General features: G+C 32.6%; 1 protein-coding gene and 2 long non-coding RNA genes across 3 annotated transcripts; 2 read left to right on the top strand and 1 right to left on the bottom strand.

Moving 5' to 3' along the window:
- Positions 1-20,930: 20,930 nt before the first annotated feature.
- On the bottom strand, positions 20,931-21,282 carry LOC126878516 (uncharacterized). Its single transcript, XR_007695688.1, has 2 exons — positions 21,061-21,282; positions 20,931-21,001 (listed from the first exon to the last, which is right to left on the bottom strand). It is a non-coding gene; the product is annotated as an uncharacterized LOC126878516 (long non-coding RNA).
- A 1,833-nt stretch (positions 21,283-23,115) lies between these two features.
- On the top strand, positions 23,116-24,572 carry LOC126893362 (uncharacterized). Its single transcript, XR_007701149.1, has 2 exons — positions 23,116-24,297; positions 24,357-24,572. It is a non-coding gene; the product is annotated as an uncharacterized LOC126893362 (long non-coding RNA).
- Positions 24,573-62,632: 38,060 nt separating this feature from the next.
- Positions 62,633-136,113, top strand: LOC114332023 (nucleolar transcription factor 1-A). Its single transcript, XM_050641482.1, has 10 exons — positions 62,633-63,359; positions 86,796-87,083; positions 89,233-89,357; positions 95,653-95,904; positions 95,960-96,081; positions 103,950-104,280; positions 106,934-107,206; positions 107,258-107,520; positions 115,075-115,357; positions 132,177-136,113. Exons 1-10 carry the CDS (start codon positions 62,921-62,923, stop codon positions 132,255-132,257), a joined length of 2,457 nt encoding a protein of 818 aa, XP_050497439.1. The 5' UTR covers positions 62,633-62,920; the 3' UTR covers positions 132,258-136,113.
- The last annotated feature ends 8,066 nt before the right edge of the window (positions 136,114-144,179 follow it).

Genomic DNA, 144,179 nt, shown 5'->3' with positions numbered 1-144,179 from the left:
CAGCAAATGAGCAAGAAATGTTTGATCTTCTGCGAAGAGTTGAGTACGAAAGCAATAAAGTTGGTCTGAAAATCAATAAAGCTAAGACAAAAATAATGGTGGTCGACAGATTTGACACTATTCAACTGACTAACATATTACAGGAATACCAGATAGTAAACACCTTTGTCTATCTCGGGTCTAGTATAACTAACGATGGTAACTGTGAAGCAGAAGTTCGGAGACGTATTGGTATGGCAAAAAATGCGATGAGTCGCCTAACTAAACTTTGGAAAGACAGATCTCTCAAAATATCAAGATGAGACTGGTGAATGCCCTTGTATTCTAAATATTTCTATACGGAGCAGAGACTTGGACTCTTCGCGCATGAGAGCGCCAAAAAATTGATGCCTTTGAGATGTGGTGCTGGAGAAGAATGCTGCGCATACCTTGGACAGCTCATAGGACAAACGTTTCCATTCTAAGCCAACTCAATATTAAAAAAAGGCTGTCCACAATATGTCTGCAACGAATTCTGCAATTCTTTGGTCACGTGGTTCGCAGAGGTGACGACAGTTTGGAGAGATTAATTGTTTCTGGAAACGTTCCGGGGAGAAGATCAAGAGGACGATCACCAACTAGATGGTCTGACCAAATAAAGCATTCAGCTGGAAACTCATTCTGCGAAGCTCTTAGAGCAGCTGAAGATAGAGACCAATGGAGAAACATTGTTAGGAATATTGGAAGAAATCACTATCCTCTGTAATGGGGAAACGACAGGAGAGAGAGAGAGAGAGAGAGAGAGAGAGAGAGAGAGAGAGAGAGATAAAAATCTATTTTTCTCGTTTTGTATATTTCACATACACCAATTTTATCAGAAAAGTACAAGTTTCAAACCGCGAGAGAGCTCTACCGTCGAAACTCACAGCCAATATCGTATTGAACAGTGCCGTTATCAAGTCATGGCTTTATTGTCTGCCTGCAATTAATTTAAGGCTTTCGACATTGATATTGTCTGGACCGGTGGCTTTTCCGTCTTTCTGAGCTTTTATTGCATGAATAACCTCTTCTTTCGGCGATTTGGTATTTATTTAAATAAATTTGTATATTTTATCATAAAGTATCAATGGAAAAAATAATGTTTTAACAGAAGGAACTTAAAAATGTCATTATATGGCATGATACAATTACAGAAGATATGACATGGAGTAGGTAGGCAGGACCAACGTAGCTACGTCACTCTGTGAGTAGATCAGCATTATATTCAGTTTTGTCGTATAGTAAACACTATTTATTTTTGTGTTTAAGATGAATTTTACTTATAATTTGTTACACTTTTATCAAAAATATTATATTCATAGTTAGATTTGAATAGTCCTTAGGAGGTGTGATCATAAATATAATTAATGAATAAGAGAACTTAAGTAATAAAAAAATATATAACTGATGGGCTTCATGACTATCGCAGCTTTAACTTTTTTATCATTTAACACATTACAATTTTATTGTTACCTTTATTTCATCGTCAGTACATGTATTATACAGGGTGTATAATACATGTATTATATATATATAGGGTGGAAGGCACTTATGGAATAAAATTATTTCTGTGCTTGTTTTAAAAATTTTTAAAAAACACTGAAACCCGTTCATTTTTATATATAAATGTAGGCTTTTTAAACCTAAATTGAAATTTAAACAGGGTGATTCACGCAAGCCTGGTACCTATAGTTCATAAGCTTTATTTTTAATGGAACACCCTATATATTTTTATATTATTAAAAGCTACTTAACGGCCTGATTTCAACGACCCATATCATGTATGGTGTATTATGAATAATACAGGGTGAAATTTTGAAATTACAGTGTATGGAAACCACTTATGGAATAAAATTGTTTATGTCCTTATTTTAGAAAATTATAAAAAACGCTAGGATACGTCAACTTTTAAATTTAGATATGCCCTCTTTAAACATTAATTAAAATATACGGGGTGATCCACACAAGTCTATCATAATCCATCGTTTTAATTGTAATGAAACACCCTGTATATGTTTATGTTTTTCGAATTTACTAAATAACTTCATCACAAAAAAGTGTATTGTATAGGGCCTATTATAAATAATACAAGATGAAATTTTAAAATTTTAAAATTATATAGGTTAAATTTTCGTCAAGATATTAAATAGGTACCTACATAAAATTTTGAAATTATCTAATAATTTATCATACTTTAAATAATAGTAAAGTATGTATATAATAATGGCATTTTAGCTAAATAAAGACATATATTTTCTAAACTAAGTAAAAATAATATTTATTTTTTTTAGTTTTGTATCTATAATGTCTTGACGAAATTTATGAATATTTAAAAATTTCACCTTGTATTATTCATAATGGACCCAAATATTACATTTTTTTGAGATGAAGTTATAAAGTAGCTTCTAAGCACATAAAAATATACAGGGTGATCTATTAAAACTAAAGATCATGGACTTTGCTGTACTTGCGTAAATCACCCTGTAAATTTAAATCTATGTTTGTAAAGCGCCCATTTAAATTTAAAAGTTGACCTGCTCCGGCATTTTTATAATTTTTAAAATAAGGACAAACAACTTTATTCCATAAGTGGATTCCATAGTTAATAATTTCAAAATTTCATCCTGTACTGTTAATAATTCACCCTACATGATATAGTTAGTTGAAATCAAGTTGTTAAGGAGCTTTTAAAAATATAAAAATATACAGGGTGTTCTATTAAAAATAAAGCTTATGGACTCTGACTTTTATGAATCACCCTGTAAATTTAAATTTGTGTTTAAAAAGTGCAGATATTTATTTAAAAATCGACGAGTATCAGCGTTTTTTATAATTTTTCGAAACAAGGACAGAAATCATTTTATTCTACAAGTGCCTTCCACACTGTATAATTAGACGTATGTTGCCTAATAATAAAAAAATCATGTTTCTGATTGATTTTTATTATTAGAATATGTTCTCAATAATTATATTTAATCATACTAAAGAAAACAGCACTTCTAGAAAGTTTCACAACTGATATTAAAAGCTAAAATCTCCAAATCATAATGGCAATGCATTCTAAATTTAAAGGATCTACTCACAACGTGACGTCATGCGCGACCTGAACGAAATTAGGAACGCTCCATATCATATCTTGTGTTATTGTATCATGATTATATGGTATAATAAGATAGGGTTTTTGATGTTTTAGATTCAATTTTAGTGTAGAAAACGTTAAAACGCCATTTTTTACATTTTCCTCAATTCCCAAAATACACATCCTTCGATTTGCCTGAGAATTTGCCCACAGATAGCCAAAATACGGGACTTTAATGTTAAAAGGATTTTTATATTTTTACAATAATAAAAGTTACATGTAATACTTAGGGCCGGTTGTTCGAACGCTAATCAACAATGATCATTATCAAATATGTAAGTACTGTCACAAACTGTCAATGTCAACTTTGACTGGGTTGCTGAAATCATAATTATTGATTACAATTATGAAATTACTTAATCAATTATGTGAATAATTGTTATGTTAATTGATTAACTAATGTCATAATTATAATCAATTATGTTTTCAGCAACCCAATAAAAGTTGACATTGACATTTGGTGACAATAATTAAATATTTGATAGTGATCATTGTTGATTAGCGTTCGAACAACCGGCCCTTAGTGTAATAGTATCAGGGAACACCCAGGGCCGTGACTACCATTGGAGCAACCGGGGCAGTGCCCCCGCAGGAGCCCCCGTTTGGTTGGCCGTGCATAGATTTTATAGAAGAAAATAAAAATATGTATTTTAAAAGACGATCCCAATGAAATGACACAATTTTAAAAAGACACCTTAGAGGGGCACCCTAGACCTCAACATAAAGTTAAAAAAAATCCTTTATAAAAGGTATATTTGTTAAAATACCTAAAAATCGCTACATCAAAGAACTAGTTTTCGATCGGATGACCGATCATCATCAGTGCTTACGTGATTCTAACATGCTAACCATGGGTAAAAACCTTTTAAAATTTATCCGTCAGGGAAACATAGATAAAATATATGAACTTAAACATGGATGTACAAAATATCCCATGTATTATGCTCCAGCTCCAGGTACCATTTGAACCCAAAATTGACTTGTTCACAATGTTGACTAGATGATGGCAAGTGAAGACTTGTTTGCCGCGATGAACGTAAGAAAGAAGGAGTTTTAATCGGGAAACTGTAGTAATTTTAATGTCAAATAGATAATTTAATTTTATTGTATTGAAATGTAATCATGATTTCTATTTTTTTAAATAAAAGAAGCTACATCTTCGATTTTTGCGTCTAGTTATTCCTCATTTTGTACTTTAATAATTTAAGAACACTTCTAATTCTAAACATACTGAATAAAGCTTCAGAATGTAATAAGTGGTATAATATGAAGAGTATGTTAAACTACGTTTCAATTTGTGTCTCGAGAGATTTCAAACTAATAAAATAGAAATGGTAAAATAAAATTACAATTAATAATAGAAATCTTTTGATAATAACAACATATTTGCAAAAAGACAAATTACCTTTTACATTGTTCTGCTACACTGTAGGTTTGTAATCGCTTTATAGACAATATAACGCGTTTGTAATTGCGTTAAAACTGCCTATAGGCCAGGGGTGGGCAAATACTTTTAAGCGTGGGCCAAAAGAAATTTTCAAAATGTCTGCCGGGCCGGAGGACTATACCCAGTATGTACGCTAATGTTTTTGGTGGAGGTTTTTCTCTGCCCAAGAAATTTTTTTGACAAAAATACTGTAAGTATCATTTTAAAGCATTTAGAGAAAGGCATTTGACTGTTAATAATAATAAATTGTCTTTCTGATGTGTACATGCGAACAATTTGTTCCCAGTAAAATTACGAAATTTTAAATATATTAAGCCATAACAAGGGTCCAGATAAAAAATGAACTTCAGAAATTCGATCAAGAATAGAGTAATTAAGAGCAGCCTTTTTGAAGATGAGGAAATTTCTGAGTAACCAAAGATTCAATCTGCTAATCTAATATCGGATGGTAAAATGTTATGTCAAGTCAATCATCATAGACGAAATTCAAAAGAGACAACTGATCTGGTATGGTCATGTACGACGTCGATGGACGACGACAGGCTGCCAAAACAAATTTTAAAATGGACGCCAAGGGAAAGAAGGAAGAAAGGAACGCCGAAACAATCCTGGCTAGGCGGCATTCAGAAGACAATGTCGGAAAGGAACCTTCACCCTAACGAATGCAACGACGGATGAAGCTGGAAACTGGCAACCGGAAGATGGAGAAAGCTATAGAAAACCGGGATAATAATAAAAATCTTATGTCCACTCTCTTCTTCTTTATTGGATTGTTAATGCTGACTTAATGAAAAAGATGCAAGCTTTTTAGGTGTGGCTTTTTAGGGGAATTATGAAAATACCATGGACCGATCATATTACGAACGAAATGGTGTGGCACATAATGGAAAAGGCACCGAGAACTTTTGACTATCATTAAAAGGAGCTTTAAAAATCACACTAAATTTTCTCTCTTTTTTTCACTTCTGTGATAAACATTATAGAAGTTTTCAGGGACTTTTGTCCCTCGGTAATAATGTAATTTTTCATTCTGCGTTTAAATTTTAAAAAAATACTTATTAGTTTTCTCAGGATTCGAAAAAAATGAATGCATTATGCTCTTAAAAAAATTGCTTGCTGTTATAGGCAATATAATGCGATTACAAACCTACATTATTGATGATATTTGCAAAATTATTCAGCTTAAAATTTTAAAATAAGCTGATTTCAAAATTTTTGTGTTAGTCAACTAAAAATAACAATAATATGTAGATAGGTAAAAGAAACTTCAGTCATGGAATGCATTAACATGCGTTTTCTAAGGGGTTAAATATCAAACATTTTTCCGAAGTCCCCTTTTCTTCTGGTGGGAGGGGTTAACCCCTAGAACCCCGTTATGGGGCTCCCAGATCACGTTTGCCCCAGGTCCCCCAACATCAACATCGTACTTACGGCCCAGGGAACACCCTGTATATTTTTATACTTTTAAAAGCTGCTAAACAACCTGGTTTCAACCTATATCAAGTACGGTATATTTTGAATAATACAGGATGCAATTTTGAAATTATATAGTGTGGAAACCACTAACGGAATAAAATTGTTTTTGTTCTTATTTTAGAAAACTATAATAAACGCTGGGACACATATCATCAACTTTTAAATTAAAATGTGCCCTTTTTAATCATAAATTTAAATGTACAGGTTGATTCACGTAAGTCTAGCATAGTACATCATCTTTATTATTAATGAAACACCCTGTATATTTTTGTTTCTGGAAGCCAGGGGCGGCCCGTCGGGGTAGGCAAGGTAGGCGCCGCCTATCCTCTTCAAATGTAGTACAATAATATAAATTATTAATATAAATTACTTATTTCAAAATTGTAATTTATAAATTTTGACACAATACCTACAATAAAAAAGCAAAAATTATCCAAATTATTTTTAAAAATATCCAAAAAATTTTCTCAGAAGTTATAATTATTGTACGCTCCTTGTAGTATCAGTAGTAGTGCATAAGATTCTATATTCTTCCTTGGTCAGGCACTCGGAAACGTAGCCTGAAATAGAACGACGCCAACACCGAATTGACGTGCGATCTCTCTCTGTTTACACGAACTAAAGGCCTGTAGGTCTGCTGGTAGCGGCCGTATTCCACGAATTTTGAAAGTGCGGATAGGCACATACTCTTATAGCCGAACCTACAAAATTTTATCAGTTGCTTCGCTTGTGTGTTGTGAAACTGTTTTAAATAATTGTTTTTTGATTTTGGCTGTTATTAGTAGGTTAAGTATTCAATAAAAATAGGTAGGACAATTTAAATTTGTTTATGAAATCTGAATAATAAACAGGTAAATTTGAGATCGGTCTATTGAAGGGCATTTTAATTTTATATTAATTTACTAACGACAAATAAATCTGTGAATAGTTATTTGTCAGTCGTCCATTATATTTTTATTGTGTTTCAATACAATTTGGATAATTGAAAGTTAAACTGACGAATTGTGTTATTAGATTATATAGATAATTAAAAATTTAAAGCGAGGTTAATTGTTAACTTATCACTTTATTCGAAGAGTAAATTATTATTTGAATGAGTTAATTTCAGTGTTTAATAAAATTATCGAAGACGAAAATTCGGGAGCCGAATCTATAAATGGTGCTCGAGGATATTTGCAAAATTTAAAAAAATTTGAGTTTGCTTTTCTTCTTTGCCTTTATAACAAAATATTTAATATAACTGACATATTGTACAAAATTTTACAACTGAAATGTTTAAATATAAATTTCTGTCAAAAAGAAATAGATATAGCCTTGGGAAGAATAAGACAACTTCGTAATGATCAGGATTTTAATAATTTATTTTCTGTGGCTGAAACAAGGGTATCAGAGTTTAACTTAAACCCGCCTAAAAGAATAAAACAGTCGTCCGATGTTGACCGGACAACAAAATATAAAGCTTTATATTTTGAAATTATAGATAATAATATTATGAAACTTGAAGTTCGTTTTAGAGATTTAAAAGAATTACATTTTTTTAGCCTTGTAAATTCTTCACATTTTCAAAATTTTTCAAAAAGTTTTCCACATAATTTAATAAATAGTTTAATAACACAATATTTTGGAATATTTAATAAACAACAATTAATTAATGAGCTATGTGTCATTTACGAAGATAAAGAATTTTATACATTAAATGTTTTTAAAATTTTGCAATATTTTAACGAGAATGACTTAATTGAAATATTTCCTGAAGCATATAAATTATGTTTTAATTGCTACTATACCCGCAACTTCCGTTTCCGTTGAACGCAATTTTTCTTGTTTAAAAAGAATTAAAACCTATCTAAGAAATGCTATGTCACAAAATCGACTGACAGCTTTGTCTTTACTGTCAATTGAAAAAGATTTCCTTTCGATTTTGTCTAAAAACGAACAATTTTACGACATAATCATAAATAAGTTTTCTTCTACCAAAGACAGGCGCATTAATTTAATTTATCGTAGGTAATAAAATCCGTAACTATTTTTTAATAAGGCATTTTGGTTTGAAATAATAAAATATAAAAATACAAAAAATATATATAAAAACAAAAAATGGTACTTCGATACCCCCAAAAAAATGTTTTTTTTTCAGCTTTTCACCTTTCAGATCGGCCAGCATCCTAAACTTTTCGAACGTAATAATATAGGTATTGAGATCTGGCTGATGGTTTATCTCACAATCCGCCGAAGGGCTGTGGGATACTGCGGTCAGGATACACACCAGCGAATTCGAATTTTAGTGACAGATGATAGAGGGGCTTCTTAAATGCCCTATTCTTCTGAGTAGCGCGAATTGAATAGTTTCCTTCACCAAATGCAATCATGGGATAAGGAAACTAGACGTTCGGGTGACGCGAGATCGAGTGACGACCTGGCAGAAGAACCAGGGGGTGGTAAGGAAGGGTTCTTCCCGAATCTACTCGTGGCACTATATATATATATATATATATATATATATATATATATATATATATATATATATATATATATATATATATATATATATATATATAGAACTGGATTCGAAATCCGATGTATTTATCGACCGTGCAAGTATATTCTATAACACTATAAAACAGTGTTGAAATTATCGGGAATTGCGGTCTGTGGCTAGATTGAAACTACATTTAATTCTGTTGAATTCGATATTTCGATGAGTATTTATTAATTTTTCATCTTCATCAGGAACAAACTACAAAATTAACTAACAGTTAGGTACAAACATAATATTACAATGATATAACTTACGAACTGTTGTAGGTATGTTATATAAAGCAATTTAACTTAAAGCTATGCATGTCGTTTCACGAGAACGTCGAGGGCGGCACGGAGTCAGGTATCTTTTCTCACATGTGTTAAGGGTCAAAAGTTCCAATATCGAGCCATCTGTTTAATATTCTGCTATTTTTTGAATTTTAAAACATTGCAGTAAATTTCGCTTAATCTACTTGTGTCTGATTTGTAATTAATTGAACGTTTATTACTGTTTATGTGGTACATCTCGAGAAACAATCTTTTCCTATAATTGCTTTCTGAATCTAAGATCTTGATATCTGACAAATTAAATTGGTGTCCTCAGGGCCCCCGCAAGGCTGATTGGCGCCCACGTGCGGGACATATTTTAGCGCCCTTTAAATCTACTATACATATAAAACTATAAATATTTTTGAAAAATTTCAACCCAGAATGAAAGACTATATTATTACTGAGGCCAAATTTCCCTGAAAACTTCTATAATGTTTATTTTAATAAGTTACGTGGGTGAAAATAAAAGAGAAAATTTAGTGTGATTTTTAATAATTGCAAATATTTAATTCAAAAGAAACTTTTTATTTTTAACGGACTGTCGGCCCTCGGCAATAACGTTATCTTTCATTCTGCGTTTAAATTTTTTAAAATACTTATTAGTTTTCTCAAGATTCGCAAAAAATTAATACATTTAAAACACATTGAAAATTTTGACAGGCGACAGTTTGCGCCTTTCCACTTAGATTTTTGGCAACATTAATGAAGCACCCTGCATATTAAATTAAAAATATACATTTAAGTAAATAAACAATAATATTTTGTCATTTCAAAATTTTCAAACAGATTTTATTCAGGGTGTCTACATAACTAGGAACCATATTTATGGGAAACTGTTTTATTATTAATTTTACCAGAAAAAGTTATTCTTCATAAAAAGTTCTGCATTGTCTATAACTCGCAGAATGCAACCATCAAATATCAAATTTTATTAATCTTATACGAGGTATGTCAAAAAATATGAATTTCGGTCAAGAGCAAAGTACGTTTAGTTTTTACAACATTGAAAAGTTATTATGAAAAGTTGTTCAGCATTAAAAACTATGTTTCTATATGCAATTACATCCTTCTAATTGAAATATATTGTAATCTAGAAAGGTACTTTACTTTTCATCGAAACTCATATTTTTTTACATACAGGGTGAGACATGAGGAACTGTACATACTCCTACTTCGTATAAAGGCTCCTATGGGGAATAACAAATGACCATTAAAAGGTGTCTGCTCCCCTTGTTTAATAATATACAGGGCGAGTTTCGCATTTTGACAGAAATTTATATTCGTCATAATTTTTGAACGGTCAGATCGATGTGTCTCTTATTTTTGTAAATCGTTACACTATTACCACCTAATCAACTGATTTATTCAAACCAGAAAAAAATCAGGTCCGGCTTTAAAAAATTAGTTCGTTTGGGTCTTAGAAAAAATTTCACCCTGTATACGCTTTTTGAAAACTCTAATATGAATTTTACAAATTAGACAAATAGGCAATTAAAATGGCTTATTTATTTTTTTCCCCACACGATTACTTAATTTTTATAAAAAAATCAAATTTGACTATGAATTAAAAGTTTGGTAAAGTGAACCATAGATTTAAAAAAATTAACTTTTATTACAAAAATTAATTTTTTTTAAACAAATATTTAATTTATGTTACCACCCAATCAACTGATTTATTTAAACTAGAAAAAAATCAGGCCCGGATTTAAAAAATTATTTCGTTTTGGTCTTACAATAAATTTCACCCTGTATACGCTTTTTAAAAACTCTAATATGAATTTTACAAATAAGACAAATAGGCAATTAAAATGGCATATTTATTTTTTTCCCCACATGATTACTTAATTTTTTATAAAATATAAAATTTGACTATGAATTATTAAAAGTTTGGTAAAGTGAACCATAGATTTAAAAAAATTTGCTTTTATTACAAAAATTAATTTTTTTTGAACAAATATATAATTTATGTTACCACCCAATCAACTGATTTATTCAAACTAGAAAAAATCAGGCCCGGATTTTAAAAAATAGTTCGTTTTGGTCTTAGAAAAAATTTCACCCTGTATACGCTTTTTGAAAACTCTAATATGAATTTTACAAATTAGACAAATAGTCAATTAAAATGGCATATTTATTTTTCCCCCACACGATTACTTAATTTTTTATTAAAAAATCAAATTTGTCAAAATCGGAATTTTAACCTAAAGATGAAAAAAAAAAGATGAAATCACGGTTTAACTCGCTACAAGGTTCCATTTTAAATTTTTTGTGAACTCTTACCATTGTGAAGACTTATGACAATTATTGTTGTAGACTTTCAGTCTTCTTCTCGTAAAAGTTATGAATTTTTAAAAATAAAAGGTGCAGCTTCGTGAATTGCAAAGTTAAATCGCAAAAATTAAGTGAAAAAATTTAAAATTTATCTATTTGATCACGTCTATGTTAAACTATAGAGTCCAAAGGGGAGTTTTAAATCTAGACGTGTTATAGAAAAAAAAATGGTGAAACTTTTAATTTTAAGAAAAACGTTGTTTAATTTTTTTTATCTTTATTGTAAAATTGCGATTTTGACAAATTTGATTTTTTAATAAAAAATTAAGTAAAAAAGTGTGGGGAAAAAATAGATATGCCATTTTAATTGCCTATTTGTCTAATTTGTAAAATTCATATTAGAGTTTTCAAAAAGCGTATACATGAAATCTTTAAGACCCAAACGAACTAATTTTTTAAAGCCGGACCTGATTTTTTTCTAGTTTGACTAAATCAGTTGATTGGGTGGTAACATAAATCAAATATTTGTTTAAAAAAATTAATTTTTGTAATAAAAGTTAATTTTTTTTTAAATCTATGGTTCACTTTACCAAATTTTTAATTCATAGTCAAATTTGATTTTTTTATAAAAAATTAAGTAATCGTGTGGGGGAAAAATAAATATGTCATGTTAATTGCCTATTTGTCTAATTTGTAAAATTAATATTAGAGTTTACAAAACGCGTATACAGGGTGAAAGTTTTTCTAAGACCCAAACGAACTAATTTTTTAAAGCCGGACCTGATTTTTTTCTAGTTTGAATAAATCGGTTGATTAGGTGGTAATAGTGTAACGATTGACCAAAATAAGAGACACATCGATCTGACCGTTCAAAAATTATGACGAATATAAATTTCTGTCAAAATTCGAAACTCGCCCTGTATATTATTAAACAATGGGAGCAGACACTTTTTAATGTGTATTTGTTATTCCCCATAGGGGCCTCTATACGAGGTAGGAGTATGTACAGTTCCTCATGACTCACCCTGTATATCTCATATAAAATTGAAAAAATTTAATAGGATTTGATGGTTGCATCTTAGATTTTGGACCATGCAAAGCTTTTAAAGAACTTTTTATCGTACATTATTTGTACTTTTCAACTACGCCCTCTTCATTTATTAAAATAATGTGATAGGTCTTTTATTATTAATAATTAGCCCTTTTCAGTTATTACAAATAATGTGATAACCCTTTTATTATTATTTATTAATTAATCAATAACAATAAAAGAGTTTTTTTGAAAGAAAAAAATTTCAATTAAAAGGATGTAACTGCATATTAAAACATATAGTTTTAATTAATTCCAAACAACTTTACATAATAATAATTTTCGATATTGTGAAATATAAGGTACTCTTGATCGAAATTCATATTTTTGATACTCATAAGATTGACACATTTTAGTTTTTAGACTATGCGAAGCATTTTAAGAAGAATAAATGTTTTCCGTAAAATTAATAATAAAAAAGTTTCCCATATGGTTCCAAGTTACGTAGACACAATGTCTTAATTATTTTCTTTTTTTTTTCAAAATAAATTGTAAATTATTGTGGATTTTATTAGAGGAAACCCGATTATAATCGACTATTTAAAATGAATCATTATTATTAAGCTATGCAATGATTATGATACTTACCATTTTCAAAATTAATTTAATTTCCACACCACTTAAAATAACAACAAATAAAAAAGATTTTAAAATATTTTTTACACGAAAACAAAAGTTTAAAATCAGGGCAGAACAAACCCAACATATATTGCAATAATAGTCGTAGTGGTAGGTAATTATTAACACCAATATAAAATAAAATTTTAAACCTTTCACTGCAGGAAACCACCCGTTCACCAGAAACAGTAAATAATGTTTGGGCCTAATAAACGCATAGACAGAAGGGAAAAGATACTCAAGTCAAATACATAATCATAATTCATAGAGTATTTGTTTACTTAAGGGTAATTATCGTAAATTCGAGTAAAATATTCACTTTATATGAGTAAAACTGCTTGATCCAGCAAGTTGTGTTTTTGTTGTAGTAAAACTGCCAAGTTGCGTTTTATGGGTGTTAATTTATATTTATACTCGTCAAGGGGTGTGATTTGATGTTTATTTGACTGTTATGAGTGTCGCTTTAATTTACAACATAAATCGATTGGATGGTATGCCAAGCGTAATTCAATCTACTTCAAAGAAAAAAATTAGGAAGGAACAACAAAATATTTTTGACACAATATTTAAGTTCAACATTTCAGGACGGGAATAATTATTTTTTCAGTAATAACACAATATTTGATTTTTGAGACTTCTCTAGCTGTTCATGAAATAATTAAAATTGTATATAAAAAATGATTATCTCATTTAAAATAAATATTTCTTATTTACCAAATCTTCGGTTTGGCGCCCCTTTGCGGTTACGCTCGCGTGCGCCGCACGCGTTGCACGCCCGGTTACGGGGGCCCTAGGTGTCCTGTTGTTATGGAATGGTGTGCTGCTACACAAGTATTTTTGTGTGTTTTACAATCGCTTTTGTGCTGCGTTATTCTTTGTTTCAACCATTGCGATGTTTGTCCTATATACTGCCCATCACATTCGAGACAAGAAAGTTGATAGATGATATGCCTCTGATTTAGAAGCGGTGTCTGGTCTTTAAGCTTCGAGAATAAGCTATAGTTGGATATGCTATTGTATTTCGCTATTTTGATTTTAGGAATTCCGTTCAGCAGCTTGATTATATTGTTGGTTAAGCCATTTATGAAGGGCAACTTTTTGTAAATCACGGGATCTGATGGTCTGTTGTCACGTTGCCCGTCGTATAAGTCTGAGTTATATATCAGTTGCTTAAGAATTTTACTTGGATAGCCGTTGTTCAAGAATATGTTGTTTTTAAATTCTTTTGTGTGAACAGGTCATTGCTGATGTGTAAAATTCTGTTTTTCATTGCCACAACAGTGTTGTGTTTTTGGCTTTTCGAGTGCTGAGAAAAATAATTTATATATCTTCCAGAGTCAGTTGGTTTCTGATACCAATCCAAAATTATCTTGTTCTCTGTGGTTCTTATCACATTAGTGTCTAAAAAGGGCACACTTTGTTCTTTCTCCTCCTCAACGGTAAATTGTAGGTGTTTGTGAAATCCATTGAAGAGGTCCAGTGTAGCTTGAATAGAGTCCTCGGGGATCGCACTTATCACATCATCCACATATTTGTATATGAACGGTAACTTGAACGGTAGTCGTGGAATTACTATATTAAATAGATGATCTAAAACTATGGTGGCTAGAATGGGGCTGATAAGAGAGCCCATGGGAGTGCCAAAGATTTGTGAGTAAAAAGTTCCACCGAAAGAAAAGTAAACATTAGAAAAAATAAAATCGATTAGTTTGAAGAAATTAATATTGTAACAAAAACGAGCGTTCGGGTATTTATTTATGACTTTATTATTTATTTATACAAGTTTACTTTACAAACTTTAGCTTAAGACTAAATTCTATTTACAAATATGCCGTATTTATATATGCGATAAAGTTATAATGGAACATTCCAGAAATATCCGCGCCCATCTCGATATCTCCCATCTCTATACCAGTCGATCCGTCTGTCTGCCAGCACGCCCACGTGATTTACCTTCCAGAATTCTCGGGATTCTCGCCGCGAAGATTAGATTACGTCATTCTCTTGTTGTTTACTATTACGGGCGCCGATCAAGAGTTTTCTTTCGTTACACTACTCCCCTCTTAAAATCTGAGCGTCCCGATCAGCAACTCTACATGAAGGCCCAGGATGGCGGAATCTACACGACTCTCCAGCTCTGCATACACCCTTCAAGAAGAAATAACAGTCTACTGTCTTTGAAGGGTACGACATCTTCGGGTTCATGCAACACACAGTGATTTGTACGCCAGTTTCTCTGAAGACCACTTCAAGCATGCTTCTCACAATCTTCCTATCCAGATTTTCTACTGCATGGCCTATTTTTGGTAAAGCCAAATCTTTGATGTCATAATTACACACGATTTTCTTCAAATTAGTTAGAGCACGCCATATGTTCTCGTAGCTTGGCGTGTCCGTATAAGACTTCCTGGTCACCATATACAGCAAGGATCGAGGACCATCTTCCAATCGCAGTACTCTTCCAATTTTAGGTTGTTGATTTCTTAACTCGTCCAGGCGGCCGAACTTTCTATTGAATACGGACGAGATTCCTTTAGTCATCTCGAGGTCTTGGGCAACACAGTGGGCTAGAGAGACGTTTTCTGGAACACCAAACAGATCTTGCTGAACTTCTGTGGTCACGCCGAATCTAGCACTCTTTCTCGCTGCGTAATTTGACATAAATTGATTAAAACTTGGCTGTGCGGCGTCTTTCATCTCCTGTTGGAGGACTCGGGCTTCTTCTGTTTCATTTGAGCCAGCATATGGTGCAAGACGATTTATGTGAATAACTTTTGGTTTACCGTTTGGCAACTTCTTAATTCTGTATATTACGTCATTTATTTTCTTCTTAACTTCATACGGTCCTTCCCATTGTCTTTGCAGTTTAGGACACAAGCCGCGACGACGTTGTGGATTATAAAGCCAGACAAGATCACCTACTTCGAAGCTTTCATTCTTGCATCGAGAATCATATTAATCTTTCATTCTGTCACTGGCTATCTGGATGTGTTGTCGGGCAAATTCATGAATGTTGTTCATTCGTAACTTCAGGCGGTCGACGTATTCTTCGCCTGCAACATGTTCCTCGGAAGGTCTGCAGCCAACTCTAGGTCGCAGGGCAAACGAACTTCACGACCCAACATCAGGCAGGTTGGTGTTTGACCTGTAGTTTCATTTACGGCCGAGCGGTAGACCATGAGGAATAAATGAATGTGTTGGTCCCAATCTCGCTGATTTTCAGATACAACTTTGGACAAGTGTTTACCCATCGTTCGGTTCATCCTCTCGACCATCCCATCTGATTGAGGATGCAGGGGTGTTGTTCTGGTCTTATTGACACCAATCAATTTACAAACGTTTTGGAAAAGAGCCGACTCAAAGTTTCGCCCTTGGTCGGAGTGGATCTCCAAGGGAACACCAAATCGGCTGAAGAATTCTTTAACAAGTACTTCTGCAACGGTAGCAGCTTCTTGATTTGGTAATGCATAGGCCTCGGTCCATTTCGTAAAATAATCCATGGCTACCAGGATGTATTTATTTCCAGCATCAGTTTCTGGAAATGGACCTGCAATGTCGATTGCTACTCTTTCCATAGGACTGCCAACATTATACTGTCTCATGGGTGCTCTCTTTTTACCAACTGGACCATTACCGGATGCACACAGTTCACATTTCTGGCACCATCTTCTTACATCATCTTTACAGTTCACCCAATAGAACCGTTCTCGAACCTTTTGCAGAGTCTTCGTAATACCAAAGTGTCCACCTGATGTACCGTCATGCAACTGATGCAATACTTCTGACACTTTACTTTTAGGTACAATCAACTGAAGCTTAGATTCTGTAACATCATCGTTCTCAAAGGTTCTGTACAAAAGATCATCTTTTAGTATCAGGCAATTCCATTGGCTCCAGTAGGCCTTGACTTCCGGACTACATGCACTAATGTTTTGCCAACTAGGTCTCTCACCTCGACGCATCCAATCCAATACTCTTTTTATACATGGATCATCTTCTTGGGCGTGTTGTAACTGTTGGGGCTGCCATTGTTCATTAACTACGGTGGTTCGTCTCACGGGGCAAAATCGTTCCTCTAATTTGGCACAGTGATTACAATTTGCACTGCATGGTCGTCTCGAAAGGGCATCAGCATTTGAATGAACTCTTCCGGCCCTATGTTCTATCTCGTAGTCATATTCTTGTAATCGTTCTAACCATCTTGCCATCTGGCCCTCTGGATTACGGAATTGTATGAGCCATTTTAGAGCAGCGTGATCTGTTCGAAGAAGGAACTTTCTGCCATACAAGTATTTATGGAAATGTTCGCAAGCCTTCACTACACCCAGCAGTTCTCTTCTGGTAACGCAATAGTTTCTTTCTGGTTTCGACAGGACTTTGCTGAAATAAGCGATGACTTTTTCCTGTCCATCCTGGATTTGGGAGAGAACAGCTCCTATGGCACTGTTGCTAGCATCGGTATCCAAAACAAATTTTCCTGCCTGTACCGGGTAGCTTAATATCGGTGCACTGATCAGAGCTATTTGTAGTTGTTCGAAAGCTTTTTGGCACTCTTCACTCCATATATATTCTTTGCCCTCCTCCGTCAACTTTGTTAGGGGCTTGGAGATATTGGCAAATCCTTTGACAAATCGTCGGTAATATGTACATAGGCCAAGGAAACTTCTAATTTCATGTTTATCTTTTGGTACTGGCCAATCTTTAATTGCTTCAATCTTTTCAGGATCAGCTGTTACACCGTTACTCGATACAATATGTCCCAAGTACTTAACTTCTCGTCGAAACATGTGACATTTCTTTGGACTTAACTTCAAGTTCGCTGCCCTCAATCGTTGAAAGACTTCTATTAAATTCTTGGCGTGTTCATCAAATGACTTTCCAACCACAATTACATCATCCAAGTAAACCAGGCATGTTTTCCATGTTAGACCTCTTAAAACTGCCTCCATTAATCTTTCAAATGTGGCAGGGGCATTACATAAACCAAACGGCATAGCCGTAAACTGCCAAAGCCCTGATCCTATCGAAAATGCGGTTTTCTCCCGATCGACTGGCTCCATGTCTACTTGCTAATATCCACTTTTTAAATCGAGTGTGGAAAACCATCGAGAACCAGAGAGAGTATCCAATGTATCGTCTATTCGGGGCAAAGGATAACTATCTTTTTTTGTTACCGCATTGAGCTGGCGGTAGTCGATACAAAAACGCGTCGAACCATCTTTCTTCTTTACCAGAACTACTGGTGATGTCCATGGACTGTTCGATGGTTCAATTACCCCTTGTTTGTCCATATCATTGATAATCTCTTCGGCTTCATCTCTTTTCGCAAATGGAAGCCGTCTAGGCCGTTGTCTGATTGCTGAGCGTCTCCGGTATTTATTTTATGCGTTACTATGCTTGTTTTGCTCTTATCCTTCTTATCAATAGCAAAAACATCTTGGTACTCTATCAGCATAGACCTCACTTTTTCCGTTCGTTCATGGTCAAGATCTTGGCATCTTTCAATAATTATCTCGACAAGGTCTTTTGGATACTTTGACTTTGATGATTTCTCATTGGTATTCATAGAGCAAATGGAAGCCACGGGAACACACTGTTTGATCAAAGCTCCTCTACTTAACTTAATAGCAGTTTCCCTTACATTCATAACTCTTACAGGAATGACATCTCGAACTTTTACCAAAGTTTTCGCCGTTAGGAACTCGACATTATCCACATCTTCGACCATCCTTAAACTTCCCTCTCGGCAGTGTCCATCAAGCATGGTCATCAGAACTTTCTCACTATTACCGGGTATGGTTACGTCACATGTAGTTAGTAAGCGGATGGCATCTTCTTTGTCGTCGTGAAAGGGCAACTCTTTACCATTGATCCTGAGAACTCCATTTTGAACATCCAATATTGCCCCCACTTTTTTTAGTACGTCCATCCCCAATATAAACTCGTCGGAGATCTCGGCAATTAATACTTGATGTTCAACTGTGGTCTGGCCAATGGATATTGACATATTAGCCTCGCCATATGTGTTAATTAGCTCACCAGTCGCTGTTCTAAGCTTTACTGTTGCAGGTGATAACTTATGGTGGCCTCGTACTACGTCTGGGCGTGCGATAGTTCTCGTTGCACCTGTATCCACCAAAAACGATCTACATCTATTATTGATACGACCTTCGATGTATAAGTTGTGGATTGCACTGGAGGACGTAAGGTTGACAGTTACTATGGGGGCTTTAGTTCTCGAGGTCGGCAGTTGCCCCTTGGTGTCGACCCGCTCTAGTTTTCCGACGGCTGTACGATCTTCTTGCAATTACGACGAATGTGGCCTACGTCGCCGCAATTCCAACATCTAGGGTCGCGTCTCTTTGGCATCTCGGTACGAACTACTCTCCGTATCATTTCCTCCAGAGGTTCATCGTGGTGTTCGTCACTTTCTTCAATGGTTCTTACTCTATGGCTTCGTGAAGTTTGACTAGCCGTTTCGTGCTCCAATGCAATAGCAAGTGCTTCATCTAAAACTTTCGGTCTTGCTAGTCGTAAGGCTTTCTGTAGTTCACTCTCTTTCAACCCATTGATGAAGGTATCTACGGCAATTTCTTCTAAAATACTGTCTGGCGCCTCCGGATAAGCCAACCGCACCACACGAGCAACATCTGCTTCAAATTCTTGCAGATTCTCACTTGATCGTTGACTTCTACTTCGCAGTTGTGCTTTGTATACTTGTTGTAGATGAGCATCTCCATAGCGTTTTTCTAGACGAGTGAACAAGGTCTGGTAACATTTTTCTTGACCCTTAGGAATTGACCTTAATATATCTGCAGCATCACCTCGTAAAGCAGCAGTCAAGGAAACAGCCTTTTCTTGTTCGGTCCAATGATTGGCGGTCGCAATAGCTTCAAATTGTTTAAGGTATATGGACCAAGAGGACTTTCCATCAAATGGTGGTAATTTGAATCTCATATTATGCGACATTTCTTCTCTCGGTAGTTCATCTTTCACTACAGGATCTAAAGCTACTGCATGAACTGACGGTTGCACTTTTGTATCGGTTATCATGCTCTCTAATTCTTTGATCTTCTCTTCTACGGCCAAAACTACTGCATTAACTGAAGGTAGGACTTTCGTATTGGTCACCATAGTCTCTAGTTGTTTGATCTTCTCTTCTAACATTTCTTTACTGTCGTCTACGCTTTTCTGTATCCTATCGAATGTTCTAGAAACTTCTTCAAATTTTTCGTCGTTCTGTCTACAAACGTCTTTAATTACTTGAGAAACACTTTCGAATTTTCTAGAAGTTTCATCGATCTTTTGAGAAACACTTTCGAATTTCTCGTTGTTCTGTCTACTAACTTCCTCAAGTTTCTCGTTGTTCTGTCTACTAACTTCCTCAAGTTTCTCGTTGTTCTGTCTACTAACTTCTTCAAGTTTTTCGTTGTTCTTTCTAGAAGTTTCATCGATCTTTTGAGAAATGGTTTCGAATTTCTCATTATTTATCTTAGAAGTATCATTGATCGTTTCAGAAACAGTTTTTAATTTCGATAAGATTGCTTGTTCTGCTGACTGGAAGTGGAACGTCTCTGGATCATCTCCGTTCTTCGTTAAGACTTCCTCGAGTCGTGCTTGTAGGACTATCTTGAGCCCACTGCTGTCCAGATCCCGTTCCTCTAGCTGTTCACGGAGCTGTTTTACCGTAAGTTCTTGTAGCAACATCTTTGGTCGGCACACACGTACTTTCCGAAATGTCTTTTAAAAGTCTTTCCGAATACAGAACAATCAACGCACTTTTATTCCCGACGAATAAAGTCCAAAAGTCTTTTAAAGTCTTTCCGAATACCGAACAATTAACTCACTCCGGTTATTCCCGACGAATAAAGTTCAAAAGTCTTTTAAAGTCTCTCTGTAATTCACTTATTTATATCGCACTAAGTTTACCGAACACCGACACCAACTGTAACAAAAACGAGCGTTCGGGTATTTATTTACGACTTTATTATTTATTTAAGGGAAAATGAAAATGTAGTATGTCAAAGTGTGTAAATAATTTTATTTCCTTAGCTGAGCGCTTTCGACATAAACGTCATCATCGGAGCTAATGCTAAAATAAAAAAAGAGATCTTGTAAGAACAAGAAGTACAAAACTCTTTTTTTACTTACGTCAAATACTAAAAAAGTACCGCTACATAGAGGTGTAAAAAAGTGCATCTTAGGAATGTACATTTGATTTTTAAATTTTGAATGCTAGCTTAGTCCTCCGTACAACAGCAAACAGCAAAAAAACAGAAAGAAACGGCCACATACACGTTGCACAAAAAAAACATATAAACTTTTTTCATGGTCCGGGTGTCGATATCACCCGTCCATCCTTGGCCTAGTAACAACAGCTGACTGACAAGGTCGGATATTCAAATCTGCTTTTATCTGTTCTGCGTTGACGTTGACAGCTGACGTTGAAACATGAATATTTTAAACATATTGAAAGGAAAATTGAAAATTTTTACAATGAAATTGATAAGGAAATGTACCTTAGATGTTTGTACTAATCAACTATTAAATTAATTGATGACATGCTTGATTTTGAGACTAATTGGCCCAACTTACATACACTGTGTTAAGTTCAAAAATTAAATTAAAAAACAAAAAAAATTATTAAACAGAAAGTAATGAGAAAGATCAATTTTGATTGTGAATTCTCAAATTCAATATTCAGAAGATGTTAGCTTGTTGAAGTTAAAGATTGAGATAATATTATATTGTTGTTATTTATCATCTTTTTGTCATTTATGTAAGTCATTGCAATGACCTTGACTTGGTGTATGGATATTTTATTAAGTTGAAAACCTAATGTTTATGTAGAAATATTAAATGATTTTATTAAATGCTATGATGTTAAAATGGGTATATTCAGTGTCTATTGTTGTAAGACGTTGATGACAAAATAGAAGGATATAGTGTTCGGTGGAATTCAATTTTTAACAAAATAGTTTCGAACACTTTTGTTGTTAGGTGTTTTATTTCTAAGGCTCTCATTACTTGTTGGTAGAATCTGTATTAATAATGTATATATAAATCTGACCAATAGTCAAATGTTTTCCTTTTTTTTATATAAAGTTATAAAATTAAATTTTGAATAAAAATACAATAGTTTTTATATACATAAAAGATTGCAAGAGGTCACTACTCAACTGTCTCCCACAGATACTTGAAGAGAGGTTTATAATTACAATTTAAATTGATCTGAGTATTAACACAAAAATCAGGATTAGACTTCATCTCTCTAGAAATCTCCAGGTCCTCCAACAAATTCATTAATCTATAGTTTTTAGATGGGATGTTATGCAAAATTTGGCTGTCTTTAGTAGGAGAGAAGGAATGATTGGTAGATTTAACATGATAGCCAAAGTTTGATTTTTCTGGAGTTCTGACATGCTCCTTGATTCTCTGAGAAAGGGTTCTCATTGTCCTTCCTACATAGGTGGTACTACACTCACCACATGATAGCTTGTATATGCCACTCTTATTTAATTTATCTAATTTGTCTTTGGTTTTACTAAACAGTGATTTGATTGAATTTTTAGTTTTAAATGAAATTTTGAGGTTCTCAACTTTATTTGATATTACACTTGACAGTTTATCTGAAATTGGTCCCAAATAGGAAATAGATCTGTAAATGCAGTTTTTGGAAGTGTGTTCTTCTGTGTTAAAGGCTTGATTTAATTTTATTTTGAGCAATTTCTTTCTTATAATGTTGTCTATTATCAAAGGAGAGTAATAATAGACAACAATAGAGTGATAATAGACAACATTATAAGAAAGAAATTGCTCAAAATAAAATTAAATCAAGCCTTTAACACAGAAGAACACACTTCCAAAAACTGCATTTACAGATCTATTTCCTATTTGGGACCAATTTCAGATAAACTGTCAAGTGTAATATCAAATAAAGTTGAGAACCTCAAAATTTCATTTAAAACTAAAAATTCAATCAAATCACTGTTTAGTAAAACCAAAGACAAATTAGATAAATTAAATAAGAGTGGCATATACAAGCTATCATGTGGTGAGTGTAGTACCACCTATGTAGGAAGGACAATGAGAACCCTTTCTCAGAGAATCAAGGAGCATGTCAGAACTCCAGAAAAATCAAACTTTGGCTATCATGTTAAATCTACCAATCATTCCTTCTCTCCTACTAAAGACAACCAAATTTTGCATAACATCCCATCTAAAAACTATAGATTAATGAATTTGTTGGAGGACCTGGAGATTTCTAGAGAGATGAAGTCTAATCCTGATTTTTGTGTTAATACTCAGATCAATTTAAATTGTAATTATAAACCTCTCTTCAAGTATCTGTGGGAGACAGTTGAGTAGTGACCTCTTGCAATCTTTTATGTATATAAAAACTATTGTATTTTTATTCAAAATTTAATTTTATAACTTTATATAAAAAAAAGGAAAACATTTGACTATTGGTCAGATTTATATATACATTATTAATACAGATTCTACCAACAAGTAATGAGAGCCTTAGAAATAAAACACCTAACAACAAAAGTGTTCGAAACTATTTTGTTAAAAATTGAATTCCACCGAACACTATATCCTTCTATTTTGTCATCAACGTCTTACAACAATAGACACTGAATATACCCATTTTAACATCATAGCATTTAATAAAATCATTTAATATTTCTACATAAACATTAGGTTTTCAACTTAATAAAATATCCATACACCAAGTCAAGGTCATTGCAATGACTTACATAAATGACAAAAAGATGATAAATAACAACAATATAATATTATCTCAATCTTTAACTTCAACAAGCTAACATCTTCTGAATATTGAATTTGAGAATTCACAATCAAAATTGATCTTTCTCATTACTTTCTGTTTAATAATTTTTTTTGTTTTTTAATTTAATTTTTGAACTTAACACAGTGTATGTAAGTTGGGCCAATTAGTCTCAAAATCAAGCATGTCATCAATTAATTTAATAGTTGATTAGTACAAACATCTAAGGTACATTTCCTTATCAATTTCATTGTAAAAATTTTCAATTTTCCTTTCAATATGTTTAAAATATTCATGTTTCAACGTCAGCTGTCAACGTCAACGCAGAACAGATAAAAGCAGATTTGAATATCCGACCTTGTCAGTCAGCTGTTGTTACTAGGCCAAGGATGGACGGGTGATATCGACACCCGGACCATGAAAAAGTTTATATGTTTTTTTTGTGCAACGTGTATGTGGCCGTTTCTTTCTGTTTTTTTTGCTGTTTGCTGTTGTACGGAGGACTAAGCTAGCATTCAAAATTTAAAAATCAAATGTACATTCCTAAGATGCACTTTTTTACACCTCTATGTAGCGGTACTTTTTTAGTATTTGACGTAAGTAAAAAAAGAGTTTTGTACTTCTTGTTCTTACAAGATCTCTTTTTTTATTTTAGCATTAGCTCCGATGATGACGTTTATGTCGAAAGCGCTCAGCTAAGGAAATAAAATTATTTACACACTTTGACATACTACATTTTCATTTTCCCTTATTCATTCAAGTGTGTACAAACTTATCAGTCTTTCAACTATTATTATTTATTTATACAAGTTTACTTTACAAACTTTAGCTTAAGACTAAACTCTATTTACAAATATGCCGTATTTATATATGCGATAAAGTTATAATGGAACATTCCAGAAATATCCGCGCCCATCTCGATATCTCCCATCTCTATACCAGTCGATCCGTTTGTCTGCCAGCACGCCCACGTGATTTACCTTCCAGAATTCTCGGGATTCTCGCCGCGAAGATTAGATTACGTCATTCTCTTGTTGTTTACTATTACGGGCGCCGATCAAGAGTTTTCTTTCGTTACAATATATATATATATATACAGGGTGGGGCATTAGTATGACAAAGTCCAATTACTCGTTTGTCGTAAGAGATACGAAAAAAAGTTATTTAGGTAAAAGTTGAGGCACTAATAGGACCATAATTTAAAAATATTTTTAAATATACAGGGGCGTGCGTATTGGCAGGGTGACACAAACTTATGTTTTTTTAAATAGAACACCCTGTAAATTTTTCAATTTTTGGATTCTCTTCAGTGTTTCCTTCCTTAAAATAGATGGTTTTGTAATATTATACCAGGTAGTTTAAAAGATAATTACGTTTTTTTGTTAATTTCGTAGTAATATTTACACCCTGTAGAATTGTAGTGATTTGACATAAAATTTTTATTTTATGTTCAAACGATTTTTAATATAGTCTACTATTGTTAAACATTAACAGTATAGCGAAATGTTAAATTTTAGTATACAGGGTTGGTCGAAACTCGGAATGAGTATTTTCTGCGTTTTCTTAAATGGAACACCCTATATTTTAGTATTGTAATGAAATGATATTTTATGGTACTTTTATATTTCTTAAGCTTTCCCTATACCTAAGTGCTTTAATTTGTAAGTTATTCGTGATTCTTTAAGCCAAACATTAATTGCAACAAAAATAACGTGAAATTTTATTAGGTGGCCGTGAAAATATCCAATCAAAAATAATTTTTGGAAAAAAAGATACATAATAATCTAGCCTGATCCTTAATTTATTAATATTGGATGAGATATCTAAATACATTCGTAGTTAAGGTTGTTGGTGCTTAAAATATTAATCAAGCATACAAAATTCTCCCTAGTTGGCTATGACACAAAATTTGCTTAAACATTTGACATTATACTATTTATATAGTTCCAGTTCATTTGTTAACATTACTAATATTAATTTTTCTAGTAAGGAACTGATTAAAATGGCTTTGTGCTAGGAGAGTATAAAAAATGAGCTACTTGCAATAAAAATGTATCACGAGTAATTCCCTGATAGACGAAAACCAAAAAGAGAAACTTTTGAAAGTATACTAAAACGGTTTCAATAGACTTGATACTTAAATTGTAAGAACGGTTGTACTAATATGCAGATCCTTAGTGACACTAAGAATTACATTTAATTCTTGTTTTCTTCACTTACAATAGTTTTTGTTCAATCAGATTTATCATAATCTAAGTGTCCAGTCCGTTGAAACCGTTCTAGTATATGTTAAAACGTTTCTCTTCTTAGTTGTCATCTATCAGTGAATTTCTGATGAAAAATTCTTATTCCTAGTAGCACATTTTTGTTATACTCCACTAGCACAAAAATCTTATTAATCGGTTCCTCATTAGAAAAATTCATATTAGTAATGGTAACAAAGCAACTGGAACTATAAAAATAGTATAATATCAAATTTTTAAGGAAATTTAGTGTCAGCCGACTAGGTAGAATATTGTACGTTTTTATTAATATTTTGCGCACCAACAATCTTAACTACGAATTTATTTGGATATATCATCCAATATTAATAAATTAAGGATCAGGCTAGATTATTATGTATTTTTTTTTTTGAAAAATTATTTTTTATTGGACATTTTCACGGCCACCTAATAAAATTTCACGTTATTTTTGTTGCAATTAATGTTTGGCTTAAAGAATCACGAATAACTTACAAATTAAACCACTTAGCTATAGGGAATGCTTAAGAAATATAAAAGTACCAAAAAAAAATCATTTCATTACAAAACTAAAATACAGGGTGTTCCATTTAAGAAAACGCAGAAAATACTCATTCCGAGTTTCGACCAAAAATTATTTTTTATTTTTCAAAAAAAAAATAAATAATAATCTAGCCTGATCCTTAATTTATTAATATTGGATGAGATATCCAAATAAATTCGTAGTTAAGATTGTTGGTGCGCAAAATATTAATAAAAACGTACAATATTCTACCTAGTCGGCTGACACTAAATTTCCTTAAAAATTTGATATTATACTATTTTTATAGTTCCAGTTGCTTTGTTACCATTACTAATATGAATTTTTCTAATGAGGAACCGATTAATAAGATTTTTGTGCTAGTGGAGTATAACAAAAATGTGCTACTAGGAATAAGAATTTTTCATCAGAAATTCACTGATAGATGACAACTAAGAAGAGAAACGTTTTAACATATACTAGAACGGTTTCAACGGACTGGACACTTAGATTATGATAAATCTGATTGAACAAAAACTATTGTAAGTGAAGAAAACAAGAAATAAATGTAATCCTTAGTGTCACTAAGGATCTGCATATTAGTACAACCGTTCTTACAATTTAAGTATCAAGTCTATTGAAACGGTTTTAGTATACTTTCAAAAGTTTCTCTTTTTGGTTTTCGTCTATCAGGGAATTACTCGTGATACATTTTTATTGCAAGTAGCTCATTTTTTATACTCTCCTAGCACAAATCCATTTTAATCAGTTCCTTACTAGAAAAATTAATATTAGTAATGTTAACAAATGAACTGGAACTATATAAATAGTATAATGTCAAATGTTTAATCAAATTTTGTGTCATAGCCAACTAGGGAAAATTTTGTATGCTTGATTAATATTCTAAGCACCAACAACCTTAACTACGAATGTATTTAGATATCTCATTCAATATTAATAAATTAAGGATCAGACTAGATTATTATGTATCTTTTTTTCCAAAAATTATTTTTGATTGGATATTTTCACGGCCACCTAATAAAATTTCACGTAATTTTTGTTGCAAATAATGTTCGACTTAAAGAATCACGAATAACTTACAAATTAAAGCACTTAGGTATAGGGAAAGCTTAAGAAATAAGAAAGTACCATAAAATATCATTTCACTACAATACTAAAATACAGGGTGTTTCATTTAAGAAAACGCAGAAAATACTCATTCCGAGTTTCGACCAACCCTGTATACTAAAATTTAACATTTCGCTATACTGTCAATGTTTAACAATAGTAGACTATATTCAAAATCGTTTGAACATAAAATAAAATTTTTATGTCAAATCACTACAATTTTACAGGGTGTAAATGTTGCTACGAAATTAACAAAAAAACGTATTTATCTTTTAAACTACCTCGTATAATATTACAAAACCATATATTTAAAGAAAGGAAACATTTAGGATAATCCAAAAATGTAAAAATATATAGGGTGTTCCATTTAAAAAAACATAAGTTTGTGTCACCCTGTCAATACGCACGCCCCTGTACATTTGAAAATATTTTTAAATTATGGTCCTATCAGTGCCCCAACTTTTACCTAAATAACTTTTTTCGTATCTCTTACGACAAACGAATAATTGGACTTTGTCACACTAATGCCCCACCCTGTATATATATATATATATATATATATATATATATATATATATATATATATATATATATATATGTTACACTTGAAGTTTCCGCGGGAGCTATATGTGCTTTCTGTTGTTTTCCGGGTTTGACTCCGCGTTGAATAATTTTGGTTTTGAGAAAAACCATTATTTTGACGACGTTTCGGCAAGATCTCACTTGCCATTGTCAAGTCAGGTAGTTCCGCTTCTCGCTGTTGCTTGAAGTAGACTGAATTTTTATTCACGATACCGTAACTTATATAGTTGACCTCATGTATTTGCTTGACTTGCGCGTCTCTTGGATCTTGTGATTGGTCCAGTTTATGTTGGGGGGTCTGGAAGGGTGACACGCGTAGATGTCGCTGCTTGATTTATTTTGGTCTTTTTCTTCAGTACCGTTTTCCACGTTGTAGGAAGCCGTTGCGCATCATCTCTTTGGTTTATACCGTTGGAATTTCTTTCGATTTCTATCGATTCTCTGATTTCACGTTTTCTTTTTATTTCTATGTTAGCTAACATCGTTGTTTGGTTCAGATTTATTGTATGTCCTGTATTTGCGACATGTTGTGCAAGGGATGACGTGGTTTCTCCCCTTTCGATGGTATTTCGGTGTTCTTCTCGTCTTACATGGATTCTTCGGTTGGTCTGTCCAATGTACGACTTTCCACGATCCCCACACGGAATCTCGTATATACCTTGACTTTCTAACGATATTTTGGTTTTTGGTGTTGGTAAAATAGTTGAGATCTTTCTGTCCGTATTAAATATCGTTTCTATGTTGTGTTTTCTCAGCACTCTCCCTATTTTCTCTGTAGTACCCTTCACATATGGCAGAATGGTTTTGCCGATCGGTTCATCGTCTTCTGTAGGGTCCTTATCTCTTCTTCGAGCATTTTGAGCTTTTTCGATGGTGTATGTTGAGAAGCCGTTTTCTCTTAACGCTGTTTTCACATTATGCATTTCTTCATTTTGATGTTCTTGGTCTGTCAGTCTTTCAGATCTTGTAATCAAGGTCTTTATGACTGAATGTAGTTGTGCAGGATGGTGGTGTGAAGCAGCATTTAGATATCTATCGGTATGTGTCGGTTTCCGATACACTGTATGGCCTATGTGTCCGTCTTGTTTCTTTATTATTAACACATCTAAGAATGGTATTTGATCGTTTTCTTCCAGTTCCATAGTAAACTGAATTTTATGGTGGATATTGTTGATGTGCTCTAAAAATGCCTTTAGTTTTTCTTCTCCGTGGGTCCAGCTGATAAAAGTGTCATCCACGTATCTAAGCCAAAGTTTAGGTTTGTATTCAGCTGTTTCTATTGTCCGCTGTTCTATTTCCTTCATAAACAAGTTCGCTATTACTGGTGACAGTGGGGAACCCATCGGTGCTCCCTCAACTTGTTTATATCTTTGCTCCTTATAGATGAAATATGTGTTATTTAAACAGTGTTTGGTTAGGTTTAGAGTATCCGGTGATATTGGATACTTTTTGCTTATGATGTCCAGTGATTCATCTATAGGAACATTCGTGAAAAGTGAGACTACATCGAAGCTGACTAGTAAATACTAGTGACTACTTTTCACAAAAACAACTATAAAATGAAAAACATTTTAAGAAGGGTAAGCCTGGCGCTTATTAGAGAAGCGATTCATGATACCAGACGAGACATCGGCAAAATGAATTCAGAATCATTACAGCTGCATCTTAAACTAAGTAACATAATCCATCCAACATTATGGAATTTCTTTGAACAACTGACAAACTTTCGAGCAGAAACAGATGCTAATCTCACTAAGACCAAACAAGTTAAAAAGTTTGAAAATTTGTTACTACAACAGCGGCCAAAAAAGAAAGAAAAATCACAAATAGAAACAAACAAATTAGTATATAACTTTTCAAACCTGACACTGGATGAAGCCACGAATAGTGTTCTTGCAAAAGGTTTCAATTTTGCTGTTGCACCTACACACATTCCCGTAGAAAATATCATTACTGAGGTAGAGACTACAATTACTAGTCTCCCAACAGAAATAGCCGAGATCATACGCCAAGACGTATCAAAAATATTAAGAACAGCTAAACCACCAAAAAGAAATTTAACACGGGAAGAGAAGGAAGCCTTACATAATTTGAAGAACAACAAAGAAATCACCGCGCTTCCAGCTGACAATAAGCTAAGATCAAAAGCTAAGATCAAAGCCTCAAATATCAAGAAAGAACAACAGGTCCATCTCATACCTAGAGAAAAGTCATCAAGATGCCCAAAATTTTACAGCCTACCCAAGGTACACAAGGCAGGATTACCACTGCGACCAATTGTGAGCTCCATCGCATCTCCCTTACAACCGCTGGCAAAATTTCTGGCTCAACAGCTGCAACCATACGCGGAGGAAGCGGATTCTTACATCAAGAACGCGAGCCACTTCATCGAGCGTATAAAAGGTGTGACTCTTGAGCCGGGACATTTACTAGTCAGCTTCGATGTAGTCTCACTTTTCACGAATGTTCCTATAAATGAATCACTGGACATCATAAGCAAAAAAAGTATCCAATATCACCGGATACTCTAAACCTAACCAAACACTGTTTAAATAACACATATTTCATCTATAAGGAGCAAAGATATAAACAAGTTGAGGGAGCACCGATGGGTTCCCCACTGTCACCAGTAATAGCGAACTTGTTTATGAAGGAAATAGAACAGCGGGCAATAGAAACAGCTGAATACAAACCTAAACTTTGGCTTAGATACGTGGATGACACTTTTATCAGCTGGACCCACGGAGAAGAAAAACTAAAGGCATTTTTAGAACACATCAACAATATCCACCATAAAATTCAGTTTACTATGGAACTGGAAGAAAACGATCAATTACCATTCTTAGATGTGTTAATAATAAAGAAACAAGACGGACACATAGGCCATACAATGTATCGGAAACCGACACATACCGATAGATATCTAAATGCTGCTTCACACCACCATCCTGCACAACTACATTCAGTCATAAAGACCTTGATTGCAAGATCTGAAAGACTGACAGACCAAGAACATCAAAATAAAGAAATGCATAATGTGAAAACAGCGTTAAGAGAAAACGGCTTCTCAACATACACCATCGAAAAAGCTCAAAATGCTCGAAGAAGAATGAAGGACCCAACAGAAGACGAAAAACCGATCGGCAAAACCATTCTGCCATATGTGAAGGGTATAACAGAGAAATGCTGCTTCACACCACCATCCTGCACAATTGCATTCAGTCATCAAAACCTTGATTAAAAGATCCGAAAGACCAAGAACATCAAAATGAAGAAATGCATAACGTGAAAACAGCGTTAAGAAAAAACGGCTTCTCAACATACAACATCGAAAAAGCTCAACATGCTCGAAGCAGAGATAAGGACCCTACAGAAGACAATAAGTCGATCGGCAAAACCATTCTGCCATATGTGAAGGGTACGACAGAGAAAATAGGGAGAGTGCTGAGAAAACACAACATAGAAACAATATTTAATACGGACAGAAAGATCTCAACTATTTTACCAACACCAAAGACCAAAATATCGTTAGAAAGCCAAGGTGTATACGAGATTCCGTGTGGGGATTGTGGAAAGTCGTACATTGGACAGACCAACCGAAGAATCCAGGTAAGACGAGAAGAACACCGAAATGCTATCGAAAGGGGAGAAACCACGTCATCCCTGGCTCAACATGTCGCAAATACAGGACACACAATAAACCTGAACCAAACAACGATGTTAGCTAACATCGAAATAAAAAGAAAACGGGAAATCAGAGAATCGATAGAAATTGAAAGAAATCCCAACGGCTTAAACCAAAGAGATGATGCGCAACGGCTTCCTACAACTTGGAAAACGGTATTGAAGAAAAAGACCAAAATAAATCAGGCCGCAACATCCACGCGTAACATCCCGCCGAGGACTGCAACCTACACCGGACCAATAACAAGAGCCAGAGTTCGCGCAGGGCAAGCAGCATCAGGATCAACTACATAAGCGACGGTATCGTGAGTAAAAATTCAGTTTACTTCAAGCAGCAGCGAGAAGCGGAACTACCTGACTTGACAATAGCAAGTGAGATCTTGCCAAAACGTCGTCAAAATAATGGTTTTTATCAAAACCAAAATTATTCAACGCGGAGTCAAACCCGGAAAACAACAGAAAGCATATATATATATATATATATATATATATATATATATATATATATATATATATATATATATATATATATATATATATATATATATATATATATATATATATATATATATATATATATATAAGTATTTGATTTATTATCGACCGTATATTATTTAAACAAAATTTTGGTATTTTTTCGGGTTCTGTCGGTCAGGAATTAAAACAATTCTATTTTTTTGTCACTTAATATTTCGTCAAAAATAGAATTGTTTTAATTCCTGACCGACAGAACCCGAAAAAATACCAAAATTTTGTTTATATATATATATATTGTTATATTTCTATTTGATATGAAAATTAAATTTTGATAATTATAAACAGAATTCAATTTAATATAAAATATTTTAAATTTTCTCAACCACGGGCATATAAATTTAGAACAACCTGTATACAACAAATTGTTATATTTAATTTTAAGAAGTGATTAGAAAAAGCTTACGGAACTCGGGACAATGCGCCGAGAATAAACAAAGTGAATGGCGCGTACCATTATCGTTGTTCGCGGAAGGTTCGATCATTAGCCTATGCTAAATAAGACTTAGTTGAAAGAGATAATAGGTCATTATCGTTGTTCGCGGAAGGTTCGATCATTAGCCTATGCTAAATAAGACTCAGTTGAAGTAGATAATAGGTCATTAAATTTTGTGAATAGTAGAAAGTAATTTTAGAATGGGAATTAACTATTTTTTTTTGAAATCCATTAAGCATATTTAGAAAGATTAAAAATTGGTTTTGAGGAATACTGCGAATGAGAGTTGGTGGTGGAAGGTTGATTTGTGAATCTGGAAGGGATATTTAGAAAGTAGGTGAATGACTGAAAAGAGAGATCAGAATGTTTTGAGCGGTCGAGAAGTGAAGTCCAGTAGTAGACGGTAGTGTACGGAGAGTGAGAAAGCCGGTGTAGTTCCGTGAATGTGGAGTATCTATCGTGGAACGAGAGGTAGGCCAGGTTGAGAGTAAAAGAACCTCCTTGAGCCAAGAGTGTCCCGGTAGCTGATTGCAGTTTCGAAAAAGGTAGAATACAGCATCACGACAGAAGCAGGAACGAGAGCTATACGAGCTAGTTTTCAAAGGAGAACATTACTGAAAGCCAGGACGAGGTTTTGATCGCAGCCAAGGATAGCAGGAAACGGGTCTTGTGTGAAGACATTCTCAGTTCACCAGAAAAAGGTCAGTCTCATTTGTTTGGACATGAATGTATGGGTTTTTCGTATTAAATACCACATTATAAATTGAAGAACATAATAAATAATATCAGAAAAGCTTCATCAAACTTAAATAGAATTGTTGCTAATAAATCCTAATAGTTAAATGTTAATAAAAACTTTCAATTGGAAACCAAAAGGAAATAAGATTCCCATTTGTAAATGTTATGTTTAAGAATAATAAGATCTAGCAAATATTAAGCAGTGATTGCCATTTAAATAAAATAAACAATATTTTGATTATAATTGTAACCCATATGTGTGTATTATTTTACTCTTTTCTTTCCTATCCCGATTAGGAACCATTGAGAAATACTTAGAAGCCACGAGAGTAAGTAATTAATTTTATAATTCGCCCTGAGATTGAAAACATATTGATATGTGATCTGGTAAATTAATTAGATTATTATTAATGCATTGATTAAATTAAATGACATAAAAGAATATTATCTCATATCAATAATCAAGATCACATCAACTGTCGTCCAACGTGGAAAGCATTGAAAAGTATTTCTAGTGGCAAATTTGAAGGATAGAAAGAGTAAAGCCGGTATTTGAAAATTTATATGCCTGTGGTAAAAAGTGAGATACTTACATTTGATAACATAAAATTTTAGATCTCTTTAGGTACAAAATTTACATAACTGATTTAATATTTTATTTTTACGATATTTACAGTTGATATATTTATTGACAATTTATAATATTTGGGTGAGAAAAAGTCGTCTTGGTAACATACTAGTAAAATTTCATATTTGGCGGGGATAGTACTTCTTGAAAACAAATGTCTGTGACAAGAAGCCAAAGCAAAGACAACAAAAAAAAACATTCAGACCAAGAAGATATTTTAGACACGACAATCATGGCATCAGAACAGCAAGAATTATCAGGAATAGATAAACTATTACAACTGATGCAACTCCAGTCACAAAAACTGGATGAAGCAAAAAGGACAATGGATAAAAATCAGGAGGAAACAAAACAAGCAATGGATAAAAATCAGGAAGAAACATCAAAGAAAATGGATGAAACACAACAAAAAATGGATGAAACACAACAAAAAATAGATGAAACACAACAAAAATTGGATCAAAAAATGGATGAAACACAACAAAAAATGGATGAAGCAAAAAGGACAATGGATAAAAATCAGGAGGAAACAAAACTAGCAATGGATGAAGCATAAAAAAAAAGGAATAAAATGGAATTGGAAAGAAGAACAGGAGGAAGCTTTCGAAACATTAAAACGAGAATTCGCAAAAGGAACGAAAATATACCACCCCATTTACAATTTACCTTTTATACTCCGAACTGATGCGTCTATACAAAAATTTGCAGGAGTTCTGTCTCAAATACAAAACGACCAAGAAGTGCCGATATGTTTTATATCTCGAGTGACTAAAACACATGAGAGAAAATATAGTGTTACAGAATTGGAGTTTGCCAGTGTACTATATTGCGTAAACAAATTGAGGTTTTACTTATTGGGAGCAAAATTCACAATCGAAACAGACCATGCAGCTTTAGTACATATCATGAAGAATAGATTAGTAAATAATAGAATACATAGAGGCATTCTATTATTACAGGAGTATGATTTTGAGTTCCGATATATAAAAGGAAAAGACAACATAATAGCCGACGCTCTAACACGGGATGAGGACACCGGAAAAAAGGAAACAATTACTCTACAGGTGGGACTAAATAGATTAATACAAGAAGAAGGGATATATTCGTTAAATGAGATAAGAACAAACCAAGAAGACCTAGAGGAAAGAGAGAAAAGAAGAGCGGAAGTAGAAAATAACATATATTTTAAGAGAATAGACGGAAAGGAACTATATTTAGTGACACAGACATTGGCTGAAAAGATAATAAAGAAATTACATGAGGACAATGGGCATATCGGTAGCAGAAAAGTTTGGCTCGTTTTTAGGGAAAATTACATCAGCCGACAGGATTACCGCATTGCAAAGGAAATTACCCAGAAGTGCGATGTATGTCAAAAATATAAGAGTCGGAATTTCAAAAACGAAAATGTTGCCAAAAATATTGAAGCCCGAAACAAACTAGACATTGTAGCAATAGATATGTTAAGCGAGCTAATTATGACCACTAAAAGGAACAAACATATTCTGGTAATGGTGGATGTGTTTTCAAAATACGTAAAATTATATAGTTGCCGCACCACAAAGGGGGAAGAAATATTAAGAAAAATCGACAATTTTATAGCCATAGTAGGAACACCAAAAAAGATTCTACTGGACAATGCAACGTATTTCCGAAATGATCGTTTCAAGGGACAACTTCGAGAACGAGGAATAGAGACAAATTTTGTCAGCATCAGGCATCCACAGAGTAATCCGTCGGAACGATTCATACAGGAAGTGACGAAATTTCTTCGCATTGCAACAGATGGTCAACATCGCCACTGGGACAGGAAAATGGCGGAAATAGAAAGGTATCTAAATACAATTCCGAGCACAGTAACAAAAGAGACCCCAGAATACATCATGAAGGGTGTACTGCCGATAAGGCCATGGGAAGACCAAGAGCCAAAAGAATATCAACAGGTGATTGAAACCGTACAGAGAAGATTACGGCGAAGCAACGAAAAATATATCCAAAGACAGGAACAAAATAGAAAAAGAAGACCAGTGACTTTCCAAAAGGGTGAAAAAGTACTCGTGAGGGCATTACGAGTATCAAATCTTCCTGGGGGCATTTGCGCAAAGTTGATGCCTGTTTTCGAAGGCCCGTACATCGTGAATAATGAAAATGGGATAAATAGTTATGAGTTGAGGAACAGGAACTCGGAAAAGATCCGAGGAATTTATAATATTCACGATGTATACAAATATCACGAATAAAAGACAGATACATGAAGTAGATAGTAAGTTAGGATATAAGACGTAGATTAAAGTAAGGAAATATACAGGGAGTTGGTTTTGCCTCGAGAAAATTTATTTAAAAATGCAGATAAATTTTATCGAATACAAGGCGGGGATTTGTTATATTTCTATTTGATATGAAAATTAAATTTTGATAATTATAAACAGAATTCAATTTAATATAAAATATTTTCAATTTTCTCAACCACGGGCATATAAATTTAGAACAACCTGTATACAACAAATTGTTATATTTAATTTTAAGAAGTGATTAGAAAAAGCTTACGGAACTCGGGACAATGCGCCGAGAATAAACAAAGTGAATGGCGCGTACCATTATCGTTGTTCGCGGAAGGTTCGATCATTAGCCTATGCTAAATAAGACTTAGTTGAAAGAAATAATAGGTCATTATCGTTGTTCGCGGAAGGTTCGATCATTAGCCTATGCTAAATAAGACTCAGTTGAAGTAGATAATAGGTCATTAAATTTTGTGAATAGTAGAAAGTAATTTTAGAATGGGAATTAACTATTTTTTTTGAAATCCATTAAGCATATTTAGAAAGATTAAAAATTGGTTTTTGAGGAATACTGCGAATGAGAGTTGGTGGTGGAAGGTTGATTTGTGAATCTGGAAGGGATATTTAGAAAGTAGGTGAATGACTGAAAATAGAGATCAGAATGTTTTGAGCGGTCGAGAAGTGAAGTCCAGTAGTAGACGGTAGTGTACGGAGATTGAGAAAGCCGGTGTAGTTCCGTGAATGTGGAGTATCTATCGTGGAACGAGAGGTAGGCCAGGTTGAGAGTAAAAGAACCTCCTTGAGCCAAGAGTGTCCCGGTAGCTGATTGCAGTTTCGAAAAAGGTAGAATACAGCATCACGACAGAAGCAGGAACGAGAGCTATACGAGCTAGTTTTCAAAGGAGAACATTACTGAAAGCCAGGACGAGGTTTTGATCGCAGCCAAGGATAGCAGGAAACGGGTCTTGTGTGAAGACATTCTCAGTTCACCAGAAAAAGGTCAGTCACATTTGTTTGGACATGAATGTATGGGTTTTTCGTATTAAATACCACATTATAAATTGAAGAACATAATAAATAATATCAGAAAAGCTTCATCAAACTTAAATAGAATTGTTGCTAATAAATCCTAATAGTTAAATGTTAATAAAAACTTTCAATTGGAAACCAAAAGGAAATAAGATTCCCATTTGTAAATGTTATGTTTAAGAATAATAAGATCTAGCAAATATTAAGCAGTGATTGCCATTTAAATAAAATAAACAATATTTTGATTATAATTGTAACCCATATGTGTGTATTATTTTACTCTTTTCTTTCCTATCCCGATTAGGAACCATTGAGAAATACTTAGAAGCCACGAGAGTAAGTAATTAATTTTATAATTCGCCCTGAGATTGAAAACATATTGATATGTGATCTGGTAAATTAATTAGATTATTATTAATGCATTGATTAAATTAAATGACATATAAGAATATTATCTCATATCAATAATCAAGATCACATCAATATATATATATATATATATATATATATATATATATATATATATATATATATATATATATATATATATATATATATATATATATATATATATATATATATATAAACAACACTTTTGAGTTTCGGTGGGTTGGAGTCAATAAAAAGGGGCTGTTAGAATACTATTTTTTATTACTCGAGCTTTCGAATGTGTTTACATTCATTTTCAAGAGCTAAAAAGTAACTGATAAAGTGGAAACAAAGATCATGTAAAAATATAACTCACCAGATAAATCTAGATTGGTTATTAAAACTTGCTAACATTAATACATATAAATAAGAGGAAAACTATTCATATCCATAAAATGAATTCTTCCCAGACTGCATAATATAAATTAATGGCCAAAAGATTTAAATTTTTGAAATGAATTTTGAATTTGAATGATCGGTAAATTGGAAAAAAATTTTATTACAAAAAGTCAATGTCAGTGAAAAAATCAGCATACATCGACAAGTAGCTAAAAGTAATTTATTTAAATATATTATAACGTGATGATTTGTTAAAAAAAAAGAAAGAAGAAATAAATACGTAGAGAAAAAAATATTTTAGTAGTTTACAGAAGTACAAAAGAAATGTAATAAGGATGTGAAAAAAGTGAAATATTTATGGTGCTCTGAATATTATTTAAAATTATAAGGAAATGATGTAATTATAAATTTTGCTTAAATTTTGAATTTCTGATCTTTTATTTAAACTATAATTACTTCTACTAATATATACCATTTCCAAAAAAGTCCTTTTGAATTTATTACCTTCATTGCACAAAATTTTTATGTTGTCAAAATCCATGATATGATCTTTGTCAATCACATGCTCTGCCAAAGCACAAGACGGTTTTTTGATTCGGCAATCACTTTTGTGGGAAATTACGCGACTAGATAAATTCCTGCCAGTCTCACCAATATATACAGCCTCACACTGAGTGCAACTAATGCCGTATACTACATTAGTTTTCTCTAATTTTTCTATAGGATACTTTGTCTTAGAATACAGAGATGTAATGGTTTTGATGTTTTTTGTTGTTATTTTTATATTGTCAATAACCTTCAAAATTTTTATTAACTTAGGTGTTAATGATGGTATGTAGGGGAGTGAATGATAATAGATTTGAATAACAGATGCAGCGTTTTGAGATCTCACAACAGATGGTGTCAGATTATTAAAATTGTTAGAAAAAAGTATTCTGTGTAGCATGTGTGGAGGATAAGAGTTCTCAATCAAAATATTTTTTTAATACTAAAAGATCAGCTTGTAGGTAATCTGGATGGGATAGCCTCGTGACACGTTTTTTTAAACCTGTTATAAGGTTCATTTTTATTCTGTTGGGATGATGTGAGTAATAACTTATAAACCTATTACTGCACATGGGTTTTCTGAACCATCTAGTTTTTAAAACATTATTTGTTGTTCTAATAATTCTCATGTCTAGAAATGGTAGAGAATTGTCCACCTCTTCCTCAACTGTGAATTGTATGTGCTGATTATGGCTGTTAAAAATGTTGATGGTTTCATAAATTTTATCTCTTGGAAGTGCTAAAACCAAATCATCCACATACCTCTTTATGAAAGGAATAAAAAAATTGCAGTTGTTAACACAATCATTAATGACATCATCCATGACATAGCTACTCAGAATGGGTGAAAGACTAGAACCCATAGGGCTACCAAAAATTTGTTTATAGTAAACACCATTAAAAATGAAAATATTTGACTCAAAGACAAAGTTGATGAGTGTTTTGAAATGTAATAAGTCAATAGTGGTGTGTTGTGAAATCTCATTCCAATGCTTTTCTATACTACTTATGATTAAGTTTAAAGGTAAATTGGTGAAAAGAGACTTTACATCAAAACTAACTAATATGTAGTCAGGTGGTAATTGAAAATTATTGATAAAGGAGCTGAAGTCAAATGAATCTTTAATATGCATGTTGTTATTAACATTATAAGAATTAGTTAAGATGTCAGTGAGGAACTGTGCTACTGGTCCATTGGGAGTGTCTATAGATGATATAATCGGTCTCATAGATAAAGTCGGTTTGTGTATTTTAGGCAGAGCATAGAAACGTGGAGCAATAGAATTGTATATTTTAAGTTCCTTTGCTTTTTTGTTATCTATAAATTTCTTTTTGTGCAATTCAGATATTAAACTATTAGCTTTCTGTTGCAGTGTACAAACAGGACTTCTTCTAAGTTTAGTATAATACTTAGTATCATTTAAAAGTTCTCCAGTTTTTTGGAGGTAATCCTCTTTCCACATCGCAACAGTTACGTTACCTTTATCGCTTTTGACAATATAAATCTCAGGATGGTTCTTAAGAAATTGTTTGGTTTGTATATAATATTTATTTAAAAAATGATCTGTTACTTCTTTATGTAAGAAGTTGGTAATAACATTTGTGCATTTAGATCTTACAATATCCTTTTGACAATTATTGAGTGGTCTGATCATTGACTCAATATCAGCAAGTAAATGTGGAACTCTAATATCTGATTTAGAAGGACATAATGAAAACTTAGGTCCCAGTGCTAAAAGTTTTTTTACTTCAAAAGGAAACTCAATAGAAGTTAAATTCTTAAACCATTTTTCCTGAAATTGTATCTTGTCAAAAGCTTCAATTTTCAAGTTGTTAAATTTATTAATTTGTGTTCTTTTAATCTGATGAAAATGTGTGTTATATCTGATTCTCTGTCTACGATTAAATTCATTGAAGGTATGAAAATTTAAAATATTATAAGCTTTAGAACGTAATTCATTTAGTTGTTTTTCAAAATAGTAAATATCAGTAAAAGTGATTTTAATTTCCATATTAATAATATTCTTTGAAAATCTGTTACATAATCTTTGGGCATCATGGTGAATATTCCCAGTACGATGATGTAGGACAGAATTGACATTAACAAGGCTATCTGTAACATGTCTAGGGAAACATCCATTGGATTTACATTTAAGCAAAAAATTCCTCTGATTGTGTAAAGCAGCAAGTTTGATGGTAATTCTGGTCCACTCTTTCAGAACTCTGACTGTGGATTGCCCATAATTGTTTCGGATGTCATCGAAAAAACCCATATTCTTCTACTAAATGTAAAGAAAAAAGAAGTACTTTGTTGACTTGTTTATAAAAAACACTTTTGAGTTTCGGTGGGTTGGAGTCAATAAAAAGGGGCTGTTAGAATACTATTTTTTATTACTCGAGCTTTCGAATGTGTTTACATTCATTTTCAAGAGCTAAAAAGTAACTGATAAAGTGGAAACAAAGATCATGTAAAAATATAACTCACCAGATAAATCTAGATTGGTTATTAAAACTTGCTAACATTAATACATATAAATAAGAGGAAAACTATTATATCCATAAAATGAATTCTTCCCAGACTGCATAATATAAATTAATGGCCAAAAGATTTAAATTTTTGAAATGAATTTTGAATTTGAATGATCGGTAAATTGGAAAAAAAATTTATTACAAAAAGTCAATGTCAGTGAAAAAATCAGCATACATCGACAAGTAGCTAAAAGTAATTTATTTAAATATATTATAACGTGATGATTTGTTAAAAAAAAAGAAAGAAGAAATAAATACGTAGAGAAAAAAATATTTTAGTAGTTTACAGAAGTACAAAAGAAATGTAATAAGGATGTGAAAAAAGTGAAATATTTATGGTGCTCTGAATATTATTTAAAATTATAAGGAAATGATGTAATTATAAATTTTGCTTAAATTTTGAATTTCTGATCTTTTATTTAAACTATAATTACTTCTACTAATAGATACCATTTCCAAAAAAGTCCTTTTGAATTTATTACCTTCATTGCACAAAATTTTTATGTTGTCAAAATCCATGATATGATCTTTGTCAATCACATGCTCTGCCAAAGCACAAGACGGTTTTTTGATTCGGCAATCACTTTTGTGGGAAATTACGCGACTAGATAAATTCCTGCCAGTCTCACCAATATATACAGCCTCACACTGAGTGCAACTAATGCCGTATGCTACATTAGTTTTCTCTAATTTTTCTATAGGATACTTTGTCTTAGAATACAGAGATGTAATAGTTTTGATGTTTTTTGTTGTTATTTTTATATTGTCAATAACCTTCAAAATTTTTATTAACTTAGGTGTTAATGATGGTATGTAGGGGAGTGAATGATAATAGATTTGAATAACAGATGCTGCGTTTTGAGATCTCACAACAGATGGTGTCAGATTATTAAAATTGTTAGAAAAAAGTATTCTGTGTAGCATGTGTGGAGGATAAGAGTTCTCAATCAAAATATTTTTTAATACTAAAAGATCAGCTTGTAGGTAATCTGGATGGGATAGCCTCGTGACACGTTTTTTTAAACCTGTTATAAGGTTCATTTTTATTCTGTTGGGATGATGTGAGTAATAACTTATAAACCTATTACTGCACATGGGTTTTCTGAACCATCTAGTTTTTAAAACATTATTTGTTGTTCTAATAATTCTCATGTCTAGAAATGGTAGAGAATTGTCCACCTCTTCCTCAACTGTGAATTGTATGTGCTGATTATGGCTGTTAAAAATGTTGATGGTTTCATAAATTTTATCTCTTGGAAGTGCTAAAACCAAATCATCCACATACCTCTTTATGAAAGGAATAAAAAAATTGCAGTTGTTAACACAATCATTAATGACATCATCCATGACATAGCTACTCAGAATGGGTGAAAGACTAGAAACCATAGGGCTACCAAAAATTTGTTTATAGAAAACACCATTAAAAATGAAAATATTTGACTCAAAGACAAAGTTGATGAGTGTTTTGAAATGTAATAAGTCAATAGTGGTGTGTTGTGAAATCTCATTCATTTTATGGATATGAATAGTTTTCCTCTTATTTATATGTATTAATGTTAGCAAGTTTTAATAACCAATCTAGATTTATCTGGTGAGTTATATTTTTACATGATCTTTGTTTCCACTTTATCAGTTACTTTTTAGCTCTTGAAAATGAATGTAAACACATTCGAAAGCTCGAGTAATAAAAAATAGTATTCTAACAGCTCCTTTTTATTGACTCCAACCCACCGAAACTCAAAAGTGTTTTTTATAAACAAGTCAACAAAGTACTTCTTTTTTCTTTACATTTAGTAGAAGAATATGGGTTTTTTCGATGACATCCGAAACGATTATGGGCAATCCACAGTCAGAGTTCTGAAAGAGTGGACCAGAATTACCATCAAACTTGCTGCTTTACACAATCAGAGGAATTTTTTGCTTAAATGTAAATCCAATGGATGTTTCCCTAGACATGTTACAGATAGCCTTGTTAATGTCAATTCTGTCCTACATCATCGTACTAGGAATATTCACCATGATGCCCAAAGATTATGTAACAGATTTTCAAAGAATATTATTAATATGGAAATTAAAATCACTTTTACTGATATTTACTATTTTGAAAAACAACTAAATGAATTACCGTAAACATGGCCTACTTTGCCCAGTGGGTTCAACTTTGCCCACTGTAAGGGTTATAATATTTGTAAAAAAAATACTTGGCAACATAGCAAAGTACCACAGACGTTTACGCGCGCACTAAGAAACATGCAAAAATCAAGACAGTGTGATCTAACCTGTGTGACTGAAGTTTAACGCTTGTAGTAAGGTAAGAAATTTGAACACGTGTTTGTAGTTTTTTTAGGGTAAAAGCTAAGCACTACTGGGTATACACCAGTAGGAATATTAACTAAATATTTGTTTATACGTCTTATTTAGTATTGTTTTAACTGAATTTGAGATGAAACGTTTAGCAGGGATTACATGTTTCTTCTTTATAAAATAAAATCCAAGTGGGCAATGTTGTCCTGTCATTTGTCTTTAATTTTTTATTTTTTATTTTTTTATATAAAATGTTTTAGAGGCATTTAAAAGGAAACGGAAGTGTGCTTTTGAGTTTAACGTCACAAAGTATTAATTTTTACGTAAAACAGCATGTCGGTATTTACCTAATTGTTTTTTTTTTTTTCGTTCAAGGACCAATCCAAATGCCAAGAAGAATCAGAAAAAAATTGGGAGCAAGGCAGTATGTAAACTACTCTGAAACCATGCTTGAACGAGCTGTGGAAGCAGTGAGAGGAGGTTTAAGTTCCCATCAGGCAGAACGTTTTAAGGTGCCACGCCGAACCATTCTGAATAAAATTAAACGAACGCATGTTTCCTCCATTGGCCATCCCCTTACACTCACTAAAATAGAAGAACGTCATTTAGTGGATGTTGTTATAGCAAGTGCAGAATATGGTGCTCCTTTAACAAACCTAGAGATTAGAATGCTTGTCAAACAATATTTAGATGCCAGAGGAACTCGAGTTGTTTATTTCTCTAACAACAATCTTCCTAGTTGTGACTGGGTCAAGGCTTTTTTGTCACGACATAAGCGCATTTTAACTCAAAGGCACTGCCAAAACGTTAAACGATCCAGGGCAGCCAACACTGAAGAAATCATAGAGGGATATTTTAATAATTTAAAAATAACACTTGAAAACATCGAACCTCAAAATATCCTAAATTATGACGAGACAAATCTGTGAGATGACTAACAGTGACGATGATATTGGTGGGGAGGCAGATGAATTACATGAAGAAGCTCAGGATGAAATGGTTGAAAATATCGAGTCTGATGGAAATATCGAAGTAGATGTAAATAATCTAAAAATTGGTACTTTTGTGGTGGTCCAATTTCTTACAAAAAAAACTGTTAAACATTTCATCGGAATTATAGTAGAAATAAACGACGACAACACATACTGCACCGTAAAATTTTTAAGAAAAAATATAAATGGTTTTTTTTATCCTAACATATTAGACATATCGGACGTCAATTTTGAAGACATTATAAAAATATTAAAGGAACCTTCCAAAAGTAGAAGAGGATATTTTTCTTTTAAAGAAAATTTGTTTTCAGTTATAGTTTGTCGTGTTTTTTTTTAATAAAAGTGTAATATTTTTTTTTCTATTTTTATAATAAAAATGTAATAATTTTTTTTTCTAATTTTTTAATAAAAGTTTCTCCGAAATTGAAGAAAACTCTCAAAAATAGAGCTTTTTGTTCTAGTTTTTATTAAAAAATAAAATTAAAAACGTATATCGTGGGGATAGTAGACAAATTAAAACGTATGCCATGGGCAAAGTAGTCCTATTACGTTTTAATTTTGCCCTACAGTGAATTTAAAATAGGTGGGCAATGTTGAACTTTTCCGGGGCAAATTTGCCCACCTTGTATTTATTTTTTTTTCTCGGCTGTGTTACAGATTTTTATAAAAAATGATAAGAACATTCTCGGTTAATATTTCGAGAGTCCTCAAAATAATTTTTGTAATTATTTATATGTGCTAAGAAAAGAAATATTTAAATAAAACTGAAATTTGCTGGGCAAAGTAGGCCATGTGTACGGTACGTTCTAAAGCTTATAATATTTTAAATTTTCATACCTTCAATGAATTTAATCGTAGACAGAGAATCAGATATAACACACATTTTCATCAGATTAAAAGAACACAAATTAATAAATTTAACAACTTGAAAATTGAAGCTTTTGACAAGATACAATTTCAAGAAAAATGGTTTAAGAATTTAACTTCTATTGAGTTTCCTTTTGAAGTAAAAAATCTTTTAGCACTGGGACCTAAGTTTTCATTATGTCCTTCTAAATCAGATATTAGAGTTCCACATTTACTTGCTGATATTGAATCAATGATCAGATCACTCAATAATTGTCAAAAGGATATTGTAAGATCTAAATGCACAAATGTTATTACCAACTTCTTACATAAAGAAGTAACAGATCATTTTTTAAATAAATATTATATACAAACCAAACAATTTCTTAAGAACCATCCTGAGATTTATATTGTCAAAAGCGATAAAGGTAACGTAACTGTTGCGATGTGGAAAGAGGATTACCTCCAAAAAACTGGAGAACTTTTAAATGATACTAAGTATTACACTAAACTTAGAAGAAGTCCTGTTTGTACACTGCAACAGAAAGCTAATAGTTTAATATCTGAATTGCACAAAAAGAAATTTATAGATAACAAAAAAGCAAAGGAACTTAAAATATACAATTCTATTGCTCCACGTTTCTATGCTCTGTCTAAAATACAAAAACCGACTTTATCTATGAGACCGATTATATCATCTATAGACACTCCCAATGGACCAGTAGCACAGTTCCTCACTGACATCTTAACTAATTCTTATAATGTTAATAACAACATGCATATTAAAGATTCATTTGACTTCAGCTCCTTTATCAATAATTTTCAATTACCACCTGACTACATATTAGTTAGTTTTGATGTAAAGTCTCTTTTCACCAATTTACCTTTAAACTTAATCATAAGTAGTATAGAAAAGCATTGGAATGAGATTTCACAACACACCACTATTGACTTATTACATTTCAAAACACTCATCAACTTTGTCTTTGAGTCAAATATTTTCATTTTTAATGGTGTTTTCTATAAACAAATTTTTGGTAGCCCTATGGGTTCTAGTCTTTCACCCATTCTGAGTAGCTATGTCATGGATGATGTCATTAATGATTGTGTTAACAACTGCAATTTTTTTATTCCTTTCATAAAGAGGTATGTGGATGATTTGGTTTTAGCACTTCCAAGAGATAAAATTTATGAAACCATCAACATTTTTAACAGCCATAATCAGCACATACAATTCACAGTTGAGGAAGAGGTGGACAATTCTCTACCATTTCTAGACATGAGAATTATTAGAACAACAAATAATGTTTTAAAAACTAGATGGTTCAGAAAACCCATGTGCAGTAATAGGTTTATAAGTTATTACTCACATCATCCCAACAGAATAAAAATGAACCTTATAACAGGTTTAAAAAAACGTGTCACGAGGCTATCCCATCCGGATTACCTACAAGCTGATCTTTTAGTATTAAAAAATATTTTGATTGAGAACTCTTATCCTCCACACATGCTACACAGAATACTTTTTTCTAACAATTTTAATAATCTGACACCATCTGTTGTGAGATCTCAAAACGCTGCATCTGTTATTCAAATCTATTATCATTCACTCCCCTACATACCATCATTAACACCTAAGTTAATAAAAATTTTGAAGGTTATTGACAATATAAAAATAACAACAAAAAACATCAAAACCATTACATCTCTGTATTCTAAGACAAAGTATCCTATAGAAAAATTAGAGAAAACTAATGTAGTATACGGCATTAGTTGCACTCAGTGTGAGGCTGTATATATTGGTGAGACTGGCAGGAATTTATCTAGTCGCGTAATTTCCCACAAAAGTGATTGCCGAATCAAAAAACCGTCTTGTGCTTTGGCAGAGCATGTGATTGACAAAGATCATATCATGGATTTTGACAACATAAAAATTTTGTGCAATGAAGGTAATAAATTCAAAAGGACTTTTTTGGAAATGGTATCTATTAATAGAAGTAATTATAGTTTAAATAAAAGATCAGAAATTCAAAATTTAAGCAAAATTTATAATTACATCATTTCCTTATAATTTTAAATAATATTCAGAGCACCATAAATATTTCACTTTTTTCACATCCTTATTACATTTCTTTTGTACTTCTGTAAACTACTAAAATATTTTTTTCTCTACGTATTTATTTCTTCTTTCTTTTTTTTTTAACAAATCATCACGTTATAATATATTTAAATAAATTACTTTTAGCTACTTGTCGATGTAGGCTGATTTTTTCACTGACATTGACTTTTTGTAATAAAATTTTTTTCCAATTTACCGATCATTCAAATTCAAAATTCATTTCAAAAAAATTTAAATCTTTTGGCCATTAATTTATATTATGCAGTCTGGGAAGAATTCATTTTATGGATATGAATAGTTTTCCTCTTATTTATATGTATTAATGTTAGCAAGTTTTAATAACCAATCTAGATTTATCTGGTGAGTTATATTTTTACATGATCTTTGTTTCCACTTTATCAGTTACTTTTTAGCTCTTGAAAATGAATGTAAACACATTCGAAAGCTCGAGTAATAAAAAATAGTATTCTAACAGCCCCTTTTTATTGACTCCAACCCACCGAAACTCAAAAGTGTTTTTTATAAACAAGTCAACAAAGTACTTCTTTTTTCTTTACATTTAGTAGAAGAATATGGGTTTTTTCGATGACATCCGAAACGATTATGGGCAATCCACAGTCAGAGTTCTGAAAGAGTGGACCAGAATTACCATCAAACTTGCTGCTTTACACAATCAGAGGAATTTTTTGCTTAAATGTAAATCCAATGGATGTTTCCCTAGACATGTTACAGATAGCCTTGTTAATGTCAATTCTGTCCTACATCATCGTACTGGGAATATTCACCATGATGCCCAAAGATTATGTAACAGATTTTCAAAGAATATTATTAATATGGAAATTAAAATCACTTTTACTGATATTTACTATTTTGAAAAACAACTAAATGAATTACGTTCTAAAGCTTATAATATTTTAAATTTTCATACCTTCAATGAATTTAATCGTAGACAGAGAATCAGATATAACACACATTTTCATCAGATTAAAAGAACACAAATTAATAAATTTAACAACTTGAAAATTGAAGCTTTTGACAAGATACAATTTCAGGAAAAATGGTTTAAGAATTTAACTTCTATTGAGTTTCCTTTTGAAGTAAAAAAACTTTTAGCACTGGGACCTAAGTTTTCATTATGTCCTTCTAAATCAGATATTAGAGTTCCACATTTACTTGCTGATATTGAGTCAATGATCAGACCACTCAATAATTGTCAAAAGGATATTGTAAGATCTAAATGCACAAATGTTATTACTAAACTATAGTATAAAACTATATAGAAGAAGTCCTGTTTGTACACTGCAACAGAAAGCTAATAGTTTAATATCTGAATTGCACAAAAAGAAATTTATAGATAACAAAAAAGCAAAGGAACTTAAAATATACAATTCTATTGCTCCACGTTTCTATGCTCTGCCTAAAATACACAAACCGACTTTATCTATGAGACCGATTATATCATCTATAGACACTCCCAATGGACCAGTAGCACAGTTCCTCACTGACATCTTAACTAATTCTTATAATGTTAATAACAACATGCATATTAAAGATTCATTTGACTTCAGCTCCTTTATCAATAATTTTCAATTACCACCTGACTACATATTGGTTAGTTTTGATGTAAAGTCTCTTTTCACCAATTTACCTTTAAACTTAATCATAAGTAGTATAGAAAAGCATTGGAATGAGATTTCACAACACACCACTATTGACTTATTACATTTCAAAACACTCATCAACTTTGTCTTTGAGTCAAATATTTTCATTTTTAATGGTGTTTACTATAAACAAATTTTTGGTAGCCCTATGGGTTCTAGTCTTTCACCCATTCTGAGTAGCTATGTCATGGATGATGTCATTAATGATTGTGTTAACAACTGCAATTTTTTTATTCCTTTCATAAAGAGGTATGTGGATGATTTGGTTTTAGCACTTCCAAGAGATAAAATTTATGAAACCATCAACATTTTTAACAGCCATAATCAGCACATACAATTCACAGTTGAGGAAGAGGTGGACAATTCTCTACCATTTCTAGACATGAGAATTATTAGAACAACAAATAATGTTTTAAAAACTAGATGGTTCAGAAAACCCATGTGCAGTAATAGGTTTATAAGTTATTACTCACATCATCCCAACAGAATAAAAATGAACCTTATAACAGGTTTAAAAAAACGTGTCACGAGGCTATCCCATCCAGATTACCTACAAGCTGATCTTTTAGTATTAAAAAATATTTTGATTGAGAACTCTTATCCTCCACACATGCTACACAGAATACTTTTTTCTAACAATTTTAATAATCTGACACCATCTGTTGTGAGATCTCAAAACGCTGCATCTGTTATTCAAATCTATTATCATTCACTCCCCTACATACCATCATTAACACCTAAGTTAATAAAAATTTTGAAGGTTATTGACAATATAAAAATAACAACAAAAAACATCAAAACCATTACATCTCTGTATTCTAAGACAAAGTATCCTATAGAAAAATTAGAGAAAACTAATGTAGTATACGGCATTAGTTGCACTCAGTGTGAGGCTGTATATATTGGTGAGACTGGCAGGAATTTATCTAGTCGCGTAATTTCCCACAAAAGTGATTGCCGAATCAAAAAACCGTCTTGTGCTTTGGCAGAGCATGTGATTGACAAAGATCATATCATGGATTTTGACAACATAAAAATTTTGTGCAATGAAGGTAATAAATTCAAAAGGACTTTTTTGGAAATGGTATCTATTAATAGAAGTAATTATAGTTTAAATAAAAGATCAGAAATTCAAAATTTAAGCAAAATTTATAATTACATCATTTCCTTATAATTTTAAATAATATTCAGAGCACCATAAATATTTCACTTTTTTCACATCCTTATTACATTTCTTTTGTACTTCTGTAAACTACTAAAATATTTTTTTCTCTACGTATTTATTTCTTCTTTCTTTTTTTTTTAACAAATCATCACGTTATAATATATTTAAATAAATTACTTTTAGCTACTTGTCGATGTAGGCTGATTTTTTCACTGACATTGACTTTTTGTAATAAAATTTTTTTCCAATTTACCGATCATTCAAATTCAAAATTCATTTCAAAAAAATTTAAATCTTTTGGCCATTAATTTATATTATGCAGTCTGGGAAGATTTCATTTTATGGATATGAATAGTTTTCCTCTTATTTATATGTATTAATGTTAGCAAGTTTTAATAACCAATCTAGATTTATCTGGTGAGTTATATTTTTACATGATCTTTGTTTCCACTTTATCAGTTACTTTTTAGCTCTTGAAAATGAATGTAAACACATTCGAAAGCTCGAGTAATAAAAAATAGTATTCTAACAGCCCCTTTTTATTGACTCCAACCCACCGAAACTCAAAAGTGTTTTTTATAAACAAGTCAACAAAGTACTTCTTTTTTCTTTACATTTAGTAGAAGAATATGGGTTTTTTCGATGACATCCGAAACGATTATGGGCAATCCACAGTCAGAGTTCTGAAAGAGTGGACCAAAATTACCATCAAACTTGCTGCTTTACACAATCAGAGGAATTTTTTGCTTAAATGTAAATCCAATGGATGTTTCCCTAGACATGTTACAGATAGCCTTGTTAATGTCAATTCTGTCCTACATCATCGTACTGGGAATATTCACCATGATGCCCAAAGATTATGTAACAGATTTTCAAAGAATATTATTAATATGGAAATTAAAATCACTTTTACTGATATTTACTATTTTGAAAAACAACTAAATGAATTACGTTCTAAAGCTTATAATATTTTAAATTTTCATACCTTCAATGAATTTAATCGTAGACAGAGAATCAGATATAACACACATTTTCATCAGATTAAAAGAACACAAATTAATAAATTTAACAACTTGAAAATTGAAGCTTTTGACAAGATACAATTTCAAGAAAAATGGTTTAAGAATTTAACTTCTATTGAGTTTCCTTTTGAAGTAAAAAATCTTTTAGCACTGGGACCTAAGTTTTCATTATGTCCTTCTAAATCAGATATTAGAGTTCCACATTTACTTGCTGATATTGAGTCAATGATCAGACCACTCAATAATTGTCAAAAGGATATTGTAAGATCTAAATGCACAAATGTTATTACTAAACTATAGTATAAAACTATATAGAAGAAGTCCTGTTTGTACACTGCAACAGAAAGCTAATAGTTTAATATCTGAATTGCACAAAAAGAAATTTATAGATAACAAAAAAGCAAAGGAACTTAAAATATACAATTCTATTGCTCCACGTTTCTATGCTCTGCCTAAAATACACAAACCGACTTTATCTATGAGACCGATTATATCATCTATAGACACTCCCAATGGACCAGTAGCACAGTTCCTCACTGACATCTTAACTAATTCTTATAATGTTAATAACAACATGCATATTAAAGATTCATTTGACTTCAGCTCCTTTATCAATAATTTTCAATTACCACCTGACTACATATTGGTTAGTTTTGATGTAAAGTCTCTTTTCACCAATTTACCTTTAAACTTAATCATAAGTAGTATAGAAAAGCATTGGAATGAGATTTCACAACACACCACTATTGACTTATTACATTTCAAAACACTCATCAACTTTGTCTTTGAGTCAAATATTTTCATTTTTAATGGTGTTTACTATAAACAAATTTTTGGTAGCCCTATGGGTTCTAGTCTTTCACCCATTCTGAGTAGCTATGTCATGGATGATGTCATTAATGATTGTGTTAACAACTGCAATTTTTTTATTCCTTTCATAAAGAGGTATGTGGATGATTTGGTTTTAGCACTTCCAAGAGATAAAATTTATGAAACCATCAACATTTTTAACAGCCATAATCAGCACATACAATTCACAGTTGAGGAAGAGGTGGACAATTCTCTACCATTTCTAGACATGAGAATTATTAGAACAACAAATAATGTTTTAAAAACTAGATGGTTCAGAAAACCCATGTGCAGTAATAGGTTTATAAGTTATTACTCACATCATCCCAACAGAATAAAAATGAACCTTATAACAGGTTTAAAAAAACGTGTCACGAGGCTATCCCATCCAGATTACCTACAAGCTGATCTTTTAGTATTAAAAAATATTTTGATTGAGAACTCTTATCCTCCACACATGCTACACAGAATACTTTTTTCTAACAATTTTAATAATCTGACACCATCTGTTGTGAGATCTCAAAACGCTGCATCTGTTATTCAAATCTATTATCATTCACTCCCCTACATACCATCATTAACACCTAAGTTAATAAAAATTTTGAAGGTTATTGACAATATAAAAATAACAACAAAAAACATCAAAACCATTACATCTCTGTATTCTAAGACAAAGTATCCTATAGAAAAATTAGAGAAAACTAATGTAGTATACGGCATTAGTTGCACTCAGTGTGAGGCTGTATATATTGGTGAGACTGGCAGGAATTTATCTAGTCGCGTAATTTCCCACAAAAGTGATTGCCGAATCAAAAAACCGTCTTGTGCTTTGGCAGAGCATGTGATTGACAAAGATCATATCATGGATTTTGACAACATAAAAATTTTGTGCAATGAAGGTAATAAATTCAAAAGGACTTTTTTGGAAATGGTATCTATTAATAGAAGTAATTATAGTTTAAATAAAAGATCAGAAATTCAAAATTTAAGCAAAATTTATAATTACATCATTTCCTTATAATTTTAAATAATATTCAGAGCACCATAAATATTTCACTTTTTTCACATCCTTATTACATTTCTTTTGTACTTCTGTAAACTACTAAAATATTTTTTTCTCTACGTATTTATTTCTTCTTTCTTTTTTTTTTAACAAATCATCACGTTATAATATATTTAAATAAATTACTTTTAGCTACTTGTCGATGTAGGCTGATTTTTTCACTGACATTGACTTTTTGTAATAAAATTTTTTTCCAATTTACCGATCATTCAAATTCAAAATTCATTTCAAAAAAATTTAAATCTTTTGGCCATTAATTTATATTATGCAGTCTGGGAAGATTTCATTTTATGGATATGAATAGTTTTCCTCTTATTTATATGTATTAATGTTAGCAAGTTTTAATAACCAATCTAGATTTATCTGGTGAGTTATATTTTTACATGATCTTTGTTTCCACTTTATCAGTTACTTTTTAGCTCTTGAAAATGAATGTAAACACATTCGAAAGCTCGAGTAATAAAAAATAGTATTCTAACAGCCCCTTTTTATTGACTCCAACCCACCGAAACTCAAAAGTGTTTTTTATAAACAAGTCAACAAAGTACTTCTTTTTTCTTTACATTTAGTAGAAGAATATGGGTTTTTTCGATGACATCCGAAACGATTATGGGCAATCCACAGTCAGAGTTCTGAAAGAGTGGACCAAAATTACCATCAAACTTGCTGCTTTACACAATCAGAGGAATTTTTTGCTTAAATGTAAATCCAATGGATGTTTCCCTAGACATGTTACAGATAGCCTTGTTAATGTCAATTCTGTCCTACATCATCGTACTGGGAATATTCACCATGATGCCCAAAGATTATGTAACAGATTTTCAAAGAATATTATTAATATGGAAATTAAAATCACTTTTACTGATATTTACTATTTTGAAAAACAACTAAATGAATTACGTTCTAAAGCTTATAATATTTTAAATTTTCATACCTTCAATGAATTTAATCGTAGACAGAGAATCAGATATAACACACATTTTCATCAGATTAAAAGAACACAAATTAATAAATTTAACAACTTGAAAATTGAAGCTTTTGACAAGATACAATTTCAAGAAAAATGGTTTAAGAATTTAACTTCTATTGAGTTTCCTTTTGAAGTAAAAAATCTTTTAGCACTGGGACCTAAGTTTTCATTATGTCCTTCTAAATCAGATATTAGAGTTCCACATTTACTTGCTGATATTGAGTCAATGATCAGACCACTCAATAATTGTCAAAAGGATATTGTAAGATCTAAATGCACAAATGTTATTACCAACTTCTTACATAAAGAAGTAACAGATCATTTTTTAAATAAATATTATATACAAACCAAACAATTTCTTAAGAACCATCCTGAGATTTATATTGTCAAAAGCGATAAAGGTAACGTAACTGTTGCGATGTGGAAAGAGGATTACCTCCAAAAAACTGGAGAACTTTTAAATGATACTAAGTATTACACTAAACTTAGAAGAAGTCCTGTTTGTACACTGCAACAGAAAGCTAATAGTTTAATATCTGAATTGCACAAAAAGAAATTTATAGATAACAAAAAAGCAAAGGAACTTAAAATATACAATTCTATTGCTCCACGTTTCTATGCTCTGCCTAAAATACACAAACCGACTTTATCTATGAGACCGATTATATCATCTATAGACACTCCCAATGGACCAGTAGCACAGTTCCTCACTGACATCTTAACTAATTCTTATAATGTTAATAACAACATGCATATTAAAGATTCATTTGACTTCAGCTCCTTTATCAATAATTTTCAATTACCACCTGACTACATATTAGTTAGTTTTGATGTAAAGTCTCTTTTCACCAATTTACCTTTAAACTTAATCATAAGTAGTATAGAAAAGCATTGGAATGAGATTTCACAACACACCACTATTGACTTATTACATTTCAAAACACTCATCAACTTTGTCTTTGAGTAAAATATTTTCATTTTTAATAGTGTTTACTATAAACAAATTTTTGGTAGCCCTATGGGTTCTAGTCTTTCACCCATTCTGAGTAGCTATGTCATGGATGATGTCATTAATGATTGTGTTAACAACTGCAATTTTTTTATTCCTTTCATAAAGAGGTATGTGGATGATTTGGTTTTAGCACTTCCAAGAGATAAAATTTATGAAACCATCAACATTTTTAACAGCCATAATCAGCACATACAATTCACAGTTGAGGAAGAGGTGGACAATTCTCTACCATTTCTAGACATGAGAATTATTAGAACAACAAATAATGTTTTAAAAACTAGATGGTTCAGAAAACCCATGTGCAGTAATAGGTTTATAAGTTATTACTCACATCATCCCAACAGAATAAAAATGAACCTTATAACAGGTTTAAAAAAACGTGTCACGAGGCTATCCCATCCAGATTACCTACAAGCTGATCTTTTAGTATTAAAAAATATTTTGATTGAGAACTCTTATCCTCCACACATGCTACACAGAATACTTTTTTCTAACAATTTTAATAATCTGACACCATCTGTTGTGAGATCTCAAAACGCTGCATCTGTTATTCAAATCTATTATCATTCACTCCCCTACATACCATCATTAACACCTAAGTTAATAAAAATTTTGAAGGTTATTGACAATATAAAAATAACAACAAAAAACATCAAAACCATTACATCTCTGTATTCTAAGACAAAGTATCCTATAGAAAAATTAGAGAAAACTAATGTAGTATACGGCATTAGTTGCACTCAGTGTGAGGCTGTATATATTGGTGAGACTGGCAGGAATTTATCTAGTCGCGTAATTTCCCACAAAAGTGATTGCCGAATCAAAAAACCGTCTTGTGCTTTGGCAGAGCATGTGATTGACAAAGATCATATCATGGATTTTGACAACATAAAAATTTTGTGCAATGAAGGTAATAAATTCAAAAGGACTTTTTTGGAAATGGTATCTATTAGTAGAAGTAATTATAGTTTAAATAAAAGATCAGAAATTCAAAATTTAAGCAAAATTTATAATTACATCATTTCCTTATAATTTTAAATAATATTCAGAGCACCATAAATATTTCACTTTTTTCACATCCTTATTACATTTCTTTTGTACTTCTGTAAACTACTAAAATATTTTTTTCTCTACGTATTTATTTCTTCTTTCTTTTTTTTTTAATAAATCATCACGTTATAATATATTTAAATAAATTACTTTTAGCTACTTGTCGATGTAGGCTGATTTTTTCACTGACATTGACTTTTTGTAATAAATTTTTTTTCCAATTTACCGATCATTCAAATTCAAAATTCATTTCAAAAATTTAAATCTTTTGGCCATTAATTTATATTATGCAGTCTGGGAAGAATTCATTTTATGGATATGAATAGTTTTCCTCTTATTTATATGTATTAATGTTAGCAAGTTTTAATAACCAATCTAGATTTATCTGGTGAGTTATATTTTTACATGATCTTTGTTTCCACTTTATCAGTTACTTTTTAGCTCTTGAAAATGAATGTAAACACATTCGAAAGCTCGAATAATAAAAAATAGTATTCTAACAGCCCCTTTTTATTGACTCCAACCCACCGAAACTCAAAAGTGTTTTTTATAAACAAGTCAACAAAGTACTTCTTTTTTCTTTATATATATATATATATATATATATATATATATATATATATATATATATATATATATAACAAGGTTGAAATATTGGGGTAGCAGCAATCTCAAAGAAAACTCTTTATAATAATTCCAAGCTTTCGATAATGTTTATTATCATCTTCAGGGAAAATTATGTGAGGATGTAGAGCCTAGTTGTTAAATACTGACATAACAACGAAATTTTGTCTTGGTAAAAGTAGTAGATAATATAAATTCAAAGTAAAAACTATATAAAAACTTATAAAAATCTGAGTATAAAATGATAAAAGCTAAAACATTCTTTTAAAAAATTGAAAAAATTTAATAATAATATTTAGACATTTTGTAAAATGCCAATTAGACATACACAATTTTTTAAAAGAATATTTTAGCTTTTATCATTTTATACTCAGATTTTTATAAGTTTTTATATAGTTTTTACTTTGAATTTATATTATCTACTACTTTTACCAAGACAAAATTTCGTTGTTATGTCAGTATTTAACAACTAGGCTCTACATCCTCACATAATTTTCCCTGAAGATGATAATAAACATTATCGAAAGCTTGGAATTATTATAAAGAGTTTTCTTTGAGATTGCTGCTACCCCAATATTTCAACCTTGTTTCCTAACTGTTCAGCAAAGATTATATACCTGTTATATATATATATATATATATATATATATATATATATATATATATATGAAAAATAGATAATTGCATTTCAGTTAGATTCGAACCCCACCGGTGCCCCGACTAGTTTCGACTCATGTCAAGTCGTCATCAGGAGACACTAGGTAGGTGTTCGAAGCTAACTGATTTGCCGCTATTCCTTGGTGAATTTATAAAATAAACCCACCAGAGTATACTTAGTACGACCTCTATATGTGAAAAGAGAAAATAATTATTCTCTTGGTAGCCCGGCGAATAGCAAAATCAAGCTTTATAACAATAAAGCTATGAAAGGCGATGTAACGGAATCCTTTTTCCGACAATACATCATGCAAACACCGTTTGGGCTAACCAATTCGTCTCTTACTGGATGGTAAAATGAAAAATAGATAATTGCATTTCAGTTAGATTCGAACCCCACCGGTGCCCCGACTAGTTTCGACTCATGTCAAGTCGTCATCAGGAGACACCAGGTAGGTGTTCGAAGCTAACTGATTTGCCGCTATTCCTTGGTGAATTTATAAACTATAAACTATATTTTGCTATTCGCCGGGCTACCAAGAGAATAATTATTTTCTCTTTTCACATATAGAGGTCGTACTAAGTATACTCTGGTGGGTTTAGTTTATAAATTCACCAAGGAATAGCGGCAAATCAGTTAGCTTCGAACACCTACCTAGTGTCTCCTGATGACGACTTGACATGAGTCGAAACTAGTCGGGGCACCGGTGGGGTTCGAATCTAACTGAAATGCAATTATCTATTTTTCATTTTACCATCCAGTAAGAGACGAATTGGTTAGCCCAAACGGTGTTTGCATGATGTATTGTCGGAAAAAGGATTCCGTTACATCGCCTTTCATAGCTTTATTGTTATAAAGCTTGATTTTGCTATTCGCCGGGCTACCAAGAAGAGAATAATTATTTTCTCTTTTCACACATATATATATATATATATATATATATATATATATATATATATATATATATATATATATATATATATATATATATATATATACAGGGTGTTTGGTAAAGAATGGGCCATAGCTTAACCTCAGATTCCTGAGGTTAAAATAGGCCGATTTAAGCTAACTTACCTTAGCACAAAGTTTATAATAACCGAGATACAGGGTGTCAAAGTTTAACTTTTTTTTTATTTATTATTGAATATTTCCTGACAGGTATGAGATAACAACATGAAATTTGGTATGTGGGGGTTTTTGGGTCGAAAAAACTAAATTGCCTACCAAAAATTATGTATTGCCCAGAGGGCGCTACATACGCCTTTCAGCACTCATTTATTACGTTCAATTTTTTTTATCCCTCACTCTGTATAATTTTGACATTAAAATTTTTATTCTCCTATTAGTTTTACTTAAAAAAGGTATACTTCTTTTATCTCCCTAAAATCAACCGTTTTCGAGATAAACGCGTTTTAAATCTGCGATACACCATCATTTTTAGCATATCATTGTAGTTACACCCGAAAAATAACTTAAAACCATAAAATTATCCAAAAATGTATCGCAAATTTCTTCAAATGGAATTTGCGATGCAATGACATAAATTTGAGAACTGGCACAATTATCATTATGGTTTTAAGTTATTTTTCGGGTGGAACTACAATGATATTATGCTAAAAATGATGGTGTATCGCAGATTTTAAATGCGTTTATCTCGAAAACGGTTGAGTTTAGGGAGATGAAAGAAGTATACCTTTTTTAAGTAAAACTAATAGTAGAATAAACATTTTGAATGTCAAAATTATACAGAGTGAGGAATAAAAAAATTGAACGTAATAAATTAGTGCTGAAAGGCGTATGTGGCGCCCTCTGGGCAATACATAATTTTTGGTAGGGAATTTAGTTTTCTCGACCCAAAAAACCCCCACATACCAAATTTCATGTTGTTATCTCATACCTGTCAGGAAATATTCAATAATAAATAAAAAAAAAGTTAAACTTTGACACCCTGTATCTCGGTTATTATAAACTTTGTACTAGGGTAAGTTAGCTTAAATCGGCCTATTTTAACCTCAGGAACCTGAGGTTAAGCTATGGCCCATTCTTTACCAAACACCCTGTATATAAGTATATGTGTCGCCTACCCTTACCCGAATACTGTACTGAGGTCACGAGCCGCCACTGCTGGAAGCTACTTAAAAACGTCATCTTAAAATAGTAAGTACTTTTATTAAGTAAGTATGCATTTCACCCTGTACATATTATGAATAATACAAGGTGAAATGTTGAAATTATGTATAATTTTCGTCAAGACATTAAATTAAATAGATTAAATACCTACATAATATTTTTAAATAATTTATCACACTTTCGCAAGAGATCGCGAGATCATTCGGTGAGATTCGGCCCCGGTCCCTTATCTAAAGCCGGCCACTCACGATACTGCGGTGTCGTTGGACAAAATCGTCGACTGCAGTACTGCAGCAGACAGGCCAGTCTCTCTGTGGTAAAATTGTAACGATTTTGTTGGGTGCACGGTCACACACCATGTCACACACGATCAAAATTTTTGTCAATTAGTCCAGGGCCGTAACTACGAAGTTAGGGACCCCGGGGGAAAGGTGATCTGGGGGCCCCCTGCCGGGGGGTCTGGTAGTTTACCCCCCAGCGGAAGGCGGGTCCGGAAAAATGTTTGATATTTAACCCCTTGAAAACGCATTTTAATGGATTCTATGACTGAAGTTTCTTGAACCTACATATTGCTATTTTAAACCAACACAAAAAAATTTTGAAATCACCTTATTTTTTATTCGCTTTAAAAAATTTAAAAGAAAAACAACAAAATGAACAGATAGTAAAACAAAATGAGATAATATAATGGAACAATAAAAAATTTCTTGAAACTTCAAAACCGAATGGAAAAATATGAAGATATGAAGGTTTATTTAGAGAAAATGCAGGAAGAGGTAAATCAGATTGCTGAGGAGATACAGAAAATTGAAAAGGTGGAAGAAAAATTCAAGAATGCGGTAAAATTCGATATGGAAAAAGTGGAAGAAAAATTGACGGAGATAGGAAAATGCCAAAAAGGAGGAGGCCGTCGGGAAGTAATTGTATACAGCTCTAATGAGAGCAGAATCCTATTTGACGAGGATATTAGAAAACGACATCCGGTACCTTCAGCAGTGACACTCTCTAAAGGCGCATTTAAATCAAAGCGAACACGAACGAACGAACGAAGGAACGAATTCGTAGGTGTTCGCTTGGTCATTCGTTCGCTACAAAGTAGGGCCATTTACATTGAAGCGAACGTTCGCATTCGTTGATGATCGGGAGTGCATATTGCTCGCAGATGTTTTTAAGATGGGCCAGTGCCAGTCACACATTGTGTTTAAGTTTATTTTCGTGTTTCTTGCTGGGTAAATTTTAGTACAATAATAGCTTACAAAAATAGCAGGTAGCAGGTTTTATACGCTGTTTGAGGGAGCTTAGAAAATAACATAATAAAGAATCAGCTTTCTTAAAATTCTTCCTCGAAAAAGTTTCTTGCTCTTGATATTATTATGACTATATTATGTTCACATAATAAATTTTAAAATTGGTGTATCAAAATAAATTTGCTTTTAATTAATTTTAGCAATTAATTTGATTTGGTTACCTCATTAGTGTTTCTGGGTTGAAATTTATCCAATAAAAACATTAGGCTTTTAAAAGCAAACCACTTCGAACCCTCTTTTTGTCTTTCTCGTCTAAATGATGCCAGAAGATAATTCATTTTTTTAGTTCAGAGACATCACAACCCATTCCTATAGAAATGTTAAAACAAGCATCAGTTTTTCTGTTTATTATTTTATATAGCTTTGATTTTGGGTTTCATAGGCATATTCCATATTGCAAAATTATGTTTTCACAACTACACAATAAACAACCCTCTCAAACTAATGTTTGTAAATAAATTAAATCAGTACTTCTAAACGAATTCGTTCGCTACCGTCTATCCACTGTCCACATTGAACAACGATTTCCTTTGATGATTCGCTCACTCACCGACATCGGTTGGAACATGTGCGAATGCGAACGAATTCGTTCGGTCGTGCTCGATTCGCTGTACAAATACAATAAAATTAACGAACGAATTCGTTCGTTCGTTCGTGTTCGCTTTGATTTAAATGCGCCTTAAGGTGAATACCGTTACTGCTATTAGATTTAGGTATTATGCTGTGGTACTGGTAGGGCTGATTCCAATGTGCTCATTCCATCTTACCCTCACCTTTCTTTTCAACATGTGGTACCATGTGGTTCCGTTCACGTACCAAGATGTGGACTGGGGTAAATTGGTTAAGACAAAGTAGCTGGGACCGGGGGCCGCTATTCCGGTTGCATTTTAGTTTTTATTTCATCAAAATAACTAATTTTCTCAGTAACAATTTATATCTTTACGAAAGGTCTCTGGGGCCCCAGCTTAGGCCGGACCCCTCTTCCAATGGCATTTTAGGTTTTATTACGCCGAAATAACTAATTTTCTGAGTATTAATTTAAATTTTTATGTTAAGGTTTCGGGAGCCCCAGCTCAGCTCAAGCCTCAGGGGCCCCTTCTAAGGGTTCTGTTCCAATTGCATTTTAGTCGAAAATACTAATTTCTCCAGTGAAAAATTAAAACTTTATGTTAAGTTCTAGGGTGTCCCTGTAAGGTCTTTTTAAAATTGTGTCATTTGAAAATATTTCGTTGGGATTGGCTTTTAAAATAAATATTTTTATTTTCCTCGTTAAACTCTATGCACGGTCAAAAAAGGGGCACCTGCGCAGCCCCCCTTGGCCGGGGGCCCCGGGGCACTGCCCCGGTTGCCCCAATGGTAGTTACGGCTCTGAATTAGTCGAACTCGACAAAATTGAACGACGCTGCAGTATCGTGAGTGGCCGGCTTTAATCATATTGTTTTATCATGTTGGTACATACCACAGAAATAATAGGATTGATAAGTTGATACACAAACAATATTATGAAGTTAGGTGCATTTTATGACAGCAGACGACCCATTTTGTTTGGGTTTTGAGTGTACTGTATAAGTGTTTTGTATTAATAATGCAAAATAAATATGTGTTAAAAAGTACAAATAAACATCGTATAATTTTGTTCACATCATAACAATTACAAATATTTAAAATTGTGTTGTTTTCTGGTTTCTCGTAGAATGGACAAAAATTTGAATTGTTTGTAGTTGTCTTTCAGAAAGAGTCGGCTAAAATGTTACAGTTCTACAAAATCGTTTGAAGAACTTATGTTTTAAAGAACAGTTAAAAATGAATTCCAAGAAGATAAAAGATATGCTAAGCAACATTGGATCAGTAGAATACCCTACCAATGTTCCAGTAAAAAAATCTAGAAAGAAAGGTGCTGATGTGCTAAATCAGAATGCTGCTGATTCAGGAAAGAAATCCAAAAAGCGTAAATTAGGTACTGAACAAACCAATTCCGTGCCCACTAAAAAGCAAAAGCATCAAATTAGCAATAATGAAGTATACAACTCTAAAGATAGTGAAAAATCAGTAATTCATGAGAATATTGAAAACAATGTGCCATCAACAAAAACTTCTAAACGCAAAAGTCTTATCCTTTCTGAAGAAACTCAAACAGATGGGAAGTATATTGAAACTGATATATCCACTAATTCTGTACAACCCACAAAAGCAGGCAAGAAGAAGAAAAAAAAGGAAATTGTAAAAGCTGAAACTGATACAGGTAAGTGTGTTGCATGCTTGGTAACAATCTTATGAAGTCAATCTCAAGAAACCAATTTCACAAACTCGTACAGTAATTACATTTTGTGTTCATATGTTCAACTTTTCACTTATCAAAAAATATCACGATATTTATATAAATATCAAAATATCAGATATACCCAGGCGCGGATACAGAGGAGGGTCAACGGGGCTTTAGACCCCCCTATTGTACTTAGTCTCTAAATATTATTTTTTTACAGTTTTACAATTGTCCCGACGTAAGCAAAGGAACATCACTGCTATAAATTATCATTTTGGGTAACTGTTTTACGCAGAATGTTTTAATTTATCAACAATATGTTTTCTACATTTTAAACAATGAACAGTATGTCCGAATGCATTCACACAACGGTCGAGCCTATGTGGCAAAATTGGAACATTCAATACAGTTTATTCACTGTTGTAATTCGGTTTGGGTGTAGCAAAACTAGCGGTATTTAAAGACAATCAGATCCAAAACAACAATTTCTGATATGGATGTCAATTCCAAGAAACCATTCAATATCTTACCGGGGGATGCCAGGCGTTTGTTGCAACTGAATAAGGAACGGCATGACTCAGTAGAAAATATCCTTCATTAAGAGATCAGGTATATCAAATCAGTTATATCAGGTATATCAGATAAGGTATCAAAGTGGGACTTCTCCGAACCAACCATCTCCCATATTATAAATACCTCCATGAGAGTATGCTTGAGAATTACAATTACTGGGACAGCAGACTAAACAGTGGCATATAATAGAACAGATCTCATTCGTTAATAAATTCATGATACAAAACACTAATTAATGTGGCGATACCTAACAACAATAATCTGAGTGTCAAATATAATGAAAAGACAGTCAAGTACGGAGATTTGGAAGTACCCAAACAATACCTACCTACTGCAGTCATTCCGAAGAACCTTCTAGAATACATAAAACAGTTGGGTCTGAATGAACATCTGTATAGACATAGACCATGCTGAAAGCTGTACCACTTTCAACGACCAGATATACACGAACATTTTATTTTTGGGAGATACTCCTGCATACTGTCACCTAGAACTGCGTAGCACGGAAAAAGATAGGATAGAGATAGTAGCACCAGAGCTCAATCCATTGAGTGCAGTAGACAGAACAACATTACCGTGGTATCTAGGAGGAAGAGGACTTATGTGCATAGGCAAGCAGCTGGAAAAGCTGGTTGCTAATTTAAGTATTTATTGTCAGACGCAAGCTGAGACATCTACTTTAAATCGCGTAATTTGGGCATTAGATGAAACAGTGCTGCTTAATGCAGGCAATGAGCATAAACCACTTTTCTAAACAAGAAAATGCAAACCTGGATGAGTTGAACTACTGGTTGATATCAGGAAGGATATTTGCTGAAGCAGAGGAAAGATTATTCACCAGGAATTTACCAATAAACTGGGACTTCTCCAAACCGACCATCTCCCTTGTTATCAATACATCCCTGACAAAATGTTTTGAAAACAACAACTACAAGCTATACTGGGACTGCAACTCAGAGCCTTAGGGGGAGTGCGAGCCGTATCGCTAAATCTGGATAATAATAATAATAATAAAATTTTTGGGAAGTCCAGCCCCCCTTATTAAGAATTTCTAGATCTGCGCCTGGATATACCGTAGAACCTCGATTATCCATGCTCCATGGGACCAAACATGGCACAGATAATTGAAAAGCATGGATAATCCAAACATTTATTTTTTATGTATTATACATATGTACACACATACATATCGATACATCAGTATCAGACTGCACCAACTCAAAATTTTTTAATATTGAGATAAGTATGAGGAAATGGTTAAAATATGTTTATTTATCAGTTTCAAATTACACCATCTCAAAATTCCAACACCATCGTAAAAATTTTGACTTGTCAACATGCTGAATCGAATATTTTGTTTACAACGTCGTAGTTTCATACTGCATCACTTTGAGTTAGTGCATAATGAAACTTGACCGGTAGAGTTTTTGCAGCTACTAACTCAAAATAGTCTGTGAAAGCTGCTTGCACTCACCGTTGCTAAATTAAATGTTCAGAAAAATTTAGTGATACAAAAAGAGAAGAACTGTTAAATAACTACTGGGGTCTTGGTGATGTAAATAGGCAGCGAGATTTTATAGTTAACAATGTAATGCCAGTTAAGCCAAAATATCAATGTAAGAAAGAAGGGAGTCTTAGAAGCGAAAATAGAGCTTATTACTTTGAGATGAGAAATGAAAAAATTAGAGTATGTAAAATTTTCTTTATGAACACTTTGAACATTTCAAAAAGGATAATAATGAACAAGCATGCAGAGCAATTAAAAAAAACAGAGCTAGGGTTTGCACAGAATGACAATCACGGAGGAAAAAAATGCTGGGCGACCAAGGGTGCTAGATGATGAAAAAGAATTCGTGTGGTCCCACATCAAATCTTTTCCAGTAATTGACTCTCATTATTGCGGAGCAAGGAAAACAAATCTCTAAACTTAGCCACCGTGTACAGAGTGTACCAAGAAAAATGTAGAGGAGAACTGAAAATTCCCGTAAAACTCCATTATTACACCAAGATTTTCAACAGGGAATTTAATATTACCTTTTTTCAGCCAAAAAAGACCAGTGTTGTAAAAAGTATTACACATATCAGGGAAAAAATCGGATTCGGTTAGAGAAGGAGTTGGATATCAGGGATTCAAAGAAAGATGACAGTATTGTTTGTTGCTTTCATCTCCAAGTTATATTATCACTACCAAATGGAGATCGGAGTGATTTTCTTTTTACATGAGATGCCTGTCATGCTACAACTTCACTATATTTGATATTTCTCACAAACATGGCTATAGTTTTTTGTGACACGAACGTATCGCAAGCAGAGGTTTTAATGAAATAAGTATGTGTCTCTGAAAGTATCTAAAGAACCATGGACCTCAATATGAGCACATATTTTACTCCGATAATTGCCTGGGCCAAAACAAAAACAAGTTCATTGCTTGCTTGTTTTTTTATTGCTGTCAAAACTTAGCAATAAAAAGCAAAACTCACAAATGCTTAGTAGTTGGACACACTCAAAATGAGGGTGATGTGATGCACGCCCTCACAGAAAAAGAAAAAAAAGATACCTAAAAGGAAACCCACTCTATATTTTATCGCAAATGCTACGCAAATAGCCTGGCTAAGAAAACTTCTGATAAAAATATCGGAAAAGAAATGAAAGGCCGAATTTACAAAACAGTCATCAGACCAATAATGACATGCGCGGCAGAAACACGACCTGACACAGAGAGGACAAAAAGATTGCTTGAAACAGCGGAGATGAAAACCCTTCGAAAAATTGATGGTAAAACTCTATGGGACAGAGCGAGAAGTACAGATATACGACGGAGATGCAAGGTGGATAACATTAATAACTGGGTAAGAAACAGAAGAATAGAATGGAATGACCACATAAGCCGAATGACAACAAATATAGTAGTCAGGACAGCGAGAGACGGATCCCCAATAGGAAGACGATCAGTGGGAAAACCACGAAAACGATGGAACGACAACTTACTAGAGGCACATTGTAAAAACAAACAGAGTCATGTCTATACAAAAAGAAGAATAAGAAGAGAAGAAAACTGGACGGCCTGGTACGCTACAGAAGAAATTGCCGAAGTGTATGAAATTTTTAATATAAATGAATGAAGCCCGAGACAAAATAAAATGGAGCGAAATACAAATTCTAAGAGTTGAGAAAGACCAGCCATTTATTATATTTTTTCATAACAAGGAAACAATAATGATTTTATAAGAAAAAAAAATACTTAGATAATTTTAATTGAGTTCCATAAAAATACCCTATACAAAATGCACTAACTGTTAAAAAAATCATGTGTTGACAGTTCCATAGCGCACCAACGCAAAAAAAATCTGAATTCTTAAAAAAAATTATTCAAAAATGATCATCTAGAGAAGAACCATAAAATTATTTATTTATTTATTTACGGCATCCATTTACAAGTTTTACACACAACAAGACTTTTACAAGTTACACCTCAACAATAATAAATTATTAAAATAAACACATTAGAATAATACAAACAAACATATTGTAAGAACAATACAGAACTACAACAAACTTATTGTAAGATACCCCTTAGTTGTTTTTTGAAAAAACCAATTTTGGAGTCAAAAATATCCATTTGTCTTGGCAGGCTATTAGCACTCCGAACCAATCGTGTAGTCGGTTCATTTATACCAAAATTAGTGTGGTGAAATGGCACTGAAAAGATTTCTGATTGTCTGTTGCTTCTACTAGGAACTTTAAGACTAAAAAGTGATATCAATTGAGGACAATCTATGTGTAGGAAGCATAAATCTAACAATGTCCTCCTTGACTCATGTGTTGGTAAATTTAGACTATCTCTTACCCACTGATAGTCATATTCCTCTCTCCTGTATCCACTCTTATAAGCTGCTACCCTCAAAAATTTATTTTGGACTCTTTCAATATGTTCAATGTAACAGTTGTATAATGGGGACCATACAACTGATCCAAACTCTAGAATGGGCCTAACGAAACCACAATAAAGTTTTCTAAATGTGAACAAAGACAGATCTGCAGATGTGCGTTGGATAAATCCCAGTACTTTCATCGCCCTGTTTGTTACTTGATTGATGTGGCATGAGAATGACAGTTTGGTGTCTAACCAGATTCCCAAATCTGATACTTCATTTTTAGAGGCTAATGGCAAGTTATTAAAATAATAAACTAATGTAATTGGATTTCTTTTCCTCGAGAACGTCATTTTATGACATTTGTTTATATTAAGTGACATTCTGTTTAAATTGCACCAATCATAAAAAGATTTAAGATCTTCCTGTAGTATAACAGCATCATCCCAGGATTGAATTTTTCTAAACAGTTTTACATCGTCAGCAAACATAAGAACACTACAATTTTTAATTTTTTCTACTAAATCAACCAGAAACAAGCAAAACAAAACAGGGCCACAATGAGAGCCTTGCGGCACGCCCGATGGAACTGTTATTTCAATCGAAGTAACACCTCCTAAGTTAACTGCCTGCGTACGACCGCTAATAAATTCTGAAATCCACTGAAGAAGGGATCCACAATACCCAAAGATCTTAGTTTTTGTAATAGGACCCCATGGTTAACCCGATCAAATGCTTTAGAAAAGTCAGTATAGATTGAGTCAACCTGGAATCCCTCTTCAAAGCTGTTATGTATATGATTGACATACAAAACTAGATTCAGATTCGTTTATTCATGTCAATAACACAAGTGTTTAACACATGTCAAATAAAATTACACAAAGATTTGGACGCAATACAAATTAAAAAGATGCACAATACGACTAAGAGTATTAATAACATTAAATACTAACATTAAAATCACATTAAATTTGATTACATTAACAATGGACATTGCTTAAAGTCATAAAATCCTAAAATTTAAATGCAAGAAATTCCTCATTACTATAAAAAACATTTTCTAACAAAATATCTTTAATTGTACTCTTAAATTGATTTAATGGAAGACACTTTAAACTATCTGGAAGTTTGTTGAAAAATTTAATAGCCCAGTATCCTGGCCCAGTTTGACACCTCCTCAATCTCCAGTAGGCTGGCACGAGATGGTGTTTATATCGGGTGTCATGTTGGTGTATGTTCTCATGGGTTTCAAAGTGTGCCCCTCCCCTCTTGATAAACATTAGGTTCTCAAGTATATATAGAGATGGAACAGTGAGAATTCTTAGGGACCTATATGCTTGCCTACAATCATCCCTATACCAAAGACCAGCAAGAACTCTAACTGCCTTACGCTGCCAACCAAAGACTGTCAACATTTCTGCTGAATGACCCCAGACTAAAATGGCATAGGCTAGATGAGACTGAAAAATTGCATGGTACACTGTTATTAAGACTTTATGTGAAACATTAGATGCCAGATTCCTGAGTACAAACAGATTTTTTGCTAGCTTTTTACTTAGACTGTTGATATGTTCACCCCATTGAAGCTTGGGATCTAATAATACACCCAGAAATCTGACACTGCTCATACCATCATTTACATTCTGTGTGTCTCATGAGAGAAAAAACAACTCTGTTGGTTTTTGCTGCATTGAGCAGTAATCAGTTTACGCAAAACCATTCATTGGTCACTGACTGTGCAGACATAGAACCCTCAAGCGACTCCCCAAGTGTATCAGTTGTAAAAGACACTGTGGTGTCATCGGCGAAGAGTGTGTACTTTGCATTTGTGTTAATGCTCGTAAGGTCATTAATATAAATTAGAAAGAGAATGGGTCCCAGAACAGAGCCCTGGGAACCCCAATATTAACAACACTCTTTCCCGATAACACCCCAGAGACCCTCACAACCTGTGTTCTGTTTTCTAAGTTAGATTGAACTAGTTTTACACTGTAAGGACAAAAGTTGTATTTTTTGAGTTTTTGCAAGAGCATTCCATGATCTACACAGTCAAATGCCTTGCTCAAGTCACAAAACAGAACAGTATTAAACTGCAACCTATGAAAGGAGTCTACAATATGTGAGACCAAGTCCAGTATGCCAAGTACTGTGGATTTGTCCTTTCTAAAACCGAACTGAGAGTCTGAGAAATAGTTATTATTTTCAAAAAATGTGGTTATTTGTATATACTGCCATAGCTTTTTCAACAATTTTAGAGATTATTGGAAGCAGCGAAATAGGTCTATAGTTTTCTGGATTCTTAACGTCCCCTTTTTTATAAATTGGTGTAACAATTGCTTTTTTAAGGACTGATGGAAATTTATTTTCTTTAAAGCATAGATTTATTAGTTTAGTGAGTGGGCTTATAATAATATTTTTAATCATTTTAATAAGGTTAACATTAAATCCATATATATCATGGCTATTTTTATTCTTTAAGCTGTTTATTATATCCCTCGTTTGATTAAAGGTAATTTCAAGAAATGAAAAGGTGTTTGTATGATTGACATAATTAATTTTATTAATAAAGTCAATATTTAATTTTGGAATGTCTTTAACTATATTAGTGGCAATTTGGGAAAAATAATCATTGAACTGGTTTGGCGTGATCTTCTAATGGAGACCCTGATTTTCCTTGATATTTGTTTATCATGTTCCACATGGTTTTCTGTGGATTTTTTGAATTTAATATTATTTGGTCATTTGACCTCACTTTGGCTTTCTTAATTTCATTTTTATATTGATTTCTGAATTGTTTAAGTATATGATGGTTATTATCATTTTTATGTTGCCTATAAAATTCTTCTAAAAATTTTAGATGTTCCCGCATTGCCTGTAGGTCATTTGTAAACCATGTGATTTTTTCAGATTGGTCTGATCTTACTCTATATTTTTTTTGTGAAAAAGATTCTAAAAAACAACTTTCAAGAATATTCATAAAGTGACAGAATTTTAATTCAACATCAGTGTTATCTTCATAGATAAAATCCCAGTTTACTTCCGATACTTTGTTGAAAAATATGTTCTTACCTTTTACAGTTATAGGCCTAATAAGCATAGTTGTCTCAGTAAAACCTGTAACCTTTTTTTGAATCTCAAATTTGACAATCTGGCCTTTGTGATCTGAAAAACCAGTCTCAAAAACCTCAGCAGAGTACAGGGGCAATCCAGGATCCATCAAAATGTTATCAAGACACTTATTACCCCTTGTCGATTCATTTATAGTCTTGACTAGGTGAAAACCTTCAAGAACGCCTTGAAGTTTACGGGCACTTGCATTGTCAACAAGAAAGTCCACATTGAAGTCCCCAGCAACAAGGACTTGTTTATTTGGGCTTAATGTGCCTAGAACTCCTTCAAGAGAGTCCAAAAAGATGTCAAACGGGCCAGAGGGGCTATGGTATACTGCTAAAACTAACAAGTTAAAATCTTTTAGACATATACAACAATATTCTATACAAAAATCAATTATAAAAGTGTCATTATTAACAACATTAAAACATATAGTATTTTTGACGAAGATTGCAGAACCCCCTCCTCTATTTTGTGACCTTGCCGTGTAGTTGGCCAATCTGTAGCCCTCAATATGGACTGTTTGGATTTCCTCGTCTGCCAGCCAGTGTTCTGTAAGGCATAGAATGTCAACATTCTTGTCCTTGATGCATGCCTCCAAGAGACCAATCTTATTTCTCAGTGACTGCATATTGAGATGAAAAACACTAAGAGGTATTGGAGATTCACTTGAGTTTATATCTTCTTCATCTTTTGTCCCTGGTGGCTCTGGATATTCATAAAATGGTTGACTGAGATCCCAATTGGCCAAAGGGATGTATCAACAATTTCATTTGCCTGATCTGTGGGAACTCCTAGCTTGAAGGAACTTCTTTGATCATCCTTTTTAGTGTACATTTTCTGGCAAATAAACCCTGCTTTCATTCCATTCTCCATTAAATGAGCCTTAACGGCTGCCGAGTCCACTGAGGGGTGGAAGCCGGTTACAAAGAACCAAGTTTTGGGGGATGGTGATTCAGCTACCTTGAGTGTTGTGACACTTGCAGCTGTGCCTCTGATTGGTGCCGGTCTACGATTTTTAGGGGCTGCTCTCTTTCTGTTTTGGACAATGGTCCAACCTTCAGTAGTTTCACTCTCATCGGTATTTGTTAACTGATGTTTTTGAAGTTGAGATATTTTGGACTCAGAATTATTGATTTCCGAATCCGAAATCTGTTTTGTTTTTGTTTTATTTGTCATGTCGTTGACGTTGACATTATTGACTTTGACTTTTGGCGAATCCATTGCTACCAACTGTTGTTCGTTGCGTTCGATTTTCGTTTCCATCTGCTCCGTTTGATCCGGTTTCAATGCGCCGGCGCCTGAGACGTCATCGTCAGCGTGAGAGGATATGATGAAGGCAGGCGAAAGGTGCGGGGAAGAGGACGAAGGATGTTTACCTTTCTTTGAGCGTGAAGTCTCCGGTTTTTTTATGGCATTCTCATACTTTTCCTTCCACAGATTGGCATTTTCCTGTAGAATCTTGTTTTTGTCAGTTAATTCATCCACTAACCTTCTCAAATCTTTTATGTTCTCTGGTGTTACATTTTGGCTATCTTTGTCTTCTTTAACCTCGGTCTTCTGAGCTTCCGCATCACAACAGTAAATACGACTTTTGTCGACGAAAACTACTTTTCCGGCCCAATCTCTGTTCACACAGGAATTGTGGAAAAGGCTACCGCACTTAACACAGATTACCACAGTAGAACTTTTCGTTTTGCAGCATTTAAATGCCGTTTTATCGGGAGCGTCGTCTTTCGCATGTTTCACAGCTGACGCCATCTTTTGAATGGCTGGCATCTAGGCTGGCATCTGTTGACCTCCCTTTCATAAAGCCAAATTGTTCAGGATTAAAAATGCCTCTAAAACACCATGTCAGTTTCTTACTAACCAAACAATCAAGCAACTTTGGCAGCTCTGACAGACAGCTCGATAGTTTGATATGTCGTTCCTTGCACCTGATTTAAAAATCGGCTTTAAAAAGCTCTTCTTCCAGAGACTGGGAAAGCTACCAGTACCAAGTGATCTGTTAAAAATAAACAAAATTGGTTTTGTAAGTACACAAATACATTTTTTCAGAAAATAAACAACTAATTCCAAAATTTTGTTTTATTTGAAAAACAAATGAACCATTTACAACAGATTAAAAATATTTGCTCCCAGAGAAAATAAGTTAAAGTTGATTTGTGAAGAACTATGTTTTTTGAGTTGGTGCACTCTGATACTGATGTATCGATATGTAGTGATGTAAAATTTCCGGGAAGATTCAAACGCCGAAAAATTTCCAGAAATTTTCCGGGAATATTGGAAACTTTCGAAACTTATGGAAATATTGTATTTTTATTCAAATTCTTATAATAAACCATACAAATCAGTAGTTATCTTTATTTATTGTTCTAGTATTCCGACTACAGAAAAATCTGTTAACATTAAACGTCCTTACTTAAAATTTAATTATTTTATATTATTAGTCATTATAATTAAAACTAAAAATGTTATTTTATTTAAAACTATTTTAAAATAAAAAAGATATTTTCTTTTTTCTAATTTAGATAAGCATTCGTTTCCTCAGACTTACTGATTGGAAGTAATGGAATATTTTCGGTAAAAATATTTTCTATATCCTTAAATGCCTCGACAACCTGGGATATTTTAAACATATTGGCTTCCAATAAAGTAATCCATTTCACAATAAGGGACCGTTCAAGTATTACGTAACGCAGGTTGGGGGGGGGGGGGTTAAAAATCTTCAAAAATTGCGTTAGGCGTTAGTTAAACTCCCATAAGAGTGCGTTACGTAGGGGGGGGGGGTTAAAAATCTTCAAAAATCGCGTTACGTAATACTTGAACGCTCCCTAATTGGTGTTAGCAACTGCTACTTTTTGCAACTTTATCCAAAATATTTTATCCAGACAGTTCCGTTTAATATTCCGTGAACATTTTTAATGTTCTCCCTCTATGACCACAAGCATTTGTAAAGCACTTTTAGACGCAATAAGGCTATGCATACAGTTAAGGATTGGACCCTACCTATTTTTTACAGGAAGTTTTAATGATATAACCATGTGGTAGTTTTGAAGCTGGATTTTATTAAATCGGGCAACAGATATTTGGGAACTAGTTACATTTTAATTATAATAATAATGAAGCTAATATTTCAATTTTCAATTAAATTTAAAAAAAAATCAACAAATCATTCAACCACGAAAAGAAACTAAAAACAATTGGCAGTGGTGTAGCCGGTGTAGGTTAGCTGGTCGTGTGAATTAAATAGCGCTACTTCCACGTAAATTCACGTCACGTCATGTCACTGACTCCTATGTCCGAAAGGCTCTTGGAAATATTCTCAAAAGTTCTCTGAAATATTATGGAAAGTTCTCGGAAATATTATGAAGAGATCTCGGAAATATTCTCGAAAGTTTTCGGAAAGACTAGCAAACCAGCACCTTAACATTGACCTTTTCCAAACTTATAGCAAGCTCCTGAGTCAGGTTTTAGTAAACATTGACTAAGACTTATTGTTCTGTAAAAATAATAATAATAATAAACTCAAAAGTGACTTGTCTGCTTTTGTCCGCCGACCACACTAATTAATGTCCTTAGGTATGATTGTTTGTGTAATTTGTATTAGTAACTTATTTATATTGATAATTTGTATTTTTTGTTCTCTCTATTGTATGTAATTTATATTTTAACCTATTGTTTTTTTTGTAAATGGTTGTAACCGTATATAAATAAATAAATAAATATGTAAATAAATATTCTCAAGAATTTTCCATTGAAGTTTCCAGGAATATTCGCAGTCAGGAGAATATTTCCATTTTTTATAGGCGAATATTCTCGGAAACTTTCCAATTTTCGCAAATATTCGCTTGGAAATATTCTCGACTCACATCACTATACTTATGTATGCTGAAGATTCTCTCGCTCTGCCGAGATTCACTTTGACACATTCGGAATAGGAAACATACGACACACAAATTCCTACCTTACACTATTAACTGCTAAAATCAACTTAATCTTTCATTAAAAAAAGAAGAATTATTAGAAATAGTGGGAGTGTCTACTAATCTCATAAAATTTTGTGGAGTTTATTTCTACAAAATATTTTTATTTTGTACAATAAATAATTTTCTCATTTGTTATCAATACATTATAATGGTGTAAATAAATAATTATTGATTGGGGTAAGGTTTATGCTATTTTTATGTCTGTTTACTGTTAATAATATTGGCTATGAGCAGGTGCGTTGGTTGGGTAGTAATTTCCAGTCACTTCTGACAACTGAAGTTCCCAAAAAAGAAATGACTAACGTCAGTGTCAAAGTGAATCTCGATAGAGCGAATTCAGTATACCTATGATAACAAGATAGAGAAAAAATAAGTCTCATAAGTTTAAACTAAGCTTTATTTTTAAACCAAGAGGAGTAAACTAAAAAGACAGATTCACACCCAAGAAAGTCACTAGAAATATCACCAAATACATCTTCTTTTTTGGTTGATCATATCAGCCTTTGTAGAGCAACCTGTAGAGCATGTTAAATAAAACAACAGTTTTTTATATAAAAACAGACTAAAAATCTAAAAATTAAAGGAATAACGCAGAGAATACAAAAAATTGCTGATATAACTTAATTAACCTATGGAATGCCAAAAGTGTTAGAATTTTATAAATGTCATTAGTGTCAAAATTGAGTGGAGTAAACTTGCCTGAGGTTGGACCAATTACAAACAAGCTTTATGGCGCGAGAAATTTGAATTACTCCTCTTGGTTTAAAAACAGACTAACTCATAGGTACTTCAATCTTCTGACATATTCTGCTCAAGTTCAAACCGCAAGATCAACTTGTTCTGAAGGTTCTCGTTGCTAAAGTGTCATGCTAATCTTTATTTTATCTGCAGCAAGGCAGAAAAACTGCACAGATGTGTTGAACCAGGTTCCGAGGTTCTTTAACCAGGATGTTCTTCTTCCTGGACCTCGCTTTCCAAATATTATTGTGTAATACGTGATTTTGTTCATGAGAACTTGTAGGTTGCTGCTGAATTCCTGCTTCTTTTAGTATTTGCATCATCTTGACGTGCTGTACTCATCAGACTTAGACATGGAATTTTGTATTGTTTTCTTGACAACTTCATAGATTCATGATAATGATGCGACATTTTCACCTTTCCCCTTCTATTTAAAATCTGTAATGTTTGTTCCATCTTTAAAGCATTTCTCTTGCGTTTACCACTGGTTATTGCGATTTTGAAAACAAAGAAATATGTTAAGAATATAGCAGAATAGTGAATTTTCTCTAGTGTGCAACTAAATTTCACACATACGGGGTAATACACAGCAGCAAATGATTTCCAGGGATTCCCAGCGCACTGTTTCTATCAATATTGCATTATGTGTCTCCCTCACGTCGTATACAGTTTCTGGCTAGTGATTTACAGTGACAGTATTTCGATAAAACCTCAGAAATGCAATTTCAGTAACGGAAAATCATAGCATGGATAATCCGCCTGATAATCCTTGCATGGATAATCAGGGTTCTAGTGTATATCCAAATGTTGATGTTTATTTTGTATATTTGGTATTGTGATTTCAATACCAATGTAGCCTCTGCTGCAGGTGACATCTCCCAGATGCAGTCAAACTTAGGATATTGAGGTCCAGTCACTTGATTAAGGTATTTAAATAGGAAAACAAGCTTAGCTGTTTTTTGACACCACAACCTATTTCGAAGTTTGGACTGAACTAATTCAAAAGATGAAAAATATCTCCCTAAAGGTGCTGTAGCTGTACTAGCTGTTAACAATTGAATGCTATGCTGGAACAGTGTTGTAACCGCCAATAGTTTCATATTGGGTTTTCCATAGAACTATATGTGCAAATAATGTACTGACAACTGTAGACAATATTATGAGACTTTACTTTATGCATCCTATAATCTATCATATTATGCTCATAAAGATTCCTTTTTTTCAAAATAGGTAATAATAAAGTGTTCTTTTCAACTTGTCGACAAAATCTGCTTTGGTGTTTGCAATGTTGTTCCAGCATCGCGTTCAATTGCTCACATAACTCAACAATTTTTTGTTTTCATGAAGGCCAGTCATTCTCATTTATAGTTAGATATTCCCCCCAAACCAATGGGATTGTTTTTCGAAAATGTTCACCATACATATAAGTACAGTGCACAGATTCTAAAGGTGCCGGTGGGGGATGGCGTCTATACACAGTATTATAGTTGGTGTATGAGAGAGAAAGGATTTGAAATAATGAAATAACAAATTTTATATTACAGTAAAACCTGCCATATCCGGATCAATGTGGCGACAGACCGATCCGGATATGAAAAAATCTGGATATCAAGACCACTTCTTTTATAGTCTCTGAAACGTTTTCTCCTTCATACATTCCAGTAATCAACGCCGTCAATAACTTTCGTCGATAGACACGTTTTATAGATTCTATAATATGTACATTATTTCGCCATTTTTTAGTTCTTTTGGGTCAGGATAAGAGGGTGCGTTGTCCAACAGCAGGACTGCCTTTCTCGGAAGATCCGGACGGCAGAACCGTCTGGATATGAGGAGGTCCGGATATGACAGGTCTGATATGGCAGGTTGTACTGTATTTGTTATTTCATTATTTTGAATACTTTCTCATACACTGACTATAATAGTACGCATAGACGCCATCCCCCACTGGCACCTTTAGAATCTCTGCACTGTAGTTAGTTAGTTTGGAAATAGTTTCTTCTGCTTTATTATCCCTTAATCACCCATGTGAACTGCAAATTTTTTTATCAATGTTAAAGGCGATATTAAGAATCGGAGTGATATATCATCTCTTACTCATATATCAACTTTACATGACTCCAACTTGACAGAACACATAGTTCTGCCAATAGAACACAATCAATAATAATAATTACAAGATAGAAAACACTATATTACGCTCAATACGCTGGATTGACTACAGGATTGTAACTGATGAGGAAATTTCTCTAACATATCTAACGAACGTGTGTTAGAGACCATCCACAGCATTGATCAACATCATAAAACTGAGAAAGGTTCAATACTTTGGTCATAATAATAAGAGGACCTAAATATCGCTTACTCCTGTTGATCATTCAGGGCAAAATCTAAGAAAAAAGCTGGGCCAGAAGAAAACAACTGTCCTGGCTGTGTAACATTAGACAATGGATCAGTTAAACGGTTGAGGAATTGTTTCATATAGCTGCCAACCGAGAATCATTTCATCAGCTTGTTAATACTACAATAATAATGCTTGAAAATAAGCACGGCACACAAAGAAGAAGAAGAATACACTAACAAGATCCAACATTCCTCATTACATCTAAATAACTTTTGGTTGCTAGTTTGGTTAACAGTTTCAATTAAAAAAAAAAGAAATATAATAATTATATAAAATAAACTTTAATTACACTTTTAACAATACCTTCTGCCCACACGCAATGGAATATGTGTACATCCATTGTAGGCCAAAGCCCGAATTAGTTTTCACTATTAGACCAGAGAACTAAGGAATTCCCCGTGACATTCGTTGATACAGGTATCTAAGAACTGCTTTGGGTAAATTTAGTTACAACAATATCCAATAGAAAAATTATGCAAAAGATCAAACTTATAAGCAATATTTAAAAAATTAAAAATCGTTATTTGATTTTAAATATTAAAGGTGGAGACCAGTAAGCTATATGGAAAGGTGATACAATTTTGCTGAAGAAGCATAGAAAATTCTTTAAAATGAGTGTTTGAAAAGTTATTATTGTTAATTTGTAGCTTAGTTATTGGGAAAATAGCTTCAAAAGTCGATTTTTTGAAAATTATTAATAATTTTTCTAAAAATACACAAAAAACTTTAATGTCGCGTGAGTTTAGCAACAATATCACAAGTATTCAGCTATTAAAATTTCAAGAAGTTTCACTTAATAGTTATTGCAAAATTGAAATTGTTTATCCCAAAAAGTTTTTATCTATGGCATTATTATGCGTGAACTATTCTTCTTTCTTCTTTTGCCCTTTAATTCGTCCAATTCTGAACATAGGCTTCCCCCAGTTTCCTCCATTCGCTTCTGTTTAGTGCTTTCTGTTTCCAGTGCGTTCCTCCTATCTTTTTAATGTCGTCTCCCCATCTCATCTGGGGTCGTCCTCTTGCTCTCTTTCCTGTCCATGGTCTCCATTGTTGTATCGTGCTATTCCACCTATTGTCCGTTTGTCTAGCGTTATGACCTGCGAAGCTCCATTTTAGCCTGGTTATATGTTGACCTGCCTCTTTGACTTTTGTTCTATTTCTGACCTAGTTGTTTTGCTTTTTGTCTGTCAATTTTACTCCTAACATTGCTCTCTCCATGGCTCTTTGTGTCTTTATTATTTTATCCATGTTTGCCTTGGTCAAGGTCCATGTTTGGCATGCGTATGTGAGAATTGGGAGTATGCACTGGTCAAACACTCTTGTTTTTAAGTATTGTTGTATTTTTTTATTCTTTAGGACCCATTTTAATTTTCCAAATCCTGCCCAGGCTAATCTGACCCTTCTTTTTACCTCCGCTGTTTGGTTTTCCTTATTTATTTTTTATAATCTGTCCCAAATATATATAATCATTAACCGCTTCTATTGTGGTGTCGTTTACTATTACGTTTCTATTGTCTTGTGTGTTTGTCATTGTTCTTGTTTTGGCAAAATTCATTTTTAGACCTATTTGTTCGGATTCATTTGCTAGTTCGGTTAGCATGGTTTGTAGTTCTTCAAAACTTGATGCTATGACTACTACATCGTCTGCATATCTTAGGTGGTTTAGTTTCTTTCCATTTATGTTTATTCCCATGTTTGTCCATTCCATTGTTTTGAAAACATCTTCCAGTGCTAATGTAAATAGTTTAGGAGAAATAACATCTCCCTGTCGCACTCCTCTGTTAATTGGTATGGGTTTTGTGGTTTCTTCCAATTGTACTGTCATTGTTGCTTTCTTATATATATTATGTATTAGCATTCTGTATCTGGAATCTATTCGACAGTTGTTTATAGCTTTTTCTATTGCCCACATTTCCACGCTGTCAAATGCTTTTTCGTAGTCAACGAACGCTAAGTGCAGATCTATATGGTATTCGTTAGCTTTTTCTATTAGTGTCCTAATTGTTAGAAGATGGTCAGTGGTGCTATATCCCTTTCGGAATCCTGCCTGCTCTACGGGTCGGTACGTGAACTATTAGGTCTACATAAATTCTGAAGACATCAAATCAAAGAGAAAGGCACATTTTATCAAATTACAGTAGAACCCCGTAAATCCGAACCCCGCGAATCCGAATTTTCGGCAAATCCGAACCAACGGAAAGTGAAAAAAATTTAAAAATTCAAGACAAAAACTTAAAAACATGTTTATTATACAGAGTAAAGCCAGAAAATTGGACAATGTAGGATTACTAGGACATTGACATTTAAAATTTCTTGAAAATAAATATTATATTTTAATATATAGGTTTTATAAAGTGTTTATTAAGATTAAACACAAACTTACTTTGGTGCTCTCATAGTCAACTTGAGTCCAAAAATATTGTCCACACTCTTGCGAGAACGTTTGGCTACTCAAAATCACAATAAAAGCTTTGAACTACTAGTTAATGCTAACTTTCGGATAATCCAAACTTTTCGGAATCCGAACAGGCTGTCCCCCCAATTAGTTCGGATTTGCGGGGTTCTACTGTAGATCAGTTTTTGATTAAAAAGTTTATAATAAATGTTGTAAAATAATTTTGAAAAAGTAATGTTATTTTAAGCTTATAAACAATTAAAATAACTCAGACGCATTAACATGTAGGGTAGGAAGTTAATTTTTTTTTTATTTGGCATGTTGGTATTCTTATACAAACTGAAACAAAAAGATAATGCCCTACGACCCTTAAAACTCGAGTTAGCTACTTTTTTTTCAAAAATTCACCGGGGCTTTGTTTATAAACATTAGAATATTTAAAAAGCAACATTTAAACGACTGAAAGATCATGTTTATACAAAAAATAATTCAAAACTAATTCAAATATTCAAACTTCAATAATTCAAAAATAATTTAAAAGTAAAGCGATTCTGTCCCTCTTGAATTTATTATCAAAAACTTAAATCACAACTACACATTTATAAAAGTCACAATACCTCCGGTTGTATTCAACGAAAATTGATGTTCTTTTTGAAGTGAATACTTCTCATCGCTTGATATGGAAATTTGTCGCCAAATACTAAATTCGTATTTGGCGTCATAAAAAAATCGTGACGCGAGTGGTAAGCTTGCGGTATACCGTAATATACATATTACAGTGCGTCCATAAAGTGACGCATAAATTCATTATTTCGCAAACCAGTGACTTGAAGGAAAAATCCCGAAACAGGTCGATTTTTATTTTTAAATTTCGATTTTCTGGCATATATCAAACTAGTGACGTCATCTACCTGGGCCTGATGACGTAATCGATGATTTTTTTAAATGAGAATAGGTGTCATGTAATAGCTTATTTGAAAGGGTATTCAATTCTCTATTCAATAATATAAACATTAACATATTTATTTATACAGGGTGTTCAAAAAAAATTAATCAAAATAATTGAGACAAAAAGAAAATGAAAAGAAAAAAAAATGTTTATTTGACAAATAAATATTGCTTTTTGCTTAAATTCAATGTTAAAGCTGCCACCCACCTGCCTCTTGCCCTCTTGGCAGTTTGAACAGCTTCCTTTAAGCGAAAATCAATGTTTATTTTTCAAACAATTTTTTTTCTGTTTTCTGACAGCAGTAAAATGTATCTAGAATTAAATAAATTGCATACATTCTTCTTTTTGTGTCAATTAATTTAATTAAAAAAAATTGTTGGACACCCTTTATAAATAATTATGTTAATGTTTATATTAGTGAATAGAGAATTAAATACCCTCTCAAATGAGCTATCACATGACCCCTATTCTCATTTAAAAAAATCATCGAATACGTCATCAAGCCCAGATTGATGACGTCACTAGTATGATATCTAACAAAGTCGCCGTTTCACGAAATAATGAATTTATGCGTTACTTAATGAGAAATATAATGAAAGAAATATAATTTATTAGTAGTAAAGTTTACAAAAAAACACAACCACAACATACATAATTTTCGAAACAATTAAAAACTACTTTTGTATGTAAGTGTAACAAATAAAGAAAGAAAAATAATATAATTTATTAGCTATAAATTTTACAAAAAAAAAACACAAAATACAACATTTTGTGAAAACAATTAAAACTACTTTTGTATGTAAATGTAACAAATAAAGAACGAAAAATAATTTATCAGTAAAAAATTTTACAAAAAAAAAACATGAACACAAAATACAACATTTTTGAAAAAATTAAAAGCTACTTTTAATAAAATATGTTAAATATTTAATTACATAAGTTGTTCAAAATTACCTCCTAACACATTTATGTATGAATGAGTTATGTCATTGAATGAGGTACTTACACTACGAAGCATTTGTAAATTAACACTTCAAAATACACTTTGTACACTATTTTTCATCTCATCTTTTGTTGTTGGAGGCATTTTATAACCTTCGTTCTTAAAGTAACTCCAAAAAAATCGGTCCAGTTTATTAAATTCTGATAATCTGGGTGGCCACGCTACTGGTCCATGGAAAACTGAAAATATCTCGAAAACTAATAAATTTAGACATAGGGAATGTTGTATACAAATTAAAGTATTGTTATGACAGTTCCGTAGATTGATCCTACATCGAAAAAGTCCCTCGACGTGAAAGAAGATGTAGTCACGTACGAGAATGTTCTGGATGTCATGGAATAACCCAGAAATGTCTGGTGACGTCTAGAACGTCAGGAATCTATATAAACATGTGTTTGACATTTTATAGTTCAGTTGTAATTCAGATTTTGAAGTTTGCAGTTATCAGTTTGTTAAAGTATTGTAATTTCTGTTCGAGTCGAATAAAGATATTTACAAGAAGTGTAACAGTATGGTAATGGTACTTCTAGATAGTGATATGAAATACAGGGTGTTCCATTTACAATTACTAAGAAAATAATGTACTTGCGTTTTGACTCACCCTGTATTCAATATAAAGAAAATTAGCAATATCAATCATTTATGACAATAAATCAATTTTGACAATAAATAAAAAATATGGCATCAATAAACCATTGCCGTTTTGCTTATTAAACGCTTTTATTTAGTTCAATAGTTTGCGTCAAATCTTTAGACGTTAATTTGACTGCCTTTTCTTCAATGCAAATGAATGAAAATTTGCAGACATATGCATTCACGGGAACAATACACGAATAGTCAATAAACATTTTTTTTTCATGTTTATTAATTGTTTAAATAAAAAAAAACGATTTTAATTGAAAACGCTTAAATTCTCTTGTTTTTTACAATGTAAAAACTTGAAACTTTGACGGATTGTATAGCTAATGATATGAACAATACATAATTTCACTTTTTACGTTAATTGTTTCCGTTATGCTTCATTAATAAACAATAAAGTTTCAATTTTTTTGCCGATTCCGAATACTTTTCATGTTGGTACATCATTATGTTTTATACATATTTTAATAAACATGACGATATATTTGAATGTTTGAAAAGTGTAAAGACTAAAAAGTAAAAAATAAAAAAATATGAAAAAAAAAATTTAAGAAACGCTTTTCTTTAGTTACGAGTGACTAAAATTAAAAATATTATAAAAAATCAACTAAAAAGCAAAAAATAAAAAAAATGAAAAATCTAACACATTCGTTAAAGAAAAGTGTGGGGCGAAAACCGTTTATTCGATGAACACGCGCCACGCTTTTCTTTGACGAATGTGTTAGATTTTTCATCTTTTTTTATTTTTTGCTTTTTAGTTGATTTTTTCATAATATTTTTAATTTTAGTCACTCGTAACTAAAGAAAAGCGTTTCTTAAAAATTTTTTTTCATATTTTTTTATTTTTATTTATACAGGGAGTTGAACTTGTTACGATTTTCATATAAAATTGGTTATAACGTTGTAAATACCCTGTATAACATAACAAATCTTTATATTTTTGTAAAGGAGAAACTAAGAAGATTTTGAATATAAAATAAAATACAGGGAGTTCCACTTAAAAAGACATAAGTTTGGTCTGCCACTATGTTATCGAACACCCTGTAACAGTCTAACTAATTTTGTAATGTGAAGCTCAAAGTTGGCTACAATTTTTGTTATTAACTTTTATCGCTATCTATTACTACAACGGATCTACGGAGCTTTACCCCACTAATCAATCACCCTGTATATAAGTGACTGAAGCTATACTAACTTATAGTAAATTTACAATCAAGATGCATTAGAACAAACCAAGACACGTTAAATGCTACTAGGAGCACTCCCGAATCATAATTTACAATGTATATACATTGTAAATCCCAAATCATGATTTCCAAAGTTTATACATTGTAAATTATGATTCGGGAGTGCTCCTAGTAGCATTTAACGTGTCTTAGTTTGTTTATTTCTACTGCATCTTAATTGTAAACTTAGTATAGTTCTGCTTAACATATTTCATAATATTTATTAAAAATTCTAAGGTTTATCTATTAGCAGTTGCCAAAATGTGTGATAGATTTAATTAAGGAAAATATTTCATTTCAATTAGTTTGAAAATTAATTTATTAGATTTTTCTAAATATTTGTTATAGCCAAAGAAAATAGGATTAAGATATGTGTAAGAACCTATACCACAACTGCAGGATGGGGTCGGTAATATGCTAAACTTAGATAAATGCTGCACAACACAAATCGATCATGATTCGTTTTTAGGCACTTGTCGAGAAGAATTTGTTGGCCAAGATATATAGCCCGATCAAAGAACAATCTGACCCAAAAAAAAATAAAGGAAGAATGAAAATTTGGGAATAGGTAGTTGAAGTTGTCTATTATTATATAAGAAAAAGTTTACAATTCTACATCCCCTCCATTTTTCAAAAATAGAGGGGAATACCCCCTCTCAAAGGTGAAAAATATACATTCAAAATAAGTCCGGAATTGGATAAAATGACTAATTCTAAGCAACTTTTGTTCTATAGAGTTTTTTCCCTAAGTCAATACTTTTCGAGTTAGTTGCAAGTGAATATGTTCATTTTTAACAGAAAAAAACATGTTTTTGGATGTACGCATGAGGTCTGTAGACCCAGTAGAAGCAGAGTTGTAGCTAATGAAAAGTAGGTTCTTCTTCATAAAATTCCAAATCGAATATTTCAATGTGAAATAACCCAAAAACAGAGCACTTTTCGGGGAAATTCATTTCAACTTTTTAAAGTGTTTAAAAAAATGATTATTTTTGTTTTTTTTTAACTTGTAGCATTAAAAGTAAGTGAGTTACACTCAAAATATTGTTGGTCCCTTTTATTTTTTGGTAAAAAAATCGCGAAAATCACCCCCTAATTAGCATCACAAATAAATTGTATCATTACCACTTCACAATTTACTTTGCTTATGTATTATTTATATGATCTGTAAGTTTCATCGGTTCAAAGTGCTTATTTTTGAAAAAGCTGTAGTTAAAATAGCTTGAACAAGTAACTAATCACTAGTTTAGGCAAATTTTGAACAGCCATAGCATAATCAATTTTAGTATAACAAGAAAACAAAAAAGGAAAAATATTCAGAAAAGCAAAACGTACATTTTATTACTCTTTAAGATTTTTGGTATTACTAATAATTTTTAAGTTAATTCCATAAACAATTCCATTTTTTTTCCAAATAAAAAAAATGTTTTATTTTAAACCCAATTTTTTTCAAAACTTAGCACTTTGAACCAATGAAACTTATAGATAATATAAACAATACATAAGTAAAGTAACTTGTGAAGCGGTTACGATTAATTTTATTTAGGAAGCTAATTAGGGGGGGAGGGGGGTGATTTTCGCGATTTTTGTACCAAAAAATAAAAGGGACCAACAATATTTTGAGCGTAACTCACTTATTTTTAATGATAGAAATTTTTTTAAAAAACAAAAATAAACCTTTTTTTAAACACTTTAAAAAAGTTGTAATGAATTTTCCCCGAAAAGTGCTCTGTTTTTTGGTTATTTCACATTGAAATATTCGATTTGGAATTTGACGAAGAAGAACCTACTTTTCATTAGCTACAACTCTGCTTATACTGGGTCTGCAGACCTCACGCGTACACCATTTTTTTTTACACCATTTTTACACCAAGTTTTTATAAGCTATATTTTTACTAAGAATATTTTTTCGCTAGAGTACTTTTTGAGTTATCTGCGAAAAACCGTCCATAAACATGTTTTTTTTTTGTTAAAAATGAACATATTCACTCGCAAATAACTCGAAAAGTATTGACTTGGTGAAAAAACGCTACAGAACAAAAGTTGCTTAGAATTCGTCATTTTAACCAATTCCGGGCCTATTTTGAACGTATATTTTTTCAGTCACGAGAAAATATTTTTCACCTCGTATTTCCCAATTTTTGTAAAATGGAGGTGATGTGGAATTGTAAACTTTTTCTTATATAATAATAGACAATTTCAACTACCTATTTCCAAATTTTCATCCTTTCTTTATTTTTTGGAGGTTTTCGTAAAATTTTGTGTTCCCTGATCGGGCTATTAGGGTGTAGGAGTGTATCTGGAAATACATAATTTGCGAGTTTTCAACAATATTCTCCCATTGTTGCTTCCATTTTAACCATATTTTGCTTTTTTTTTAATTAAATATACCCTCACTTTATAAATATTGCAAAAGAATGTTTACTGAATGTATTAAACCTTTATAACTAGTTGTTTTTTTTTTAAATATTAAGTGGAAAATACTTTTTAATTAATACTGAGCAAACTAAATTTTTCAGAGACCAATAAGATAGCCAGAGAAGGTGCTTCCCACACAAAAAATGATAAAAGTTCAAAAAGTTTAAATACATCAAGTAAAGCAGGTGGTCTTGAAGAAGTTCATAACAGCTCAAAAAGAGTTGAAGTGGATATTGTAGATATAGAAGGTAAGAAAGTTGACAACGAAAAAAATGAAAATGTGGTTACTATATCTATTAAGGATGTCGATGGTATAGATTCAGATTGGGATGAAAATGAATTGCTTAGACAACTGGAGAGACGTATAGAAAAAAAGGAGATCTCAAAAGGTATGTATTTTTTCTTTGTGTGTATACATATACAGCGTGTCTACTTAAGTTGGAAACATAAGGGAAACATTTTTAATATTAATTTTACGAAAAAAAGTTATTCTTCATAAAAAGTTCTGCATACTCTAGAACCTATGATTCAATCATCAGATATAACATTTTATCAATATTATACGAGGTATGTCAAAAAATGTGAATTTCGTTCGAGAGTAAAGTACATACTTTTATTTCTCTCAATATCGAAAATTCTTGTTATGAAAATTTGTTTGGAATTAAAAAGTAAGATCAAATATGCAATTACATGCTTCTAATTGAAAAAAAAAAATAATTTCCAAGTTTTTCTCAAATTTATGGATACTTAACTTCGTTTAATTTATTACACATATGATATCTCTTTTATTATTACTTTTACGAAAAAAGTATTCTTTATAAAAAGTTCTATATGTCCTAGGACCTAAGATGCAACCATCAGATATCACATTTTATTAATTTTATACGAGGTATGTCAAAAGTATGAATTTCACTCAGGAGTAAAGTACCTTTATTTTTCACAATATCGAAAATTTTTATTATAAAAAGTTGTTTAGAATTAAAAACTATGTCCCAATATGCAATTACATCCTTCTAATTGAAATATTGTGAAATATAAAGGTACTACAGGGTGTAACAAAAATACAGGTCATAAATTAAATCACATATTCTGGGACCAGAAATAGTTCGATTGAAGCTAACTTACCTTAGTACAAATATGCACACAAAAAAAGTTACAGCCTTTTGAATTTACAAAATGAAAATCGTTTTTTTCCGATATATCGAAAACTATTAAAGATTTTTTAATGAAAATGGACATGTGGCATTCTTATGGCATGAACATCCTAAAAAGAAATTATATTGAAATTTGTGCATCCCATAAAAAATTTATGGGGGTTTTGTTCCCCTAAACCCCCCCAAACTTTTATGTGCGTCCCAATTAAATTATTTTTGTAGTACCATTAGTTAAACACAATGTTTTTAAAACTTTTTAAGGCAAAAAAGTTTTAAAAACATTGTGTTTAACTATTTGTGCCACAATAATAATTTAATTGAAACTTACACAAAAGTTTGGGGGGGTTTAAGGGAACAAAACCCCCATAAAATTTTTATGGGGTACACAAATTTCACTATAATTTTTTTTCAGATGTTCCTATCATAAGAATGTCACATGTCCGCTTTCAATAAGAAACCTCAAACAGTGTTCGATCTATTGAAAAAAAATCGATTTTTATTTTGTAACTTCAAAGGGCTGTAACTTTTTTTAGGTGCACATTTGTACTAAGGTAAGTTAGGTTCAATCAAACTATTTTTGGTCCCAGAATATGTGATTTAATTTATGACCTGTATTTTTGTTACACCCTGTATACTTGTCAAGAAGTCCTTTGTACTTAAAGGACGTAAGTATTTGTATTGAAATAATACTCGATGTAAAATACTTTATTTTAAAGAATTATGCACATGGTTTCCATTTTCTATCGCAGTATTAAGTATATGACAGCTGTCGTTCAGATGACAGTAGTACCAACCTACATTCATGGTTAAGGGAGTTTTACACGAACATAACAATACTCATGAGCGAAATTCATATTTTTTGACACACCTCGTATAAAATAAACAAAGTTGATATATCATGGTTGTATCTTAGATTTTACACTATGCTGAGCTTTTTATGAAGAATAACTTTTTTTTCGTAAAATGAATAATAAAAGAGTTATCATATTTGTAATAAATAAAAACGATGTTGGGTATTCATAAATTTGAGAAAAAATTGTAAAATATTTTTCTTTTCAATTAGAAGCATGTAATTGCATATTTGATCTTAGTTTTCAATTCCAAACAACTTTTCATAATAAGAATTTTCCATATTCAGAGAAATAAAGGTGCTTTACCCTTGAACGAAATTAATATTTTTTGACATACCTCGTATAATATTAATAAAATTTGATATCTGTTGATTGAATTTTAGGTTTTAGAGCATGCTGAACTTTTTATGAAAAATAATTTTTTTTCGTAAAATAAATAATAAAAAAGTTTCCCATATGTTTCCAACTTAAGTAGACACGCTGTAGATAAAACGAAAACATGAAAACAGTCTAAGACAAATCTTACATTTTAGAAAAAGGGGTGAACCTTTGGCCTGATGGTGATTTGGTAGAATTAGTGGAAAGGATGGAAGCTGCTCTGCCGGAGAATGACATGAAACCATTTTTGAGAAGGGCAGAAGTGCTTGAATGGGATAAAGTAAGTAATATATTTATTGTTTACTAGAAATGGACATGTTAACAGTATTTTATTAATTCATAACTAATGACATTAACAATGTTATATTAATCTAGAAACATATAAAACACTAGTAACTAAAGTAGAAATTAGTCGCCTTAAATACTACACGAATAAAAGTAGCTGCCGGGAGCAGCTGATCTAAGTGATCAGCTGTTCGTATTTCATAATCTAAATAACCTATGCGTCTGATCACCTTTCCAAATACCTACTGTTGGTCACTGCAGTACATTCTAGCCTGAACTCTGTCTCCCATGGCAAATTCCCTACCATAGTCGTCTAGTCGCAACATAGGGACACCCGTGTAGTCTAAGAGCTGGTGAACCCTCCAACTAACGGTCGTCCTGTAAGGCTAGAAATTTGTCTAGTGATAATTCATAGCACACCAAGGCTAAAAACCATGACCTGGCAGGCATCAGCGGTGCACGTGTATCTACCAGGTGAATCTAAAAGTGCAAATTTAGGGGGTAAAATAAACTTTCTCCTGTAAGGTTTAAATTTAAGTATGTGTTTGAGTAAGTCATTTAGAAGAAATGTGTACAATGACAGGCGATTCTGAAGAGCATAAGACCTTGCCAGGCGAGGGGAAAGATTAGAGGTTTTTCCTAAAATTATTCTTTTTGCATCGAACAAATTTTTTTTAGGTTTTTTGAATCATTTCAAACAGAAAAGGTCTTTAGTGATTTTTCTCTTAAGTTAATAGTTTTTGTTATATAAGCGATTGAAAATTTTGAAAATTGCGAAATCGGCCATTTTTAACCCTAAATCGGACATTTATCTAAAAATTTCAATGTTGCCAAGGTACGTAGATATTCTTTAAACATTGATTGATGAAATCCCAAAGAGTTTTTTGCAATAAAATATCGAAAACCCCTTTGTTTTTTTAATTGCTAATCAAGTGGACTCGACTCTGTAGTATAAGTGAGGATGTTTGAGTTTGCATAAATTCATTATCTCGAGAATGGGCAAATTTCAAGAGAAATCCTCAGACAGGTCGATTTTTATTTTTGAATTAGGACTTTTTGGCATATATATAATACTAGTGACGTCATCCATCTGGGCGTGATGACGTAATCGATGATTTTTTTAAATAAGAGTAGGGGTTTGTGTTATAGCTCATTTAAAAGGTTATTTATTTCTCTATTCAGTAATATAAACATTAACATAATTATTTATACAGGGTGTACAAAAAAAAATTTTTTTTCAATTTGTCAAATTTAATCAAAGTTAATTTAATAAAAAACTTTTTTTTGTACACCCTGCATAAATAATTATGTTAATGTTTATATTAGTGAATAAAGAATTAAATAACCTTTCAAACGAGCTATCACACAACCCCTACTCTCATTTAAAAAAATCATCGATTACGTCATCACGCTCAGATGGATGACGTCGCTAGTATTATATATATGCTAAAAATTCCTAATTCAAAAATAAAAATCGACCTGTCTGAGGATTTCTCTTGAAATTTGCCCATTCTCGAGATAATGAATTTATGCCAACTCAAACGCCCTCACTTATACTACAGTGTCGCGCCCGCTTGATTAGCAATTAAAAAACAAAGGGGTTTCCGATATCGTATTGCAAAAAACTCTTTGGGATTTCATCAATCAATGTTTAAAGAATATCTACCTACCTTGGCAACATTGAAGTTTTTAGATAAATGTCCGATTTAGGGTTAAAAATGGCCGATTTCGCAATTTCCAAAATTTTCAATCGCTTATATAACAAAAACTATTAACTTAAGAGAAAAATCACTAAAGACCTTTTCTGTTTGGAATGATTCAAAAAACTTAAAAAAAATTTGTTCGATGCAAAAAAAATAATTTTAGGAAAAACCCCCAATCTTTCCCCTCGCCTGGCAAGGTCTTATGCTCTTCAGAATCGCCTGTCATTGTACACATTTCTTCTAAATGACTTACTCAAAACACATACTTAAATTTAAACCTTACAGGAGAAAGTTTATTTTACCCCCTAAATTTGCACTTTTCGATTCACCTGGTAGATACACGTGCACCGCTGATGCCTGCCAGGTCATGGTTTTTAGCCTTGGTGTGCTATGAATTATCACTAGAAAATTTTCTAGCCTTACAGGACGACCGTTAGTCGGAGGGTTCACTAGCTCTTAGACTAGTGTGCACTTTTAGCTCGCCGCGATGTGATGGTGGTATTATAGGTTTTTTTGGTCGCTGAATCCAATGGAAGTGGTCTGGAAGCCCAAATGTGGTGCGTTTAATTGTTATTAACAAATTATGGTAAAATTAGGTGTTTTTCAGGAATTATTAGAAGCCCTCTAAATAAATTGATGGTGTTAAGGTCTTCTCTGGTGTATTTTTGGTCGTTGAATCGAATGCGACTAGTCGCGATTATTCAAAATATGTTTTATTTTGTTAATAACAAAATAATTGTTTATTCGCCGAAAAGCTCGAAATGCGCTATCTACAGCAAGTTTGTAGTCTTTTTTATAGTATTTTTATACGCTAAATCGATTGCCGCTAGTCGTGATAGCTTAAACCACGTTCCTACTTTGTTATTAATAAATTATTGCAAAAATAACGGTTTATAGTACGTTCACTCACGGTTTTTGCTCTAGATTTTAAAAAACCACTTGGATTGACATGAAATTTGGCATACACGTAGCTAAAATGTCGAACAAAACAAGTGATATTGTGCCGATGTCTGCTTTTACCCTGGGGGTGAGTTTCATCCCTTTTCGAGGGTGAAAAAATAAACCTTTAAAATAAGTCCGGAATTGGATAAACTGATTAATTCTAAGCAACTTTTGTTCTATACAGTTTTTTCACTAAGTCAATTCTTTTCGAGTTATTTGGTTTTTATTTGTTGAAAAATGAACATTTTATTCACTCGCAAATAACTCGAAAAGTATTGACTTAGTGAACAAACTGTATAGAACAAAAGTTGCTTAGAATTAATCACTTGTTTATCCAATTCCGGACCTATTTTAAAGGTTTCTTTTTTCACCCTCGAAACAGGGTGAAATTCACCCCAGGGTAAAAGCACACATTGGCACAATATCAATTGTTTTGTTTGACATGTTAACTACGTTCATGCCAAATTTCATGTCATTCCAAGTGGTTTTTTTAAAATACAGAGCAAAAACCGTGAGTAAACGTACTATAAACCGTTATTTTTGCAATAATTTATTCATAACAAAGTAGGAACGAGGTTTAAGCTATCACTAGTGACAATCGATTTAGCGTATAAAAATACTATGAAAAGACTACAAACTTGCTGTAGATAACGCATTTCGAGCTTTTCGGCGAATAAACAATTATTTTGTTATTAACCAAATAAGAACATATTTTAAGTAATCGCGACTAGTTGCATTCGATTCAGCCACCAAAAATACACCAGAGAGGACCTTAACACTATCAAGTTATTTACAGGGCTTCTAATAATTCCTGAAAACACCTAATTTTACCATAATTTGTTAATAACAATTAAATGCACCACATTTGGGCTTCCAGATCACTTCCATTGGATTCAGTGACCAAAAAAACCTATAATACCACCATCAAATCGCGGTGAGCTAAAAGTGCCCACGGGACCCCCTATGTTGCGACTTGACTACCAGGTATAGGCCTGTTGTGGCCTGTAGCGGTCTGTTTGCAAGGTTTTCTTAACTTTGCATGACGATTCGTTCTAATTTCTTGTCCGAACATAAGCTTATGCGAGGTGAAACTTTTAACACCTGGTGTATAACGTGATCGGTAAACGCGTACATAAGTAGTTTAAGTAGTTTATCAGTTAAGCTATTGATCTCCCCCGCTGAGCTGCGCAGGGTTCTTTTTATAGTTTGTACAAATCGTTCTGCTTGATCGTTCGTTGCTGGATGATATGGGGCAATAGTTCTATGGGTGATACCGATAGAAATTTGTTTAAATTCTGCTTAAACAAATTGTCGGCCAAAACAATTAGAAAATTCAAAATCACTTATTAAAAATTATCAACGTCGCGAATCGTTTCTATAGTAAAACTATCCACATCTACAGCTAATCAGTTGTCGATCAACTGAACGCTCCCTTCCATAGTTTAAAGTTTGCAACGTCTATTCCTATTTCGGTTCAGCTGTACCCACATACAGGGTAGCGAGAAAGTATGGAAACACGATAATTTCTCGGAAACCGCTAAAACGATTTTTATAGATTTTGGTGGGTAAGGATCTTTTAATGCCGTCGATATTATAGTGGTAATTACATTGTTGTCAAATCTTCCGTTTTTCTGTAAATCTAATGAACTTTCTTATTTTAAATGGAACACCCTGTATATTTTTTACGTTTTGAAGTCCTTAAGAAATACTGATTATTTTTCATGTTATATTCCCTATACCTAATTGCCGTAGTGTCGGAGTTATTACTACATTTATTAAAAAAAAAAAAAGAATGTGTGTGTACTTTGTACGCACGTAAGAAGTTATACTTCTATTATAATATAATCTAACTTCATATTATGATTTCGACGAAATCAATATACCTATCTACTTTAACCCGGGAGTAGTCGCGCTCACTTCTGTAACGTGAATAGTCGCGTGTTAGATTCTATCTCAAAATACGAATTTAAATACGAGTTTACAACAAATTTTTATTTCATAGTATTTTTATTTACTTGTTATGTTAGAAATATTATTTCTAACAATTATTAAAGCTAATTGGCTATCCCCAAAGCCATAAATTCCACAAAAAAAAAAAAGAAGAAGAAGAAGAAGAAGAAAAAAAAAATCCTACGCATTACTACACCCTTCCTCGAGGCACTTACGAAATTTTTTCAAAATTGCAAAATTTTTCATCAAGTTATCGCGAAAAAGGATAAAATGTGAGATTCTATCTAACGACGCGACTACTCGCGGGTTAAACAGTTTTTTTGTATTGTATTTAAATATTAAACTAATTTTAGAAAGAACAAAAAGAATACCAAAAATTAAAAAAAAAAGAATTTGTCCGGATTTGAACGGAGAACCTCTCGATCCCTAGGCGAATGCTCTACCGATCAGCTACCACCGTTTTTGTATTCAGTCGATCATTTCTCGGACATAATTACAATCACGGTGACAGATATAATAAATATATTTACTAAAAACACTAATAATATATTCTTTTCACGCACACCTTATTTGCGCTACATAACTTAAAAGTTGTAGCGACTAATATCATACTGTCGGTGTGCGCATGCGCCAGGGAATGTAAAAATTCACCCTCGTGCCTAAAGAAGAATAACTTCAAAAATTTTAAACAAATTATAAAAATTAATTTTTTCGGCACGAGTAGACATTATTTTAAGTTCTTTGGATCATTGGGAACAAAAAAAGTCTTTCGTAAATTTCTTATAAAGTCAGTCGTTTCCGAGTTATAAACAATTTAAAACTGAAAAAAATCGAAAAATGACGATTCAGAGGTTCAAAAACACAAGTAAAATATATTATTTTTGAAACTACGAAGAGCCTAAATTTAAGTACAAACCTTATTGTATCAGATACGGATAAGTGATTTGTTCTTATTTCATTTTAAAACATTGTTTTTTAATAATTGTTAATGCAGCCCGATCGCCCGTCCTCTCATATGCGCTTCATTAACAATTAAAAAAACAATGTTTTAGAATAAAACCTGCCAAAAATTCTTATAGGGAGCTGATAGAAGAAAGTTTGAACTTAAATTTAGGTACCTCGTAATTTCAGAAATTATTTTTTTTCTTGTGTTTTTGAACCTTGAAAATCGTCATTTTTCAATTTTTTTCAGTTTTAAATTGTTTATACATAACTCGGAAACAATTAACTTTACAAGAAAATTACAAAAAACCTTTTTTGTTTCCAATGATCCAAAGAACCTAAAAATAACGTCTACCCGGGCCAAACAATTTGATTTTTATAATTTATTGAATTTTTTTTTATAAATGTAGCAATAACTCCGAAATTACGGCATTTAGGTATAGGGAATATAATATGAAAAATAATCAGTATTTCTTAATTACTTCAAAACGTAAAAAATATACAGGGTATTCCATTTAAAATAAGAAAGTTCATTAGATTTCCAGGAAAACGGAAGATTTGACAACAATGTAATTACCACTATAATATCGGCGGCATTAAAAGACCCTTACCCACCAAAATCTATAAAAATCGTTCTAGCAGTTTCCGAGAGATTACCGTGTTTCCATACATTCTCGCTACCCTGTATAGTGTTTTTTTATTATTATTTTGTATTATTACAATCTTTTGTTAACTCAAATGTATGTATTCCAGATTGCTTTTAAGAATTACTCCGTTGAGGAGTGTAAAAAGACATGGTCTGGAGTTTTGAGGAATATTAGAAAATATCGAATTTTAAAGGAAGTACTTAACGATGCTAAAGAGTGGATACAGACTCCAAAAAAGAAAAAATCAAAAAAAGTTACAAGGCATCCTGATATGCCAAGAAGACCACTTTCTGCATACTTCATTTATTATTTAAAGAAAAAAGATGAGGTACAAGCTCAGAATCCCGGTATGGATGCTGTAAGTATTTTTTGTATTAACAATAATTACTATATTAATATTATGAACTTTGTAGACTGAATTGGCCAAAATGTGCAGTCAGCAGTTTAAGCTATTGTCCTCTGAAAAGATGGCAAAATATGAAAATATTGCAAAGACAAATAAAGACGAATACGACCAAAAAATGAAAGAATTTTAGTGAGTATATCTTTATTTTAAGCATTTTTGTTTAAATTTCTAATTAATGTAACGATAGGAAATGAGAGAAAACTATTTAAAACGGCATAGCGATATTAAGTTTCCGAAGTATCTTTTCGGAATTTTAATAGTGGAAGAACAGTTGAAAAATGTGCTAAGACAATCCAATTTGGGTAAATTGATTTAAATGGCAGCTTACTATTTTTATTGGGATACGGTAAAAACTGTCTTATCGAAAAAATAAGATACAAAAAGGTTTTAAAAACATTGTGTTTAATTAATGGTACCACAATAATAATTTAGTTGGAACGGACCAAACATTTGGGGGAGGGGGGGAGTTTAAGGGAACAAAACATGAACATATTAAAAAAGAAGCCGCATCTCGATAAAAACGGGCTTATCGAAAAAAACTAAGGCAAAAAATTTTACCAAATGGTACCACAGTCATAATTGAATTGGAACGTACACAAACACTTTGTTGTTTGTATGGAGGTTTAAGGGAACAAAACCCTCATAAAATTTTTATGGGGTGCACAAATTTCACTGTTATTTTTTTTAACGATAAGAAAGCCACATGTTCGTTTTAAATATAAAATATAGTGGACAAAATCGATTTTCATTTTGTAACTTCAAAGTGCTGTAACTTTTTTCATGTGCACATTTGTACTAAGGTAAGTTAAGTTCAATGGAACTATTGTTGGTCCCAGAATATGTGTTTTAATTTATGACCTACCTTTTTGTTATACCCTGTATGTATATGTATAATATACAGGGTGTTTGTAAATAAGTATGACAAACTTTAAGGGGTAATTCTACATGAAAAAATAACAGCTTGCTTTATAAACGTATTTATAATTATAATAAACGTATGTCCGCAAATGCTTTGTTTCCGAAATACGGGGGGATTTCAATATACAGGGTGTTCAAGGTCACTACGAATTTCTAAATATTTCTAATCCGGACCTGGTTTTTTCTTGTAATTAGTAGTTGACTGGTTTGGGTTCTAAATGAGACATATGTGCATCAAATATCAAAAAAATATACAAGGTATGTAGTTCTAAAGTTATGGCTTCGGAAAGAAATGGGCAAAATCGATAAAACACCCTGTAACTAGGTTATAAAAGTAGGTAGGGCAAAAAATGTAGTATAACTAGAACCATCTCAGAGACCTCCATTCACTATTCTAGTTTTTCTGTTTCCCAATGAAACACCCTGTAAAGAGGTTGTTTCATTGGGAAACGGAATGTTTTATCGATTTTGCCCATTTCTTTCCTAAGCCATAACTTTAGAACCACCCTATATATTTTTTTTATATTTGGTACACATATGTCTCATTCCAAACCCAAACGACCGACATACTAACCCTAAGAAAAATCCAGGTCCGGATTAACAAAAAAATTATAAAGTAATTGTGACCTTAAAACAGCCTGTATATTCAAATTTTGAAAATCTGTTTGCATATTTGAAGAGAGCACAAAAAGTAAGTTTAATGGTTCGCTTCAATTTTTCGGCCAGACAATTTTATGACTTTAATTTTGAAATTATATTGAATTTTTTAAGAACTCTGACATTAAAAAGCATATATTATAACTTTTAGTTATAAATTATTAAAGTTAATGAATAAATACTCATTTTAAAAATAATCAATACTTATTTACCACATTGGAACGACCCAATTACTAATCACAAGAAAAATCCAGGTCCGGATTAACAAAAAAAAAAAGAATGTGTGTGTACTTTGTACGCACGTAAGAAGTTATACTTCTATTATATGATTTAAACGAAATTAATATACTTTTATTTATATTTTATTTAAATATTAAACTAATTTATACTTACTACTTCTCAAACATTTTTATTAAAACAGTGCCATAAATTAAAATAATAAAAGAATAAAACACACACAAACACATTGAAAAATGCCACAAATGATTTCTGAACAATAATTTTCGGAATTTTTTTTAACTAAATACGTATTTTCTAAAAATAAAATTATATAATAAATACATTTACAATAAAAAAATGTATAAAAAAAATAAAAGTTTCTATTGTGGTTCGAACCCGCTTATTAGCGCAGTTAGTATTAAAATTTATTCACCTTAAACGCTTATCCACGGAGACTATACGTCATCATGTGCGAAGTTCAAGTAACTAAACGGATTAAACTTTTGACAATTCTGAATTAAATTTGATTTTGAATTGAAATTATTTAGAATTGAAAAAATACAACAAAACATATAGTAGAAAACAGTATATTAGGTGAATATTGATAGAAATTTTGATGGTAATCAAATTATGTAAATAAAAGTATTACATACTATGTATTTTGGTAGGTTCAAATAGGTAGGTACCTATGACATTTTTTATTAGGACACTGAAACATTTAAAATTATTACGTACCTGTTGCTTTTAAAAACTATTTAAAAAGTCACTACAATTATGAACTTTTTTGTTTCTGTCCTCACAACAATAAAACTAATATATTATACAACATTTGTTTACCTCCATATTGAACAATTATTATTGACAGATCATTTCAACACCCAATCAGAGCCCGTATAACGACTAATACCATACTGTCGGTGTGCGCATGCGCGCAGATTAATAATAAATAATCACCCTCATATCGCGCCTAAAGAAGTATAACTTCAAAAATATAAAGTAATTTTGACCTTGAAACAACACCCTGTATATTGAAATTTTGAAAATTTGTTTGCGTATTTTAAAAGAGCCATAAAAAACTGTGTTAAAAGGTGCATGTCAAATTTTTGCGCAGATAATTTAATTACGGCTATTTTGAAATCATATTTATTAATTCTGTGAAGGTGACACGAACTGCCAGAAAAATCAAGAACAATCCCAATGTTATTAGAAAATCGATTCGAAATCTTTTAAAACGAGCAAGGAAACGCCTCGAACAAAATGCGGACATTTTGAGCAACTGTTATAGTTCAAATATTGTTAATTTATGTTAAGTTGTTGAATTGTTTAAACAAATATTTTTTTATTAGATATAGCTGCTTTTTTAAATTCTTTACTAAATCATTAAAATATCCTAATTCTCGCAATTCTAATTTTTTAATGATGTGCATACATCTACAAATACAGAGAATCCATGAAGCCAGCGTAGTAAATAAGTATTAAGTATTTTTAAAATAAGTATTGATTCATTAACAATAAATTATTAAAAGTTAATAATACCTGGTGTTTAATCTCAAAGTTCTTTAAAATTTCAATATAAATGTTGAATGGGTTGCATGTGAGAGTTCATTTTAAATGAAGTAAAAGACAGATCTACTCTCAATCATTTATTGTAACTACCGACGACCGGTTTCGCTCTTTAAAGTATGTAGAGCATCTTAAGGTCAACGGTTACAAGTAGCTAAATGATTCGGATACAAGGAGCTACTACCTCAGTATTCATTAAGGAGGGGGTATGGTTTGAAATCATCATATCAAGCACATTTTTGTGAATTTTTTTCGAAACTATGGTAGAATTATTTTATTTTTAAATTAAATAAACACGTTAAGTACGAGATGGATGACTTCAGAAATCCTAGAGTTAATGGAGGAAAGAAGAAAACATAAAGGCAGGAATAAGGAAAAATACAAAGAAATACAGAGGTTAATAATAAAGAAAATAAAAGAGGCCAAATCCACCTGGCTGACAAATCAATGCAGTGAAATAGAGGAATATTCTAAAAAACATGATAGCTTTAATATGCATAAGAAAATAAAGGAAATCACAAATACACAGCGAAAAAAGAAAGATGGCCTTCTTAAAGACATAAATGGAAAAATTATTATAGAAGTCAAAGAGAAATTAAAAAAGTGGAAGGCGTACATAACAGATCTGTTTGAGGATAATAGACAAAAACCGGAAGAAATGGATAGCGAAACGGGACCAGAGATCATAATGGAGGAAATCGAACAAGCAATACGAAACGCAAAAAACGGAAAAACTGTAGGTCCAGACGAAATACCTGCAGAATTACTGAAATGTCTAGACGATGAAACTCTACCTGTACTACTGGATCTGTTTAATGAAGTGTATAAAACCGGAAAAATACCTCAGGAATGGTTGGTGTCCACCTTTGTACCAATACCTAAAACAATATATGCCAAAGATTGTTCAGACTATAGGACAATATCACTAATAAGCCATACCCTCAAAATATTTCTAAAGGTGATTCATGGAAGATTATACAGAAAGCTAGAAAATGATATGGATGATACCCAATTTGGGTTCCGCAAAGGACTTGGAACAAGAGAGGCATTGTTTGCATTTAATGTCCTCTCTCAAAGATGCTTAGATATGAACCTGGATATTTATTCCTGTTTCATCGACTTCGAAAAAGCGTTCGACAGAGTCCGACATGAAAAACTAATAGAATTATTGAAAAACAGAGATATAGACAGACGAGACTTACGAATTATCATCAATCTGTATTGGAATCAAAAGGCCAATATAAAGATAGACGAACAAGAGTCCGAGAATATTGATATAAAGAGAGGGGTAAGACAGGGTTGTGTACTGTCGCCGCTACTGTTTAACGTGTACAGTGAAGCCATATTTCAGGAAGCGATAGCGGAACTAAGTGATGGAATCTCTATAAACGGAAGAACAGTAAATAACATAAGATTCGCTGATGACACCGTTATAATGGCAGACACCCTTGAGTCGCTACAAGAATTGTTAAATAGAATTAACGATTATTGCATTCGATATGGACTCAAAATAAACAAGAAAAAAACTAAATTTATGATTGTCTCAAAAACACAACATGGAAATGAAAGGTTAATACTAGAGCAAACCCAAATAGAAAAAGTAAAGACATACAAATATCTGGGAACCTGGTTTGATGACAAAAATGACCAAAGCAAAGAAATTAAAGTCCGAATTGAAACTGCAAGGCAGGCATTTATAAAAATGAAGACACTGCTTACAAACAAAGATCTTCAGTTGCCTCTCAGATTGAGGGCTCTAAGATGCTACATATTTTCTATTTTACTATACGGAATGGAAGCTTGGACATTGAAAAGGCAACATATAAGAAAAATAGTAGCGTTCGAAATGTGGTGTTACAGAAGAATGTTGAAAATTCAGTGGGTTCAAAGGATTACCGATGTTGAAGTGCTACGACGTTTAAATAAGGAGTTAGAAATTATGAACAGTATAAAAACAAGAAAACTAGAATATTTGGGTCACATTACCAGAGGAGAGAAATATGAGCTGCTGAGAGTTATTATGCAAGGAAGGATCCAAGGAAAAAGAAGCATAGGAAGAAGACGCATCTCCTGGCTAAGGAACCTTAGAGAATGGTTTAACTGTAGTTCATTACAACTGTTCAGAGTAGCAGCCAACAAAGTGACCATAGCCATTATGATATCCAACCTCCGCTAGGAGATGGAACTTTAAGAAGAAGAAGTTAAGTACAATTCAAAGAATATTTAAGAAAAAATTCAATCCAAAATATTGAAAAATAAGCCATTGGCGACAAATTTTGGCAGGCAGCTCAAAAAAAATGGATTTTGCGGTGGACATCAGAACTCATCAGTGGATTATACGAAACAAAAAATTCAAAAAGATTTTATTAGGTTATGAGTTTCACGAGGTAACAACGTCGAGTTTTTTTATTTTTAATGATTTTTGAATTTTTGGTATCACTCAAAAGTCAAAAATACGAAATTTTTGATAAAAATTTTGTGAAAACCAACAGATTTAATATTGTTGAACAAAAAATAAGCACAAAACGAAAAATATCTCGACGTTGTTACCTCACGAAATGTCTAAAGAAAATCTGTGCAAAATATCAGGTAGATCGTCCGAGTAGTTTTTCAGTTACAATGTCCACCGCATTTGAAAAAGCAATTTTGAGAAAAATGCGTTTGAAGTTTTAACAACTGCATCTTCATCTTCTTATTTGTCTGCCAAATCGTAAAGTGATGAACATTGGAATATGTTTGTTAAATTGGGGAGTAATCTACAAAAAAGAAGGCGAACAGTTGTTTAACGTTTCTCACTACGCTCCGGCGTGCTGGCGCGAAGCCGCGGCAAAGCGAGTCAAAGGTAGGGATATTCAACACCCTGTATCTCTGGTAATTTTACTCCGATTATTTTGAAATTTGCAGAGAGTATTCTTGAAAGTATGCACTTTTATTTGAAACAATAAAAAATTTAAATATTTCAAACTATACCCCCTCCTTAACATGATGTTTTTGCTTAAGTTATGCTAACGGGATATGGTGGAATAGACGGAGAATGTTGCAAAGGTAAACAAGTTTATGGGAATTGGGAATTCTTGAGGATGAAGAGATAGTTGTTGGAAGAAGATAGAAGTTGGAAGAAGAGATAGTTGACTTCCACAACTATCTCTTCACCCTCAAGAATTCCCAATTCCCATAAACTTGTTTACCTTTGCAACATTCTCCGTCTATTCCACCATATCCCGTTAGCATAACTTAAGCAAAAAAAAAACATCATGTTAATGAATACTGAGGTAGTGGCTCCTTGTATCCGAATCATTTAGTGACTTGTAACCGTTGACCTGAAGATGCTCTACATACTTTAAAGAGCGAAACCGGTCGTCGGAAGTTACAATAAATGATTGAGAGTACGTCTGTCTTTTACTTCATTCATCTTCATTTCAATATAATTTCAAAATTGATGTAATTAAATCAACGGCGCAAAAAATTAAAATGAACCTTTAATCACAGTTTTTATGGTCTTTTAAAATGCGCAGACAAATTTCCAAAATTTCAATATACAGGGTGTTGGTTCAAGGTCACAATTACTTTATATTTTTTTGCTAATCCGGACCTGGATTTTTCTTGTCTTTAGTAATTGGCTCGTTCCAATGTGGTATATAAGTATTGATTATTTTTAAAATGAGTATTTATTCATTAACTTTAATAATTTATAACTAAAAGTTAATAATACCTGCTTTGTAATGTCAGAGTTCTTAAAAAATTCAATATAATTTCAAAATTAAAATCATAAATTTGTCTTCTAAAAATTTCAAATGTGCAAACAGATTTTCAAAATTTGAATATACAGGGTGTTGTTTTAAGGTCAGAATTACTTTATAATTTTTTGTTAATCCGGACCTGGATTTTTCTTATGGTTAGTATGCTGGTCGTTTGGGTTTTGAATGAGACATATCGCTGGTACCTATGATTAATGTGATTCCTAATACATTTCCAGTGAAAATAATAACTCTTTGATAAGTGTTGACGATACAATTTTTTTTATATGCGTGTCCGCGAAGATTATAACTCCCAAAATATTTATAACGAAAAGATTTAGTTTATAATAGATGCCGACGAAAATAATTATTTCCCTTTCTGTTTCGGCCGACGAAAACAATTATTTCTGAGAACTGTTTAGTAATTATAATTTTCGTGGACCCACAAACAGAAATGATGTTTTTTGCTGATACTCCTCAAAAAATAATTTTTTTCGCTAACACTGTATTAGGGATTATAATTTTCAGAATCATATAATCGAAAATAATATTTTTCGCGGCGTTCACTGAAAGTGCTACTCTTAACGGTATTTTTCGGAGTTATACTTTTCGTAGGCGGCGGCGATATGTGTACCAAATATGAAAAAAATATACAGGGCGGTTCTAAAGTTATGGCTTAGGAAAGTAATGGGCAAAATCGATAAAACAATCGGTAACTCAGTTATAAAAGTCGGTAGGGCAAAAAATGTATATCTAGAACCGGCTCCGTGACTTCTATGCACCGTTAAAGTATTTCCGTTTCCCAATGAAACACCCTGTATAAATAAATGATGGGAGGAATAATTCCGATATAGTACTGTACATTTAAAAGTAGAAGTATTGAACATATTTTATTAATTTTAGTGAAAGATATCCTGAACTAATGGTAGATACGAAATCCAAAAAATCTTCTAAAACCAAACCTCCAAAACCACCAAAACCACCAAAACCCCCAAAACCTCCAAAACCAGTGAAAGAAAAACCTCCTCCGAAGCCACCTAAAGTTCCTAAAGAAAAAGCACCAAAACGAACACTTTCTGCTTTTCAGTATTACCAAATTGCTGAAATGGCTAAAAATGAAATGGAAGATAAAATTGCTTATAGAGATATTTGTAGAGAAAGGTGGAAGGAGATGCCAGATGACAGAAAAATGGAATGGATTACATACGCCGAAGCTGAAACAGCAAAATATGAAGTAAGAGGGGTTATTATTAATTTTAGTCAAAACGGCAACAGGTGTATGTTTTTAAGCTAGTAGTGTGTAAAACATTTATTAAAAATCAATTAAGTACTTTCAGCATATCAAAATGCCATCATCACCTTATATGTCATCATCTTATAAGTATAAACACCTTCATTGAAGAGAAATTGTTTATAAAAAACATATTAATCGATGTGATATTATATATTGTTTCCCAAGATCAGAGGCCTAGCCCTGAACCAATTTTAAATTTAATATGTTGTTTGTCAACAATTTCTCTTCAATGAGGTGTTTATACCCATGATACTATGACAGGAAGATATGCACACTTGAAATTCTAAATTCAATCGACTGGCGCATGACGTCACTGCGAGACTAAACCAGGGAACTTATGTCTATCTTATTTTGACGACGAATCATATGGCAACGCTGTTTCATTACTATAAATGAATAACTTGAAACTTGAACTGTTAACGGTGAGTGGCCCTTGATGCCATATGTTGCACTAAGAATTCATAACTAGTTACTTTATGTGAAGACGTGGTTTGAAAATGCATAATTAATTTGTAAAATTAATTATAGAAAAATATGAATCTACGATTTGATTGTGTACATTACAAACAAAATAAATAAAGCTATAAGACATAAATTAAATATTATACAAAGCCGGTAAAACGTAAATAATTTGAAAAATAAACGAAAAGCGTGTCATACTTCAGACTTTATGAATATTATTTATTATTATTTATTTATTTATGATATTATTTGACAATTTTTATGATTTTTCTCTTGCGGATATTATAATTATCTGTAATATTTTTATTTAGCATCCTTATTTTAAAATACATTTTACATCTTAAAAAAAAGTAATTTTACGTCGTCACTGAGATTTACTGTTTTGCGGCTTCTAATAGGTTTTTCAGATAATGTTTACTAATTTTCAATATACTGCGATTATAAGTACGAACAATATGTTCCAGTTCACTACATTTAGTTACAAATTCCAGGGTTGGTTTTAGTAACCACTCTCAGAAACGTGGTTTAGCCAAGTAAACGATTTATCATCCGGAATCCCATCGTCTTAACGTTCCTACAGCTGGAAGGGGATAGCCTCTTTTTTTTAATAAACGATAGGACCTTGCCCCTGCAGCGTGCAAAGAAATTGCTGAAGCAACATCTTCAATTGACCACTTAAATTGTTTTTAGTTTTTAATTTTTTTAACTGCCCTTTAGTAAAAATTCTTTCAACTGTACTTTTCCTCCTTCTCTCTACTAAGAAGTTCCTTTAATTTTTTATTTTCAGTTTGCAAATTCTTTATTAAATTTGTTCCATGGCTTTTTTGACTATGTCGTTTTCACTGAAATTAAATAATTTTTAAGTAGATCATAACAAATATGTATTATGTAATTTTGTAGATTTTAAAAATAGGTTTTTTCTCTTACATTACAGTTTGAGTAGCGATATCCTTAAATTTTGTGTCGCAAGTTTCTTCTACTGCTTGTTTTGCAATCTGATCTAACACATTTGACATTTCAGGTTGTAGTTCATGTGTTTTCTCTGTAATAAAAGTTAAATATATAAAGAACACATTTCATTACCATATTCGTAGTAAAAAATACATCCAAAATGAGTTATTTATGGAGCTATCAAAAATAAAGTGTTACTTCGAATTCAGAGTTCTATTAAAATGGCCATTAGTATCTATAGAAACATTTTGTCTGTCGTTAAATTGTGTATAAAATCAAAATACTTACATGTTTTTTAATACATTTCTTATCTTTATTCTTCTTTTGCGTGTATTTTCAATCGATGTTTTAGCACTTGGGGTCTTTATTAAATGAAGTGAAGGTATTGCATCATTTCTTAACTTCCACTTGTTGTCAGGTAATCCCAATAGTTTTTCTTTGAAACAATAGTCAGCTTCTGTAAAATGTTTTGAGCATATTCTCGCGGTATCTACATTAAATTTGTCTCGCTGAAAACACTTGGAGACCCACACTTTACGTATGTGTTTGTCTCTAACGTTTTCACCACAAAATTTATATAACTATATAATATAAAAGTTTTTACTACATAAACGAATAAACAAAGATCTCATTTAATACGTTTTGAAGCAACACGTGAGAGATAACTATTGTATTAACACGAATGAACATGAACACAAATAAAGAATTCAACTTGACGCCAGGAAAGTTGTCTCTGGTTTACGTCACAGTGAGCGATAGGGATGCAAGACCATCATGCGCGTTGATTTATCTTCTTGTCATAGTATCATGTTTATACCTATAAAGGCCCCGTCTCACCATCAAATAATTGACAGTTATTTGATCAAACTTGACAGTCAAACTTGACTAGTGACACAAACTATACATACTAACTGTCACTTTGTGTCACTAACTGTCAAGTTTGATCAAATAACTGTCAATTATTTGATGGTGAGACGGGGCCTTAAGACGAAGCTCTGATGATGGCATTTTGATATGCTGAAAGTACTTAGCTGATTTTTAATAAATGTTTTACACACTATCAGTTTTTGAACACATACACCTGTTGCTGTTTTGACTTATATAGAAGTGTGTACGAATCATACAGTCTTTTTCTATTTATTATTAATTTAACTGATCCTAACGATATTGTGTTTTGTAGGAAGAAGTGCGACAGTATGTCAAGAATCATCCTGAATATGTTACTAATGCACCAAAATCCCAACTGACAAAAGAGGAACTTCAAGTTAAAGAACGAATGTCAGGTAGACCTGCAAAACCACCAGTTTCAGCATACAACGTTTTTTCAAGAATGATGCTTCATTCTGATGACATCAAAGACGTTCCAGTAAAGGATAGGTTGGTTTTTGTCTCTAACCAATGGAAAGAGTGCACAGATGAAGAGAAGAATCACTATAAAGATCTTTTCAATAAAGTAAGAAAATTTTGATTTCAGAAAAAATGTTTCTTACTATCTGTTTTTTAGACCATCGAAAAATATAATCAAGACTTTGCTGCTTATTTGGAGACTCTTTCCGAAGCAGAAAGAAATTTAGAATTGTTGAAAGCTCAACCCAAACAACCCAAACGACGGAAATCTGAAGTTGAGAAAGTAAAAAGAGAAACTAAAAAGAAGCCAACAAAGAAGGCTGAACATAAACCAGCAAAAAGAAAAACTGTTAATAAGTCAGCCGATAAACCTTCCAAAAAAACACCAGCTAAATTAGTGGAGCCTGAACAACCGCCCATGTAAGTTACACAAATTGGTTTAATAATCCCATTCTGGGTTTGGTTTTCAGTTTCTCGTGTGACTTCGCTCTTTCCACTAGTTTTCTCCATTCTTTTTTCTCTTTGATTGTCCTTCCTATATTCTAATTTCCAAACTCCTTAAATATTCTTCCAGTTATTGTCTCCATCCCAGCTTAGGTCTCCGTCTGGTTCTTTTACCTGGTGGTTGCCATATTCCGTTATAACTATTAACGGATTGCTCTTCTCTCCTCTCATTATGTTCTTCTTTTTCTTCTTTTTGTATAGACATGACTCTGTTTGTTTTTTCAATGTGCCTCTAGTAAGTTGTCGTTCCATCGTGTTCGTGGTCTTCCCATTGATCGTCTTCCTATTGGGGAACCGTCTCTCGCTGTCCTGACTATCCTATTGGTTGTCATTCGGCTTATGTGGTCATTCCATTCTATTTTATTTTTCTGTTTCTTACCTAGTTATTAATCTTATACACCTTGTATCTCCGTCGTATATCTGTACTTCTAGCTCTGTCCCATAGTCTCTTACCATCGATTTTTCGAAGGGTTTTCATCTCCGCTGTTTCGAGCAATCTTTTTGTCCTCCCTGTGTCGGGTCGTGTTTCTGCCGCGTATGTCATTATTGGTCTGATGACTGTTTTGTACATTCTGCCTTTCATTTCTTTTCCGATATTTTTATTTCTCCATATTGTGTCATTCAGGCAACCTGCGGCTCTGTTTGCTCTATTGACTTGATCTTCCACTTCTGTTTCGAGCCTTCCGTAGCTAGATAGTGTGATGCCTAGGTATTTGAACTCCATCACTTGTTCTATTATCTGACCTTCCAGCTCCGATTTACATTTTATTGGATCTGCTGTTATAATCATGCATTTTGTCTTTTGTGAGGAAATTAACATGTTAAATTTTCTGGCGATTATGTTGAATTGGTGCAGCATACGTTGTAAATCATCTTCACTTTGAGATTAGTATTGCATCGTCCGCATAGCAGATTATTTAAGTTGTTTTTCTCCCATTTGCTATCCTTTTTTAGTTCTTACTTTTTTTATTATTTCATCCATGATCAGGTTGAACAATAAAGGACTCAAGGAATCCCCCTGTCTTATCCCATTGCCGGCTTCAATTGGGTCAGTTAATTCATCGTCCACGTTTACTTTTATTGTGTTGCTCATTGTGCTCATTATGTTCTATACCATCTAATTATCTGAGCTTTTATTGCTCTAACTATGTTCTCTTGACTCATCGTGATTCATCCGTTCCTCTTCGTTTTCCCTCGTTGGTTTCTAATAACCTTTTTAGTAATAAATAAATTTCAAATAACATAACCTTCCTCTCAAAAACTTTCAGTTGCTCTTCTCGTGCTGTCAATGTTAATTTCTCTTAACCTATACCAGTATTGGTCTTACGGTGGTTTTGTAGATTTTCATTTTTGTGTTTCGGCTTTCTGATCATCGTTTTCACAGTAGTTAGTGTTCATTCATCTTACATACCAAGTGTATCAAAATTCATCATTTTTTTATGAACCTTTCGAACTTTTTATAAACCTTTGAAATGTGGACCTATAGAAGAGTTATAAGGGTTTCCTGGGTCGATAGAGTTACGAACAATGAAGTACTGAGAAGAATAGGTAAAGAGAAGGAAGTTGAACTTACAATTAAAGAAAGAAAACTACAGTATCTCGGACATGTGACGCGGGGCGAGAAGTATGGCATCCTGCGACTCATAATGCAAGGAAAGATAGATGGCAGAAGACGAATTTCTTAGCTAAAGAACCTGAGAGAATGGTTTGGATGCAGCTCAAAACAACTATTTAGAGCTGCTGCCTCAAAAATTAAAATAGCTATGATGATTGCCAACCTCCGTAGCGGAGATGACACCTGAAGAAGAAGATAAACCTTTCAAACCTTTTATGAACCTTTCGAAAACAACCTGGCAGTTCCATAGTATCTTTTGATGCCCTATGTTTGAGGTGTGGAGCAATGGGGAGAAGTGTCCTCATCTATAATATAATCTTTTCATCCCGTTGTGTGTTTCTAACTCTTCACACAGCTTTGCAGACTTCAGACTGCAGACTCTTCCTCTTATATTATGTAACCTTATCTTCATATCTTTTAGATCTCTTGTACCTCTTTCATCTCCTCAACTTTCTGTTGCACTTCATCGTTTTTCAGATGTTTCTCTTACCACTTTCTCTCCCACTCATACCAAAACTTTGCTGTTGGCTTCCCACCGATCATTTACCACATCTTTTCCCTCAAATTCTTCCAGGACTCTACTCTTGAAAACTCTGACCATATCCCTATGTTTTAACTTCCACCACTTTACTTTTTGATGTCCTACTTACTTTCCTTTTCACCTCACCTTTCTCTCCGTATCCACTATCACCTTTCGGCATTGACTAGGCATACACTGAACCTTTATCACTTTACAGTTGGTAACCTCTTTTAGTTTTCGTCTTCTACATACTATAGGCACTATTGGTCTTCAATCTTCATAAAGAATATATTAATCACCTTCATCGTTTCTTATTCCTATTCCCATGAACTCTTTCTATACCCCGCTCTTTCTTTACCAATGTGTCCATTCAAATCACCTCCAAAAAACATTTATATGTATTGTTTTGATTCTACTTATATTCTTTATGTAATATTTAAAAAGTATACTTTATTTATTTTCAATTATTAATGTAACAAAACTTTTATTGGGCTAGCTCAAATTAATAAATTATCTCAGGGTTTTACGTCATCCAATCACAGAAATGCACAACCAATACTCAGATGAAACTCATGGAAAAATAAAAGTCAAAAGTAAAATATAACCGTATATTAAAACAAATTGTTTCTCCCCAAGAATTAAACACAAATTTTAATAATAGAATAAATTATAAAATAAACAATCTGAAACGATTATGTAAATAATTGTAGAAGAATATGAAAAATACTGCAAATTATTTTAAAATAGAAAGTTACCCAGTATAGATACAAAAATAAATTATAACTGGTAAACAAAAGTCAATTTAAAAATTTTACGAAATAGTTTATGTAAAAGTTTATGTCAAATTACACTAGAGTCTTTATGTAGACGTCAATGAAGCCAAAGAACCGAAATCGTCGCAACGGAGAATATTGATAGAGAGAAATATAGAGATCAGAATACCTTGTTACAACTGCTACCACTTTCACTGAATTTAATTTTGACTTTAAAAACATTTACTTAGTACTTTTTGTTTACGGGTGTGCCTATAAGGCTTTGATTAACGAAGACCCACACTTTTTACTTTTTTCACAACACAAACTGCTCCTTTTTGCTATCTTACACTGCCTTTTCTTTCTTTGCCAAAAAAACTGTGTTGCTCAACTTCCCCTTCCATCAATTACATCCCTTCAGTTCTATTGGTCCAAACAAATATCCCTACTACGTCATATATTACCGCTTCCAAATTTTCCAGTCATCAGTGTACTTTTACCAAAATAATTTAAAAATGAACTATTTTAACGTAATACAAATTGACAAACTTTATGCATACAAATTATTATACAATTAAATAATTAGATTTTCTTCTTCTTCCTCTCTCTGCCTTTATTTATTTATGACTTCTTCTTCTTCTTCTTAGCCTTCTATCGTCCACGTTTGGACATAGGCCTCTCCCAACTCCTTCCATCGGTCTCTATCCTGAGCAACATATTTCCAATTCGTTCCGGCTACTCTTTTAATATCATCAACCCATCTCATCTGTGGTCTTCCTCTCGGTCGTTTACTTTGGTAAGGTCTCCAATGTTGTATCGTGGCATTCCAACGTTGGTCTTTTTGTCTAACAGTGTGGCCTGCAAAGCTCCATTTAAGTTTGGCAACTTTTGTTGTTATGTCCTCGACTTTTGTTTTTGATCTATTATTGTTATCTATTATTGTTTTGATCTGTTATTTATGACAGTATATATTTATTTTGTATACTCAGGTCGACTCAGCCTGAATAAAATGAGTACCTTGGGTAAAACCAGGGGTAATAATAGGCGGTTGAAGCGTAGCACTGGCCCTGTTACCTTCCTTGTATACCGTAGGCCCTAGATATAGCAGACTACCCTGCTATACTCCCAAAGCCACGTGAGCGGTATAAAACGGGAGACTATTATATATTTATTTTGTAATTTACTTACTCCGTGGTGGTACAACCCTTCATAGGTTTTAGCCGACTCGACAACATGCCTCCGCTCTTCTCGGCCTTGAGCAATCTCCATCCAGTTTTCCACGCCCACAGCTTTCATGTCTCCTGCTACATTATCTCGCCACCGAGATAATATAGCTAGGAACTATCGGAATCAAGGGCGTCCACGTGGTTTACTTTCAGTTGGGACTTCCTCCCATACCAGCCCTACTGTTCTTTCGTCAGGATGTCTTCTGAGGTGTCCTGCCCATTGGAGTCTTCTGGACTTTATTTCTTTTATTATGTTGGCGCCTGGGTATAGTTCTTCGAGCTCTTTGTTAGTTCTTACCTTATGTTGTCCTGCTGCTTCATCAAGCACAGGCTTAAACATCTTCCTTATGATTTTTCTTTCCCAAACACGTAGTCTCTCTTCGTTTACCTTTGTTCTGATCCTGTCTCTGTTCTGGTTTTTGCGGCTCATATACATATATTTAGTTTTACTTTCATTGATTAGGAGCTGCTTTCTTCTCGAACCTGACCAAAGTCTCCTTTATCCTTAATCTGGTGTTTCCTATTAGATCGATTCTTCTTTTTGATGTGCCTATCCGTGACGAATGTTGGCGATCATCATGGCAATCTTCACCTTATCTGCAGCAACGCGGAAAAGCTGCACAGATGTTGTGTTGAACCAGGTTCTGAGGTTCTTTAACCAGGATGTTCTTCTTCCTGGACCTCGCTTTCCAAATATTTTTCCTTGCAGGATGGCTTGTAGAAGGGCATATTGGGATTCATTTCGCATAATGTGTCCAAAGTATTCCAACTTTCGAGATTTGATGGTGGTCAGTACCTCTTGGTTCTTCCCCATTCTTCTAAGGACCTCCTCATTTGTGACCCGATCAGTCCATGGGATTTTAAGAATTCTCCGATATAGCCACATCTCAAATGCTTCCAACTTTCGGCATATATCCTCGTTCAAGGTCCATGATTCAACACCATAAAAAAGGACAGAGAAGACGTAACATCTCAACATTCTTACTTTTATACCAAGGGAAAGGGTGTGGCTCTTGAAAAACGCGCCCATACGGTTGAAGATTGATCTAGCTTTTCCGATGCGCGCTCTTATCTCTTGGTTGTTGGTCCATTCTTCATTTATTATGGTGCCGAGGTAGTTGTAATGCTTCACTCTTTCTACAGGGGTTTGGTTGATATAGAGTTGACCTTCTGTTATCTTTTTCTTGCTGACGATCATAAGCTTTGTTTTCTTTACGTTTATATTGAGTCCATATTGTTGACTATAATACGTGATTTTGTTCATGAGGACTTGTAGGTCTTCTAGGTTGTCCTCAAATACCTGATGTTATTTAGCCGGTACCCGTTTAGTAGAATACCTTTTTCAGTTTCGTGCAAAGCTTCGATAAATATTCTTTCAGAGTAAAGATTGAAAATTAGGGGGGACAAAATGCAGCCCTGCCTCACTCCACGCATGATTTTCACATATTCGGTGTGTTCACCGTCAACTCTGAGGTTTGCATTCTGATTCCAGTAAAGGTTTCTAATTATTTTCAGATCTTGGTTGTTAATTCCTGCTTCTTTTAGTATTTGCATCATCTTGGCGTGTTGTACTCGATCAAACGCCTTCTCGTAATCAACCAGACATGGGTATACGTCGCAATTGATGTCTCTGCATCGTTGGAATAAGACTTATATTGAAAACAAAGCCTCTATCGTACCACAGCATTTATGAACCCGAACTGGTTGGGCGAAATTTGACTTTCACATAGCTTGTACATTCTCGTATGGATTACCTTTAGGAACAATTTTAGGAGATGACTCATCAGGCTTATCGTACGCTATTCTTCGCATTTTTTGGCTCCTGGTTTTTTTGGAAGTGAAATAAACTCAGACTTCAGCCATTTTGTTGGTATTTCTCCAGAGTTGTATATGTTGTTGAATATCTTTGTGATTATTTCTATTGATTCGTTGTCCATCAGTTTAAGTAGTTCTGCTTGTATATTATCGAGACCTGCTGTGCCATCCTTTAGCTGTCTTATGGCAGAATAAACTTCTTGCTGTAATATTCTTGGTCCATCATTTTCCTCTTCTTCTAACTCAAAGGTGTTATCTCTTTGGTCTTCAAATAGTTTTTCTAGATATTCTTTCCACGTTCTAATTTTACTCTGTTTGTCTAAGATGATGTTTCTGTCAGAATCAGTTAGATTTCCTCTCTGTCTCCGTCTTAGTCCACCTGTGAGTTCTTTAACTTTCCTATGTACATTGTGACTATCGTACTTTGACTGTAGAGTCTCAATTTCTTGGCATCTCTCCATTGCTTCTTTTTCTTTCGCTTCTCTAATTTTCCTTCTTATTGATATATTGATTGTTTTATATGTGTCGGGGTCATTTTTGGCATTTCTTATTTCGTCCATTAGTTTCAGGATCTCATGTGTCATCCATGATTTCTTCTTGGTTAATTTATCTGCCTGTTTATCCTTTACATTTTGAACTATTTCGTTCATCTGTTTGATCATTTGTTCTTCGTTCGATTCGTCTCTAATTGCAGTCACTTGCTCGTTTAACGTGGCTTGGACCGTCATTTTCGTGTCAGGGTCTTTTAGCATACGTAGGTCGTATGATTATGATTTCTTTTTCTGTACTATTTTGAGTTTGACGCGAAATACTCCCACCAGTGGAACGTGGTCCGTCTCTAAGTCTGCTCCAGGATGTCGTGACAGATGTAAAGCTGTTTCGGAATCTTTTGTTTACTAAAATGTAATCTATTTGATTTCTAATAATTCTCCCGGGTTTGTCTTGAGGGGATTTCCATGTGTACAGCTTTCGAGGTGGTAATTGGAAAAATGTGTTGGTGACAACGAGTTATGAGGCTTCTGCGAATTTTTCTAGCAGGTCTCTTCTGTCGTTTCTGACTCCAAGTCCATGTGTGCCGATGTACTGCGTCTTATCTCCAGCTCCAATCTTGGCATTAAAATCTCCCATAATGATAAGAACTTCCTGTCGTGGAATTTTCTGTATAATTCTGTTGATGTTCTCATAAACCTCAATAGCTTCTTCCTCTTTTTTGTCTGCCGTGGGAGCATAAACTTGGATAATATTTATATTGACGGGGTTGGCTTGTACTTGTAGTAACATCACTCTCTCTGATATTGGCGTAAAGTCACTCTCTCTGATAGAGTAGATTAGATTAGATCGATAACATCTGCAAATGCCAACAGTAAATTTGATCTCTTTCGATGAAATACTGTAGTCGGTTTTTCGATTCTTGCACTTCTGATTATGTGTTCCAGATAAGTTGAAGTGTTGTGGTGAAAGTGCACCTCCCTGTTTTGTCCATTTTTTATTTCAAATGTCTCCGATTTATTTTGTAATTGCTTTGTAATAAAACTTTTTTAGTTCTGCCTACAAGTATTTCGTCAAGTCATATAAAGGACAAGAACCGTCCAAAGCGTGGAAGTCGTTGAGTTCGGAAGAAAAGAAAAAATACGAAGATGAGTTAGTCCAGGAGAAAAAAAAGTACATCTTAGATTTTGAGAAATTTTTAAAAAGCATGACCAAAGAAGAATTAGAGCACTTTTCTAATACCAGACAAAAAAATAGGAAGGTTGAAGAGGAAGATGACGACGAGGAAGACGACGATGATGACGACGAGGGAGATGATGATGAAGAAGAAAATGGGGTAAGTTGATTGAAAACTTATATAATTAGATACGATTTAAAACCAGTTGTTTAACTGTAGTTTATATACAGGGTATTAGTAAATTAGTGCTACAAGCTTTAAGGGGTAATTCTGCATGAAAAAATATTTTTTTTATTTAATGAAACTCCAGCCGGAATCTTATGATTATTGCTATCTGATCATTTACTACGATCAATAAGCAAGTTAGTTATCTAAAAGATACTACAAAAAACTTATCTAAGGTCATATTCACCAATATTCCTTAGGCTCTAATACATAATAGCACTACTAACTAACGTGTAACTTTGCTACCTGCTCTGCTTTTTCACTTCTAGCACTTATAGTCTAGAGTAATAAGGATTTTCGCGGGACACTCAAAGATCCAGGAATCTGACTACTTTTTTAGTTATTGTAGCCCTATAGGAAGAAAACCTACTTGTTTCCTGCCTAGAGTTCGCGTCCGTTTTTTAATTATTAACAATTTAGTGCAAAAATCGCCATTTTTTCGATTTTTTGCACTCCATTCAAAAGCTAAATAGTTGACATAAAATTACGAAATTTTTTTAGAACAGTGAAAAACCTTCAAAATGCCGATTTTTGAAAGGTAAAAAGTTAATTTGTTGCTACGCAAGCTGAAAAATAAGTGAAAATCGTTATTTGTTAATAACTTTTACTAAAGCTACCTTAGAACTTTAGTGTTTCACCCAAAGTTGGGTATTGGCGTACTTAACAAAACTTCAAAATTTGAGACCGATCCATTAATTAATTTAAGAATTATTCTATTTGTTTATCCCAGACCTTTATTTTGCAATAAGATAAGACAAAAAAATAATGAAGATTGGGCAATTCTGAGTATGCCAAATGAAAATAGAAGAGTGATAGTATCAAAATGAATTAAAAAAAGATAAAAAAAAATAATTAATATAGTCAAAAATCCTAACGCCAAATTTTTGAAATTTTGTAGTTTATAAACATTTAGAATAACTTTAAAAATGTTGCCCGCAGAAACAATCTTTTTATACATTCGAAAATATAGTATTTTAACACGAATTTTCAAATAAAAAAATTTAGCATGGGTTCATTTGGGACAAAGTTAGCCATATGTTTTTTTTTAATTCACAGCTAATTTGTTTATAACAATATTAAGGAATCTCATTAATGCCGTTTTAAAGAATGGGATTTGTATTTTTTCCAAAAAAATTGCACAAACATTGTACCTTTACAGCACCCTCTACGTTTTTTCAAAAATGTAGTTCAAACGATTACTAGGGGGAAAAATACCGAAAAAGCAATTTCAAACGAATATAATTTTCTGTATCTCCAGATCAACTCGATGGATTTTGATCTTTCGATTTTTAATTTGTATGTAATTTCTACGTACATTACAAATATGTAATTTGTGTATAAATGTATTAATAATTAATAAACAGTCTAATTTGTTTAAACAATTATTGAAAAAATATGTTTTTTACAAAAATCTATTTTTTAATCATAGTATCATTAATGATCATAGAAAAAGTTAAAGTACACTTTAATAAATAAATGATTTTTATTAGATAATTATTTATTGAAGATAATTTATTTATTAAAGTATACCTTAACTTTTTCTATGATTAATAACGATAGTATGATTAAAATAATGGATTTTTGGGAAAAAATTATTTTTTCAAAAATTGTTTAAACAAATTAAACTGTTTATTAATTAATAAATGTCTAGACAAATTGCATATTTGTAATGTACAAAAAAATTACATACAAATTAAAGAAAGAACGATCAAAATATATTCAGTAGATCCCGAGATATAGAAAATGATAGTAGTTTTAAGTTGCCTTTTTTAGTTTTTGAACTCATGTTGTCGGCTCCCAGCTCCCTCTTCACTTACCACGACTAGTCAACAATTGAACTACATTTTTAAAACTTCGTGTAAAATACCAGCTTTTCTAATATGTAAAATGATTTTTTCTACGTACAATATTTTTAAAGTTATTCTAAATGTTTATAAACTACAAAATTTCACAAATTTGGCATTAGGGTTTTTGATTATGTTAGGTAATTTTTTATCTTTTTTAGTACATTTTGATAGCATCAGTTTTCTACTTTCATTTAGCATACGCAGAATTGCCTTATCTTGATTATTTTCTGTCTTATGTTATTGCAAAATAAAATAAATAATTAGAATAACTCTTAAACTAATTAATGGATTGGTCTCAAATTTTGAGGGTTTGTTAAGTACCCCAATACCCAACTTTGGGTGAAACGCTAAAGTTCTAAGGTAGTTTTAGTAAAGGTTATTAACAAATAACGATTTCCACTTATTTTGCAGTTTGCGTAGCAACAAATTAACTTTTTAACTTTCAAAAATCGGCATTTTGAAGGTTTTTTAATGTTCTAAAAAATTAAATTTTGTAATTTTGTCAACTATTTAGCTTTTGAATGGGGTGCCAAAAATCGAAAAAAATGGCGATTTTTGCACTAAATTCTCTAGGCAGGAAACAAGTATATTTTCTTCCTATAGGTCTGCAATAACTAAAAAAGTAGTCAGCTATCTGGATCTTTAAGTGTCCCGAACACGGTCTATTTCTAGCTTATTACCCTGGAGTATTATTTAACTTGTCGCACTAATGAGAACGGCTTCATTCTCTTAAATCTTCTTATCTGATTGGCGTTGTCTAGGAGTTTGATGGCCTCGACATTCACATGGTTGGAGAGCCTTTGTTCATATCTCTCGGCAAACTTACCTAATGGGTGCGTTCACCAGATCAGTGCGCTGTGTCAGCGCTTTGAAACTGTTTAAGATTTTTCGGGTGAACGTCAATGTCAATTTAGGCTAATCTTCAACGTGTTGACGAAGCGGTCGCCATTTTATTCAACGTTTGCATCGCTTCAATATTGAACGTGTTTAAGAAATATATTATAATGGCGCGCTTATTTGAAAATATTTACTTTTACAATGGTTTTAATTATAAAGTAATTGAAACTGAGGAGATACATAATTGTATATGCTCACGAAATTGTAAATCTGTGTATTGAGGAACACAGGAACAATATTTTCAACATAGTTCATATTTCTCGTCACATTATTATTTCTTTATGATGGGAATGCATCATCATCATCCAATGGTTCTGCCAAGTCCAGCAAAGCAGCACTAAAAAATATTTCTTGTTCATTTCATTATCAAACAACAATAAAGGTAGTATATTGTAGCAAAACAATGAATCACCGGCCGCAAGTAGAACCTCGAGACGTAAGCCGAGAAAATTCTGGCGGAAGCACGACATACGTGGAATCGACGCGCGGTATATGTGGAAGGTCACACCATAGCTAGGTGGCGAAGTCTGGAATGATCGAGTATAACGTTATTTGCTATTTAATGGGAGCGCGCTTTTATTTGAGTTTAGTGTATAATATAAATTCGTCTGTAACTTGTATAAATAAATTCGTATAAACGAACCGAGAGTATTATTTTAACGATAATTACGTTATAATATTATCCATTTTTGAATTAAATTTGTTTAAGACCGTCCAAGTTATCGTTGAAGGATATAAATAAACAAAAACAACGAATCTCGTTTTAGGTTAAGTTTATAGAACAGGTCAGAACACAAACAAAACCAACTATGAAAGTGTCGAACGGAAAACACCATTCACCACAGTAAAAGGGCTAGGACAGTTCTAGCTATTTTCCCATGTAAAATCCCATAAGAAATCGCTAAGGTCCATTCTGTTCATTTTTGTCTCATTTTGTGCAAAGCTGACTACAGGCTGACTCAACCTGACGACAGGCTGACTCGACCTGACTTGACGCTGACTCGACCTGACTACAGGCTGGCTCGACGCCGACTCACCGCTGACTCGACTCAGCGTCGAGTCAGCCTGTAGTCAGCTTTGCGCAAAATGAGACAAAAATGAACAGAATGGACCTTAGCGATTTCTTATGGAATTTTACATGGGAAAATAGCTAGAACTGTCCTAACCCTTTTACTTACCAGACTGAACGTAGTTTTAAAGCGCTGAAACACAGCTTTGTAGTTGAAACTTAAACCGATTAATTCTGGTGAACGCAGCCATTGTCTGGCTAACCGACATTGAACAGATTTTGTTTCATTCAAAAGCCGACTTTACATCGAGAAAAATTGCAGAACAGACTTTTTCTTCTTGTAGAGTTTTTTCTACTATATCTGTTATTCTATGCAACTGATCTATCATTGAGTGGCTTTCTCTAAACCCAAACTGATGATTAGGAATTAGATTTTTTTCCTCTATAATCGGTTTTAGTCTCTTTAAGATTAATTTTTCATACATTATGTCTGCGTAACTTGGAACCATAAGGGGAAGCTTTTTTAATATCAATTTTACGAAAAAAAGGTATTCTTTATAAAGTGCTCTGCATAGTCTAAAACCTAAGATGCAATCATCAGATATCAAATTTTATCAATAATATACGAGGTATGTCCAAAAATATGAATTTCGCTCAAGAGTAAAGTGCCTTTATATTTCACAATATCAAAAAGTGTTATTAAGAAAAGTTGTTTGTAATTAAAGATTATGTTATAATATGCATTTACACTCTTCTAATTGAAAAAAAAAATTTAAAACTTTCCTCAAATTACGGATACCCAACATCATTTTTATTTAAAAAAAAAATACCAAGTTTCTTGTAAAAGGTATATATTAAAATACCCTAAATAAGGGTCACAATACAAAACGTTTTCGGATTAAGGAATCCATCATCAGTGTTTAAAAGCCCTAAAATTAAGTATAACCTAATTAAATGAGATAAAAGTTAAAATTGACAGAGGTTTTCAAGAACAAGAGGTCATACTTACAAAATTTGCATGCCTGAGCCACCAAAATGTATCGGGTAAAAACCCTTTAAATGTAAATAATAAGGATGTTTTACATATTTATATAAAATTCATTGGATGGTATAGATAAACCTGGATGTTACCCAGGGCAACACAGGACTCTCTCCACGTGGTTGGAACTTGGTCCTGTGTTGCCCTGGGTAACATCCAGGTTTATCTATACCATCCAATGAATTTTATATAAATATGTAAAACATCCTTATTATTTACATTTAAAAGGTTTTTACCCGATACATTTTGGTGGCTCAGGCATGCAAATTTTGTAAGTATGACCTCTTGTTCTTGAAAACCTCTGTCAATTTTAACTTTTATCTCATTTAATTAGGTTATACTTAATTTTAGGGCTTTTAAACACTGATGATGGATTCCTTAATCCGAAAACGTTTTGTATTGTGACCCTTATTTAGGGTATTTTAATATATACCTTTTACAAGAAACTTGGTATTTTTGTGATTTATGGTATACAGCCAGCTACAGGAAGTTTATTTTCCTCCTGGATTTTTATTTAAGATAACTCCGTTATCATTAATTTTGCGAACAAAGTTATTCTTTATAAAAATGTCCGAATAGCCAATAAACTAAGATGCAGTCATAAGATATCAATTTTTTTCAATTTTATACGAGGTATGTCAAAAAATATGAATTTCGCTCAAGAGTAAAATACCTTTATAGTTCACAATATTTCAACTAGAAAGATGCAATTGCGTTTTGAAACATAGTTTTTAATTCTGAACAACTTTTTATATTAACAAATTTCAATATTGTGAAAAATAAAGGTGTTTTACTCTTCAGCGAAATTCATATTTTTTGACATACCTCGTATAAAATTGACAAAATTTAATATCTTATAACTTTATCTTAGTTGTCAGACTATGCAGAACATTTTATAAAGAATAACTTTTTTTCGTAAAATTAATAATAACGGAGCTATCAAAAATAAAAATGATGTTGGGTGTCCGTGATTTGAGGAAAATTTTCAAAAGCATTTTTTCAATTAGAAGAGTGTAAATGCAGATAACATAAATTCTAATTACAAACAACTTTTCTCAATAACAATTTTCGATATTGTGAAATATAAAGGCACTTTACTCTTGAGCGAAATTCATATTTTTTGACATACCTCGTATACTGTTAATAAAATTTGATATTCTGATGATTGCGTCTTAGATTTTAGACCATGCAGAGCACTTTATAAGGAATAACTTTTTTTCGTAAAATTGATATTAAAAAAGTTTCTTATATGGGTCCAAGTTAAGCAGACACACTGTATAATTTCGACATGACAGGCAACAATGAAATAGGCCCATATGAAGAAGCTTCTTATGGAGGTTTTTCTGGTTTTGGTGTCATGATTTCTGCCACATTCCATATCTTTGGTACGTATCTCGGTCTAAAGGAAGCATCAATAAGATGTTTTTATTATAGCTTTCCTTGAAAATTGTTTTAACACTTCTCCAGTGATGAGATCAAATCCAGGAGCTTTCTTTGGGTTTATTTTTCTTTTATTTCCATATGTTCTTTTTTGGAGTTACAGGGCTAATCTCTATTCATCTTGATCAGGGAGCTCCCAGTTTATTATTTCTTGTTCTTCATTTGCTTGCAGAGTATTTTCTAGGTGATCAGCAAACCTGTTGGCCTTTTGTATATTGCTTCTTGCCCAGCTATCATTAGTATTTCCAATTGGTGGATTCTGTAAAATTGGCCTTTTTAATCGTTTGGTATTCAGTAGCACTAGCATTTGATAGTTCGCTTAGGCAGATGCTAACCGATTCGTTTTTAATTCTTTAAATTTCTCTTTTTAATTGTTGTGTGGCATTATTTAATCTACTTTTATCAACTTTATCAACTGATGCTCTAGTTAGACTGTCTTAGTTTTCTTTTTTCAGATATCATTTCTCTGATTTCTTTTGGGTAGTTATTTCCTTTTATTTTTTCGACACTGTTCTTGCTGTTGTTCCAAGCAAGTTGTTGTACATTTTTATTGAGTAATTCTACTTCTGCCTCTAATTGATCAATGGTTATTAATGGAACTGGGAAGTTAATCTTCTCTTCATGGTCTATCTGGAAACTTCTCCAGTTAGTATTTTTGTTAACAATTCTAGGGGCTTTCTTTTTCGATACCAGTGTCACTGAGTGTAAGAATATCCTCTTCTAACTCTATGTAATTTGCTGAAATATTTCTGACTACAGAGAAGTACAGACAAGGTGACTCGTTAAGCCCACTGCTCTGTAATATAATAATGGACGAAATAATAGAAGCAGTACGTAAAGGTCATGGTTACAGAATGGGGAACAAAGAAATCCAAAAATCCAGAAGACGATCTCCAAAGATTAACGCACATCTTCAATACAACAGCCAAGAAATACAACGTCGTCGTCACGGCAAAACTCACTAAGTCCACTTTTGTCAAAATTGAGTTGTGTCCTGATCGATTCACAATATCAATAATTTTCATAGTCTGGCAAAAATAACGAAGTCCTAGAAAGTACCTAGAGATGGTTGCCTGAAAGTCACTGAATATGCATAAGTCCAAAATTACCATTGTGTTGTCAGACAGAAGTCACTAAATGTTCGTTTTCTCAGATCTGTTATTTTGGATTTAGTGACTTTTGCCGCGACGACGACGACAATATGAAAAAAACCAAATGTAGAAATCAAATGTAGAAAAAAAACTAAATGTACGACAACATATAAATACCCACTACGATTTAAAACCGAAATTGATGGGAAAATAATAAAGCAGGAAGCAACGTTTAGATATCTGGGAATAGATATAACCAGTTACGGAGTAACTTAACACAATCTGGAAGTTACAGTAACTTAATGACACAATCTGGAAGAAAACACCTAAGACAAGACACAAAAGGAAGAATCTATAAAGCAGCAATTAGACCTATATTGACATACACGGCGGAGACAAGACCTGACACATCTAAAACGAGACGACTACTAGAAACAAAAGAGATGGAAATACTCCGACAAATATCAGGGAAAAGTCTGTTGGATAGGGAGAGAAGCGAAAACATAAGATCATGCGATGTAGAAGACATAAATAGATGGGTGTCAAAACGGAAACAGGGCCCTGATTCTAATTCAAATTTCGACTGAAAACAAGTCGCTTTCAATATGGCGACGTTGAAATGCGACTGTGCGAGCCTTGTGGATTTTAGTTGAACTAACGAAATGACGTCACAAAATAGCGACTATCGAAATTAATAGCAACTCCAAAAAAGTGGTTGATATTATAATTTCGAGTCGAAATTGTTGTGACTGTGACACGGACATGAATGAATGGCCGAAAGCGAGGTTAGGTTTAGTTTAGGAGATGCGTTTTGTTTGTTTCTTGCAAGGAAAACTAAAGCAAAAGGTATTAATATGGCTGGGTTTTATGGAAATTTGCTGGTTTTGGAGGAATTAGATAGAATAGTATTAAATTAGAAATATAATAAATATAATATAGAATTTCCACAATGTGAATTATCAACTCAATGAAAAATGTAAGGTAATAATCTGGGAAAATTAGTATAAAACAAGGAAAATTATGTACCATCAATTTGTTGCTGGACATACTGGAATCAAATCTTAAGATTTCATATATTAGTAATATAGCTATGCAAAGTCCGCAGAAAGTGTGCTATTTGGTTTATAAACAAATTAGCGCTCCGAAATATTTTTTTCAATTATTGCTCTGTAACTCAGAAGATTTTAACGTTAAACCAAAAACACTCACATAAAAATTCACTGTAATTTAATTCTACACATAGATATTTTTTTCCGATTTCAGTCGGCGGAAATTTTCCTCGGAAAATTCGGGGTTTCCAAACAAAATGTTTAATTTTCAACTAAGATTTTAGGGCAGTAATTATTTATCAATAATTAAATAACTTGGTGACATAAATCTTTTTTGTTATGAGTGTCTTGAAGATATGAAAATTTGTATGTACAAAGAGGACCGGAATAAAAAGGTAATGGTTCAGAGATTGAAATCCTGTTGTTTATAACTCTGTCGCAAATGCCGGTCAAATTTGACCGGTTATACCTGCCCTTTTCAACAGCGTTAACTTAATTTAATTTAATCTAATATTTTCTGACGGGTTCTATTTGTTTATAAGCCAAAAAATTGTTTCCTTATAACATTCCTGAGACCGCTCAAATAGTCCAATTTCAATTCTGTAAAGTACGTTGAATAGGTATAGTGCTTTTTTATACGAAAATCATAGTTATTCTGGTATATCATAATCTTTCTGGTTATTATTTCGACCGAAATTTTTTAATTAACATTTTAATTATTGCTAAACTATTCGCGGTGTGCAAGTACTTGGGAGGGATACGAGAAACGATCGTGCGCGAATAACGGAGAAATATTGCAACTTTCTTAAATAATTCATATTGTCAATTGAAATTGTCAAATTGACGTACATTTCATACCTACTGTCGTTGAAGAAGAAAAATTATATATTGCTCCACAATATTGCTATGATATACAATTATTATATAAAGGTAAATTTAATTAATTGTATTTTGCTTGCAGTACTACATTTTAATAACTAATTTTATTTACTACATACAATTGTTTACGTTTTAATAACATAATCTGAATCTTATTTTTTCTTCTTATTATTTTTTTGGACTATGGCCTTGACAATTATCCAGTAACCAGGACTAATATAATTGGCCAATATAATTAAAAGTGCGAATAAAGTTTCAGAGCGTAGAAACCAGGTGTCGCTTTGCCGAGTCACCGGTCTCCTGATATACAGAGAGGGCTAAATTATGGAATAAATTTATTTTCTTTAAAATGGACGATTTTAGAGAAAAATACCGAAACAGGTCGATTTTTATTTTTGAATTAAATTTTTTTCGTATATATTTCAAACTAGTGACGTCATCCATCCGAGCGTGATTACGTAATTGATTATTTTTTTATATATATGAATATGAATGAATATGAATAGGGGTCGTGTGGAAGCTCATTTAAAAAGGCGTTCAATTCTCTATTCAGTATTATAAACATTAATATCATTATTTATAAAGGGTGGCCAAAAAAATTTTTTGAATTAAATCAATTGACGCAAAAAGAAGAATGTATGTAATTTATTTAACTCAAAATACATTCTATTGCTGTCAGAAAATAGAAAAAAAATGTTTATTTGGCAAATAAACATTGCTTTTAGCTTAAATTAAATGTTCAATCTGCCAATAGGTAGGAGGGAGGCTGTTTGTGATTTAATTTAAGCGAAAAGAAATGTTTATTTGTGAAATAAACCTTTTCTATTTTCTGACAGCAGTACAATGTATTTTGAGTTAAATAAATTACATACATTCTTCTTTTTGTGCCAATGAATTTAATTCAAAAATTATTTTTTGGCAACCCTGTATAAATAATGATATTAATGTTTATATTGCTGAATAGAGAATTGAACGCCCTTTCAAATGACCTACCACACGACCCCCATTCCCATTAAAAAAATTATCAATTACGTCATCACGCTCAGATGGATGACGTCACTAGTATGAACTATATGCCAAAAATTGTAATTTAAAAATAAAAATCGACCTGTTTCGGGATTTTGCTCCAAAATCGTCCATTTTAGAGAAAATGAATTTATTCCATAATTTAGCCCATCTCTGTATAATCTACTACCTATAAAAAATCTTTCATGTCATCAATTTATTTAATTATTGATAAATAATTCCCTAAAAATTTAATTGAAAATTGCAGATTTTTTTTAACTCGGGATTTTCCGAGTAAAATTTTTGTTGAAGGAAATCGGAAAAAAATATCTTTGTGCAGAACTAAATTACGGTGAAGTTTTATTTGAGTGTTTTTGGCTTAAAGGAAAAAGCTTAGAAGTTACAGAGCACTAATTGAAAAAAAAAAGAAGATTTAGGAGTGCTAATTTGTTTATAAATAAAATAACACACTTTCTGCGGACTTGTCATACCCCATATTACTAATATATGCAATCTTAAGATTCGATTTTAGCAATAAAATAGCTGGTAAATAACTTTTCCCAAAAATGGCATTTTTTCGATAATTTTCCCAGACTATCAACAAATGTTGCGTAGCCAATAAAATCAATAAACCGGAGCGCCAACTCAAATTCTGAGCAGTGTCAAAATGATAACGTTAATATCCCCAGTTGTAACTAGTATCGAAATGAATAAGAATCGCTATAAATTGCGACCATCATGGCGGCCTCGAAATTCAATAGCGACCTCGAAATGAATTAGAATCAGGCCCCAGGTGTGGAACGAACACATTAGTAGAATGGCAGAGGATAGGATAGTACGAATAGCACGACATAAGTCACCAAATGGACGAAGAAGTATTGGCAGACCAAGAGAAAGATGGTGCGATAACTTAAACAATTTAGGAGGCTAATATTGAAGAAGAAACAGGCTTTAAAGTATACATACAGGAAGGAAGAAGAAGAAAGAAGTCAGTGAGGTCTGGGAGTTTATTTGTGTCGAATAGGCCAGTATGTTGGCTTTCCCGTTGATATTGCGACGCATTTTATGTATTTCAGTGCTTCCAAAAATTCTTTCCCTTTGGTGTGACAAAATCCTTTGCCTAAATGTGTAAACACCAAAGAAAAATCTAAAATAATAAAAAAAATTAGCGGAATCCGTTAATCTGTTCATGAAAATATCAACTATGAAAATGCGAATAATTTTAGGTGATGCATAACTTTCGAAACTATGTTTATTTGGGTAAAAACCCTTTAAATGTTATAAAGTTTTTAGATTATTTATGTTCTGTTATTAAAAGGATGTGGTGTTTAAAATATTAAACTCAGTTGCCATTACACTAAATTCAAATAAGACATGCAGTGCCTGTAAATAAAGATTACAGTTGTTAAAGGTACTAAACGTACCTACTCGTTCCATAATAACAGGTAAATCACGTTATCACTTTGTCTCTTTTCTCGATTATTTGATTTTATTGTTAGTGTAGAAACATAGGTTGAACTTAGCAAATTCGACACAAGTTCGGTTTTATTTTTTTCTGGTATATCAAGGAGTGCTTATTATGAGCCTTACTTTTTCTCAAAAGATTACGCCCCGGAATACCCATTTTGATCCCTTTAAAGGGGGTACTTTGTGGTTTTTGCGAAACGTAGCCCTTCCTGTACGTTTTTGCAAAAAATTCCTTAATAGAAATATGAAGAGACTATATTTCCTACAATTTATTTCGCGACAGCATATGTCTATCACCCACGGTTTAGCGGGGTTGGCGCCCCAAAGTTGACAAGTTTTTAAAAAAGATGTTTTAGGAAAAAAATTATTTTTCCCTAACTGTAATTGGAATCAAGAAGAAACCCTGCGGCAATTAATCACAAATAAGTGGCTGATTTTTGGTATAGGTTTCATTTAAGGGCAATTGCCCATTTTTTAATTACAGGGTGTTAAATTTTAAAAACCCCATTTTATACCATTTGAACCGCTTATACTAGCGTAAAAAACTTTCAGCGGTTACCCGTGTACAAGTGTTATTTACAAATTTGTATAATGCACTCCCATATTTTCTGCGGAACCACCCAAAAAAAAGGAGAATTAATAAAGAGAATATGCAAAAATTGATTTTGGGCCACCACTGTGGCTTTAGGGTGCAAAGACAGTAAAACATGCATAGGTCATAATGTGTAGCAGACAGTGTGTTCTTTTATTTGCCATAAGTAAAAAAAAACAACAAGTGGAGGCCACCAAAGCATTTTTGAGGTTTACGGCGCCACTGTACCGTAACGTTTGCTTATACGAAAAAAATGCATAGCACCTTATTTGTAGAGAAAATAGTGGTCTTTAATTATGTGTAAGTTTTGTTTCAAAAAATGCATAGGTAATGAGGAAATCGTAAAAACATACTCGCCAAACTTATTTTTAGGGATATAGGTAGTTTCCGCAGGGATGTGCAATAACCATATATATTTATGAAAAACCTTACAGATGATAGGTCCATATGGGTCAATCACGCATAATTTTAGGTGATGCATAACTTTTGAAACTATGTTTATTTGGGTAAAAACTCTTTAAATGTTATAAAGTTTTTAGATTATTTATATTCTGTTATTAAAAGTATGTGGTGTTTAAAATATTAAGCTCAGTTGCCATTTACACTAAATTCAAATAAGACATGCAGTGCCTGTAAATAAAGATTACAGTTGTTAAAGGTACTAAACGTACCTACTCGTTCCATAATAACAGGTAAATCACGTTATCACTTTGTCTCTTTTCTCGATTATTTGATTTTATTGTTAGTGTAGAAACAGGTTGAACTTAGCAAACTCGACACAAGTTCGGTTTTATTTTTTTCTGGTATATCAAGGAGTGCTTATTATGAGCCTTACTTTTTCTCAAAAGATTACGCCCCGGAATACCCATTTTGATCCCTTTAAAGGGGGTACTTTGTGGTTTTTGCGAAACGTAGCCCTTCCTGTACGTTTTTGCAAAAAATTCCTTAATAGAAATATGAAGAGACTATATTTCCTACAATTTATTCCGCGACAGCATATGTCTATCACCCACGGTTTAGCGGGGTTGGCGCCCCAAAGTTGACAAGTTTTTAAAAAAGATGTTTTAGGAAAAAAATTATTTTTCCCTAACTGTAATTGGAATCAAGAAGAAACCCTGCGGCAATTAATCACAAATAAGTGGCTGATTTTTGGTATAGGCTTCATTTAAGGGCAATTGCCCATTTTTTAATTACAGGGTGTTAAATTTTAAAAACCCCATTTTATACCATCTGAACCGCTTATGCTAGCGTAAAAAAACTTTCAGCGGTTACCCGTGTACAAGTGTTATTTACAAATTTGTATAATGCACTCCCATATTTTCTGCGGAACCACCCAAAAAAGGAGAATTAATAAAGAGAATATGCAAAAATTGATTTTGGGCCACCACTGTGGCTTTAGGGTGCAAAGACAGTAAAACATGCATAGGTCATAATGTGTAGCAGACAGTGTGTTCTTTTATTTGCCATAAGTAAAAAAAAAAACAAAAAGTGGAGGCCACCAAAGCATTTTTGAGGTTTACGGCGCCACTGTACCGTAACGGTTGCTTATACGAAAAAAATGCATAGCACCTTATTTGTAGAGAAAATAGTGGTCTTTAATTATGTGTAAGTTTTGTTTCAAAAAATGCACAGGTAATGAGGAAATCGTAAAAACATACTCGCCAAACTTATTTTTAGGGATAGGGGTAGTTTCCGCAGGGATGTGCAATAACCATATATATTTATGAAAAACCTTATAGATGATAGGCCCATATGGGTCAAAAAGCCAATTTTTTTTTCAACCCCCGTTTAATTTTTATTTGCTACAGCGTTTGCACAAGGAAATCGCTGGTGTCCATGCATCGATAATAAGAACGTGTACAAAATAATATTATGCAGCATTTTAATAAAAATATACACTGAGCGGCACAAAAAATGGCCACCCCACAAAATGGGTAATTTTTGATGTCGTGCATTTTCTAAATCTGTTGTCCGATTTAAGTGATTTTTTTAACATGTTATAGCCTTATTCTTTAACAATGTCGCTGAAATAAAATTATTGCTAGACAGGTAAATGATCATTGTATACCGGGTGTACCAATCAAACTGTGTTTTATTCTCAAAGTTCACCACACCCTGTGTAATATTCTAGCATTTATAAAATATTGAAATTAAAACCTAACTATAGCCGCAGGTTTTCTTAACATTCTGTTTTTTGATTCATTCGCTTATGTTGGATAATAAAAAAGTTAGGTACTTTAACAACTAGCCATGTTCTTCATTAATACAGGGTGTTTCTAAATAAGTGCTACAAACTTTAAGGGGCAAATCTGCATAAAAAAATAATGGCCGTTTGCTTTTTAAACACATGTCGGCAAATGCTTCGTTTCCGAGATACTGGATGTTGAATTATTTTCTTACAAACTGACGATTTATTTATTGCTCTAAAACCGGTTGAGATATGAAAATGAAATTTGGTAGGTTTTAAGATACAGTGATTGCACATTTTTTGACATGCAATTAAGGATTTTATATTCTTCATTGGCGCGCATACGGGTAATACGACGGGTAATATTACCCGCATGCACGCCAATGGTGAATATAAAATTCTTAGTTGTATGTCAAAAAATGTGCAATAACTGTATCTTAAAACCTACCAAATTTCATTTTCATATCTCAACCAGTTTTAGAGCAATAAATAGATCGTCAGTTTGTAAGAATATAATTCAACATCCAGTATCTCGGAAACGAAGCATTTGCCGACATGTGTTTATAAAGCAAACTGCCATTATTTTTTTATGCAGATTTGTCCCTTAAAGTTTGTCGCACTTATTTAGAAACACCTTGTATTAATGAAGAACATGGCTAGTTGTTAAAGTACCTTACTTTTTTATTATCCAACATAAGCGAATGAATCACAAATTACCCCCTTTAAAGGGATGACAATGGGTGTTCCGGGGCAAAATCCTTTAAGAAAAAGTTAGTCTCATAATAAGAACCCCTTGATATACAAGAAAAAAAATATTCAATACTTTACGCAATTATACACGTAACTGTTATCCAAAATATTCAAAACCTGAACGGAAAGCGCCATCTCTTATGTTGCCGGTGACGATATCGTTATCAACTAATGTTTACATCCACTGCATGTCTCATGTGAATGAACTGTAATGTGAGGTTCTACCCGCGCGGAGAGAGTCCTGTGATACCTCAGGTTAAATCCAGGAATATTTTAAACATCACATCCTTTTAACAACATAATGTAAACAATTTAAAAAGTTGATAACATTTAATAGGTTTTTAACCAAATATTTTGGTGGCTCAGGCATGTACATTGACCTATAATAAGCACTGATGATGGAATTAGTATTCCGAAAACGTCCTGTGATATAACCCTTTTTAGAAATCTTTATAAATACACCTTTTACAAAGTAATTTAATTTAACAACAAAAAAAACATGGTTGCAAATAAACAAACTCACATTAAACTATGAAAAAACTAAATATATACCTTTTGCAATATATAAAAATTCTCTGCCAACTTTTAATTCATTAAAAATAAATAAAAAACAACAAATATCTAAAGCAGAGTACATAAAATATTTACGAGTTTTAATTGACAGGCACCTTAAATGGGACTTACAAATAAAAAATATTATAAGAAAAATACGAGGACTGCTACCAAAATTCCGCTATTTAAAAGAGTTTTTGGATGTTGAACAGCTTAAAATGCTTTACCTGTCTCTAGTACAATCTCATCTTGTATATGGGATTTTAGGATGGGGTGGAGTAGCTGATTGCCATCTGGTGACCCTTCAAAATACTCAGAAATGGTTTCTTAAACTAATATATGGAAAACGAAAAACATATCCCTCAGACCAACTTTTTCATGAAACTCAGGTTCTTGATGTTCGGCAATTGTACTGCTTAGAGTTACTTAAAAATATTTATAAAGATAAAATTCCTCTTAAAGTAAAAGTGTCAAATTATGAAACAAGAAGAAAATTGAATGTCGAATGTCTTCACACTTTAAAAACAATCACACAACGGTCAATTAAATATTTTGCTCCAAGAATATACAATCAATTGCCCATAAATTTGAAAAATATCAAAAATTTTTGTTTGTATAAAAAATTAGTTACTGCTTGGGTAAAAGAAAACAGGAAATTTTGTAACAATTTAATAAATTTAAATTATACTAGATAAAAAAACATAGAAATTAGATTAGAAACTGTAAAATAAAATAATGATTTGTAAAAAAACAATAAACATAAACTTGTCAATATTAGACAGATTAAGTCAACAAGCATGTTTATGCTTTTAAGACTTTTTTTACGTTTATTTTAGTGTAAGTAAACCGAAATTGTAAATTATTGTACTAACTATTAATTTGAATAAACGTATATTATTATTATTAATGTATTCTCTAAAAATGTTAATGATTTTTCGTTCGTTTTAGGCTGCCAGTGCTCATTCGGATTCGGAAGATAATTCTGGTGACGATGATAGTCACGACGACCAAGACCAACCTGCTAACTAGCAGGAACTGACTGAGCTTTGCTGCCAAATTCCTTCGATTGTATGTCATCCTCTTTGATGTTTTAGCCGCAATACAAGTTGGCGACAGCTGTTTTGAATCGATCAAGATGATCATTTTTTATATTGTTTATTTTTTTTATCTTTAGATATAGACTTCAGTAAATTTTTGACGTTGATTTCGGTTATGTATATATGGCTTCTATTCTGATTGCATTAATTTGTAATATTGACTGCAATTCATTTTGTAATATTTAAAGTTATATTGAATTTAATTAAATGTTTTAATTTAAGATATTTTCAATATTGTTAACCCATTGATGGCTAAAAGTTTTGAAAAAAAAATTTGTTGCCTTCTTTTATTTTTAATTAATGTTCATATAGACAAGGCGACAAGATCGGGTTCGTTCAGATAAATATTCCCATGGGATTTTTTGCAGTCACTTTCATGAGATGTTCCAGGATAAGGTTCAATAGATCGTTCATGCGAAAAGTTCTTCTTCTTTTGGCATCATAACCCTGAATGGGTCTTTGCCTGTCTGGCTATGTCCTTCCATTCAGATCTCTCTTGTGCCCTTCTTCTCCATTGTCTCATGTTCACGGTTTTCAGGTCGTCTTCCACATCATCCACCCATCCCGTTCTGGGCCTTCCTTTTTGGCCTTCCTATCGGCTTCCATTGTAATATGTTCTTTGTTGTTTTTTCATCGTCTTGTCTCTGCACATGTCCCAGCCATGACACAAATCTTTGACTTTCCACAAATCGTACAATATCGTAACCTTAATTCAATTTATTAACCTCGTTTTTTCTCCTGAATCTCCAAGTGCCGTCTTCCTCTTGCACCGGGCCATATACTTTTCTCAGTATTTTTCTCTCGAATGTCCTGAGTTGGGCTTCATCCCTTTTCGTCATTATCCAGGTTTCACAGCCATAGGTTACTACAGGTCTAACCAATATTCTGTAGATAGTCATTTTTGGTTCGTTTGTCTAATAATTTCGATGTCATCAATCTTTTATTAGAATAGTGTGTAAGATTCTGGAAATACGTGCATTAATTTCGCTACTTACGGAATTCTTCTGATTGATTTTTGTGCCCCAGATATGTGAAGGCATCTAATGATGAACACGTTCAATAGTTTAGTAGTTTTGACGAAAAGTAGTTCTAATGTATTTAAACAATTTTTTAAAACAAACTGTAAAACTCCATTTTTTCGACCCGTACATTTTTTTTCATTCTTGGGCCATTCTGAACAAAAAAGGTCTCTTGTAATTTTTCTTTAAAGTTGATCGTTTTCGAGTTATAACAATTTAAAATTAGAAAAGAAACCAAAAATGACCATTTTCAAGGTTCAAAAACAAACGTAAAAATATTTTTAAATTCATGTACTTAAATTCAAGTGAAAACCTTGCTCTATCAGAGGCCTATACGTGTTTTTGGCTTATTTTATATTAAATTATCGTGTTTTAATTGTTAATGTTAAAATACTCTTGAATTGAATATACAGGGTGTTTGGTAAAGAGTGGGCCATAGCTTAACCTTAGATTCCTGAGGTTAAAATAGGTCAATTTAAGCTAACTTACCTTCCAAGGGTAGCCGAATAGGTCGATTTAAGCTAACCAAAAGTTGATAATAACCGAAATACAGGGTGTCAAAGTCAAACTTTTATTTTATTTATTTTTAAATATTTCCTGACAGGCATGGGACAACACGAAATTTGGTAAGTGGTGCTGGTACTCTACACCCTATTATGGTGTTAAACATGTTAAATGTTTAAATTATGTTAAACAAACGTTTCTGGCTACTACCAGAGGCGTACGACGGGGGAACGTGAATGGTTGACTCTTCCCAAATTCTACGCCACTGGCGGAATTTCTATTTTAGTGCAATTTTTTATTCTTCAATACTTTCTATGTAAATAACATACTCTTCATTTGTAACAATAAAGCCATTAGTTTTCGAGATATTTGAAGCTAAAAACGAAGGAGCATAATACATTAATCAAAGTAAGTGAGCCTTTTCATTTTTAACTTCAAATATCTCGAAAACTAATGACTTTATCGTTACGAATGAAGAGTATATTATTTGCATAGAAAGTATTGTAGAATCTAAAAATTATGCTAAAATAGCAGTTTCGTCAGTGGCGTAGAATTTGGGAAGGGTCAATTATTCACTTTCCCCTGTCGTACGTCTCTGGTATTAACCAGAAACGATTATTTAACATAATTTAGTAGGGTGTATAGTACCTACACTTTCTGCCAAGTATCATAAGAATATGTCAAATAGTTTTATAGTACCGGGCACACATATTTCTTATAGTTTTAAATAAAGAATAAATTATTTAAAAAAAAATACTTTAAAATAATTTGACATATCCCTGTAATACTTGGCAGAAAGTGTAGGCACTGTACACCCTACTAAATTATGTTAAATAATTGGTTCTGGCTACTACCAGAGGCGTACGACAGGGGAAAGTGAATGGTTAACCCTTCCAAAATTCTACGCCACTGATGAAACTGCTATCTTAGCATAATTTTTAGATTCTACAATACATATGCAAATAATATACTCTTCATTCGTAACGATAAAGTCATTAGTTTTCGAGATATTTTAAGTTAAAAATGAAAAGGCACACTTATTTTGATTAATGTATTCTGCTCCTTCGTTTTTAACTTCAAATATCTCGAAAAGTAATGGCTTTATCGTTACGAATAAAGAGTATGTTATTTACATAGAAAGTATTGGAGAATCAAAAAGTTGCACTAAAATAGCAATAGTAGAATTTGGGAAGAGTCAACCATTCACGTTCCCCCGTCGTACGTCTCTGGTAGTAGCCAGAAACGTTTGTTTAACATAATTAAGTAGGGTGTACAGTACCAGCACCACTTACCAAATTTCGTGTTGTTGTCCCATGCCTGTCAGGAAATATTAAAAAATAAATAAAATAAAAGTTTAACTTTGACACCCTGTATTTCGGTTATCATCAACTTTTATACAAAGGTAAGTTAGCTTAAATCGACCTATTTAAACCTCAGGAATCTAAGGTTAAGCTATGGCCCATTCTTCACCAAACACCCTGTATGCACTTTTTATATTCAAACATAATAGGTTTGTGCGTAGTACGATCCAATCGATCAGCAACCGTTGCCAACCATCAGACGCATGCGCAGTTAACAGTTAGCGCTGCGCAGTTAACAGTTCGACTTCGTAGACTACGAACGCGGTTGCGTCTGACGGTTGGCAACGGTTGCTGATCGTTCTACGAACAAACCTAATACGTATTACTTCTGTTTTTAAGCCTTGAAAATCGTGATTTTTCGTTTTTTTTTCAGTTTTAAATTGTTTATAACTCGAAAACGATTAATTTTAGAGAAAAATTATAAGAGACCTTTTTTGTTCAGAATACTCCAAAAACTCTAAAGAATTGTACTGCCGAAAAATTTATTTTTACAATGTGTTTAAAAAAATGTTTTAAATAAATTAGGACCAGTTTTCGCATGGGCGTTCTCTTGAACCTTATCCTGGGGTATATCCTGAAAGCTTTTCCCCTTGTCTAATAGGTATAAAACTTTAATTAGAATAATACTTTTGATTTATATCGTTTGCATTCACTACTGATTAAATAAACTATCTTGTGTCTGCTTTTTTTAATGTTTGGCCATTGATGGGTTGAAAATAAAGGTTCTATTCGAAGATTTATTCTTCATGTCATGTAGAGTAAGGCAGGACCTTAAATTAACTAACAATGTGTATTAAAATTACAATTTATATTTTCAATTGAAAAGTTGAACTAACCCTTAGTAATAAGTTCTATTTTATTTATTTAGTCACAGTCAAAATAAATAAAATAGCTCAAAAACTCATTTGTCGTTTGATCATTTTGTTGTTATTTATTTTATATTCATTTAGAAAGAGGAAAACTATTTAGGCATAAATAGAGTCAAGCAATACACCTTGTAAGAAGATATTATAAACAAGACAAGGCCGCAGAATGTTTTCATGGATAAAAGGTGTAAAGGAATTGACTAAAATGAATACATGTGACTTGATTATGTAAAATTTATGTTCGGCGAAATAATAAGTAATGGCGGAGGTACCATGAGAAGAAGGTGCATTACAGTAGGAAATAAAATTTTTATACAAGAATCCAAATTCACATGTACCGTGTGTCCCAATAAGAATGGCTCTCGGCCGTATCTCAGGAACCATTTACAGTACAGCTTTGAGAAAAAAATATTTATAACAAAAGTTGCCTCGGGAAAAGCCTGGAAATTATTTTCATAATTGTAGGTCCACCGCTAGAGGGCCTAATTGAATATCAAAAATTAAAAAATCAAAATTTTACAAAAGTTACCTAATGAAAGGGCACTGGAAATTAAATAATCGCTTTCTTCATAAAATTCTGCGCATATTTGATTTCACAAGTTTACCTTTGCAAATAAGAGGTGGGGGTGAGTGGGAAACTTCTTATGAAAAAATGGCTGTAAGTCCGGTTCTGCTAAATCGAATTTTGCATACTTGGTCTTGTTGAAAACAGCTCTTTTTCGTCAATGTAAGTGTCTTATTTTTGAAATAGCCTAATAAGTAATATGCATGCTAGGAGGCGTTATTTAATTATTTTCAGAAATCTAGTTTTCTTTGGAAAATATTAAATACAAGTATGCATTTTTAATCCTGTATTACAAAATTAGACCAAATTAGGAACATAATACCGAAAACCGCATGTCGATACCTTTTTTCTATCTCGAGATATTTAAGAAATGTGTAAATTTTAAACATAACTGTTACTGTCACCAGTAAACGAGGTTAAGGAAAAGTAGTGTGCTATGAAAAAACAAATAAACATAATTAATTAAAACAACAAGACAAACAACACTATAAAATATAACAAAGAAATTAAAGCAACTGCTTACTTAGTGACGACCTAAATGTTCAATTTTTTTTTTAGAAAGACAAAGTCGCATCCTCCCGAAGGTTATTAGCGACATTTCTGTAACATTTGTAACAATATTAAATCAAAAATTTCACCTTGTATTTCTATTTGACCATAATTATTCATAAAATCATCCACTATTTGTTTATTGGATAAATACATACATATGCGATTATTAGATAATCTAGAAGAGAAGATTATATTTTTCGGTTGAATTATATTTCCAAGTGGGAGAAGGTAGTCTTGAAGTTTGGTGTTTTCTAAAGCACTAAAGATAATTGCTTGGGACTTTAAAGGAAATTGCACTCTCGACGCTTCCAAAGAGTATGACTGTGATGCGTTTATTTGACTTTGATGGTCTTGTATTGTAGAACTGTTGTGGGATTCCGTGTTTGAATTCATTTCGATAAACGTTAAGTGAAAAGTAAGTCCAACCCTGTACACCTGCTAAAACAGGTGTATCGGTCTTTACTAAAAGTGGTTATTTTGCTGGTAAAACTGGATTTGTGTATTGACAACAATAACAAATAATTGCAATTTGCTGACTTTAATGCTAATTTTACTGGATATTATGTAAAGAGTTTGTACACTTACAGTTTATTTCAATATATCACTGAGATTCACAATTTATAACTTATATTAAACTTTGTTAATATTAAAAATATTCGGAGCCCACATTGAATACAACATTATAGTTATCGATGCAGGATCGGTCTCTCAATGTTCAAATTGTTGCCCATCATTTTCGATGCAAGCATTTATTCTTTCAAGAGTAGATTGAACAGCAGTCTCAATTTCTGCTTTCGCAATGCTTTGAATGGCGTTTCGTATTCTCTAGATTCTAGATCATGTTTTCTCGCGTAGTGGGCCTAGCGGCAAAAACAAGGTCTTTAATCCGTCCCCATAAATAAAAGTCTAAAACAGTTAAATCTGTTGCTATTCAATGTACTCTTGAAAGAGTAAATGCTTGCATTGAAAATGCTGGGCCACAATTTGAAGACTATAGTAAGTGGTTGCTTTTATTACTTTGTTATATTTTATAGTGTTGTTTGTCTTATTGTTGTTTTAATTAATTATATACGTTTGTATATGGAAAATGTTTATTTGTTTTTCCCATAGCACACTACTTTTCCTCAACCTCGTTTAACGGTAATAGTAAGAGTTATGTTTAAAATTTACACATTTCTTATGATATCTCGAGATAGAAAAAAGGTATTGACATGCGGTTTTCGGTATTATGTTGGTAATTTGGGCTAATTTGGTAATACAGGATTAAAAATGCATACTTGTATTTAATATTTTCCAAAGAAAACTAGATTTCCGAAAATAATTAAATAACGCCTCCTAGCTTGCATATTACTTATTAGGCTATTTCGAAAATAAGACACTTACATTGACGAAAAAGAGTTGTTTTCAACAAGACCAAGTATGCAAAATTCGATTTAGCAGAACCGGACTTATAGCCATTTTTTCATAAGAAGGTTCCCACTCACCCTCGCCTCATATTTGAAAAGATAGACTTAAACTTGTGAAATCAAATATGCGCAGAATTTTATAAAGAATACGATGATTGGATTTCCAGTGCCCTTTCATTAGGTAACTTTTGTAAAATTTTGATTTTTTAATTTTTGATATTCAATTACGCCCTCTAGCGGTGGACCTACAATTATGAAAATAATTTCCAGGCTTTTCCCGATGCAACTTTTGTTAAAAATATTTTTTTCTCAAAGCTGTACCATAAACGGTTCCTGAGATATGGCCGAGAGTCATTCTTATTGGAACACCCGTACACTCACCGGCACAATTAACAGCCCACCTTGTAGTTCTTTCAATTTACAGATATTGTCAATCTCAGACTATATTTTCTGAAAGATAAGGTTAAAACTACCTTCGAGGAAAAGAAAACGATAAAATGACTGAAAAAAAGTTGTTTATCTAGGGATAATAATAATAGTGTCCCGTTTTATACCACTCACGTGGCTTTGGGAATATATCAGGGTAGTCTGCTATATCTAGGGCCTACGGTATACAAGGAAGGTAACAGGGCCAGTGCTACGCTTCAACCGCCAATTATTACCCCTGGTTTTACCCAAGGTACTCATTTTATTCAGGCTGGGTCGACCTGGGGCGACTCATTTTAAAAATGTCTAGTTCTTGCCGGCGGTAGGATTTGAACTCCGGACCAACGGCATGCGAGCCAAGCACACTACCGCTTAGCTACGCCGGCCCTGTTTATGCTTTGCAAAAATCCAATGTTTAAAAATCTTCGAAGAAAATGCAATCAAACATAATTTTGAAAATCATAGTGTAATTTAAAAAATAAGTATTAATAATGGGTGTTGCCGCTTCTGGTCCTTAAGACTTCTTGGAGCCGGTTCGGGAATCCATTCATGATATCCTGGATATTCGATTTGGGGAATATTGTCCCACTCCTCTACAGCAGCGATCTTGAGCTCTCCGAAGGATATAGGGGCTGGTACTCTTGCTCTTACCCATTTTTAGAGGTTATACCAAATGTGTTCAATTGGGTTAAGATCGGGACTGCTTACCAGCCATGGTAAAATTTGAATACCGACCTCATTAAGGTACTCACGGGTGAATCTTGCGGTAGGGCAACATGCATTGTCATCCATCAATCTAAAGTGAACGGTGCGAAAAGTATGACATGGTCTTAGAGAACTTCTTCCACTTATCTTTAAGCATTCACACTATCTCTATTGAACACAAGGTCAGTACGAGCTTCGTAAGAGATAGCTCCCCAAATCATTATTGACTCTCCTCAGTAAGTCACTGTTTCGATTATAGGACATGGAGCAAACCTTTCATTTTGACGCCGTAGACACGCTGAAGTCCATTTGGACCCCTTAGGGTCCAGATGGTCTTCAGTTTTCTGCTTTCATCTGAGAACAGTATCTTCTTCCATTCCGCCACAGTCCAGTCAGCATATTCTCGCACAAAACCAAGTCTAGCTCTACGGTGTTGTGAGAGCAGCTGTGGGGCGTGAACTGGACGGAAATACCTCATATTTCTTTTTGCCAGTCTACTTCTAATGGTACGTTCACTCACACTAACATTTCTCACCTCAAAAGGACGCGTACAAGCTTCAGAAGCGGTGCAAAAGCAATTTCTCAACACGTTGCTGACAATGACGCGGTCATCTCGAATTGTAGTGCATCGATGTCGGCCTTGACCTGGCCTGCGGGTGTGTGAACTTGTCTCCTGAAATCGTCTGATTTTCAGATAGGTATGCCATCTTTTGGATCTTTTGTCACCTTGGATAGGTATGCCATCTAATTAAAAGGCTTCGATCTCATAGGAGATTTTTGGTTTGTGTTTTTTTTTTATTTTTTTTTGTTTTTTCCTATAAATTTAGACCTAAACCTGTTTATTAAGTCTATTTAGTCTATGTTGTTTCGAAGTAGCAAAATGGGTTATAACGTCATTGTAAAATTTATTATTGCTTTGGAGAGATTTTAAAAAAAAATTTCTATTGACATTTGAAATTTGAGACAAGTTTGACATTCTCTCTTGTTCATTGGTGTTTCGACAATACGTTTTGACTATTTTGAGACAAGATAAATCCCGTTCGTTTAAAGCAGAATTTGCTGACATTTGAGCACAATAATTTATTAATTTCGGGAACAGTTTGTTGTACCTAATGAATTGCAGTATATAAAATTATACATATTTTGTAACTTATCCCACCTTCCGAAAATATTTGGATCAGCATATAAACCTGTTAATCCATTTTCTTATTTTATTTGATTAAAGAATGATGGATAATTTTTAATGAACCTGTCTAATAGATATTTTGAAAATTTTTTGGCGTAACTTTTAAGGCTGTATGACACTATGCATTTTCTTGTATCATTTCTAATATCGTTTCTGATATTAGAAAGTTATATACATTTTCTTGTATCGTTTCTTGTACGTACATTTGTGCCCTGTATGACACTATGCAAGTTCTTGTATCGAAAATTGTATGAAATTCGGCATGTGATTGGTCGAAATTTTGTTTGTCACCCTGTGTCACGGTACGCATCTAAACATTCCGTATATGTATTTGGACCATAGGAGTTTTCTATTGGTTCGTTGCAGCACGCGGTAATATTTTAACCAATAGACGGCGAGGTTCCAGATGCATATACGGAATGTCAGTCGGTCCCAAATTCATATACGGAATGTTAAATATCGTACACCGAAAAAGATAAGTTTTTTTAGAGTCTTTTAAAAGGAGATTGATTTTAAAATACTTGTTACTGTATTATTAAATAAAAATAAAACAATTATAGTATTTCGAATGTTATTTGGTGCGAAATTCATATGCGGAATGTTAATTATTCGTAGACCAAAAAATGGGACTTTTTATTAATCAGTTAAAGGAGACTGATTTTAGAATACCTATTTTATTAATTTATTATTAAAGAAAAATAAAACAATGATTAGGTACCTATTTGGTGCGAAATTCATAAATGGGAGGGTATAGATTTGAGAGACATATTTCTTTATTTGACTAAGGTTTCGCTTTCTCAGAATTTTTAATGACTTGCACGTGTTTCATTCACAGTCATTTGTTTCGAGTTTCTGTCATGTGTCACATAATATTAATATGTACGACATACGTTATTGGTATATACAATAATACAAAACAAAAACGTATGACGTAGATATATTAATATTATGTGACACATGACAGAAGCTCGAAACAAATGACAATCGATGAAAAGCCCTATATATCAATTATGATGTCACTACCTGTATCATAATGAACTTTATTATGATACAGATTTCCATTAAGATACAGATTTTTAACTAATAGGGCTTTTCATCGATTGTCATTTGTTTCGAGCTTCTGTCATATGTTTTATAATCTTTGTAATATAATAAATATACACGGATTATACGACATATGACAGAAGCTCGAAACAACTGACTGTGAATGAAAAGCCCTATAGAATCGCGATATGACATTCGCGATAAAGGTGGCACACGCGCAGTAACCAATGGCGAGTCAAATACATACGCTTTGACAGTTCTCAATATGTAAACAAACTGCCAGACTGACAAACTACTTAATTTGTTTGCGTTACAAAATTAATAAATTTGAATATATTTTTTTTTTGTGAATGATCATAGAACAAAAATTGTGTATACAACTTGCATTTAATTATCATTATGACGCTCGTACTCTATACGAAACTCGTTTCGTATCCTTTATACTCGCTTCACAATGACCATCATTAAATGCTCGTTGCATAATATACTATTAAAAACCAGTCTCATTTTAACTGGGTTTAATAAAAATCGTCTTTTTGTTCTACGAATATTTAGCCGTTAAGCCGTAAAGAAGTTATACTTCTTTAGGCGCGTTGGGAGTAAATGTATATGTGCGCGAATTCATCAAAAGTCTTGGTCCTGAGCGCAGCTCAAACGTTATACGGGCTCTGATTGGGTAATTACAATGACCTGTCAACAATTGTTCAATATGTCGGTTATGGGTAAACAAATGTTTTGTATATTAGTTTTTATTGTTGTGAGGACAGAAAAAAGCAAGTTTATAATTGTAGTGACTTTTTAAATAGTTTTTAAAAGCCACAGGTACGTAATTGTAAATGTTTCACGTTTCATTAATAAATTACATAGGTACTTACCTATTTGGAAAATGTATGTACCTATCTAGTAGGTAATGCTCTGATTTACATAAATTGATTACCAACAAAATTTCTACCAATCTTCATCTACTATATTGTTTCCTTACTCTATGGTTTGTTGCATTTTAATATTTTAATTCCACAAAAATCAAACTAATTTGATTAAATTCAGAACTGTCAAATAGTAAAACGTTCAGTTGCCCTATGTTCGCACATGGCAGGTACGTGTAAGTGGCTAAATGAGTAGAGGTTTCGACTTCAAATCCTAAGCACCCGAATAAACGCGGGTTCGAATCCCAATGCAAGTTTTTATTTTTTTTATTTTGTTTATACATTTTATGATTGTTAGTATATTTGTTATATATATTTTTTTCAGGAAATGCGTATTTAGTTAAAAATTTTTCCAACAATTATTGTTCAGAAATCATTTCTTTGTTGCATTTTTCAATGTGTTTGTGTGTGTTTTATTCTTTTAATTTTTGGTATTGTTTTAATAAAAATTTTTGGAAAGAAGTAAGTATTAAGTAAATTTAATGAAAAATTCGTCTTGGTAAAAGGTATATTATTTTAAAAAGCCCCTAGAAGGGTTACAAATATGAAATAAAAACTTTTTAAAATAATATACCTTTTACCAAGACGAATTTTTCATTAAATTTACTTTTAATTAATGGTATACAGCCAGCTACAGGAAATTTTTCCTTGTGGATAGTAACTATTAAAGTTAGTTTAATATTTAAATAAAATATAAATAAACTGTTTAAAATACATATTAATTTTGGAATCATATAATAGAAGTATAACTTCTTACGTGCGTACAAAGTACACACACATTCTTTTTTTCAATAATTTTATTGTTTTCTCTTCCTCAAAAGTAGTTTTCGCCGTATCTTTCATAAAATGTGACCCAAGATTGACAATTTCTGCAAATTAATAGAAATGAAAGGTGTGCGATTAATTTTGCCGGTGAGTGTAAAATTTTGATACAAGAATCCAAATTCACATGTATGTGTTGCTAGAGCTTGACAGAACGAAAAAAAAAAGCATGAAACAGATCTGTTGTTACAGTTATTCAGTGTCGTCAGCTAGTTCATTATTGTAGCTGTCAAGATTATGTAAAAATTATATTAGTCATTAAACATGTAAATATATTATAGACGATATTTTAAGGGTATGTATTTCGTGTATAAAAAGTAAAATTGTTTGTAGTATAATTGCTAAAACAATGAGAAGAGTGATAAAGTGGTTTAGCTTTGTATTTTTAAGTAGTGTAGAATGTGAAGGTGTTAACCAAAAATACTTTTTAATTGGTAAAAAGTGTCGACAAAGCGTTAATCATAATTTAAAG

Source organism: Diabrotica virgifera, chromosome 10 (genome assembly GCF_917563875.1).
Source record: "Diabrotica virgifera virgifera chromosome 10, PGI_DIABVI_V3a".
Classification (NCBI taxonomy): domain Eukaryota; kingdom Metazoa; phylum Arthropoda; class Insecta; order Coleoptera; family Chrysomelidae; genus Diabrotica; species Diabrotica virgifera.
The sequence above is the reverse complement of the archived record's forward strand: the minus strand, read 5'-3'. Positions and strand labels throughout refer to the sequence as shown.

Bases quoted from the DNA above. Each gene is read 5' to 3' on its own strand.
- LOC114332023 (XM_050641482.1), top strand. From the start codon at position 62,921: ATGAATTCCAAGAAGATAAAAGATATGCTAAGCAACATTGGATCAGTA. The intron at 63,360-86,795 runs GTAAGTGTGTTG...TAAATTTTTCAG, and splicing joins AAAAGCTGAAACTGATACAG to AGACCAATAAGATAGCCAGA. The intron at 96,082-103,949 runs GTGAGTATATCT...TATTAATTTTAG, and splicing joins CAAAAAATGAAAGAATTTTA to TGAAAGATATCCTGAACTAA.